The sequence below is a fragment of the Phyllobates terribilis genome, unplaced genomic scaffold, assembly GCF_046119375.1.
Source record: "Phyllobates terribilis strain yellow unplaced genomic scaffold, ASM4611937v1 Scaffold_23__1_contigs__length_19252631, whole genome shotgun sequence".
In the NCBI taxonomy this organism is placed as follows: Eukaryota; Metazoa; Chordata; class Amphibia; order Anura; family Dendrobatidae; genus Phyllobates; species Phyllobates terribilis.
The window spans coordinates 8,784,068-8,924,649 of NW_027362783.1; positions in this window are offsets into that span (position 1 = coordinate 8,784,068).

Here is a 140,582-nt window from a genome sequence, read left to right on the forward strand (position 1 = left end):
TGGTGGAGCTCGCAGTAGCTTAACAAGACGGTTTAAATGCCCCTTGGAAGAGCAGTGGAGGTTGCAGTAGCTTACCAAGACAGTTTAAATGCCCCTTGGAAGAGACGTGCAGGTCGCAGTAGCTTAACAAGAAGGTTTAAATGCCCCTTGGAAGAGACGAGCAAGTCGCAGTAGCTTAAAAAGACGGTTTAAATGAGCCTTGGAAGAGACGTGCAGGTCGCAGTAGCTTAACAAGACGGTTTAAATGCCCCTTGGAAGACACGAGCAGGTCGCAGTAGCTTAACAAGAGGGTTTAAATGCCCCTTGGAAGAGCGGTGGAGGTCGCAGTAGCTTAACAAGACAGTTTAGATGCCCCTTGGAAGAGACGTGCAGGTCGCCGTAGCTTAACAAGACGGTTTAAATGCCCCTTGGAAAAGACGTCCAAGTCGCAGTAGCTTAACAAGACGGTTTAAATGCCCCTGGGAAGAGTGGTGGAGCTCGTAGTAGCTTAACAAGACGGTTTAAATGCCCCTTGGAAGAGCAGTGGAGGTCGCAGTAGCTTACCAAGACAGTTTAAATGCCCCTTGGAAGAGACGTGCAGGTCGCAGTAGCTTAAAAAGACGGTTTAAATGCGCCTTGGAAGAGACAGGCAGGTCGCAGTAGCTTAACAAGACGGTTGAAATGCCCCATGGAAGACACGAGCAGGTCACAGTAGCTTAACAAGAGGGTTTAAATGCCCCTTGGAAGAGCGGAGGATGTCGCAGTAGCTTAACAAGACAGTTTAAATGCCCCTTGGAAGAGACGTGCAGGTCGCAGTAGCTTAACAAGACGGTTCAAATGCCCCTTAGAAGAGACGTGCAGGTCGCAGTAGCTTAAAAAGACAGTTTAAATGCCCCTTGGAAGAGACATGCAGGTCGCAGCAGCTTAAAAAAACTGTTTAAATGCCCCTTGGAAAAAAAGTGCAGGTCGCAGTGGCTTAAGAAGACAGTTTAAATGCCCCTTGGAAGAGACGTGCAGGTCGCAGTAGCTTCACAAGACGGTTTAAATGCCCCTTGGAAGAAACGTGCAGGTCGCAGTAGCTTAAAAAGACGGTTTAAATGCCCCTTGTAAGAGACGTGCAGGTCGCAGAAGCTCAACACGACGATTTAAATGCCCCTTGGAAGAGAAGTGCAAGTCGCAGTAGCTTAAAAAGACGGTTTAAATGAGCATTGGAAGAGAGGTGCAGGTCGCAGTAGCTTAACCAATCGATTTAAATGCCCCTTGGAAGAGACGTGCAGGTCGCAGTAGCTTAACAAAACGGTTTAAATACCCCTTGCAAGAGACGTGCTGGTCACAGTAGCTTAACAAAACGGTTTAAATGCCCCTTGGAAGAGACGTGCAGGTCGCAGTAGCTTAACAAGACGGTTTAAATGCCCCTTGGAAGAGCGGTGGAGGTCGTAGTAGCTTATCAAGACTGATTAAATGCCCCTTGGTAGAGACGTGCAGGTCGCATCAGCTTAACAAGACGGTTTAAATGTCCCTTGGAAGAGACGTGCAGGTCGCAGTAGCTTAACAAGACGGTTTAAATGCCCCTTGGAAGAGACGAGCAAGTCTCAGTAGGTTAAAATGACGGTTTAAATGAGCCTTGGAAGAGACGTGCAGGTCCCAGTAGATTAACAAGACGGTTTAAATGCCCCTTGGAAGAGACGTGCAGGTCGCAGTAGCTTAACAAGACGGTTTAAATGCCCCTTGGAAGAGACGAGCAAGTCGCAGTAGCTTAAAATGACGGTTTTAATGAGCCTCGGAAGAGACGTGCAGGTCGCAGTAGCTTAACAAGATGGTTTAAATGCCCCTTGGAAGACACGAGCAGGCCGCAGTAGCTTAACAAGAGGGTTTAAATGCCCCTTGGAAGAGCGGTGGAGGTCGCAGTAGCTTAACAAGACAGTTTAGATGCCCCTTGGAAGAGACGTGCAGTTCGCCGTAGCTAAACAAGACGGTTTAAATGCCCCTTGGAAGAGACGTGCAGGTCGTAGTAGCTTAACAAGACGGTTTAAATGCCCCTTGGAAAAGACGTGCAAGTCGCAGTAGCTTAAAAAGACGGTTTAAATGCGACTTGGAAGAGACGGGCAGGTCGCAGTAGCTTAACAAGACGGTTTAAATGCCCCATGGAAGACACGAGCAGGTCGCAGTAGCTTAACAAGAGGGTTTAAATGCCTCTTGGAAGAGCGGAGGATGTCGCAGTAGCTTAACAAGACAGTTTAAATGCCCCTTGGAAGAGATGTGCAGTTCGCAGTAGCTTAACAAGACGGTTTAAATGCCCCTTGGAAGAGACGTGCAGGTCGCAGTAGCTTAACAAGACGGTTTAAATGCCCCTTGGAAGAGACGTGTAGGTCGCAGTAGCTTAACAAGACGGTTTAAATGCCCCTTGGAAGAGACGAGCAAGTCGCAGTAGCTTAAAAAGACGGTTTAAATGCGCCTTGGAAGAGACGTGCAGGTCGCAGTAGCTTAACAAGAAGGTTAAATGCCCCTTGGAAGAGACGTGCAGGTCGCAGTAGCTTAACAAGATGGTTTAAATGCCCCTTGGAAAAGTCGTGGAGTTTACAGTAGCTTAACAAGACGGTTTAAATGCCCCTTGGAAAAGACGTGCAAGTCGCAGTAGCTTAACAAGACGGTTTAAATGCCCCTTGGAAGAGTGGTGGAGCTCGCAGTAGCTTAACAAGACGGTTTAAATGCCCCTTGGAAGAGCAGTGGAGGTCGCAGTAGCTTACCAAGACAGTTTAAATGCCCCTTGGAAAAGTGGTGGAGGTCGCAGTAGCTTAACAAGACGGTTTAAATGCCCCTTGGAAGAGACGTGCAAGTCGCAGTAGCTTAACAAGATGGTTTAAATGCCCCTTGGAAGAGACGTGCAGGTCGCAGTAGCTTAAGAAGACGATTTAAATGCCCCTTGGAAGAGACGTGCAGGTCGCAGTAGCTTAAAAAGACGGTTTAAATGCCCCTTGGAAAAGTGGTGGAGGTCGCAGTAGCTTAACAAGACGATTTAAATGCCCCTTGGAAGAGACGTGCAGGTCGCAGTAGCTTAACAAGACGGTTTAAATGCCCCTTTTAAGAGCGGTGGAGGTCTCAGTAGCTTAACAAGACAGTTTAAATACCCCTTGGAAGAGACGTGCAGGTCGCAGTAGCTTAATAAGACGGTTTAAATGTCCCTTGGAAGAGATGTGCAGGTCGCAGTAGATTTACAAGACGGTTTAAATGCGCCTTGGAAGAGACGTGCAGGTCGCAGTAGCTTAACAAGACGGTTTAAATGCCACATGGAAGAGCGGTGGAGGTCGCAGTAGCTTAACAAGACAGTTTAAATGCCTCTTGGAAGAGACGTGCAGGTCGCAGTAGCTTAATAAGACGGTTTAAATGCCCCTTGGAAGAGACGTGCAGGTCGCAGTAGCTTAACAAGACAGTTTAAATGCCCCTTGGAAGAGACGTGCAGGTCGCAGTAGCTTAACAAGACTGTTTAATTCCCCCTTGGAACTTGGAAGAGTTATGCAGTTCACAGTAGCTTAACAAGATGGTTTAAATGCCCCTTGGAAAAGGCTTGCAGGTCGCAGTAGCTTAACAAGACTGTTTAAATCCCCCTTGGAAGAGTTATGCAGGTCGTAGTAGCTTAACAAGATGGTTTAAATGCCCCTTGGAAGAGACGTGCAGGTCGCAGTAGCTTAACAAGACTGTTTAAATCCCCCTTGGAAGAGTTATGCAGGTCGCAGTAGCTTAACAAGACGGTTTAAATGCCCCTTGGAAGAGCAGTGGAGGTCACAGTAGCTTACCAAGACAGTTTAAATGCCCCTTGGAAGAGACGTGCAGGTCGCAGTAGCTTAACAAGACGGTTTAAATGCCCCTTGGAAGAGACGTGCAGGTCGCAGTAGCTTGACAAGACGGTTTAAATGCCACTTGGAAGAGACGAGCAAGTCGCAGTAGCTTAAAAAGACGATTTAAATGAGCCTTGGAAGAGACGTGCAGGTCGCAGTAGCTTAACAAGACAATTTAAATGCCCCTTAGAAGACACGAGCAGGTCGCAGTAGCTTAACAAGAGGGTTTAAATGCCCCGTGGAAGAGCGGTGGAGGTCGCAGTAGCTTAACAAGACAGTTTAAATGTCCCTTGGAAGAGAAGTGCAGGTCGCAGTAGCTTAACAAGACGGTTTAAATGCCCCTTGGAAGAGCGGTGGAGATCGCAGTAGCTTAACAAGACAGTTTAAATGCCCCTTGGAAGAAACGTGCAGGTCGCAGTAGCTTAACAAGACGGTTTAAATGCCCCTTGGAAAAGCGGTGGAGGTCGCAGTAGATTAACAAGATGGAATAAATGCCCCTTGGAAGAGACGTGAAAGTTGCAGTAGCTTAACAAGACGGGTTACATGCCCCTTGGAAGAGTGGTGGAGCTCGCAGTAGCTTAACAAGACGGTTTAAATGCCCCTTGGAAGAGCAGTGGAGGTTGCAGTAGCTTACCAAGACAGTTTAAATGTCCCTTGGAAGAGACGTGCAGGTCGCAGTAGCTTAACAAGAAGGTTTAAATGCCCCTTGGAAGAGACGAGCAAGTCGCAGTAGCTTAAAAAGACGGTTTAAATGAGCCTTGGAAGAGACGTGCAGGTCGCAGTAGCTTAACAAGACGGTTTAAATGCCCCTTGGAAGACACGAGCAGGTCGCAGTAGCTTAACAAGAGGGTTTAAATGCCCCTTGGAAGAGCGGTGGAGGTCGCAGTAGCTTAACAAGACAGTTTAGATGCCCCTTGGAAGAGACGTGCAGGTCGCCGTAGCTTAACAAGACGGTTTAAATGCCCCTTGGAAAAGACGTCCAAGTCACAGTAGCTTAACAAGACGGTTTAAATGCCCCTGGGAAGAGTGGTGGAGCTCGTAGTAGCTTAACAAGACGGTTTAAATGCCCCTTGGAAGAGCAGTGGAGGTCGCAGTAGCTTAACAAGACGGTTTAAATGCCCCTTGGAAGAGACGTGTAGGTCGCAGTAGCTTAACAAGACGGTTTAAATGCCCCTTGGAAGAGACGAGCAAGTCGCAGTAGCTTAAAAAGACGGTTTAAATGAGCCTTGGAAGAGACGTGCAGGTCGCAGTAGCTTAACAAGACGGTTAAATGCCCCTTGGAAGACACGAGCAGGTCGCAGTAGCTTAACAAGAGGGTTTAAATGCCCCTTGGAATAGCGGTGGAGGTTGCATTAGCTTAACAAGACAGTTTAGATGCCCCTTGGAAGAGACGTGCAGGTCGCCGTAGCTTAACAAGACGGTTTAAATGCCCCTTGGAAGAGACGTGCAGGTCGCAGTAGCTTAAAAAGACTGTTTAAATGCGCTTTGGAAGAGACGGGCAGGTCGCAGTAGCTTAACAAGACAGTTTAAATGCCCCTTGGAAGAGACGTGCAGGTCGCAATAGCTTAACAAGACGGTTTAAATGCCCCTTGGAAGAGCGGTGGAGGCCGCAGTAGCTTAACAAGACAGTTTTAATGCCCCTTGGAAGAAACATGCAGGTCACAGTAGCTTAAAAAGACAGTTTAAATGCCCCTTGGAAGAGACGTGCAGGTCGCAGTAGCTCAACACGACGGTTTAAATGCCCCTTGGAAGAGACGTGCAAGTCGCAGTAGCTTAAAAAGATGGTTTAAATGAGCCTTGGAAGAGAGGTGCAGGTCGCAGTAGCTTAACAAGACGATTTAAATGCCCCTTGGAAGAGACGTGCAGGTCGCAGTAGCTTAACAAAACGGTTTAAATACCCCTTGCAAGAGACGTGCAGGTCACAGTAGCTTAACAAGACGGTTTAAATGCCCCTTGGAAGAGACGTGCAGGTCGCAGTAGCTTAACAAGACGGTTTAAATGCCCCTTGGAAGAGCGGTGGAGGTCGTAGTAGCTTATCAAGACTGATTAAATACCCCTTGGTAGAGACGTGCAGGTCGCATCAGCTTAACAAGACGGATTAAATGTCCCTTGGAAGAGACGTGCAGGTCGCAGTAGCTTAACAAGACGGTTTAAATGCCCCTTGGAAGAGACGTGCAGGTCGCAGTAGCTTAACAAGAAGCTTTAAATGCCCCTTGGAAGAGACGAGCAAGTCTCAGTAGCTTAAAATGACGGTTTAAATGAGCCTTGGAAGAGACGTGCAAGTCGCAGTAGATTAACAAGACGGTTTAAATGCCCCTTGGAAGAGACGTGCAGGTCGCAGTAGCTTAACAAGACGATTTAAATGCCCCTTGGAAGAGTCGAGCAAATCGCAGTAGCTTAAAATGATGGTTTAAATGAGCCTCGGAAGAGACGTGCAGTTCGCAGTAGCTTAACAAGATGGTTTAAATGCCCCTTGGAAGACACGAGCAGGTCGCATTAGCTTAACAAGAGGGTTTAAATGCCCCTTGGAAGAGCGGAGGAGGTCGCAGTAGCTTAACAAGAGGGTTTAAATGCCCCTTGGAAGAGCGGTGGAGGTCGCAGTAGCTTAACAAAACAGTTTAGATGCCCCTTGGAAGAGACGTGCAGGTCGCCGTAGCTTAACAAGACGGTTTAAATGCCCCTTGGAAGAGACGTGCAGGTCGTAGTAGCTTAACAAGACGGTTTAAATGCTCCTTGGAAAAGACGTGCAAGTCGCAGTAGCTTAAAAAGACGGTTTAAATGCTACTTGGAAGAGACGGGCAGGTCGCAGTAGTTTAACAAGACGGTTTAAATGCCCCATGGAAGACACGAGCAGGTCGCAGTAGCTTAACAAGAGGGTTTAAATGCCCCTTGGAAGAGCGGTGGAGGTCGCAGTAGCTTAACAAAACGGTTTAAATGCCCGTTGGAAGAGACATGCAGGTCGCAGTAGCTTAACAAGACGGTTTAAATGCCACTTGGAAGAGCGGTGGAGGTCGCAGTAGCTTAACAAGACAGTTTAAATGCCCCTTGGAAGAAACGTGCAGGTCGCAGTAGCTTGACAAGACGGTTTAAATGCCCCTTGGAACAGACGTGCAGGTCGCAGAAGCTTAAAAAGACGGTTTAAATGCCCCTTGGAAGAGACGTGCAGGTCGCAGTAGCTTAACAAGAAGCTTTAAATGCCCCTTGGAAGAGACGAGCAAGTCTCAGTAGCTTAAAATGACGGTTTAAATGAGCCTTGGAAGAGACGTGCAGGTCGCAGTAGATTAACAAGACTGTTTAAATGCCCCTTGGAAGAGACGTGCAGGTCGCAGTAGCTTAACAAGACGGTTTAAATGCCCCTTGGAAGAGACGAGCAAATCGCAGTAGCTTAAAATGATGGTTTAAATGAGCCTCGGAAGAGACGTGCAGGTCGCAGTAGCTTAACAAGATGGTTTAAATGAGCCTTGGAAGACACGAGCAGGTCGCAGTAGCTTAACAAGACGGTTTAAATGCCCCTTGGAAGAGCGGAGGAGGTCGCAGTAGCTTAACAAGAGGGTTTAAATGCCCCTTGGAAGAGCGGTGGAGGTCGCAGTAGCTTAACAAAACAGTTTAGATGTCCCTTGGAAGAGACGTGCAGGTCGCCGTAGCTTAACAAGACGGTTTAAATGCCCCTTGGAAGAGATGTGCAGGTCGTAGTAGCTTAACAAGACGGTTTAAATGCCCCTTGGAAAAGACGTGCAAGTCGCAGTAGCTTAAAAAGACGGTTTAAATGCTACTTGGAAGAGACGGGCAGGTCGCAGTAGTTTAACAAGACGGTTTAAATGCCCCATGGAAGACACGAGCAGGTCGCAGTAGCTTAACAAGAGGGTTTAAATGCCCCTTGGAAGAGCGGTGGAGGTCGCAGTAGCTTAACAAGACGGTTTAAATGCCCGTTGGAAGAGACATGCAGGTCGCAGTAGCTTAACAAGACGGTTTAAATGCCACTTGGAAGAGCGGTGGAGGTCGCAGTAGCTTAACAAGACAGTTTAAATGCCCCTTGGAAGAAACGTGCAGGTCGCAGTAGCTTGACAAGACGGTTTAAATGCCCCTTGGAACAGACGTGCAGGTCGCAGAAGCTTAAAAAGACGGTTTAAATGCCCCTTGGAAGAGACGTGCAGGTCGCAGTAGCTTAACAAGAAGCTTTAAATGCCCCTTGGAAGAGACGAGCAAGTCTCAGTAGCTTAAAATGACGGTTTAAATGAGCCTTGGAAGAGACGTGCAGGTCGCAGTAGATTAACAAGACTGTTTAAATGCCCCTTGGAAGAGACGTGCAGGTCGCAGTAGCTTAACAAGACGGTTTAAATGCCCCTTGGAAGAGACGAGCAAATCGCAGTAGCTTAAAATGATGGTTTAAATGAGCCTCGGAAGAGACGTGCAGGTCGCAGTAGCTTAACAAGATGGTTTAAATGAGCCTTGGAAGACACGAGCAGGTCGCAGTAGCTTAACAAGACGGTTTAAATGCCCCTTGGAAGAGCGGAGGAGGTCGCAGTAGCTTAACAAGAGGGTTTAAATGCCCCTTGGAAGAGCGGTGGAGGTCGCAGTAGCTTAACAAAACAGTTTAGATGTCCCTTGGAAGAGACGTGCAGGTCGCCGTAGCTTAACAAGACGGTTTAAATGCCCCTTGGAAGAGATGTGCAGGTCGTAGTAGCTTAACAAGACGGTTTAAATGCCCCTTGGAAAAGACGTGCAAGTCGCAGTAGCTTAAAAAGACGGTTTAAATGCTACTTGGAAGAGACGGGCAGGTCGCAGTATTTTAACAAGACGGTTTAAATGCCCCATGGAAGACACGAGCAGGTCGCAGTAGCTTAACAAGAGGGTTTAAATGCCCCTTGGAAGAGCGGTGGAGGTCGCAGTAGCTTAACAAGACGGTTTAAATGCCCGTTGGAAGAGACATGCAGGTAGCAGTAGCTTAACAAGACGGTTTAAATGCCACTTGGAAGAGCGGTGGAGGTCGCAGTAGCTTAACAAGACAGTTTAAATGCCCCTTGGAAGAAACGTGCAGGTCGCAGTAGCTTGACAAGACGGTTTAAATGCCCGTTGGAAGAGACATGCAGGTCGCAGTAGCTTAACAAGACGGTTTAAATGCCCCTTGGAAGAGCGGTGGAGGTCGTAGTAGCTTATCAAGACTGATTAAATGCCCCTTGGTAGAGACGTGCAGGTCGCATCAGCTTAACAAGACGGGTTAAATGTCCCTTGGAAGAGACGTGCAGGTCGCAGTAGCTTAACAAGATGGTTTAAATGCCCCTTGGAAGAGACGAGCAAGTCTCAGTAGCTTAAAATGACGGTTTAAATGAGCCTTGGAAGAGACGTGCAGGTCCCAGTAGATTAGCAAGACGGTTTAAATGCCCCTTGGAAGAGACGTGCAGGTCGCAGTAGCTTAACAAGACGGTTTAAATGCCCCTTGGAAGAGACGAGCAAGTCGCAGTAGCTTAAAATGACGGTTTTAATGAGCCTCGGAAGAGACGTGCAGGTCGCAGTAGCTTAACAAGATGGTTTAAATGCCCCTTGGAAGACACGAGCAGGCCGCAGTAGCTTAACAAGAGGGTTTAAATGTCCCTTGGAAGAGCGGTGGAGGTCGCAGTAGCTTAACAAGACAGTTTAGATGCCCCTTGGAAGAGACGTGCAGGTCGCCGTAGCTAAACAAGACGGTTTAAATGCCCCTTGGAAGAGACGTGCAGGTCGTAGTAGCTTAACAAGACGGTTTAAATGCCCCTTGGAAAAGACGTGCAAGTCGCAGTAGCTTAAAAAGACGGTTTAAATGCGACTTGGAAGAGACGGGCAGGTCGCAGTAGCTTAACAAGACGGTTTAAATGCCCCATGGAAGACACGAGCAGGTCGCAGTAGCTTAACAAGAGGGTTTAAATGCCCCTTGGAAGAGCGGAGGATGTCGCAGTAGCTTAACAAGACAGTTTAAATGCCCCTTGGAAGAGATGTGCAGTTCGCAGTAGCTTAACAAGACGGTTTAAATGCCCCTTGGAAGAGACGTGCAGGTCGCAGTAGCTTAAAAAGACGGTTTAAATGAGCCTTGGAAGAGACGTGCAGGTCGCAGTAGCTTAACAAGACGGGTTACATGGCCCTTGGAAGAGTGGTGGAGCTCGCAGTAGCTTAACAAGACGGTTTAAATGCCCCTTGGAAGAGCAGTGGAGGTTGCAGTAGCTTACCAAGACAGTTTAAATGCCCCTTGGAAGAGACGTGCAGGTCGCAGTAGCTTAGCAAGAAGGTTTAAATGCCCCTTGGAAGAGACGAGCAAGTCGCAGTAGCTTAAAAAGACGGTTTAAATGAGCCTTGGAAGAGACGTGCAGGTTGCAGTAGCTTAACAAGACGGTTTAAATGCCCCTTGGAAGACACGAGCAGGTCGCAGTAGCTTAACAAGAGGGTTTAAATGCCCCTTGGAAGAGCGGTGGAGGTCGCAGTAGCTTAACAAGACAGTTTAGATGCCCCTTGGAAGAGACGTGCAGGTCGCCGTAGCTTAACAAGACGGTTTAAATGCCCCTTGGAAAAGACGTCCAAGTCGCAGTAGCTTAACAAGACGGTTTAAATGCCCCTGGGAAGAGTGGTGGAGCTCGTAGTAGCTTAACAAGACGGTTTAAATGCCCCTTGGAAGAGCAGTGGAGGTCGCAGTAGCTTACCAAGACAGTTTAAATGCCCCTTGGAAGAGACGTGCAGGTCGCAGTAGCTTAAAAAGACGGTTTAAATGCGCCTTGGAAAAGACAGGCAGGTCGCAGTAGCTTAACAAGATGGTTGAAATGCCCCATGGAAGACACGAGCAGGTCACAGTAGCTTAACAAGAGGGTTTAAATGCCCCTTGGAAGAGCGGAGGATGTCGCAGTAGCTTAACAAGACAGTTTAAATGCCCCTTGGAAGAGACGTGCAGGTCGCAGTAGCTTAACAAGACGGTTCAAATGCCCCTTAGAAGAGACGTGCAGGTCGCAGTAGCTTAAAAAGACAGTTTAAATGCCCCTTGGAAGAGACATGCAGGTCGCAGCAGCTTAAAAAAACTGTTTAAATGCCCCTTGGAAAAAAAGTGCAGGTCGCAGTGGCTTAAGAAGACAGTTTAAATGCCCCTTGGAAGAGACGTGCAGGTCGCAGTAGCTTCACAAGACGGTTTAAATGCCCCTTGGAAGAAACGTGCAGGTCGCAGTAGCTTAAAAAGACGGTTTAAATGCCCCTTGTAAGAGACGTGCAGGTCGCAGTAGCTCAACACGACGCTTTAAATGCCCCTTGGAAGAGACGTGCAAGTCGCAGTTGCTTAAAAAGACGGTTTAAATGAGCCTTGGAAGAGAGGTGCAGGTCGCAGTAGCTTAACAAGACGATTTAAATGCCCCTTGGAAGAGACGTGCAGGTTGCAGTAGCTTAACAAAACGGTTTAAATACCCCTTGCAAGAGACGTGCAGGTCACAGTAGCTTAACAAAACGGTTTAAATGCCCCTTGGAAGAGACGTGCAGGTCGCAGTAGCTTATCAAGACGGTTTAAATGCCCCTTGGAAGAGCGGTGGAGGTCGTAGTAGCTTATCAAGACTGATTAAATGCCTCTTGGTAGAGACGTGCAGGTCGCATCAGCTTAACAAGACGGTTTAAATGCCCCTTGGAAGAGACGAGCAAGTCTCAGTAGCTTAAAATGACGGTTTAAATGAGCCTTGGAAGAGACGTGCAGGTCCCAGTAGATTAACAAGACGGTTTAAATGCCCCTTGGAAGAGACGTGCAGGTCGCAGTAGCTTAACAAGACGGTTTAAATGCCCCTTGGAAGAGACGAGCAAGTCGCAGTAGCTTAAAATGACGGTTTTAATGAGCCTCGGAAGAGACGTGCAGGTCGCAGTAGCTTAACAAGATGGTTTAAATGCCCCTTGGAAGACACGAGCAGGCCGCAGTAGCTTAACAAGAGGGTTTAAATGCCCCTTGGAAGAGCGGTGGAGGTCGCAGTAGCTTAACAAGACAGTTTAGATGCCCCTTGGAAGAGACGTGCAGGTCGCCGTAGCTAAACAAGACGGTTTAAATTCCCCTTGGAAGAGACGTGCAGGTCGTAGTAGCTTAAAAAGACGGTTTAAATGAGCCTTGGAAGAGACGTGCAGGTTGCAGTAGCTTAACAAGACGGTTTAAATGCCCCTTGGAAGACACGAGCAGGTCGCAGTAGCTTAACAAGAGGGTTTAAATGCCCCTTGGAAGAGCGGTGGAGGTTGCAGTAGCTTAACAAGACAGTTTAGATGCCCCTTGGAAGAGACGTGCAGGTCGCCGTAGCTTAACAAGACGGTTTAAATGCCCCTTGGAAAAGACGTCCAAGTCGCAGTAGCTTAACAAGACGGTTTAAATGCCCCTGGGAAGAGTGGTGGAGCTCGTAGTAGCTTAACAAGACGGTTTAAATGCCCCTTGGAAGAGCAGTGGAGGTCGCAGTAGCTTACCAAGACAGTTTAAATGCCCCTTGGAAGAGACGTGCAGGTCGCAGTAGCTTAAAAAGACGGTTTAAATGCGCCTTGGAAGAGACAGGCAGGTCGCAGTAGCTTAACAAGATGGTTGAAATGCCCCATGGAAGACACGAGCAGGTCACAGTAGCTTAACAAGAGGGTTTAAATGCCCCTTGGAAGAGCGGAGGATGTCGCAGTAGCTTAACAAGACAGTTTAAATGCCCCTTGGAAGAGACGTGCAGGTCGCAGTAGCTTAACAAGACGGTTCAAATGCCCCTTAGAAGAGACGTGCAGGTCGCAGTAGCTTAAAAAGACAGTTTAAATGCCCCTTGGAAGAGACATGCAGGTCGCAGCAGCTTAAAAAAACTGTTTAAATGCCCCTTGGAAAAAAAGTGCAGGTCGCAGTGGCTTAAGAAGACAGTTTAAATGCCCCTTGGAAGAGACGTGCAGGTCGCAGTGGCTTCACAAGACGGTTTAAATGCCCCTTGGAAGAAACGTGCAGGTCGCAGTAGCTTAAAAAGACGGTTTAAATGCCCCTTGTAAGAGACGTGCAGGTCGCAGTAGCTCAACACGACGCTTTAAATGCCCCTTGGAAGAGACGTGCAAGTCGCAGTAGCTTAAAAAGACGGTTTAAATGAGCCTTGGAAGAGAGGTGCAGGTCGCAGTAGCTTAACAAGACGATTTAAATGCCCCTTGGAAGAGACGTGCAGGTCGCAGTAGCTTAACAAAACGGTTTAAATACCCCTTGCAAGAGACGTGCAGGTCACAGTAGCTTAACAAAACGGTTTAAATGCCCCTTGGAAGAGACGTGCAGGTCGCAGTAGCTTATCAAGACGGTTTAAATGCCCCATGGAAGACACGAGCAGGTCGCAGTAGCTTAACAAGAGGGTTTAAATGCCCCTTGGAAGAGCGGTGGAGGTCGCAGTAGCTTAACAAGACGGTTTAAATGCCCGTTGGAAGAGACATGCAGGTAGCAGTAGCTTAACAAGACGGTTTAAATGCCACTTGGAAGAGCGGTGGAGGTCGCAGTAGCTTAACAAGACAGTTTAAATGCCCCTTGGAAGAAACGTGCAGGTCGCAGTAGCTTGACAAGACGGTTTAAATGCCCGTTGGAAGAGACATGCAGGTCGCAGTAGCTTAACAAGACGGTTTAAATGCCCCTTGGAAGAGCGGTGGAGGTCGTAGTAGCTTATCAAGACTGATTAAATGCCCCTTGGTAGAGACGTGCAGGTCGCATCAGCTTAACAAGACGGGTTAAATGTCCCTTGGAAGAGACGTGCAGGTCGCAGTAGCTTAACAAGATGGTTTAAATGCCCCTTGGAAGAGACGAGCAAGTCTCAGTAGCTTAAAATGACGGTTTAAATGAGCCTTGGAAGAGACGTGCAGGTCCCAGTAGATTAGCAAGACGGTTTAAATGCCCCTTGGAAGAGACGTGCAGGTCGCAGTAGCTTAACAAGACGGTTTAAATGCCCCTTGGAAGAGACGAGCAAGTCGCAGTAGCTTAAAATGACGGTTTTAATGAGCCTCGGAAGAGACGTGCAGGTCGCAGTAGCTTAACAAGATGGTTTAAATGCCCCTTGGAAGACACGAGCAGGCCGCAGTAGCTTAACAAGAGGGTTTAAATGTCCCTTGGAAGAGCGGTGGAGGTCGCAGTAGCTTAACAAGACAGTTTAGATGCCCCTTGGAAGAGACGTGCAGGTCGCCGTAGCTAAACAAGACGGTTTAAATGCCCCTTGGAAGAGACGTGCAGGTCGTAGTAGCTTAACAAGACGGTTTAAATGCCCCTTGGAAAAGACGTGCAAGTCGCAGTAGCTTAAAAAGACGGTTTAAATGCGACTTGGAAGAGACGGGCAGGTCGCAGTAGCTTAACAAGACGGTTTAAATGCCCCATGGAAGACACGAGCAGGTCGCAGTAGCTTAACAAGAGGGTTTAAATGCCCCTTGGAAGAGCGGAGGATGTCGCAGTAGCTTAACAAGACAGTTTAAATGCCCCTTGGAAGAGATGTGCAGTTCGCAGTAGCTTAACAAGACGGTTTAAATGCCCCTTGGAAGAGACGTGCAGGTCGCAGTAGCTTAAAAAGACGGTTTAAATGAGCCTTGGAAGAGACGTGCAGGTCGCAGTAGCTTAACAAGACGGGTTACATGGCCCTTGGAAGAGTGGTGGAGCTCGCAGTAGCTTAACAAGACGGTTTAAATGCCCCTTGGAAGAGCAGTGGAGGTTGCAGTAGCTTACCAAGACAGTTTAAATGCCCCTTGGAAGAGACGTGCAGGTCGCAGTAGCTTAGCAAGAAGGTTTAAATGCCCCTTGGAAGAGACGAGCAAGTCGCAGTAGCTTAAAAAGACGGTTTAAATGAGCCTTGGAAGAGACGTGCAGGTTGCAGTAGCTTAACAAGACGGTTTAAATGCCCCTTGGAAGACACGAGCAGGTCGCAGTAGCTTAACAAGAGGGTTTAAATGCCCCTTGGAAGAGCGGTGGAGGTCGCAGTAGCTTAACAAGACAGTTTAGATGCCCCTTGGAAGAGACGTGCAGGTCGCCGTAGCTTAACAAGACGGTTTAAATGCCCCTTGGAAAAGACGTCCAAGTCGCAGTAGCTTAACAAGACGGTTTAAATGCCCCTGGGAAGAGTGGTGGAGCTCGTAGTAGCTTAACAAGACGGTTTAAATGCCCCTTGGAAGAGCAGTGGAGGTCGCAGTAGCTTACCAAGACAGTTTAAATGCCCCTTGGAAGAGACGTGCAGGTCGCAGTAGCTTAAAAAGACGGTTTAAATGCGCCTTGGAAAAGACAGGCAGGTCGCAGTAGCTTAACAAGATGGTTGAAATGCCCCATGGAAGACACGAGCAGGTCACAGTAGCTTAACAAGAGGGTTTAAATGCCCCTTGGAAGAGCGGAGGATGTCGCAGTAGCTTAACAAGACAGTTTAAATGCCCCTTGGAAGAGACGTGCAGGTCGCAGTAGCTTAACAAGACGGTTCAAATGCCCCTTAGAAGAGACGTGCAGGTCGCAGTAGCTTAAAAAGACAGTTTAAATGCCCCTTGGAAGAGACATGCAGGTCGCAGCAGCTTAAAAAAACTGTTTAAATGCCCCTTGGAAAAAAAGTGCAGGTCGCAGTGGCTTAAGAAGACAGTTTAAATGCCCCTTGGAAGAGACGTGCAGGTCGCAGTAGCTTCACAAGACGGTTTAAATGCCCCTTGGAAGAAACGTGCAGGTCGCAGTAGCTTAAAAAGACGGTTTAAATGCCCCTTGTAAGAGACGTGCAGGTCGCAGTAGCTCAACACGACGCTTTAAATGCCCCTTGGAAGAGACGTGCAAGTCGCAGTTGCTTAAAAAGACGGTTTAAATGAGCCTTGGAAGAGAGGTGCAGGTCGCAGTAGCTTAACAAGACGATTTAAATGCCCCTTGGAAGAGACGTGCAGGTTGCAGTAGCTTAACAAAACGGTTTAAATACCCCTTGCAAGAGACGTGCAGGTCACAGTAGCTTAACAAAACGGTTTAAATGCCCCTTGGAAGAGACGTGCAGGTCGCAGTAGCTTATCAAGACGGTTTAAATGCCCCTTGGAAGAGCGGTGGAGGTCGTAGTAGCTTATCAAGACTGATTAAATGCCTCTTGGTAGAGACGTGCAGGTCGCATCAGCTTAACAAGACGGTTTAAATGCCCCTTGGAAGAGACGAGCAAGTCTCAGTAGCTTAAAATGACGGTTTAAATGAGCCTTGGAAGAGACGTGCAGGTCCCAGTAGATTAACAAGACGGTTTAAATGCCCCTTGGAAGAGACGTGCAGGTCGCAGTAGCTTAACAAGACGGTTTAAATGCCCCTTGGAAGAGACGAGCAAGTCGCAGTAGCTTAAAATGACGGTTTTAATGAGCCTCGGAAGAGACGTGCAGGTCGCAGTAGCTTAACAAGATGGTTTAAATGCCCCTTGGAAGACACGAGCAGGCCGCAGTAGCTTAACAAGAGGGTTTAAATGCCCCTTGGAAGAGCGGTGGAGGTCGCAGTAGCTTAACAAGACAGTTTAGATGCCCCTTGGAAGAGACGTGCAGGTCGCCGTAGCTAAACAAGACGGTTTAAATTCCCCTTGGAAGAGACGTGCAGGTCGTAGTAGCTTAAAAAGACGGTTTAAATGAGCCTTGGAAGAGACGTGCAGGTTGCAGTAGCTTAACAAGACGGTTTAAATGCCCCTTGGAAGACACGAGCAGGTCGCAGTAGCTTAACAAGAGGGTTTAAATGCCCCTTGGAAGAGCGGTGGAGGTTGCAGTAGCTTAACAAGACAGTTTAGATGCCCCTTGGAAGAGACGTGCAGGTCGCCGTAGCTTAACAAGACGGTTTAAATGCCCCTTGGAAAAGACGTCCAAGTCGCAGTAGCTTAACAAGACGGTTTAAATGCCCCTGGGAAGAGTGGTGGAGCTCGTAGTAGCTTAACAAGACGGTTTAAATGCCCCTTGGAAGAGCAGTGGAGGTCGCAGTAGCTTACCAAGACAGTTTAAATGCCCCTTGGAAGAGACGTGCAGGTCGCAGTAGCTTAAAAAGACGGTTTAAATGCGCCTTGGAAGAGACAGGCAGGTCGCAGTAGCTTAACAAGATGGTTGAAATGCCCCATGGAAGACACGAGCAGGTCACAGTAGCTTAACAAGAGGGTTTAAATGCCCCTTGGAAGAGCGGAGGATGTCGCAGTAGCTTAACAAGACAGTTTAAATGCCCCTTGGAAGAGACGTGCAGGTCGCAGTAGCTTAACAAGACGGTTCAAATGCCCCTTAGAAGAGACGTGCAGGTCGCAGTAGCTTAAAAAGACAGTTTAAATGCCCCTTGGAAGAGACATGCAGGTCGCAGCAGCTTAAAAAAACTGTTTAAATGCCCCTTGGAAAAAAAGTGCAGGTCGCAGTGGCTTAAGAAGACAGTTTAAATGCCCCTTGGAAGAGACGTGCAGGTCGCAGTGGCTTCACAAGACGGTTTAAATGCCCCTTGGAAGAAACGTGCAGGTCGCAGTAGCTTAAAAAGACGGTTTAAATGCCCCTTGTAAGAGACGTGCAGGTCGCAGTAGCTCAACACGACGCTTTAAATGCCCCTTGGAAGAGACGTGCAAGTCGCAGTAGCTTAAAAAGACGGTTTAAATGAGCCTTGGAAGAGAGGTGCAGGTCGCAGTAGCTTAACAAGACGATTTAAATGCCCCTTGGAAGAGACGTGCAGGTCGCAGTAGCTTAACAAAACGGTTTAAATACCCCTTGCAAGAGACGTGCAGGTCACAGTAGCTTAACAAAACGGTTTAAATGCCCCTTGGAAGAGACGTGCAGGTCGCAGTAGCTTATCAAGACGGTTTAAATGCCCCTTGGAAGAGCGGTGGAGGTCGTAGTAGCTTATCAAGACTGATTAAATGCCTCTTGGTAGAGACGTGCAGGTCGCATCAGCTTAACAAGACGGTTTAAATGCCCCTTGGAAGAGACGAGCAAGTCTCAGTAGCTTAAAATGACGGTTTAAATGAGCCTTGGAAGAGACGTGCAGGTCCCAGTAGATTAACAAGACGGTTTAAATGCCCCTTGGAAGAGACGTGCAGGTCGCAGTAGCTTAACAAGACGGTTTAAATGCCCCTTGGAAGAGACGAGCAAGTCGCAGTAGCTTAAAATGACGGTTTTAATGAGCCTCGGAAGAGACGTGCAGGTCGCAGTAGCTTAACAAGATGGTTTAAATGCCCCTTGGAAGACACGAGCAGGCCGCAGTAGCTTAACAAGAGGGTTTAAATGCCCCTTGGAAGAGCGGTGGAGGTCGCAGTAGCTTAACAAGACAGTTTAGATGCCCCTTGGAAGAGACGTGCAGGTCGCCGTAGCTAAACAAGACGGTTTAAATTCCCCTTGGAAGAGACGTGCAGGTCGTAGTAGCTTAACAAGACGGTTTAAATGCCCCTTGGAAAAGACGTGCAAGTCGCAGTAGCTTAAAAAGACGGTTTAAATGCGACTTGGAAGAGACGGGCAGGTCGCAGTAGCTTAACAAGACGGTTTAAATGCCCCATGGAAGACACGAGCAGGTCGCAGTAGCTTAACAAGTGGGTTTAAATGCCCCTTGGAAGAGCGGAGGATGTCGCAGTAGCTTAACAAGACAGTTTAAATGCCCCTTGGAAGAGATGTGCAGTTCGCAGTAGCTTAACAAGACGGTTTAAATGCCCCTTGGAAGAGACGTGCAGGTCGCAGTAGCTTAACAAGACGGTTTAAATGCCCCTTGGAAGAGACGTGCAGGTCGCAGTAGCTTAACAAGACGGTTTAAATGCCCCTTGGAAGAGACGAGCAAGTCGCAGTAGCTTAAAAAGACGGTTTAAATGAGCCTTGGAAGAGACGTGCAGGTCGCAGTAGCTTAACAAGACGGTTAAATGCCCCTTGGAAGACACGAGCAGGTCGCAGTAGCTTAACAAGAGGGTTTAAATGCCCCTTGGAATAGCGGTGGAGGTCGCATTAGCTTAACAAGACAGTTTAGATGCCCCTTGGAAGAGACGTGCAGGTCGCCGTAGCTTAACAAGACGGTTTAAATGCCCCTTGGAAGAGACGTGCAGGTCGCAGTAGCTTAAAAAGACTGTTTAAATGCGCTTTGGAAGAGACGGGCAGGTCGCAGTAGCTTAACAAGACAGTTTAAATGCCCCTTGGAAGAGACTTGCAGGTCGCAATAGCTTAACAAGACGGTTTAAATGCCCCTTGGAAGAGCGGTGGAGGCCGCAGTAGCTTAACAAGACAGTTTTAATGCCCCTTGGAAGAAACATGCAGGTCACAGTAGCTTAAAAAGACAGTTTAAATGCCCCTTGGAAGAGACGTGCAGGTCGCAGTAGCTCAACACGACGGTTTAAATGCCCCTTGGAAGAGACGTGCAAGTCGCAGTAGCTTAAAAAGATGGTTTAAATGAGCCTTGGAAGAGAGGTGCAGGTCGCAGTAGCTTAACAAGACGATTTAAATGCCCCTTGGAAGAGACGTGCAGGTCGCAGTAGCTTAACAAAACGGTTTAAATACCCCTTGCAAGAGACGTGCAGGTCACAGTAGCTTAACAAGACGGTTTAAATGCCCCTTGGAAGAGACGTGCAGGTCGCAGTAGCTTAACAAGACGGTTTAAATGCCCCTTGGAAGAGCGGTGGAGGTCGTAGTAGCTTATCAAGACTGATTAAATACCCCTTGGTAAAGACGTGCAGGTCGCAGTAGCTTAACAAGAAGCTTTAAATGCCCCTTGGAAGAGACGAGCAAGTCTCAGTAGCTTAAAATGACGGTTTAAATGAGCCTTGGAAGAGACGTGCAAGTCGCAGTAGATTAACAAGACGGTTTAAATGCCCCTTGGAAGAGACGTGCAGGTCGCAGTAGCTTAACAAGATGATTTAAATGCCCCTTGGAAGAGACGAGCAAATCGCAGTAGCTTAAAATGATGGTTTAAATGAGCCTCGGAAGAGACGTGCAGGTTGCAGTAGCTTAACAAGATGGTTTAAATGCCCCTTGGAAGACACGAGCAGGTCGCATTAGCTTAACAAGAGGGTTTAAATGCCCCTTGGAAGAGCGGAGGAGGTCGCAGTAGCTTAACAAGAGGGTTTAAATGCCCCTTGGAAGAGCGGTGGAGGTCGCAGTAGCTTAACAAAACAGTTTAGATGCCCCTTGGAAGAGACGTGCAGGTCGCCGTAGCTTAACAAGACGGTTTAAATGCCCCTTGGAAGAGACGTGCAGGTCGTAGTAGCATAACAAGACGGTTTAAATGCCCCTTGGAAAAGACGTGCAAGTCGCAGTAGCTTAAAAAGACGGTTTAAATGCTACTTGGAAGAGACGGGCAGGTCGCAGTAGTTTAACAAGACGGTTTAAATGCCCCATGGAAGACACGAGCAGGTCGCAGTAGCTTAACAAGAGGGTTTAAATGCCCCTTGGAAGAGCGGTGGAGGTCGCAGTAGCTTAACAAGACGGTTTAAATGCCCGTTGGAAGAGACATGCAGGTCGCAATAGCTTAACAAGACGGTTTAAATGCCACTTGGAAGAGCGGTGGAGGTCGCAGTAGCTTAACAAGACAGTTTAAATGCCCCTTGGAAGAAACGTGCAGGTCGCAGTAGCTTGACAAGACGGTTTAAATGCCCCTTGGAACAGACGTGCAGGTCGCAGTAGCTTAAAAAGACGGTTTAAATGCCCCTTGGAAGAGACGTGCAGGTCGCAGTAGCTTAACAAGACGGTTTAAATGCCCCTTGGAAGAGACGTGCAGGTCGCAGTAGCTTATCAAGACGGTTTAAATGCCCCTTGGAAGAGCGGTGGAGGTCGTAGTAGCTTATCAAGACTGATTAAATGCCTCTTGGTAGAGACGTGCAGGTCGCATCAGCTTAACAAGACGGTTTAAATGCCCCTTGGAAGAGACGAGCAAGTCTCAGTAGCTTAAAATGACGGTTTAAATGAGCCTTGGAAGAGACGTGCAGGTCCCAGTAGATTAACAAGACGGTTTAAATGCCCCTTGGAAGAGACGTGCAGGTCGCAGTAGCTTAACAAGACGGTTTAAATGCCCCTTGGAAGAGACGAGCAAGTCGCAGTAGCTTAAAATGACGGTTTTAATGAGCCTCGGAAGAGACGTGCAGGTCGCAGTAGCTTAACAAGATGGTTTAAATGCCCCTTGGAAGACACGAGCAGGCCGCAGTAGATTAACAAGAGGGTTTAAATGCCCCTTGGAAGAGCGGTGGAGGTCGCAGTAGCTTAACAAGACAGTTTAGATGCCCCTTGGAAGAGACGTGCAGGTCGCCGTAGCTAAACAAGACGGTTTAAATGCCCCTTGGAAGAGACGTGCAGGTCGTAGTAGCTTAACAAGACGGTTTAAATGCCCCTTGGAAAAGACGTGCAAGTCGCAGTAGCTTAAAAAGACGGTTTAAATGCGACTTGGAAGAGACGGGCAGGTCGCAGTAGCTTAACAAGACGGTTTAAATGCCCCATGGAAGACACGAGCAGGTCGCAGTAGCTTAACAAGTGGGTTTAAATGCCCCTTGGAAGAGCGGAGGATGTCGCAGTAGCTTAACAAGACAGTTTAAATGCCCCTTGGAAGAGATGTGCAGTTCGCAGTAGCTTAACAAGACGGTTTAAATGCCCCTTGGAAGAGACGTGCAGGTCGCAGTAGCTTAACAAGACGGTTTAAATGCCCCTTGGAAGAGACGTGCAGGTCGCAGTAGCTTAACAAGACGGTTTAAATGCCCCTTGGAAGAGACGAGCAAGTCGCAGTAGCTTAAAAAGACGGTTTAAATGAGCCTTGGAAGAGACGTGCAGGTCGCAGTAGCTTAACAAGACGGTTAAATGCCCCTTGGAAGACACGAGCAGGTCGCAGTAGCTTAACAAGAGGGTTTAAATGCCCCTTGGAAGAGCGGTGGAGGTCGCATTAGCTTAACAAGACAGTTTAGATGCCCCTTGGAAGAGACGTGCAGGTCGCCGTAGCTTAACAAGACGGTTTAAATGCCCCTTGGAAGAGACGTGCAGGTCGCAGTAGCTTAAAAAGACTGTTTAAATGCGCTTTGGAAGAGACGGGCAGGTCGCAGTAGCTTAACAAGACAGTTTAAATGCCCCTTGGAAGAGACTTGCAGGTCGCAATAGCTTAACAAGACGGTTTAAATGCCCCTTGGAAGAGCGGTGGAGGCCGCAGTAGCTTAACAAGACAGTTTTAATGCCCCTTGGAAGAAACATGCAGGTCACAGTAGCTTAAAAAGACAGTTTAAATGCCCCTTGGAAGAGACGTGCAGGTCGCAGTAGCTCAACACGACGGTTTAAATGCCCCTTGGAAGAGACGTGCAAGTCGCAGTAGCTTAAAAAGATGGTTTAAATGAGCCTTGGAAGAGAGGTGCAGGTCGCAGTAGCTTAACAAGACGATTTAAATGCCCCTTGGAAGAGACGTGCAGGTCGCAGTAGCTTAACAAAACGGTTTAAATACCCCTTGCAAGAGACGTGCAGGTCACAGTAGCTTAACAAGACGGTTTAAATGCCCCTTGGAAGAGACGTGCAGGTCGCAGTAGCTTAACAAGACGGTTTAAATGCCCCTTGGAAGAGCGGTGGAGGTCGTAGTAGCTTATCAAGACTGATTAAATACCCCTTTTTAGAGACGTGCAGGTCGCAGTAGCTTAACAAGAAGCTTTAAATGCCCCTTGGAAGAGACGAGCAAGTCTCAGTAGCTTAAAATGACGGTTTAAATGAGCCTTGGAAGAGACGTGCAAGTCACAGTAGATTAACAAGACGGTTTAAATGACCCTTGGAAGAGACGTGCAGGTCGCAGTAGCTTAACAAGATGATTTAAATGCCCCTTGGAAGAGACGAGCAAATCGCAGTAGCTTAAAATGATGGTTTAAATGAGCCTCGGAAGAGACGTGTAGGTCGCAGTAGCTTAACAAGATGGTTTAAATGCCCCTTGGAAGACACGAGCAGGTCGCATTAGCTTAACAAGAGGGTTTAAATGCCCCTTGGAAGAGCGGAGGAGGTCGCAGTAGCTTAACAAGAGGGTTTAAATGCCCCTTGGAAGAGCGGTGGAGGTCGCAGTAGCTTAACAAAACAGTTTAGATGCCCCTTGGAAGAGACGTGCAGGTCGCCGTAGCTTAACAAGACGGTTTAAATGCCCCTTGGAAGAGACGTGCAGGTCGTAGTAGCTTAACAAGACGGTTTAAATGCCCCTTGGAAAAGACGTGCAAGTCGCAGTAGCTTAAAAAGACGGTTTAAATGCTACTTGGAAGAGACGGGCAGGTCGCAGTAGTTTAACAAGACGGTTTAAATGCCCCATGGAAGACACGAGCAGGTCGCAGTAGCTTAACAAGAGGGTTTAAATGCCCCTTGGAAGAGCGGTGGAGGTCGCAGTAGCTTAACAAGACGGTTTAAATGCCCGTTGGAAGAGACATGCAGGTCGCAATAGCTTAACAAGACGGTTTAAATGCCACTTGGAAGAGCGGTGGAGGTCGCAGTAGCTTAACAAGACAGTTTAAATGCCCCTTGGAAGAAACGTGCAGGTCGCAGTAGCTTGACAAGACGGTTTAAATGCCCCTTGGAACAGACGTGCAGGTCGCAGTAGCTTAAAAAGACGGTTTAAATGCCCCTTGGAAGAGACGTGCAGGTCGCAGTAGCTTAACAAGAAGCTTTAAATGCCCCTTGGAAGAGACGAGCAAGTCTCAGTAACTTAAAATGACGGTTTAAATGAGCCTTGGAAGAGACGTGCAGGTCGCAGTAGATTAACAAGACTGTTTAAATGCCCCTTGGAAGAGACGTGCAGGTCGCAGTAGCTTAACAAGACGGTTTAAATGCCCCTTGGAAGAGTCGAGCAAATCGCAGTAGCTTAAAATGATGGTTTAAATGAGCCTCGGAAGAGACGTGCAGGTCGCAGTAGCTTAAAAAGATGGTTTAAATGCCCCTTGGAAGACACGAGCAGGTCGCAGTAGCTTAACAAGACGGTTTAAATGCCCCTTGGAAGAGCGGAGGAGGTCGCAGTAGCTTAACAAGAGGGTTTAAATGCCCCTTGGAAGAGCGGTGGAGGTCGCAGTAGCTTAACAAAACAGTTTAGATGTCCCTTGGAAGAGACGTGCAGGTCGCCGTAGCTTAACAAGACGGTTTAAATGCCCCTTGGAAGAGATGTGCAGGTCGTAGTAGCTTAACAAGACGGTTTAAATGCCCCTTGGAAAAGACGTGCAAGTCGCAGTAGCTTAAAAAGACGGTTTAAATGCTACTTGGAAGAGACGGGCAGGTCGCAGTATTTTAACAAGACGGTTTAAATGCCCCATGGAAGACACGAGCAGGTCGCAGTAGCTTAACAAGAGGGTTTAAATGCCCCTTGGAAGAGCGGTGGAGGTCGCAGTAGCTTAACAAGACGGTTTAAATGCCCGTTGGAAGAGACATGCAGGTCGCAGTAGCTTAACAAGACGGTTTAAATGCCACTTGGAAGAGCGGTGGAGGTCGCAGTAGCTTAACAAGACAGTTTAAATGCCCCTTGGAAGAAACGTGCAGGTCGCAGTAGCTTGACAAGACGGTTTAAATGCCCCTTGGAACAGACGTGCAGGTCGCAGTAGCTTAAAAAGACGGTTTAAATGCCCCTTGGAAGAGACGTGCAGGTCGCAGTAGCTTAACAAGAAGCTTTAAATGCCCCTTGGAAGAGACGAGCAAGTCTCAGTAGCTTAAAATGACGGTTTAAATGAGCCTTGGAAGAGACGTGCAGGTCGCAGTAGATTAACAAGACGGTTTAAATGCCCCTTGGAAGAGACGTGCAGGTCGCAGTAGCTTAACAAGACGGTTTAAATGCCCCTTGGAAGAGACGAGCAAATCGCAGTAGCTTAAAATGATGATTTAAATGAGCCTCGGAAGAGACGTGCAGGTCGCAGTAGCTTAACAAGATGGTTTAAATGCCCCTTGGAAGACACGAGCAGGTCGCAGTAGCTTAACAAGACGGTTTAAATGCCCCTTGGAAGAGCGGAGGAGGTCGCAGTAGCTTAACAAGAGGGTTTAAATGCCCCTTGGAAGAGCGGTGGAGGTCGCAGTAGCTTAACAAAACAGTTTAGATGCCCCGTGGAAGAGACGTGCAGGTCGCCATAGCTTAACAAGACGGTTTAAATGCCCCTTGGAAGAGATGTGCAGGTCGTAGTAGCTTAACAAGATGGTTTAAATGCCCCTTGGAAAAGACGTGCAAGTCGCAGTAGCTTAAAAAGACGGTTTAAATGCTACTTGGAAGAGACGGGCAGGTCGCAGTATTTTAACAAGACGGTTTAAATGCCCCATGGAAGACACGAGCAGGTCGCAGTAGCTTAACAAGAGGGTTTAAATGCCCCTTGGAAGAGCGGTGGAGGTCGCAGTAGCTTAACAAGACGGTTTAAATGCCTTTGGAAGAGACATGCAGGTCGCAGTAGCTTAACAAGACGGTTTAAATACCACTTGGAAGAGCGGTGGAGGTCGCAGTAGCTTAACAAGACAGTTTAAATGCCCCTTGGAAGAAACATGCAGGTCGCAGTAGCTTGACAAGACGGTTTAAATGCCCCTTGGAACAGACGTGCAGGTCGCAGTAGCTTAAAAAGACGGTTTAAATGCCCCTTGGAAGAGACATGCAGGTCGCAGCAGCTTAAAAAGACTGTTTAAATGCCCCTTGGAAAAGACGTGCAGGTCGCAGTGGCTTAACAAGACAGTTTAAATGCCCCTTGGAAGAGACGTGCATGTCGCAGTAGCTTAACAAGACGGTTTATATGCCCCTTGGAAGAGCGGTGGAGGTCGTAGTAGCTTAACAAGACAGTTTTAATGCCCCTTGGAAGAAACGTGCAGGTCGCAGTAGCTTAACAAGATGTTTTAAATGCCCCTTGGAAGAGACGTGCAGGTCGCAGTAGCTTAACACGACGGTTTAAATGCCCCTTGGAAGAGACGTGCAAGTTGCAGTAGCTTAAAAAGACGGTTTAAATGAGCCTTGGAAGAGAGGTGCAGGTCGCAGTAGCTTAACAAGACGTTTTAAATGCCCCTTGGAAGAGACGTGCAGGTCGCAGTAGCTTAACAAAACGGTTTAAATACCCCTTGCAAGAGACGTGCAGGTCACAGTAGCTTAACAAGTCAGTTTAAATGCCCCTTGGAAGAGACGTGCAGGTCGCAGTAGCTTAACAAGACGGTTTAAATGCCCCTTGGAAGAGCGGTGGAGGTAGTAGTAGCTTATCAAGACTGATTAAATGCCCCTTGGTAGAGACGTGCAGGTCGCATCAGCTTAACAAGACGGTTTAAATGTCCCTTGGAAGAGACTTGCAAGTCGCAGTAGCTTAACAACACGGTTTACATGCCCCTTCGAAGAGCGGTGGAGGTCGCAGTAGCTTAACAAGATGGTTTAAATGCCCCTTGGAAGAGCGGTGGAGGTCGCAGTAGCTTAGCAAGACAGTTTAAATGCCCCTTGGAAGAGATGTGCAGGTCGCAGTAGATTAACAACACGGTTTACATGCCCCTTGGAAGAGCGGTGGAGGTCGCAGTAGCTTAAAAAGACGGTTTAAATGCCCCTTGGAAGAGACGTGCAGGTCGCAGAAGCTTAACAAGATGGTTTAAATGCCCCTTGGAAGAGCGGTGGAGGTCGCAATAGCTTAACAAGACAGTTTAATTGCCCCTTGGAAGAGACATGCAGGTCGCAGCAGCTTAACAAGACGGTTTAAATTCCCCTTGGAAGAGACGTGCAGGTCGCAGTAGCTTAACAAGACGGTTTAAATGCCCCTTTGAAAAGTGGTGGAGGTTACAGTAGCTTAACAAGACGGTTTAAATGCCCCTTGGAAGAGACGTGCAAGTCGCAGTAGCTTAAAAAGACGATTTAAATGCCCCTTGGAAGAGACGTGCAGGTCGCAGTAGCTTAACAAAATGGTTTAAATGCCCCATGGAAGAGAAGTACAGGTCGCAGTAGCTTAAGAAGACAGTTTTAATGCCCCTTGGAAGAAACGTGCAGGTCACAGTAGCTTAAAAAGACAGTTTAAATGCCCCTTGGAAGAGACGTGCAGGTCGCAGTAGCTCAACACGACGGTTTAAATGCCCCTTGGAAGAGACGTGCAAGTCGCAGTAGCTTAAAAAGATGGTTTAAATGAGCCTTGGAAGAGAGGTGCAGGTCGCAGTAGCTTAACAAGACGATTTAAATGCCCCTTGGAAGAGACGTGCAGGTCGCAGTAGCTTAACAAAACGGTTTAAATACCCCTTGCAAGAGACGTGCAGGTCACAGTAGCTTAACAAGACGGTTTAAATGCCCCTTGGAAGAGCGGCGGAGGTCGTAGTAGCTTATCAAGACTGATTAAATTCCCCTTGGTAGAGACGTGCAGGTCGCATCAGCTTAACAAGACGGATTAAATGTCCCTTGGAAGAGACGTGCAGGTCGCAGTAGCTTAACAAGACGGTTTAAATGCCCCTTGGAAGAGACGTGCAGGTCGCAGTAGCTTAACAAGAAGCTTTAAATGCCCCTTGGAAGAGACGAGCAAGTCTCAGTAGCTTAAAATTACGGTTTAAATGAGCCTTGGAAGAGACGTGCAGGTCGCAGTAGATTAACAAGACGGTTTTAATGCCCCTTGGAAGAGACGTGCAGGTCGCAGTAGCTTAACAAGACGGTTTAAATGCCCCTTGGAAGAGACGAGCAAATCGCAGTAGCTTAAAATGATGGTTTAAATGAGCCTCGGAAGAGACGTGCAGGTCGCAGTAGCTTAACAAGATGGTTTAAATGCCCCTTGGAAGACACGAGCAGGTCGCAGTAGCTTAACAAGACGGTTTAAATGCCCCTTGGAAGAGCGGAGGAGGTCGCAGTAGCTTAACAAGAGGGTTTAAATGCCCCTTGGAAGAGCGGTGGAGGTCGCAGTAGCTTAACAAGACAGTTTAGATGCCCCTTGGAAGAGACGTGCAGGTCGCCGTAGCTTAACAAGACGGTTTAATTGCCCCTTGGAAGAGACGTGCAGGTCGTAGTAGCTTAACAAGACGGTTTAAATGCCCCTTGGAAAAGACGTGCAAGTCGCAGAAGCTTAAAAAGACGGTTTAAATGCGACTTGGAAGAGACGGGCAGGTCGCAGTAGTTTAACAAGACGGTTTAAATGCCCCATGGAAGACACGAGTAGGTCGCAGTAGCTTAACAAGAGGGTTTAAATGCCCCTTGGAAGAGCGGTGGAGGTCGCAGTAGCTTAACAAGACGGTTTAAATGCCCGTTGGAAGAGACATGCAGGTCGCAGTAGCTTAACAAGACGGTTTAAATGCCACTTGGAAGAGCGGTGGAGGTCGCAGTAGCTTAACAAGACAGTTTAAATGCCCCTTGGAAGAAAAGTGCAGGTCGCAGTAGCTTGACAAGACGGTTTAAATGCCCCTTGGAAGAGATGTGCAGGTCGCAGTAGCTTAAAAAGACGGTTTAAATGCCCCTTGGAAGAGACATGCAGGTCGCAGCAGCTTAAAAAGACTGTTTAAATGCCCCTTGGAAAAGACGTGCAGGTCGCAGTGGCTTAACAAGACAGTTTAAATGCCCCTTGGAAGAGACGTGCATGTCGCAGTAGCTTAACAAGACGGTTTATATGCCCCTTGGAAGAGCGGTGGAGGTCGTAGTAGCTTAACAAGACAGTTTTAATGCCCCTTGGAAGAAACGTGCAGGTCGCAGTAGCTTAACAAGATGGTTTAAATGCCCCTTGGAAGAGACGTGCAGGTCGCAGTAGCTTAACACGACGGATTAAATGCCCCTTGGAAGAGACGTGCAAGTTGCAGTAGCTTAAAAAGACGGTTTAAATGAGCCTTGGAAGAGAGGTGCAGGTCGCAGTAGCTTAACAAGACGATTTAAATGCCCCTTGGAAGAGACGTGCAGGTCGCAGTAGCTTAACAAAACGGTTAAAATACCCCTTGCAAGAGACGTGCAGGTCACAGTAGCTTAACAAGTCAGTTTAAATGCCCCTTGGAAGAGACGTGCAGGTCGCAGTAGCTTAACAAGACAGTTTAGATGCCCCTTGGAAGAGACGTGCAGGTCGCCGTAGCTTAACAAGACGGTTTAAATGCCCCTTGGAAGAGACGTGCAGGTCGTAGTAGCTTAACAAGACGGTTTAAATGCCCCTTGGAAAAGACGTGCAAGTCGCAGTAGCTTAAAAAGACGGTTTAAATGCGACTTGGAAGAGACGGGCAGGTCGCAGTAGCTTAACAAGACGGTTTAAATGCCCCATGGAAGACACGAGCAGGTCGCAGTAGCTTAACAAGAGGGTTTAAATGCCCCTTGGAAGAGCGGAGGATGTCGCAGTCGCTTAACAAGACAGTTTAAATGCCCCTTGGAAGAGATGTGCAGGTCGCAGTAGCTTAACAAGACGGTTTAAATGCCCCTTGGAAGAGATGTGCAGGTCGCAGTAGCTTAACAAGACGGTTTAAATGCCCCTTGGAAGAGACGTGCAGGTCGCAGTAGCTTAACAAGACGGTTTAAATGCCCCTTGGAAGAGACGAGCAAGTCGCAGTAGCTTAAAAAGACAGTTTAAATGAGCCTTGGAAGAGACGTGCAGGTCGCAGTTGCTTAACAAGACGGTTAAATGCCCCTTGGAAGACACGAGCAGGTCGCAGTAGCTTAACAAGAGGGTTTAAATGCCCCTTGGAAGAGCGGTGGAGGTCGCAGTAGCTTAACAAGACAGTTTAGATGCCCCTTGGAAGAGACGTGCAGGTCGCCGTAGCTTAACAAGACGGTTTAAATGCCCCTTGGAAGAGACGTGCAGGTCGCAGTAGCTCAACAAGACGGTTTAAATGCCCCTTGGAAAAGACGTGCAAGTCGCAGTAGCTTAACAAGACGGTTTAAATGCCCCTTGGAAGAGTGGTGGAGCTCGCAGTAGCTTAACAAGACGGTTTAAATGCCCCTTGGAAGAGCAGTGGAGGTCGCAGTAGTTTACCAAGACAGTTTAAATGCCCCTTGGAAGAGACGTGCAGGTCGCAGTAGCTTAAAAAGACTGTTTAAATGCGCTTTCGAAGAGACGGGCAGGTCGCAGTAGCTTAACAAGACAGTTTAAATGCCCCTTGGAAGAGACGTGCAGGTCGCAATAGCTTAACAAGACGGTTTAAATGCCCCTTGGAAAAGCGGTGGAGGCCGCAGTAGCTTAACAAGACAGTTTTAATGCCCCTTGGAAGAAACATGCAGGTCACAGTAGCTTAAAAAGACAGTTTAAATGCCCCTTGGAAGAGACGTGCAGGTCGCAGTAGCTCAACACGACGGTTTAAATGCCCCTTGGAAGAGATGTGCAAGTCGCAGTAGCTTAAAAAGATGGTTTAAATGAGCCTTGGAAGAGAGGTGCAGGTCGCAGTAGCTTAACAAGACGATTTAAATGCCCCTTGGAAGAGACGTGCAGGTCGCAGTAGCTTAACAAAACGGTTTAAATACCCCTTGCAAGAGACGTGCAGGTCACAGTAGCTTACCAAGACGGTTTAAATGCCCCTTGGAAGAGACGTGCAGGTCGCAGTAGCTTAACAAGACGGTTTATATGCCCCTTGGAAGAGTGGTGGAGGTCGTAGTAGCTTATCAAGACTGATTAAATGCCCCTTGGTAGAGACGTGCAGGTCGCATCAGCTTAACAAGACGTATTAAATGTCCCTTGGAAGAGACGTGCAGGTCGCAGTAGCTTAACAAGACGGTTTAAATGCCCCTTGGAAGAGACGTGCAGGTCGCAGTAGCTTAACAAGAAGCTTTAAATGCCCCTTGGAAGAGACGAGCAAGTCTCAGTAGCTTAAAATGACGGTTTAAATGAGCCTTGGAAGAGACGTGCAGGTCGCAGTAGATTAACAAGACGGTTTAAATTCCCCTTGGAAGAGACGTGCAGGTCGCAGTAGCTTAACAAGACGGTTTAAATGCCCCTTGGAAGAGACGAGCAAATCGCAGTAGCTTAAAATGATGGTTTAAATGAGCCTCGGAAGAAACGTGCAGGTCGCAGTAGCTTAACAAGATGGTTTAAATGCCCCTTGGAAGACACGAGCAGGTCGCAGTAGCTTAACAAGACGGTTTAAATGCCCCTTGGAAGAGCGGAGGAGGTCGCAGTAGCTTAACAAGAGGGTTTAAATGCCCCTTGGAAGAGCGGTGGAGGTCGCAGTAGCTTAACAAAACAGTTTAGATGCCCCTTGGAAGAGACGTGCAGGTCGCCGTAGCTTAACAATATGGTTTAAATGCCCCTTGGAAGAGACGTGCAGGTCGTAGTAGCTTAACAAGACGGTTTAAATGCCCCTTGGAAAAGATGTGCAAGTCGCAGTAGCTTAAAAAGACGGTTTAAATGCGACTTGGAAGAGACGGGCAGGTCGCAGTAGTTTAACAAGACGGTTTAAATGCCCCATGGAAGACACGAGTAGGTCGCAGTAGCTTAACAAGAGGGTTTAAATGCCCGTTGGAAGAGCGGTGGAGGTCGCAGTAGCTTAACAAGACGGTTTAAATGCCCGTTGGAAGAGACATGCAGGTCGCAGTAGCTTAACAAGACGGTTTAAATGCCACATGGAAGAGCGGTGGAGGTCGCAGTAGCTTAACAAGACAGTTTAAATGCCCCTTGGAAGAAACATGCAGGTCGCAGTAGCTTGACAAGACGGTTTAAATGCCCCTTGGAAGAGACGTGCAGGTCGCAGTAGCTTAAAAAGACGGTTTAAATGCCCCTTGGAAGAGACATGCAGGTCGCAGCAGCTTAAAAAGACTGTTTAAATTCCACTTGGAAAAGACGTGCAGGTCGCAGTGGCTTAAAAAGACAGTTTAAATGCCCCTTGGAAGAGACGTGCATGTCGCAATAGCTTAACAAGACGGTTTATATGCCCCTTGGAAGAGCGGTGGAGGTCGTAGTAGCTTAACAAGACAGTTTTAATGCCCCTTGGAAGAAACGTGCAGGTCGCAGTAGCTTAACAAGATGGTTTAAATGCCCCTTGGAAGAGACGTGCAGGTCGCAGTAGCTTAACACGACGGTTTAAATGCCCCTTGGAAGAGACGTGCAAGTTGCAGTAGCTTAAAAAGACGGTTTAAATGAGCCTTGGAAGAGAGGTGCAGGTCGCAGTAGCTTAACAAGACGATTTAAATGCCCCTTGGAAGAGACGTGCAGGTCTCAGTAGCTTAACAAAACGGTTTAAATACCCCTTGCAAGAGACGTGCAGGTCACAGTAGCTTAACAAGTCAGTTTAAATGCCCCTTGGAAGAGACGTGCAGGTCGCAGTAGCTTAACAAGACGGTTTAAATGCCCCTTGGAAGAGCGGTGGAGGTAGTAGTAGCTTATCAAGACTGATTAAATGCCCCTTGGTAGAGACGTGCAGGTCGCATCAGCTTAACAAGACGGTTTAAATGTCCCTTGGAAGAGACGTGCAAGTCGCAGTAGCTTAACAACACGGTTTACATGCCCCTTGGAAGAGCGGTGGAGGTCGCAGTAGCTTAACAAGATGGTTTAAATGCCCCTTGGAAGAGCGGTGGAGGTCGCAGTCGCTTAACAAGACAGTTTAAATGCCCCTTGGAAGAGATGTGCAGGTCGCAGTAGATTAACAACACGGTTTACATGCCCCTTGGAAGAGCGGTGGAGGTCGCAGTAGCTTAAAAAGACGGTTTAAATGCCCCTTGGAAGAGACGTGCAGGTCGCAGAAGCTTAACAAGATGGTTTAAATGCCCCTTGGAAGAGCGGTGGAGGTCGCAGTAGCTTAACAAGACAGTTTAATTGCGCCTTGGAAGAGACATGCAGGTCGCAGCAGCTTAACAAGACGGTTTAAATTCCCCTTGGAAGAGACGTGCAGGTCGCAGTAGCTTAACAGGACGGTTTAAATGCCCCTTTGAAAAGTGGTGGAGGTAACAGTAGCTTAACAAGACGGTTTAAATGCCCCTTGGAAGAGACGTGCAAGTCGCAGTAGCTTAAAAAGACGATTTAAATGCCCCTTGGAAGAGACGTGAAGGTCGCAGTAGCTTAACAAAATGGTTTAAATGCCCCATGGAAGAGAAGTACAGGTCGCAGTAGCTTAACAAGATGGTTTAAATGCCCCTTGGAAAAGTGGTGGAGGTCGCAGTAGCTTAACAAGACGGTTTAAATGCCCCTTGGAAGAGACGTGCAAGTCGCAGTAGCTTAACTAGATGGTTTAAATGCCCGTTGGAAGAGACGTGCAGGTCGCAGCGGCTAAAAAAGACGGTTTAAATGCCCCTTGGAAGAGACGTGCAAGTCGCAGTAGCTTAACAAGACGGTTTAAATGCCCCTTGGAAAATTGGTGGAGGTCGCAGTAGATTAACAAGATGGATTAAATGCCCCTTGGAAGAGACGTGCAAGTCACAGTAGCTTAAAAAGACGGATTAAATGAGCCTTGGAAGAGACGTGCAAGTCTCAGTAGCTTAACAAGACGGTTTAAATGCCCCTTGGAAGACACCAGCAGGTCGCAGTAGCTTAACAAGAGGGTTTAAATGCCCCTTGGAAGAGCGGTGGAGGTCGCAGTATCTTAACAAGCCAGTTTAGATGCAACTTGGAAGAGACGTGCAGGTCGCAGTAGCTTAACAAGACGGTTTAAATGCCCCTTGGAAGAGACGTGCAGGTCGCAGTAGCTTAACAAGACAGTTTAATTGCCCCCTGGAAGAGAAGTGCAGGTCGCAGTAGCTTAAAAAGATGATTTAAATGCCCCTTGGAAGAGACGTGCAGGTCGCAGTAGCTTAACAAAATGGTTTAAATGCCCCATGGAAGAGAAGTGCAGGTCGCAGTAGCTTAACAAGACGGTTTAAATGCCCCTTGGAAAAGTGGTGGAGGTCGCAGTAGCTTAACTAGATGGTTTAAATGCCCCTTGGAAGAGACGTGCAAGTCGCAGTAGCTTAACAAGATGGTTTAAATGCCCGTTGGAAGAGACGTGCAGGTCGCAGCAGCTAAAAAAGACGGTTTAAATGCCCCTTGGAAGAGACGTGTAGGTCGTAGTAGCTTAACGAGATGGTTTAAATGCCCCTTGGAAGAGACGTGCAGGTCGCAGTAGCTTAATAAGACGGTTTAAATGTCCCTTGGAAGAGATGTGCAGGTCGCAGTAGCTTAACAAGACTGTTTAAATGCCCCTTGGAAGAGACGTGCAGGTCGCAGTAGCTTAACAAGACGGTTTAAATGCCACTTGGAAGAGCGGTGGAGGTCGCAGTAGCTTAACAAGACAGTTTAAATGCCTCTTGGAACAGACGTGCAGGTCGCAGTAGCTTAACAAGACGGTTTAAATGCCCCTTGGAAGAGACGTGCAGGTCGCAGTAGCTTAACAAGACTGTTTAAATTCCCCTTGGAAGAATTATGCAGGTTGCAGTAGCTTAACAAGATGGTTTAAATGCCCCTTGAAAGAGACGTGCAGGTCGCAGTAGCTTAAAAAGACGGTTTAAATGCGCCTTGGAAAAGACGTGCAGGTCGCAGTAGCTTAACAAGACGGTTTAAATGCCCCTTGGAAGACACGAGCAGGTAGCAGTAGCTTAACAAGAGGGTATAAATGCTCCTTGGAAGAGCGGTGGAGGTTACAGTAGCTTAACAAGATGGTTTAAATGCCCCTTGGAAGAGACGTGCAAGTCGCAGTAGCTTAAAAAGACGGTTTAAATGCGCCTTGGAAAAGACGTGCAGGCCGCAGTAGCTTAACAAGACAGTTTAAAGGCCCCTTGGAAGAGACGTACAGGTCGCAGTAGCTAAACAAGATGGCTTAAATGCCCGTTGGAAGAGACATGCAGGTCGCAACAGCTAAAAAAGACGGTTTAAATGCCCCTTGGAAGAGACGTGTAGGTCGTAGTAGCTTAACGAGACGGTTTAAATGCCCCTTGGAAGAAATGTGCAGGTCGCAGTAGCTTAACAAGACGGTTTAAATGCCCCTTGGAAGAGACGTGCAGGTCGTAGTAGCTTAACAAGACGGTTTAAATGCCCCTTGGAAAAGACGTGCAAGTCGCAGTAGCTTAAAAAGACGGTTTAAATGCGACTTGGAAGAGACGGGCAGGTCGCAGTAGCTTAACAAGACGGTTTAAATGCCCCATGGAAGACACGAGCAGGTCGCAGTAGCTTAACAAGAGGGTTTAAATGCCCCTTGGAAGAGCGGAGGATGTCGCAGTCGCTTAACAAGACAGTTTAAATGCCCCTTGGAAGAGATGTGCAGGTCGCAGTAGCTTAACAAGACGGTTTAAATGCCCCTTGGAAGAGATGTGCAGGTCGCAGTAGCTTAACAAGACGGTTTAAATGCCCCTTGGAAGAGACGTGCAGGTCGCAGTAGCTTAACAAGACGGTTTAAATGCCCCTTGGAAGAGACGAGCAAGTCGCAGTAGCTTAAAAAGACAGTTTAAATGAGCCTTGGAAGAGACGTGCAGGTCGCAGTTGCTTAACAAGACGGTTAAATGCCCCTTGGAAGACACGAGCAGGTCGCAGTAGCTTAACAAGAGGGTTTAAATGCCCCTTGGAAGAGCGGTGGAGGTCGCAGTAGCTTAACAAGACAGTTTAGATGCCCCTTGGAAGAGACGTGCAGGTCGCCGTAGCTTAACAAGACGGTTTAAATGCCCCTTGGAAGAGACGTGCAGGTCGCAGTAGCTCAACAAGACGGTTTAAATGCCCCTTGGAAAAGACGTGCAAGTCGCAGTAGCTTAACAAGACGGTTTAAATGCCCCTTGGAAGAGTGGTGGAGCTCGCAGTAGCTTAACAAGACGGTTTAAATGCCCCTTGGAAGAGCAGTGGAGGTCGCAGTAGTTTACCAAGACAGTTTAAATGCCCCTTGGAAGAGACGTGCAGGTCGCAGTAGCTTAAAAAGACTGTTTAAATGCGCTTTCGAAGAGACGGGCAGGTCGCAGTAGCTTAACAAGACAGTTTAAATGCCCCTTGGAAGAGACGTGCAGGTCGCAATAGCTTAACAAGACGGTTTAAATGCCCCTTGGAAAAGCGGTGGAGGCCGCAGTAGCTTAACAAGACAGTTTTAATGCCCCTTGGAAGAAACATGCAGGTCACAGTAGCTTAAAAAGACAGTTTAAATGCCCCTTGGAAGAGACGTGCAGGTCGCAGTAGCTCAACACGACGGTTTAAATGCCCCTTGGAAGAGATGTGCAAGTCGCAGTAGCTTAAAAAGATGGTTTAAATGAGCCTTGGAAGAGAGGTGCAGGTCGCAGTAGCTTAACAAGACGATTTAAATGCCCCTTGGAAGAGACGTGCAGGTCGCAGTAGCTTAACAAAACGGTTTAAATACCCCTTGCAAGAGACGTGCAGGTCACAGTAGCTTACCAAGACGGTTTAAATGCCCCTTGGAAGAGACGTGCAGGTCGCAGTAGCTTAACAAGACGGTTTATATGCCCCTTGGAAGAGTGGTGGAGGTCGTAGTAGCTTATCAAGACTGATTAAATGCCCCTTGGTAGAGACGTGCAGGTCGCATCAGCTTAACAAGACGTATTAAATGTCCCTTGGAAGAGACGTGCAGGTCGCAGTAGCTTAACAAGACGGTTTAAATGCCCCTTGGAAGAGACGTGCAGGTCGCAGTAGCTTAACAAGAAGCTTTAAATGCCCCTTGGAAGAGACGAGCAAGTCTCAGTAGCTTAAAATGACGGTTTAAATGAGCCTTGGAAGAGACGTGCAGGTCGCAGTAGATTAACAAGACGGTTTAAATTCCCCTTGGAAGAGACGTGCAGGTCGCAGTAGCTTAACAAGACGGTTTAAATGCCCCTTGGAAGAGACGAGCAAATCGCAGTAGCTTAAAATGATGGTTTAAATGAGCCTCGGAAGAAACGTGCAGGTCGCAGTAGCTTAACAAGATGGTTTAAATGCCCCTTGGAAGACACGAGCAGGTCGCAGTAGCTTAACAAGACGGTTTAAATGCCCCTTGGAAGAGCGGAGGAGGTCGCAGTAGCTTAACAAGAGGGTTTAAATGCCCCTTGGAAGAGCGGTGGAGGTCGCAGTAGCTTAACAAAACAGTTTAGATGCCCCTTGGAAGAGACGTGCAGGTCGCCGTAGCTTAACAATATGGTTTAAATGCCCCTTGGAAGAGACGTGCAGGTCGTAGTAGCTTAACAAGACGGTTTAAATGCCCCTTGGAAAAGATGTGCAAGTCGCAGTAGCTTAAAAAGACGGTTTAAATGCGACTTGGAAGAGACGGGCAGGTCGCAGTAGTTTAACAAGACGGTTTAAATGCCCCATGGAAGACACGAGTAGGTCGCAGTAGCTTAACAAGAGGGTTTAAATGCCCGTTGGAAGAGCGGTGGAGGTCGCAGTAGCTTAACAAGACGGTTTAAATGCCCGTTGGAAGAGACATGCAGGTCGCAGTAGCTTAACAAGACGGTTTAAATGCCACATGGAAGAGCGGTGGAGGTCGCAGTAGCTTAACAAGACAGTTTAAATGCCCCTTGGAAGAAACATGCAGGTCGCAGTAGCTTGACAAGACGGTTTAAATGCCCCTTGGAAGAGACGTGCAGGTCGCAGTAGCTTAAAAAGACGGTTTAAATGCCCCTTGGAAGAGACATGCAGGTCGCAGCAGCTTAAAAAGACTGTTTAAATTCCACTTGGAAAAGACGTGCAGGTCGCAGTGGCTTAAAAAGACAGTTTAAATGCCCCTTGGAAGAGACGTGCATGTCGCAATAGCTTAACAAGACGGTTTATATGCCCCTTGGAAGAGCGGTGGAGGTCGTAGTAGCTTAACAAGACAGTTTTAATGCCCCTTGGAAGAAACGTGCAGGTCGCAGTAGCTTAACAAGATGGTTTAAATGCCCCTTGGAAGAGACGTGCAGGTCGCAGTAGCTTAACACGACGGTTTAAATGCCCCTTGGAAGAGACGTGCAAGTTGCAGTAGCTTAAAAAGACGGTTTAAATGAGCCTTGGAAGAGAGGTGCAGGTCGCAGTAGCTTAACAAGACGATTTAAATGCCCCTTGGAAGAGACGTGCAGGTCTCAGTAGCTTAACAAAACGGTTTAAATACCCCTTGCAAGAGACGTGCAGGTCACAGTAGCTTAACAAGTCAGTTTAAATGCCCCTTGGAAGAGACGTGCAGGTCGCAGTAGCTTAACAAGACGGTTTAAATGCCCCTTGGAAGAGCGGTGGAGGTAGTAGTAGCTTATCAAGACTGATTAAATGCCCCTTGGTAGAGACGTGCAGGTCGCATCAGCTTAACAAGACGGTTTAAATGTCCCTTGGAAGAGACGTGCAAGTCGCAGTAGCTTAACAACACGGTTTACATGCCCCTTGGAAGAGCGGTGGAGGTCGCAGTAGCTTAACAAGATGGTTTAAATGCCCCTTGGAAGAGCGGTGGAGGTCGCAGTCGCTTAACAAGACAGTTTAAATGCCCCTTGGAAGAGATGTGCAGGTCGCAGTAGATTAACAACACGGTTTACATGCCCCTTGGAAGAGCGGTGGAGGTCGCAGTAGCTTAAAAAGACGGTTTAAATGCCCCTTGGAAGAGACGTGCAGGTCGCAGAAGCTTAACAAGATGGTTTAAATGCCCCTTGGAAGAGCGGTGGAGGTCGCAGTAGCTTAACAAGACAGTTTAATTGCGCCTTGGAAGAGACATGCAGGTCGCAGCAGCTTAACAAGACGGTTTAAATTCCCCTTGGAAGAGACGTGCAGGTCGCAGTAGCTTAACAGGACGGTTTAAATGCCCCTTTGAAAAGTGGTGGAGGTAACAGTAGCTTAACAAGACGGTTTAAATGCCCCTTGGAAGAGACGTGCAAGTCGCAGTAGCTTAAAAAGACGATTTAAATGCCCCTTGGAAGAGACGTGAAGGTCGCAGTAGCTTAACAAAATGGTTTAAATGCCCCATGGAAGAGAAGTACAGGTCGCAGTAGCTTAACAAGATGGTTTAAATGCCCCTTGGAAAAGTGGTGGAGGTCGCAGTAGCTTAACAAGACGGTTTAAATGCCCCTTGGAAGAGACGTGCAAGTCGCAGTAGCTTAACTAGATGGTTTAAATGCCCGTTGGAAGAGACGTGCAGGTCGCAGCGGCTAAAAAAGACGGTTTAAATGCCCCTTGGAAGAGACGTGCAAGTCGCAGTAGCTTAACAAGACGGTTTAAATGCCCCTTGGAAAATTGGTGGAGGTCGCAGTAGATTAACAAGATGGATTAAATGCCCCTTGGAAGAGACGTGCAAGTCACAGTAGCTTAAAAAGACGGATTAAATGAGCCTTGGAAGAGACGTGCAAGTCTCAGTAGCTTAACAAGACGGTTTAAATGCCCCTTGGAAGACACCAGCAGGTCGCAGTAGCTTAACAAGAGGGTTTAAATGCCCCTTGGAAGAGCGGTGGAGGTCGCAGTATCTTAACAAGCCAGTTTAGATGCAACTTGGAAGAGACGTGCAGGTCGCAGTAGCTTAACAAGACGGTTTAAATGCCCCTTGGAAGAGACGTGCAGGTCGCAGTAGCTTAACAAGACAGTTTAATTGCCCCCTGGAAGAGAAGTGCAGGTCGCAGTAGCTTAAAAAGATGATTTAAATGCCCCTTGGAAGAGACGTGCAGGTCGCAGTAGCTTAACAAAATGGTTTAAATGCCCCATGGAAGAGAAGTGCAGGTCGCAGTAGCTTAACAAGACGGTTTAAATGCCCCTTGGAAAAGTGGTGGAGGTCGCAGTAGCTTAACTAGATGGTTTAAATGCCCCTTGGAAGAGACGTGCAAGTCGCAGTAGCTTAACAAGATGGTTTAAATGCCCGTTGGAAGAGACGTGCAGGTCGCAGCAGCTAAAAAAGACGGTTTAAATGCCCCTTGGAAGAGACGTGTAGGTCGTAGTAGCTTAACGAGATGGTTTAAATGCCCCTTGGAAGAGACGTGCAGGTCGCAGTAGCTTAATAAGACGGTTTAAATGTCCCTTGGAAGAGATGTGCAGGTCGCAGTAGCTTAACAAGACTGTTTAAATGCCCCTTGGAAGAGACGTGCAGGTCGCAGTAGCTTAACAAGACGGTTTAAATGCCACTTGGAAGAGCGGTGGAGGTCGCAGTAGCTTAACAAGACAGTTTAAATGCCTCTTGGAACAGACGTGCAGGTCGCAGTAGCTTAACAAGACGGTTTAAATGCCCCTTGGAAGAGACGTGCAGGTCGCAGTAGCTTAACAAGACTGTTTAAATTCCCCTTGGAAGAGTTATGCAGGTTGCAGTAGCTTAACAAGATGGTTTAAATGCCCCTTGAAAGAGACGTGCAGGTCGCAGTAGCTTAAAAAGACGGTTTAAATGCGCCTTGGAAAAGACGTGCAGGTCGCAGTAGCTTAACAAGACGGTTTAAATGCCCCTTGGAAGACACGAGCAGGTAGCAGTAGCTTAACAAGAGGGTATAAATGCTCCTTGGAAGAGCGGTGGAGGTTACAGTAGCTTAACAAGATGGTTTAAATGCCCCTTGGAAGAGACGTGCAAGTCGCAGTAGCTTAAAAAGACGGTTTAAATGCGCCTTGGAAAAGACGTGCAGGCCGCAGTAGCTTAACAAGACAGTTTAAAGGCCCCTTGGAAGAGACGTACAGGTCGCAGTAGCTAAACAAGATGGCTTAAATGCCCGTTGGAAGAGACATGCAGGTCGCAACAGCTAAAAAAGACGGTTTAAATGCCCCTTGGAAGAGACGTGTAGGTCGTAGTAGCTTAACGAGACGGTTTAAATGCCCCTTGGAAGAAATGTGCAGGTCGCAGTAGCTTAACAAGACGGTTTAAATGCCCCTTGAAAGAGACGTGCAGGTCGCAGTAGCTTAACAAGACGGTTTAAATGCCACTTGGAAGAGATGTGGAGGTCGCAGTAGCTTAACAAGACAGTTTAAATGCCTCTTGGAACAGACGTGCAGGTCGCAGTAGCTTAACAAGACGGTTTAAATGCCCCTTGGAAGAGACGTGCAGGTCGCAGTAGCTTAACAAGACTGTTTAAATCCCCCTTGGAACTTGGAAGAGTTATGCAGGTCGCAGTAGCTTAACAAGATGGTTTAAATGCCCCTTGGAATAGGCTTGCAGGTTGCAGTAGCTTAACAAGACTGTTTAAATTCCCCTTGGAAGAGTTATGCAGGTCGCAGTAGCTTAACAAGATAGTTTAAATGCCCCTTGAAAGAGACGTGCAGGTCGCAGTAGCTTAACAAGACTGTTTAAATGCCCCTTGGAAGAGTGGTGGAGGTCGCAGTAGCTTAACAAGACGGTTTAAATGCCCCTTGGAAGAGCAGTGGAGGTCACAGTAGCTTACCAAGACAGTTTAAATGCCCCTTGGAAGAGACGTGCAGGTCGCAGTAGCTTAACAAGACTGTTTAAATTCCCCTTGGAAGAGTTATGCAGGTCTCAGTAGCTTAACAAGATGGTTTAAATGCCCCTTGGAAGAGACGTGCAGGTCGCAGCAGCTTAAAAAGACTCTTTAAATGCCCCTTGGAAGAGACGTGCAGGTCGCAGTGGCTTAACAAGACAGTTTAAATGCCCCTTGAAAGAGACATGCAGGTCGCAGTAGCTTAACAAGACGGTTGAAATGCCCCTTGGAAGAGACGTGCAAGTCGCAGTAGCTTAAAAAGACGATTTAAATGCGCCTTGGAAAAGACGTGCAAGTCGCAGTAGCTTAACAAGACAGTTTAAAGGCCCCTTGGAAGAGACGTACAGGTCGCAGTAGCTAAACAAGATGGCTTAAATGCCCCTTGGAAAAGTAGTGGAGGTTACAGTAGCTTAACAAGACGTGTTAAATGCCCCTTGGAAGAGACGTGCTGGTCTCAGTAGCTTAACAAGACGGTTTAAATGCCCCTTGGAAGAGACGTGCAAGTCGCAGTAGATTAACATGATGGTTTAAATGCCCCTTGGAAGAGATATGCAGGTCGCAGTAGCTTAAAAAGACGGTTTAAATGCCCCTTGGAAGAGACATGCAGGTCGCAGCAGCTTAAAAAGACTGTTTAAATGCCCCTTGGAAAAGACGTGCAGGTCGCAGTGGCTTAACAAGACAGTTTAAATGCCCCTTGGAAGAGACGTGCAGGTCGCAGTAGCTTAACAAGACGGTTTAAATGCCCCTTGGAAGAGCGGTGGAGGCCGCAGTAGCTTAACAAGGCAGTTTTAATGCCCCTTGGAAGAAACGTGCAGGTCGCAGTAGCTTAAAAAGACGGTTTAAATGCCCCTTGGAAGAGACGTGCAGGTCGCAGTAGCTCAACACGACGGTTTAAATGCCCCTTGGAAGAGACGTGCAAGTCGCAGTAGCTTAAAAATCTGGTTTAAATGAGCCTTGGAAGAGAGGTGCAGGTCGCAGTAGCTTAACAAGACGATTTAAATGCCCCTTGGAAGAGATATGCAGGTCGCAGTAGCATAACAAAACGGTTTAAATACCCCTTTCAAGAGACGTGCAGGTCACAGTAGCTCAACAAGACGGTTTAAATGCCCCTTGGAAGAGACGTGCAGGTCGCAGAAGCTTAACAAGATGGTTTAAATGCCCCTTGGAAGAGCGGTGGAGGTCGCAGTAGCTTAACAAGACAGTTTAATTGACCCTTGGAAGAGACATGCAGGTCGCAGTAGCTTAACAAGACGGTTTAAATTCCCCTTGGAAGAGACGTGCAGGTCGCAGTAGCATAACAAGACGGTTTAAATGCCCCTTTGAAAAGTGGTGGAGGTTACAGTAGCTTAACAAGACGGTTTAAATGCCCCTTGGAAGAGACGTGCAAGTCGCAGTAGCTTAAAAAGACGATTTAAATGCCCCTTGGAAGAGACGTGCAGGTCGCAGTAGCTTAACAAAATGGTTTAAATGCCCCATGGAAGAGAAGTACAGTTCGCAGTAGCTTAACAAGACGGTTTAAATGCCCCTTGGAAAAGTGGTGGAGGTCGCAGTAGCTTAACAAGACGGTTTAAATGCCCCTTGGAAGAGACGTGCAAGTCGCAGTAGCTTAACTAGATGGTTTAAATGCCCGTTGGAAGAGACGTGCAGGTCGCAGCAGCTAAAAAAGACGGTTTAAATGCCCCTTGGAAGAGACGTGCAGGTCGCAGTAGCTTAACAAGACGGTTTAAATGCCCCTTGGAAGAGACAAGCAAGTCTCAGTAGCTTAAAATGACGGTTTAAATGAGCATTGGAAGAGACGTGCAGGTCGCAGTAGATTAACAAGACGGTTTAAATGCCCCTTGGAAGAGACGTGCAGGTCGCAGTAGCTTAACAAGACGGTTTAAATGCCCCTTGGAAGAGGCGAGCAAGTCGCAGTAGCTTAAAATGACGGTTTAAATGAGCCTCGGAAGAGACTTGCAGGTCGCAGTAGCTTAACAAGAGGGTTTAAATGCCCCTTGGAAGACACGAGCAGGTCGCAGTAGCCTAACAAGAGGGTTTAAATGCCCCTTGGAAGAGCGGTGGAGGTCGTAGTAGCTTAACAAGACAGTTTAGATGCCCCTTGGAAGAGACGTGCAGGTCGCCGTAGCTTAACAAGACGGTTTAAATGCCCCTTGGAAGAGACGTGCAGGTCGCAGTAGCTTAACAAGACGGTTTAAATGCCCCTTGGAAGAAACGTGCAGGTCGCAGTAGCTTAACAAGACGGTTTAAATGCCCCTTGGAAGAGACGTGCAGGTCGCAGTAGCTTAAAAAGACGGTTTAAATGCCCCTTGGAAGAGACGTGCAGTTTGCAGTAGCTTAACAAGACGATTTAAATGCCCCTTGGAAGAGACGTGCAGGTCGCAGTAGCTTAACAAAACGGTTTAAATACCCCTTGCAAGAGAAGTGCAGGTCACAGTAGCTTAACAAGACGGTTTAAATGCCCCTTGGAAGAGACGTACAGGTCGCAGTAGCTTAACAAGACGGTTTAAATGCCCCTTGGAAGAGCGGTGGAGGTAGTAGTAGCTTATCAAGACTGATTAAATGCCCCTTGGTAGAGACATGCAGGTCGCATCAGCTTAACAAGACGGTTTAAATGTCCCTTGGAAGAGACGTGCAAGTCGCAGTAGCTTAACAACACGGTTTACATGCCCCTTGGAAGAGCGGTGGAGGTCGCAGTAGCTTAACAAGACAGTTTAAATGCCCCTTGGAAGAGCGGTGGAGGTCGCAGTAGCTTAACAAGACAGTTTAAAGGCCCCTTGGAAGAAACATGCAGGTCGCAGTAGCTTAACAAGACGGTTTAAATGCCCCTTGGAAGAGACGTGCAGGTCGCAGTAGCTTAAAAAGACGGTTTATATGCCCCTTGGAAGAGACATGCAGGTCGCAGCAGCTTAAAAAGACTGTTTAAATGCCCATTGGAAAAGACGTGCAGGTCGCAGTGGCTTAACAAGACAGTTTAAATGCCCCGTGGAAGAGACGTGCAAGTCGCAGTAGCTTAACAAAACGGTTTAAATGCCCCTTGGAAGAGTGGTGGAGGTCGTAGTAGCTTAACAAGACAGTTTTAATGCCCCTTGGAAGAAACGTGCAGGTCGCAGTAGCTTAACAAGACGGTTTAAATGCCCCTTGGAAGAGACGTGCAGGTCGCTGTAGCTTAAAAAGACGGTTTAAATGCCCCTTGGAAGAGACGTGCAGGTCGCAGTAGCTTAACACGACGGTTTAAATGCCCCTTGGAAGAGACGTGCAGGTCGCAGTAGCTTAAAAAGACGGTTTAAATGAGCCTTGGAAGAGAGGTGCAGGTCGCAGTAGCTTAACAAGACGATTTAAATGCCTCTTGGAAGAGACGTGCAGGTCGCAGTAGCTTAACAAAACGGTTTAAATACCCCTTGCAAGAGACGTGCAGGTCACAGTAGCTTAACAAGACGGTTTAAATGCCCCTTGGAAGAGACGTGCAGGTCACAGTAGCTTAACAAGACGGTTTAAATGCCCCTTGGAAGAGCGGTGGAGGTAGTAGTAGCTTATCAAGACTGATTAAATGCCCCTTGATAGAGACGTGCAGGTCGCATCAGCTTAACAAGACGGTTTAAATGTCCCTTGGAAGAGACGTGCAAGTCGCAGTAGCTTAACAAGACGGTTTAAATGCCCCTTGGAAAATCGGTGAAGGTCGCAGTAGATTAACAGCACGATTTACATGCCTCTTGGAAGAGCGGTGGAGGTCGCAGTAGCTTAACAAGATGGTTTAAATGCCCCTTGGAGGAGCGGGGGAGGTCGCAGTAGCTTAAAAAGACGGTTTAAATGCCCCTTGAAAGAGACGTGCAGGTCGCAGTAGCTTAACAAGACGATTTAAATGCCCCTTGGAAGAGACGTGCAGGTCGCAGTAGCTTAACAAAACGGTTTAAATACCCCTTGCAAGAGACGTGCAGGTCACAGTAGCTTAGCAAGACGGTTTAAATGCCCCTTGCAAGAGACGTGCAGGTCACAGTAGCTTAACAAGACGGTTTAAATGCCCCTTGGAAGAGCGGTGGAGGTAGTAGTAGCTTATCAAGACTGATTAAATGCCCCTTGATAGAGACGTGCAGGTCGCATCAGCTTAACAAGACGGTTTAAATGTCCCTTGGAAGAGACGTGCAAGTCGCAGTAGCTTAACAAGACGGTTTAAATGCCCCTTGGAAAATCGGTGGAGGTCGCAGTAGATTAACAAGATGGATTAAATGCCCCTTGGAAGAGACGTGCAAGTCGCAGTAGCTTAACAACACGGTTTACATGCCCCTTGGAAGAGCGGTGGAGGTCGCAGTAGCTTAACAAGATGGTTTAAATGCCCCTTGGAAGAGCGGTGGAGGTCGCAGTAGCTTAACAAGACAGTTAAAATGCCCCTTGGAAGAGATGTGCAGGTCGCAGTAGATTAACAACACGATTTACATGCCTCTTGGAAGAGCGGTGGAGGTCGCAGTAGCTTAACAAGATGGTTTAAATGCCCCTTGGAGGAGCGGGGGAGGTCGCAGTAGCTTAAAAAGACGGTTTAAATGCCCCTTGAAAGAGACGTGCAGGTCGCAGAAGCTTAACAAGATGGTTTAAATGCCCCTTGGAAGAGCGGTGGAGGTCGCAGTAGCTTAACAAGACAGTTTAATTGCCCCTTGGAAGAGACATGCAGGTCGCAGCAGCTTAACAAGACGGTTTAAATGCCCCTTTGAATAGTGGTGGAGGTTACAGTAGCTTAACAAGACGGTTTAAATGCCCCTTGGAAGAGACGTGCAAGTCGCAGTAGCTTAAAAAGATGATTTAAATGCCCCTTGGAAGAGACTTGCAGGTCGCAGTAGCTTAACAAAATGGTTTAAATGCCCCATGGAAGAGAAGTACAGGTCGCAGTATCTTAACAAGACGGTTTAAATGCCCCTTGGAAAAGTGGTGGAGGTCGCAGTAGCTTAACAAGACGGTTTAAATGCCCCTTGGAAGAGACGTGCAAGTCGCAGTAGCTTAACTAGATGGTTTAAATGCCCGTTGGATGAGACGTGCAGGTCGCAGTAGCTTAACAATACGGTTTAAATGCCCCTTGGAAAATCGGTGGAGGTCGCAGTAGATTAACAAGATGGATTAAATGCCCTTTGGAAGAGACGTGCAAGTCGCAGTAGCTTAACAACACGGTTTACATGCCCCTTGGAAGAGCGGTGGAGGACGCAGTAGCTTAACAAGATGGTTTAAATGCCCCTTGGAAGAGCGGTGGAGGTCGCAGTAGCTTAACAAGACATTTTAAATGCCCCTTGGAAGAGATGGGCAGGTCGTAGTAGATTAACAACACGGTTTACATGCCCCTTTGAAGAGCGGTGGAGGTCGCAGTAGCATAACAAGATGGTTTAAATGCCCCTTGGAGGAGCGGTGGAGGGCGCAGTAGCTTAAAAAGACGGTTTAAATGCCCCTTGGAAGAGACGTGCAGGTCGCAGTAGCTTAAAAAGACGGTTTATATGCCCCTTGGAAGAGACATGCAGGTCGCATCAGCTTAACAAGACGGTTTAAATGTCCCTTGGAAGAGACGTGCAAGTCGCAGTAGCTTAACAACACGGTTTACATGCCCCTTGGAAGAGCGGTGGAGGTCGCAGTAGCTTAACAAGACAGTTTAAATGCCCCTTGGAAGAGCGGTGGAGGTCGCAGTAGCTTAACAAGACAGTTTAAAGGCCCCTTGGAAGAAACATGCAGGTCGCAGTAGCTTAACAAGACGGTTTAAATGCCCCTTGGAAGAGACGTGCAGGTCGCAGTAGCTTAAAAAGACGGTTTATATGCCCCTTGGAAGAGACATGCAGGTCGCAGCAGCTTAAAAAGACTGTTTAAATGCCCATTGGAAAAGACGTGCAGGTCGCAGTGGCTTAACAAGACAGTTTAAATGCCCCGTGGAAGAGACGTGCAAGTCGCAGTAGCTTAACAAAACGGTTTAAATGCCCCTTGGAAGAGTGGTGGAGGTCGTAGTAGCTTAACAAGACAGTTTTAATGCCCCTTGGAAGAAACGTGCAGGTCGCAGTAGCTTAACAAGACGGTTTAAATGCCCCTTGGAAGAGACGTGCAGGTCGCTGTAGCTTAAAAAGACGGTTTAAATGCCCCTTGGAAGAGACGTGCAGGTCGCAGTAGCTTAACACGACGGTTTAAATGCCCCTTGGAAGAGACGTGCAGGTCGCAGTAGCTTAAAAAGACGGTTTAAATGAGCCTTGGAAGAGAGGTGCAGGTCGCAGTAGCTTAACAAGACGATTTAAATGCCTCTTGGAAGAGACGTGCAGGTCGCAGTAGCTTAACAAAACGGTTTAAATACCCCTTGCAAGAGACGTGCAGGTCACAGTAGCTTAACAAGACGGTTTAAATGCCCCTTGGAAGAGACGTGCAGGTCACAGTAGCTTAACAAGACGGTTTAAATGCCCCTTGGAAGAGCGGTGGAGGTAGTAGTAGCTTATCAAGACTGATTAAATGCCCCTTGATAGAGACGTGCAGGTCGCATCAGCTTAACAAGACGGTTTAAATGTCCCTTGGAAGAGACGTGCAAGTCGCAGTAGCTTAACAAGACGGTTTAAATGCCCCTTGGAAAATCGGTGAAGGTCGCAGTAGATTAACAGCACGATTTACATGCCTCTTGGAAGAGCGGTGGAGGTCGCAGTAGCTTAACAAGATGGTTTAAATGCCCCTTGGAGGAGCGGGGGAGGTCGCAGTAGCTTAAAAAGACGGTTTAAATGCCCCTTGAAAGAGACGTGCAGGTCGCAGTAGCTTAACAAGACGATTTAAATGCCCCTTGGAAGAGACGTGCAGGTCGCAGTAGCTTAACAAAACGGTTTAAATACCCCTTGCAAGAGACGTGCAGGTCACAGTAGCTTAGCAAGACGGTTTAAATGCCCCTTGCAAGAGACGTGCAGGTCACAGTAGCTTAACAAGACGGTTTAAATGCCCCTTGGAAGAGCGGTGGAGGTAGTAGTAGCTTATCAAGACTGATTAAATGCCCCTTGATAGAGACGTGCAGATCGCATCAGCTTAACAAGACGGTTTAAATGTCCCTTGGAAGAGACGTGCAAGTCGCAGTAGCTTAACAAGACGGTTTAAATGCCCCTTGGAAAATCGGTGGAGGTCGCAGTAGATTAACAAGATGGATTAAATGCCCCTTGGAAGAGACGTGCAAGTCGCAGTAGCTTAACAACACGGTTTACATGCCCCTTGGAAGAGCGGTGGAGGTCGCAGTAGCTTAACAAGATGGTTTAAATGCCCCTTGGAAGAGCGGTGGAGGTCGCAGTAGCTTAACAAGACAGTTAAAATGCCCCTTGGAAGAGATGTGCAGGTCGCAGTAGATTAACAACACGATTTACATGCCTCTTGGAAGAGCGGTGGAGGTCGCAGTAGCTTAACAAGATGGTTTAAATGCCCCTTGGAGGAGCGGGGGAGGTCGCAGTAGCTTAAAAAGACGGTTTAAATGCCCCTTGAAAGAGACGTGCAGGTCGCAGAAGCTTAACAAGATGGTTTAAATGCCCCTTGGAAGAGCGGTGGAGGTCGCAGTAGCTTAACAAGACAGTTTAATTGCCCCTTGGAAGAGACATGCAGGTCGCAGCAGCTTAACAAGACGGTTTAAATGCCCCTTTGAATAGTGGTGGAGGTTACAGTAGCTTAACAAGACGGTTTAAATGCCCCTTGGAAGAGACGTGCAAGTCGCAGTAGCTTAAAAAGATGATTTAAATGCCCCTTGGAAGAGACTTGCAGGTCGCAGTAGCTTAACAAAATGGTTTAAATGCCCCATGGAAGAGAAGTACAGGTCGCAGTATCTTAACAAGACGGTTTAAATGCCCCTTGGAAAAGTGGTGGAGGTCGCAGTAGCTTAACAAGACGGTTTAAATGCCCCTTGGAAGAGACGTGCAAGTCGCAGTAGCTTAACTAGATGGTTTAAATGCCCGTTGGATGAGACGTGCAGGTCGCAGTAGCTTAACAATACGGTTTAAATGCCCCTTGGAAAATCGGTGGAGGTCGCAGTAGATTAACAAGATGGATTAAATGCCCTTTGGAAGAGACGTGCAAGTCGCAGTAGCTTAACAACACGGTTTACATGCCCCTTGGAAGAGCGGTGGAGGACGCAGTAGCTTAACAAGATGGTTTAAATGCCCCTTGGAAGAGCGGTGGAGGTCGCAGTAGCTTAACAAGACATTTTAAATGCCCCTTGGAAGAGATGGGCAGGTCGTAGTAGATTAACAACACGGTTTACATGCCCCTTTGAAGAGCGGTGGAGGTCGCAGTAGCATAACAAGATGGTTTAAATGCCCCTTGGAGGAGCGGTGGAGGGCGCAGTAGCTTAAAAAGACGGTTTAAATGCCCCTAGGAAGAGACGTGCAGGTCGAAGAAGCTTAACAAGATGGTTTAAATGCCCCTTGGAAGAGCGGTGGAGGTCGCAGTAGCTTAACAAGACAGTTTAATTGCCCCTTGGAAGAGATATGCAGGTCGCAGCAGCTTAACAAGATGGTTTAAATACCCCTTGGAAGAGACGTGCAGGTCGCAGTAGCTTAACAAGACGGTTTAAATGCCCCTTGGAAAAGTGGTGGAGGTTACAGTAGCTTAACAAGACGGTTTAAATGCCCCTTGGAAGAGACGTGCAAGTCGCAGTAGCTTAAAAAGACGATTTAAATGCCCCTTGGAAGAGACGTGCAGGTCGCAGTAGCTTAACAAAATGGTTTAAATGCCCCATGGAAGAGAAGTGCATGTCGCAGTAGCTTAACAAGACGGTTTAAATGCCCCTTGGAAAAGTGGTGGAGGTCGCAGTAGCTTAACAAGACGGTTTAAATGCCCCTTGGAAGAGACGTGCAAGTCGCAGTAGCTTAACAAGATGGTTTAAATGCCCGTTGGAAGAGACGTGCAGGTCGCAGCAGCTAAAAAAGACGGTTTAAATGCCCCTTGGAAGAGACGTGTAGGTCGCAGTAGCTTAACGAGACGGTTTAAATGCCCCTTGGAAGAGACGTGCAGGTCGCAGTAGCTTAATAAGACGGTTTAAATGTCCCTTGGAAGAGATGTGCAGGTCGCAGTAGCATAACAAGACGGTTTAAATGCCCCTTGGAAGAGACGTGTAGGTCGCAGTAGCTTAACAAGACGGTTTAAATGCCACTTGAAAGAGCGGTGGAGGTCGCAGTAGCTTAACAAGACAGTTTAAATGCCTCTTGGAAGAGACGTGCAGGTCGCAGTAGCTTAATAAGACGATTTAAATGCCCCTTGGAAGAGACGTGCAGGTCGCAGTAGCTTAATAAGACGGTTTAAATGCACCTTGGAAGAGACGTGCAGGTCCCAGTAGCTTAACAAGATGGTTTAAAAGCCTCTATGAAAAGCGGTGGAGGTCGCAGTAGCTTAACAAGACAGCTTAAATGCCCCTTGGAAGAGACGTGCAGGTCGCAGTAGCTTAGCAAGACGGTTTAAATGCCCCTTGGAAGAGACGTACAGGTCACAGCAGCTTAACAAGACGATTTAATTGCCCCTTGGAAGAGACGTTCAGTTCACAGTAGCTTAATAAGACGGTTTAAATGCCCCTTGGAAGAGACGTGCAAGTCGCAGTAGCTAAACAAGACGGTTTAAATGCCCCTTGGAAGAGACGTACAGGTCGCAGTAGCTTAACAAGACGGTTTAAATGCCCCTTGGAAGAGAAGTGCAGGGCGCAGTAGCTTAACAAGACGGTTTAAATGCCCCTTGGAAGAGACGTACAGGCCGCAGTAGCTTAACAAGACGGTTTAAATGCCCCTTGGAAGAGAAGTGCAGGGCGCAGTAGCTTAACAAGACGGTTTAAATGCCCCTTGGAAGAGACGAGCAAGTCGCAGTAGCTTAAAAATACGGTTTAAATGAGCCTTGGAAGAGACGTGCAGGTCGCAGTAGCTTAACAAGATGGATTAAATGCCCCTTGGAAGAGACGTGCAAGTCGCAGTAACTTAACAAGACGGTTTAAATGCCCCTTGAAAGAGCGGTGGAGGTGACAGTAGCTTAACAAGTCAGTTTAAATCCCCCTTGGAAGAGATGTGCAGGTCGCAGTAGCTTAACAAGATGGTTTAAATGCGCCTTGGAAAAGGCTTGCAGGTCGCAGTAGCTTACCAAAACGGTTTAAATGCCCCTTGGAAGAGACGTGCAGGTTGCAGTAGCTTAACAAGATGGTTTAAATGCCCCTTGGAAGAGCGGTGGAGGTCGCAGTAGCTTAACAAGATGGTTTAAATGCCCCTTGGAAGAGACATGCAGGTCGCTGCAGCTTAAAAAGACTCTTTAAATGCCCCTTGGAAGAGACATGCAGGTCGCAGTGGCTTAGCAAGACAGTTTAAATGCCCCTTGAAAGAGACATGCAGGTCGCAGTAGCTTAACAAGACGGTTGAAATGCCCCTTGGAAGAGACGTGCAGGTGGCAGTATGTTAACAAGACGGTTTAAATGCCCCTTGGAAAAATTGTGGAGGTTAAAGTAGCTTAACAAGACGGTTTAAATGCCCCTTGGAAGAGACGTGCAGGTCGCTGTAGCTTAAAAAGACGGTTTAAATGCGCCTTGGAAAAGACGTACAGGTCGCAGTAGCTTAACAAGACGGTTTAAATGCCCCTTGGAAGACAGGAGCAGGTCGCAGCAGCTTAACAAGAGAGTATAAATGCTCCTTGGAAGAGCGGTGGAGGTTACAGTAGCTTAACAAGATGGTTTAAATGCCCCTTGGAAGAGACGTGCAGGTCGCAGTAGCTTAAAAAGACGGTTTAAATGCGCCTTGGAAAAGACGTGCAGGTCGCAGTAGCTTAACAAGACAGTTTAAAGGCCACTTGGAACTTGGAAGAGTTATGCAGGTCGCAGTAGCTTAACAAGATGGTTTAAATGCCCCTTGGAATAGGCTTGCAGGTCGCAGTAGATTAACAAGACTGTTTCAATCCCCCTTGGAAGAGTTATGCAGGTCGCAGTAGCTTAACAAGATGGTTTAAATGCCCCTTGGAAGAGACATGCAGGTCGCAATAGCTTAACAAGACGGTTTAAATGCCCCTTGGAAGAGACGTGCTGGTCTCAGTAGCTTAACAAGACGGTTTAAATGCCCCTTGGAAGAGACGTGCAAGTGGCAGTAGATTAACATGACGGTTTAAATGCCCCTTGGTAGAGACATGCAGGTCGCAGTAGCTTAACAAGACGATTTTAATGCCCCATTTAAGAGACGTGCAGGTCGCAGTAGCTTAACAAGACGGTTTAAATGCCCCTTGGAAGAGACGTGTAGGTCGCAGTAGCTTAACAAGACGGTTGAAATGCCCCTTGGAAGAGAGGTGGAGGTCGCAGTAGCTTAACAAGACAGTTTAAATGCCCCTTGGAAGAGATGTGCAGGTCGCAGTAGCGTAACAAGACTTTTTAAATGCCCCTTGGAAGAGACGTGCAGGTCGCAGTAGCTTAACAAGACGGTTTAAATGCCCCTTGGAAGAGGCATGCAAGTCGCAGTAGCTTAACAAATGATTTAAATGCCCCTTGGAAGAGACATGCAGGTCGCAGAAGCTTAACAAGACGGTTTAAATGCCCCTTGGAAGAGACGTGCAGGTCGCAGTAGCTTAACAAGACGGTTGAAATGCCCCTTGGAAGAGAGGTGGAGGTCGCAGTAGCTTAACAAGACAGTTTAAATGCCCCTTTGAAGAGATGTGCAGGTCGCAGTAGCTTAACAAGACTGTTTAAATGCCCCTTGGAAGAGACGTGCAGGTCGCAGTAGCTTAACAAGACGGTTGAAATGCCCCTTGGAAGAGAGGTGGAGGTCGCAGTAGCTTAACAAGACAGTTTAAATGCCCCTTTGAAGAGATGTGCAGGTCGCAGTAGCTTAACAAGACTGTTTAAATGCCCCTTGGAAGAGAAGTCCAGGTCGCAGTAGCTTAACAAGACTGTTTAAATGCCCCTTGGAAGAGAAGTGCAGGTCGCAGTAGCTTAACAAGACGGTTTAAATGCACCTTGGAAGACACGTGCAGGTCGCAGTAGCTTAACAAGACGCTATAAATGCCCCTTGGAAGAGGCTTGCAGGTCGCAGTAGCTTAATAAGACGGTTTAAATGTTCCTTAGAAGAGACGTGCAGGTCACAGTAGCTTAACAAGACGGTTTAAATGCCCCTTGGTAGAGACATGCAGGTCGCAGTAGCTTAACAAGACGGTTTAAATGCCCCTTGGAAGAGACGTGCAGTTCGCAGTAGCTTAACAAGACAGTTTAAATACCGCTTGGAAAAGTGGTGGAGATTACAGTAGCTTAACAAGACGGTTTAAATGGCCCTTGGAAGAGACGTGCTGGTCGCAGTATCTTAACAAAATGGTTTAAATGCCCCTTCGTAGAGACATGCAGGTCGCAGTAGCTTAACAAGACGGTTTAAATGCCCCATTGTAGAGACGTGCAGGTCGCAGTAGCTTAACTAGACGGTTTAAATGCCCCTTGGAAAAGTGGTGGAGGTTACAGTAGCTTAACAAGACGATTTAAATGCGCCTTGGAAGAGACGTGCAGGTCGCAGTAGCCTAACAAGACGATTTAAATGCCCCTTGGAAGAGACGTGCAGGTCGCAGTAGCTTAACTAGACGGTTTAAATGCCCCTTGGAAGAGAGGTGGAGGTCGCAGTAGCTTAACAAGACGGTTTAAATGCCCCTTGGAAGAGCGGTGGAAGTCGCAGTAGCTTAACAAGACGGTTTAAATGCCCCTTGGAACAGACGTGCAGGTCGCAGTAGATAAACAAAAGAAAGTTTAAATGCCCCTTGGAAGAGACGTGGAGGTCGCAGTAGCTTAATAAGTCGATTTAATTGCCCATTGGTAGAGACATGCAGGTCACAGTAGCTTAATAAGACGGTTTAAATGCCCCTTGGAAGAGACGTGCAGGTCGCAGTAGCTTAACAAGATGGTTTAAATACCCCTTGCAAGAGATGTGCAGGTCTCAGTAGCTTAACAAGACGTTTTAAATGCCCCTTGGAAGAGACGTACAGGTCGCAGTAACTTAACAAGAAGGTTTAAATGCCCCTTGGAAGAGCGGTGCAGGTCGCAGTAGCTTAACAAGACGGTTTAAATGCCCCTTGGAAAAGACGTACAGGTCGCAGTAGCTTAACAAGATGGTTTAAATACCCCTTGCAAGAGACGTGCAGTTCACAGTAGCTTAATAAGACGGTTTAAATGCGCCTTGGAAGAGACGTGCAGGTCCCAGTAGCTTAACAAGATGGTTTAAAAGCCTCTATGAAAAGCGGTGGAGGTCGCAGTAGCTTAACAAGACAGTTTAAATGCCCCTTGGAAGAGACGTGCAGGTCGCAGTAGCTTAGCAAGACGGTTTAAATGCCCCTTGGAAGAGACGTACAGGTCACAGCAGCTTAACAAGATGATTTAATTGCCCCTTGGAAGAGACGTGCAGTTCACAGTAGCTTAATAAGACGGTTTAAATGCCCCTTGGAAGAGACGTACAGGTCGCAGTAGCTTAACAAGACGGTTTAAATGCCCCTTGGAAGAGAAGTGCAGGTCGCAGTAGCTTAACAAGACGGTTTAAATGCCCCTTGGAAGAGACGAGCAAGTCGCAGTAGCTTAAAAAGACTGTTTAAATGAGCCTTGGAAGAGACGTGCAGGTCGCAGTAGCTTAACAAGACGGTTTAAATGCCCCTTGGAACACGAGCAGGTCGCAGTAGCTTAACAAGAGGGTTTAAATGCCCCTTGGAAGAGATGTGCAAGTCGCAGTAAATTAACAAGACGGTTTAAATGCCCCTTGAAAGAGCGGTGGAGGTGGCAGTAGCTTAACAAGACAGTTTAAATCCCCCTTGGAAGAGATGTGCAGGTCGCAGTAGCTTAACAAGATGGTTTAAATGCGCCTTGGAATAGGCTTGCAGGTCGCAGTAGCTTACCAAAACGGATTAAATGCCCCTTGGAAGAGACGTGCAGGTCGCAGTAGCTTAACAAGATGGTTTAAATGCCCCTTGGAAGAGCGGTGGAGGTCGCAGTAGCTTAACAAGATGGTTTAAATGCCCCTTGGAAGAGACATGCAGGTCGCAGCAGCTTAAAAAGATTCTTTAAATGCCCCTTGGAAGAGACGTGCAGGTCGCAGTGGCTTAGCAAGACAGTTTAAATGCCCCTTGAAAGAGACATGCAGGTCGCAGTAGCTTAACAAGACGGTTGAAATGCCCCTTGGTAGAGACGTGCAGGTGGCAGTATCTTAACAAGACGGTTTAAATGCCCCTTGGAAGACAGGAGCAGGTCGCAGTAGCTTAACAAGAGGGTATAAATGCTCCTTGGAAGAGCGGTGGAGGTTACAGTAGCTTAACAAGATGGTTTAAATGCCCCTTGGAAGAGACGTGCAAGTCGCAGTAGCTTAAAAAGACGGTTTAAATGCGCCTTGGAAAAGACGTGCAGGTCGCAGTAGCTTAACAAGACAATTTAAAGGCCCCTTGGAACTTGGTAGAGTTATGCAGGTCGCAGTAGCTTAACAAGATGGTTTAAATGCCCCTTGGAATAGGCTTGCAGGTCGCAGTAGATTAACAAGACTGTTTAAATCCCCCTTGGAAGAGTTATGCAGGTCGCAGTAGCTTAACAAGATGGTCTAAATGCCCCTTGGAAGAGACGTGCAGGTCGCAGTAGCTTAACAAGACGGTTTAAATGCCCCTTGGAAGAGACGTGCTGGTCTCAGTAGCTTAACAAGACGGTTTAAATGCCCCTTGGAAGAGACGTGCAAGTGGCAGTAGATTAACATGACGGTTTAAATGCCCCTTGGTAGAGACGTGCAGGTCGCAGTAGCTAAACAAGACGGTTTAAATTCCCTTTGGAAGAGCAGTGGAGGTCGCAGTAGCTTAATAAGTCGATTTAATTGCCCATTGGCAGAGACATGCAGGTCACAGTAGCTTAATAAGACGGTTTAAATGCCACTTGGAAGAGACGTGCAGGTCGCAGTAGCTTAACAAGACGGTTTAAATACCCCTTGCAAGAGACGTGCACGTCGCAGTAGCTTAACAAGACGGTTTAAATGCCCCTTGGAAGAGACGTACAGGTCGCAGAAACTTAACAAGAAGGTTTAAATGTCCTTTGGAAGAGCGGTGGAGGTCGTAGTAGCTTAACAAAATGGATTAAATGCCCCTTGGAAGAGACGTGCAGGTCGCAGCAGCTTAACAAGATTGTTTAAAGGCCCCTTGGAAGAGACGTGCAGGTCGCAGTAGCTTAACAAGATGGTTTAAATGCCCCTTGGTAGAGACATGCAGGTCGCAGTAGCTTAACAAGACGATTTTAATGCCCCATTGAAGAGACGTGCAGGTCGCAGTAGCTTAACTAGACGGTTTAAATGCCCCTTGGAAGAGGCATGCAAGTCGCAGTAGCTTAACAAGATGATTTAAATGCCCCTTGGAAGAGACGTGCAGGTCGCAGTAGCTTAACAAGACGGTTTAAATGCCCCTTGGAAGAGACGTGCAGGTCGCAGTAGCTTAACAAGACGGTTGAAATGCCCCTTGGAAGAGAGGTGGAGGTCGCAGTAGCTTAACAAGACAGTTTAAATGCCCCTTGGAAGAGATGTGCAGGGCGCAGTAGCTTAACAAGACTGTTTAAATGCCCCTTGGAAGAGACGTGCAGGTCGCAGTAGCTTAACAAGACGGTTTAAATGCCCCTTGGAAGAGGCATGCAAGTCGCAGTAGCTTAACAAGATGATTTAAATGCCCCTTGGAAGAGACGTGCAGGTCGCAGTAGCTTAACAAGACGGTTTAAATGCCCCTTGGAAGAGACGTGCAGGTTGCAGTAGCTTAACAAGACGGTTTAAATGCCCCTTGGAAGAGAGGTGGAGGTCGCAGTAGCTTAACAAGACAGTTTAAATGCCCCTTGGAAGAGATGTGCAGGTCGCAGTAGCATAACAAGACTGTTTAAATGCCCCTTGTAAGAGACGTGCAGGTCGCAGTAGCTTAACAAGACTGTTTAAATGCCCCTTGGAAGAGAAGTGCAGGTCGCAGTAGCTTAACAAGACGGTTTAAATGCACCTTGGAAGACACGTGCAGGTCGCAGTAGCTTAACAAGACGCTATAAATGCCCCTTGGAAGAGGCTTGCAGGTCGCAGTAGCTTAACAAGACGGTTTAAATGCCCCTTGGTAGAGACATGCAGGTCGCAGTAGCTTAACAAGACGGTTTAAATGCCCCTTGGAAGAGACGTGCAGTTCGCAGTAGCTTAACAAGACAGTTTAAATACCGCTTGGAAAAGTGGTGGAGATTGCAGTAGCTTAACAAGACGGTTTAAATGCCCCATTGTAGAGACGTGCAAGTCGCAGTAGCTTAACTAGACGGTTTAAATGCCCCTTGGAAAAGTGGTGGAGGTTACAGTAGCTTAACAAGACGATTTAAATGCCCCTTGGAAAAGACGTGCAGGTCGCAGTACCTTAACAAGTCGGTTTAAATGCCCCTTGGAAGAGAGGTGGAGGTCGCAGTAGCTTAACAAGACGGTTTAAATGCCCCTTGGAAGAGCGGTAGAAGTCGCAGTAGCTTAACAAGACGGTTTAAATGCCCCTTGGAACAGACGTGCAGGTCGCAGTAGATAAACAAAAGACAGTTTAAATGCCCCTTGGAAGAGACGTGGAGGTCGCAGTAGCTTAATATGTCGATTTAATTGCCCATTGGTAGAGACATGCAGGTCACAGTAGCTTAATAAGATGGTTTAAATGCCACTTGGAAGAGACGTGCAGGTCGCAGTAGCTTAACAAGGCGGTTTAAATACCCCTTGCAAGAGACGTGCACGTCGCAGTAGCTTAACAAGACGGTTTAAATGCCCCTTGGAAGAGACGTACAGGTCACAGTAACTTAACAAGAAGGTTTAAATGCCCCTTGGAAGAGCGGTGCAGGTCGCAGTAGCTTAACAAGACGGTTTAAATGCCCCATGGAAAAGACGTACAGGTCGCAGTAGCTTAACAAGATGGCTTAAATGCCCCTTGGAAAAGTGGTGGAGGTTACAGTAGCTTAACAAGACGGTTTAAATGCCCCTTGGAAGAGACGTGCTGGTCGCAGTAGCTTAACAAGACGGTTTAAAGGCCCCTTGGAAGAGACGTGCAAGTCGCAGTAGATTAACATGACTGTTTAAAAACCCCTTTGAAGAGACGTGCAGGTCGCAGAAAATTACCAAGACGGTTTAAATGCCCCTTGGTAGAGAAGAACAGGTAGCAGTAGCTTAACAAGACGGTTTAAATACCCTTGGAAGAGCGGCGGAGGTCGCAGCAGCTTAACAAGACAATTTAATTGCCCCTTGGAAGAGACGTGCAGTTCACAGTAGCTTAATAAGACGGTTTAAATGCGCCTTGGAAGAGACGTGCAGGTCCCAGTGGCTTAACAAGATGGTTTAAAAGCCTCTATGAAAAGCGGTGGAGGTCGCAGTAGCTTAACAAGACAGTTTAAATGCCCCTTGGAAGAGACGTGCAGGTCGCAGTAGCTTAGCAAGACGGTTTAAATGCCCCTTGGAAGAGACGTACAGGTCACAGCAGCTTAACCAGACGATTTAATTGCCCCTTGGAAGAGACATGCAGTTCACAGTAGCTTAATAAGACGGTTTAAATGCCCCTTGGAAGAGACGTGCAAGTCGCAGTAGCTAAACAAGACGGTTTAAATGCCCCTTGGAAGAGAAATACAGGTCGCAGTAGCTTAACAAGACGGTTTAAATGCCCCTTGGAAAAGTGGTGGAGGTCGCAGTAGCTTAGCAAGACGATTTAATTGCCCATTGGTAGAGACATGCTGTTCACATTAGCTTAATAAGACGGTTTAAATGGCACTTGGAAGAGACGTGCAGGTCGCAGCAGCTTAACAAGACTGTTTAAATACCCCTTGGAAGAGACGTGCATGTCGCAGTAGCTTAACAAGAGTGTTTAAATGCCCCTTGGAATGAGCTTGCAGGTCGCAGAAACTTACCAAGATGGTTTAAATGCCCCTTGGTAAAGACGTGCAAGTCGCAGTAGATTAACAAGATGGTTTCAATGCCCCTTGGTAGAGACGTGCAGGTCGCTGTAGCTAAACAAGACGGTTTAAATACCCCTTGGAAGAGAGGCGGAGGTCGCAGTAGCTTAACAAGACGATTTAATTGCCCCTTGGAAGATACGTGCAGGTCACAGTAGGTTAATAAGAAGGTTTAAATGCGCCTTGGAAGAGACTTGCAGGTTCCAGTAGCTTAACAAGATGGTTTAAAAGCCCCTATGAAAAGCGGTGGAGGTCGCAGTAGCTTAACAAGACGGTTTAACTGCCCCTTGGGAGAAATGTGCAGGTCGCAGTAGCTTAACAAAACGGTTTAAATACCCCTTGGAAGAGACGTGCAGGTCGCAGTAGCTTAACAAGACGGTTTAAATGCCCCTTGGAAGAGCGGTGGAGGTCGTAGTAGCTTATCAAGACTGATTAAATGCCCCTTGGTAGAGACGTGCAGGTCGCAGCAGCTTAACAAGACGGTTTACATGCCTATTGGAAGAGTGGTGGAGGGCGCAGTAGCTTAACACGATGGTTTAAATGCCCCATGGAAGAGCGGTGGAGGTCGCAGAAGCTTAACAAGACAGTTTAAATGCCCCCTGGAAGAGGCTGGCAGGTCGCAGTAGCTTAACAAGACGATGCAAATGCCCCTTGCAAGAGACGTGCAGGTCGCAGTAGCTTAAAAACATGGTTTAAATGCCACTTGGAAAAGCAGTGTAGGTCGCAGTAGCTTAACAAGACAGTTTAATTGCCCCTTGGAAGAGACATGCAGGTTGCAGCAGCTTAACAAGACGGTTTAAATGCCCCTTAGAAGAGACGCTCAAGTCGCAGTAGCTTAATAAGACGGTTTAAATGCCCCTTGGAAGAGACGTGCAGGTCGCAGTAGCTTAACAAGACTGTTTAAATACCACTTGGAAGAGATGTGCAGGTCGCAGTAGCTTAACAAAAGGGTTTAAATGCCCCTTGAAATAGGCTTGCAGGTCGCAGTAGCTTACCAAGACGGTTTAAATGCCCATTGGTAGAGACGTACCAGTCGCAGGAGCTTAACAAGACGGTTTAAATGCCCCTTGGAAGAGACATGCAGGTCACAGTAGCTTAACAAGACGGTTAAAATGACCTTTGGAAGAGCAGTGGAGGTCGCAGTAGCTTAACAAGATGGTTTAAATGCCCCTTGGAAGAGACGTGCAGGTCGCAGTAGATTAACAAGATGGTTTAAATGCCCCTTGGTAGAGACGTACAGGTCGCAGTAGCTAAACAAGACGGTTTAAATGTCCCTTGGAAGAGCGGCGGAGGTGGCAGTAGCTTAACAAGACGATTTAATTGCCCCTTGGAAGAGACGTGCAGGTCACAGTAGCTTAATAAGATGGTTTAAATGCGCCTTGGAAGAGACGTGCAGGTTCCAGTAGCTTAACAAGATGGTTTAAAAGCCCCTATGAAAAGCGGTGGAGTTCGCAGTAGCTTAACAAGACGGTTTAACTGCCCCTTGGAAGAGACATGCAGGTCGCAGTAGCTTAACAAAACGGTTTAAATACCCCTTGCAAGAGACGTGCAGGACACAGTAGCTTAACAAGACGGTTTAAATGCCCCTTGGAAGAGACGTGCAGGTCCCAGTAGCTTAACAAGATGGTTTAACTGCCCCTTGGAAGAGACATGCAGGTCGCAGTAGCTTAACAAGACGATTTAAATGCCCCTTGGAAAAGTGGTGCAGGTTACAGTAGCTAAACAAGAAGGTTTAAATACCCCTTAGAAGAGACGTGCAAGTCACAGTAGCTTAACAAGACAGTTTAAATGCCCCTTGGAAGAGACGTGCAGGTCGCAGTAGCTTAATAAGACAGTTTAAATGTTCCTTAGAAGAGACGTGCAGGTCGCAGTAGCTTAATAAGACGGTTTAAATGCCCCTTGAAAGGGACGTGCAGGTCGCAGTAGCTTAACAAGACTGTTTAAATACCACTTGGAAGAGACGTGCAGGTTGCAGTAGCTTAACAAAAGGGTTTAAATGCCCCTTGAAATAGGCTTGCAGGTCGCAGTAGCTTACCAAGACGGTTTAAATGCCCATTGGTAGAGACGTACCAGTCGCAGGAGCTTAACAAGACGGTTTAAATGCCCCTTAGAAGAGACATGCAGGTCACAGTAGCTTAACAAGACAGTTAAAATGACCTTTGGAAGAGCAGTGGAGGTCGCAGTAGCTTAACAAGACGATTTAATTGCCCCTTGGAAGAGACGTGCAGGTCACAGTAGCTTAATAACATGGTTTAAATGCCCCTATGAAAAGCGGTGGAGGTCGCAGTAGCTTAACAAGACGGTATAAATGCCCCTTGGAAGAGACATGCAGGTCGCAGTAGCTTAACAAAATGGTTTAAATACCCCTTGCAAGAGACGTGCAGGTCACAGTAGCTTAACAAGATGGTTTAAATGCCCCTTGGAAGAAACGTGCAGGTCGCAGTAGCTTGACAAGACGGTTTAAATGCCCCTTGCAAGAGACGTGCAGGTCGCAGTAGCTTAACAAGACAGTTTAAATGCCCCTTGGAAGAGCGGTGGAGGTCGTAGTAGCTTATCAAGACTGATTAAATGCCCCTTGGTAGAGACGTGCAGGTAACATCAGCTTAACAAGACGGCTTAAATGTCCCTTGGAAGATACGTGCAAGTCGCAGTATTTTAAAAAGACGGTTTAAATGAGCCTTGGAAGAGAGGTGCAGGTCGTAGTAGCTTAACAAGACGGTTTAAATGCCCCTTGGAAGAGACGTGCAGGCCGCAGTAGCTTAACAAAACGGTTTAAATGCCCCTTGCAAGAGACGTGCAGGTCACAGTAGCTTAACAAGACGGTTTAAATGCCCCTTGGAAGAGATGTGCAGGTCGCAGTAGCTTAACAACACGGTTTACATGCCCCTTGAAAGAGCGGTGGAGGTCGCAGTAGCTTAACAAGATGGTTTAAATGCCCCTTGGAAGAGCGGTGGAGGCCGCAGTAGCTTAACAAGACAGTTTAAATGCCCCATGGAAGAGATGTGCAGGTCGCCGTTGCTTAACAAGACGGTTTACATGACCCCTTCGAAGAGACGTGCTGTGCGCAGAAGCTTAACAAGATGGTTTAAATGCCCTATGGAAGAGCGGTGGAGGTCGCAGTAGCTTAACAAGACAGTTTAATTGCCCCTTGGAAGAGACATGCAGGTCGCAGTAGCTTAACAAGACTGTTTAAATGCCCCTTGGAAGAGACGTGCAGGTCGAAGTAGCTTAACAAGACGGATTAAATGCCCCTTGGTAGAGACATGCAGGTCGCAGTAGCTTAACAAAACGGTTTAAATGCCCCATGGAAGAGAAGTGCAGGTCGCAGTAGCTTAACAAGACGGTTTAAATGCCCCTTGGAAAAGTGGTGGAGGTTACAGAAGCTTAACAAGACGTTTTAAATGCCCCTTGGAAGAGATGTTCAAGTCGCAGTAGCTTAACAAGATGGTTTAAATGCCCCTTGTAAGAGACGTGCAGGTCACAGAAGCTTAACAAGATGGTTTAAATGCCCCTTGAAAGAGACGTGCAGGTCACAGTAGCTTAACAAGATGGTTTAAATGCCCCTTGGAAGAGACGTGATGGTCGCAGTAGCTTAACAAGACGGTTTAAATGCCCCTTGGAAAAGACATGCAGCTCGCAGTAGCTTAAAAAGACGGTTTAAATGCCCCTTGGAAGAGACATGCAGGTCGCAGCAGCTTAAAAAGACTGTTTAAATGCCCCTTGGAAAAGACCTGCAGGTCGCAGTGGCTTAACAAGACAGTTTAAATGCCCCTTGGAAGAGACAAGCAAGTCGCAGTAGCTTAATAAGACGGTTTAAATGCCCCTTGGAAGAGACGTGCAGGTCGCAGTGGCTTAACAAGACGGTTTAAATGCCCCTTGGAAGAGACGTGCAAGTCGCAGTAGCTTAAAAAGACGGTTTAAATGAGCCTTGGAAGAGAGGTGCAGGTCGTAGTAGCTTAACAAGACGGTTTAAATGCCACTTGGAAGAGACGTGCAGGCCGCAGTAGCTTAACAAAACGTTTTAAATACCCCTTGCAAGAGACGTGCAGGTCACAGTAGCTTAACAAGAGGGTTTAAATGCCCCTTGGAAGAAACGTGCAGGTCAATGTAGCTTAACAAGATGGTTTAAGTGCCCATTGGAAGAGACATGCAGGTCGCAGTAGCTTAACAAGACGGTTTAAATGCCCCTTGGAAGAGACATGCAGGTCGCAGTGGCTTAACAAGACAGTTTAAATACCCCTTGGAAGAGACATGCAGGTCGCAATAGCTTAACAAGACGGTTTAAATGCCCCTTGGAAGAGACTTGCAGGTCGCAGTAGCTTAACAAGACGGTTTAAATGCCCCTTGGAAAAGTGGTGGAGGTTACAGTAGCTTAACAAGACAGTTTAAATGCCCCTTGAAAGAGACGTGCAAGTCGCAGTAGCTTAAAAAGACGGTTTAAATGCACCTTGGAAAAGACATGCAGGTCGCAGTAGCTTAACAAGAGGGTTTAAATGCCCCTTGGAAGAGCGGTGGAGGTCGCAGTAGCTTAACAAGAGAGTCTAAATGCCCCTTGGAAGAGACGTACAGGTCGCAGTAGCTTAACAAGATGGTTTAAATGCACCTTGGAAGAGACGTGCTGGTCACAGTAGCTTAATAAGACGGTTTAAATGCCCCTTGGAAAAGTGGTGGAGGTTACAGTAGCTTTACAAGACGGTTTAAATGCACCTTGGAAGAGACGTGCTAGTCACAATAGCTTAACAAGACAGTTTAAATGCCCCTTGGAAGAGACGTGCAGGTAGCAGTAGCTAAACAAGACGGTTTAAATGCCCCTTGGAAGAGACGTGCAGGTCGCAGTAGCTTAACAAGACTGTTTAAATACCCCTTGGAAGAGACGTGCAGGTCGCAGTAGCTTAACAAAATGGTTTAAATGCCCTATGGAAGAGAAGTGCAGGTCGCAGAAGCTTAACAAGACTGTTTAAATGCCCCTTGGAAAATTGGTGGAGGTCGCAGTAGATTAACAAGATGGTTTAAATGCCCCTTGGAAGAGCATTGGAGGTCGCAGCAGCTTAACAAGACGGTTTACATGCCCCTTGGAAGAGCGGTGGAGGTCGCAGTAGCTTAACAATATGGTTTAAATGCCCCTTGGAAAAGCGGTGGAGGTCGCAGTAGCTTAACAAGACGGTTTAAATGCCCTTTGGAAGAGACGTGCAGGTCGCAGAAGCTTAACAAGATGGTTTAAATGCCCCTTGGAAGAGCAGTGGAGGTCGCAGTGGCTTAACAAGACAGTTCAATTGCCCCTTGGAAGAGACATGCAGGTCGCAGCAGCTTAACAAGACTGTTTAAATGCCCCTTGGAAGAGACGTGCAGGTCTCAGTAGCTTAACAAGACGGATTAAATGCCCCTTGGTAGAGACATGCATGTCGCAGTAGCTTAACAAAATGGTTTAAATGCCCCATGGAAGAGAAGTGCAGGTCGCAGAAGCTTAACAAGATGGTTTAAATGCCCCTTGGAAAAGTGGTGGAGGTTACAGTAGCTTAACAAGACGGTTTAAAAGCCCCTATGAAGAGCGGTGGAGGTCGCAGTAGCTTAACAAGACGGTTTAACTGCCCCTTGGAAGAGATGTGCAGGTCGCAGTAGCTTAACAAAACGGTTTAAATACCCCTTGCAAGAGACGTGCAGGTCACAGTAGCTTAACAAGACGGTTTAAATGCCCCTTGGAAGAAACGTGCAGGTCGCAGTAGCTTAACAAGACGGTTTAAATGCCCGTTGGAAGAGACGTGCAGGTCGCAGTAGCTTAACAAGACGGTTTAAATGACCCTTGGAAGAGCGGTGGAGGTCGTAGTAGCTTATCAAGACTGATGAAATGCCCCTTGGTAGAGACGTGCAGGTCGCAGCAGCTTAACAAGACGGTGTAAATGCCCCTTGGAAAATCGGTGGAGGTCGCAGTAGATTAACAAGATGGATTAAATGACCCTTGGAAGAGACGTGCAAGTCGCAGTAGCTTAACAAGACGGTTTACATGCCCATTGGAAGAGTGGTGGAGGTCGCAGTAGCTTAACAAGATGGTTTAAATGCCCCTTGGAAGAGCGGTGGAGGTCGCAGAATCTTAACAAGACAGTTTAAATGCCCCTTGGAAGTGACGTGCAGGTCGCAGTAGCTTAACAAGACGGTTTAAATGCCCCTTGGAAGAGGCTGGCAGGTCGCAGTAGCTTAAAAAGACGGTTTAAATGCCCCTTGGTAGAGACATGCAGGTCGCAGTAGCTTAACAAAACGGTTTAAATGCCCCATGGAAGAGACGTACAGGTCGCAGTAGCTTAACAAGAAGGTTTAAATGCCCCTTGGAAAAGTGGTGGAGGTTACATTAGCTTAACAAGACGGTTTAAATGCCCCTTGGAAGAGACGTGCAAGTCGCAGCAGCTTAACAAGACGGTTTAAATGCCCCTTGGAAGAGACGTGCAGGTCGCAGTAGCTTAAAAAGACTGTTTAAATGCCCCTTGGAAGAGACGTGCAGGTAGCAGTAGCTTAATAAGACGGTTTAAATGTCAGTTGGTAGAGACGTGCAGGTCGCGGTAGCTTAATAAGACGGTTTAAATGCCACTTGGAAGAGCGGTGGAGGTCGCAGTAGCTTAACAAGACAGTTTAAATGCCCCTTGGAAGAGACGTACAGGTCGTAGTAGCTTAACAACACGGTTTAAATGCCCCTTGGAAGAGACGTGCAGGTCGCAGTAGCTTAACAAGACTGTTTAAATCCCCCTTGGAAGAGATGTGCCGATCGCAGTAGCTTAACAAGATGGTTTAAATGCCTCTTGGAATAGGCTTACAGGTCGCAATAGCTTACCAAGACGGTTTAAATGCCCCTTGGAAGAGACGTGCAGGTTGCAGTACCGTAACAAGACGGTTTAAATGACCTTTGGTAGAGAAGTGCAGGTCGTGTAGCTTAACAAGACGGTTTAAATGCCCCTTGGAAGAGCAGTGGAGGTCGCAGATGTTTAACAAGACGGTTTAAATGCCTCTTGGAAGAGACATGCAGGTCGCAGCAGCTTAACAAGATGGTTTAAATGCCCCTTGGAAGAGACATGCTGGTCGCAGTAGCTTAACAAGACAATATAAATGCCCCTTGGAAAAGTGGTGGAGGTTACAGTAGCTAAACAAGAATGTTTAAATGCCCCTTGGAAGAGACGTGCAAGTCACAGTAGCTTAACAAGACAGTTTAAATGCCCCTTGGAAGAGACGTGCAGGTCGCAGTAGCTTAACAAGACGGTTTAAATGCCCCTTGGAAGAGACGTGCAAGTCGCAGCAGCTTAACAAGACGGTTTAAATGCCCCTTGGAAGAGACGTGCAGGTCGCAGTAGCTTAAAAAGACTGTTTAAATGCCCCTTGGAAGAGACGTGCAGGTAGCAGTAGCTTAATAAGACGGTTTAAATGTCAGTTGGTAGAGACGTGCAGGTCGCGGTAGCTTAATAAGACGGTTTAAATGCCACTTGGAAGAGCGGTGGAGGTCGCAGTAGCTTAACAAGACAGTTTAAATGCCCCTTGGAAGAGACGTACAGGTCGTAGTAGCTTAACAAGACGGTTTAAATGCCCCTTGGAAGAGACGTGCAGGTCGCAGTAGCTTAACAAGACTGTTTAAATCCCCCTTGGAAGAGATGTGCAGATCGCAGTATCTTAACAAGATGGTTTAAATGTCTCTTGGAATAGGCTTACAGGTCGCAATAGCTTACCAAGACGGTTTAAATGCCCCTTGGAAGAGACGTGCAGGTTGCAGTACCGTAACAAGACGGTTTAAATGACCTTTGGTAGAGAAGTGCAGGTCGTGTAGCTTAACAAGACGGTTTAAATGCCCCTTGGAAGAGCAGTGGAGGTCGCAGATGTTTAACAAGACGGTTTAAATGCCTCTTGGAAGAGACATGCAGGTCGCAGCAGCTTAACAAGATGGTTTAAATGCCCCTTGGAAGAGACATGCTGGTCGCAGTAGCTTAACAAGACAATATAAATGCCCCTTGGAAAAGTGGTGGAGGTTACAGTAGCTAAACAAGAAGGTTTAAATGCCCCTTGGAAGAGACGTGCAAGTCACAGTAGCTTAACAAGACAGTTTAAATGCCCCTTGGAAGAGACGTGCAGGTCGCAGTAGCTTAACAAGACGGTTTAAATGCCCCTTGGAAGAGACGTGCAGGTCGCAGTAGCTTAACAAGACTGTTTAAATACCCCTTGGAAGAGAAGTGCAGGTCGCAGTAGCTTAACAAAATGGTTTAAATGCCCTATGGAAGAGAAGTGCAGGTCGCAGAAGCTTAACAAGACTGTTTAAATGCCCCTTGGAAAATTGGTGGAGGTCGCAGTAGATTAACAAGATGGTTTAAATGCCCCTTGGAAGAGCATTGGAGGTCGCAGCAGCTTAACAAGACGGTTTACATGCCCCTTGGAAGAGCGGTGGAGGTCGCAGTAGCTTAACAATATGGTTTAAATGCCCCTTGGAAAAGCGGTGGAGGTCGCAGTAGCTTAACAAGACGGTTTAAATGCCCTTTGGAAGAGACGTGCAGGTCGCAGAAGCTTAACAAGATGGTTTAAATGCCCCTTCGAAGAGCAGTGGAGGTCGCAGTGGCTAAACAAGACAGTTCAATTGCCCCTTGGAAGAGACATGCAGGTCGCAGCAGCTTAACAAGACTGTTTAAATGCCCCTTGGAAGAGACGTGCAGGTCTCAGTAGCTTAACAAGACGGATTAAATGCCCCTTGGTAGAGACATGTATGTCGCAGTAGCTTAACAAAATGGTTTAAATGCCCCATGGAAGAGAAGTGCAGGTCGCAGAAGCTTAACAAGATGGTTTAAATGCCCCTTGGAAAAGTGGTGGAGGTTACAGTAGCTTAACAAGACGGTTTAAATGCCCCTTGGAAGAAACGTGCAAGTTGCAGTAGCTTAACAAGACGGTTTAAATGCCCCTAGGAAGAGACGTGCAGGTCGCAGTAGCCTAAAAAGACGGATTAAATGCCCCTTGGAAGTGACGTGCAGGTCGCAGTAGCTTAACAAGACGGTTTAAATGCCCCTTGGAAGAGCTGTGGAGGTCGCAGTAGCTTAACAAGACAGTTTAAATACCCCTTGGAAGAGACGTGCAGGTCGCAGTAGCTTAATAAGACGGTGTAAATGTCCCTTGGAAGAGATGTGCAGGTCGCAGTAGCTTAACAAGACGGTTTAAATGCCACTTGGAAGAGCGGTGGAGGTCGCAGTAGCTTAACAAGACAGTTTAAATGCCCATTGGAAGAGACATGCAGGTCGCAGTAGCTTAAAAAGACGGTTTAAATGCCCCTTGGAAGAGACGTGCAGGTCGCAGTAGCTAAATAAGATGGTTTAAATGCCCCTTGGAAGAGACGTGCAGGTCGCAGTAGCTTAACAAGACGGTTTAAATACCCCTTGGTAGAGACGTGCAGGTCGCAGCAGCTTAACAAGATGGTTTAAATGCCCCTTGGAAGAGCAGTGGAGGTCGCAGTAGCTTAACAAGATGGTTTAAATGCCCCTTGGAAGAGACATGCAGGTCGCAGCAGCTTAAAAAGACTGTTTAAATGCCCCTTGGAAAAGACGTGCAGGTCTCAGTGGCTTAACAAGACAGTTTAAATGCCCCTTGGAAGAGACGTGCAGGTCGCAGTAGCTTAACAAGACGGTTTAAATGCCCCTTGGAAGAGACGTGCAGGTCGCAGTAGCTTAACAAGACTGTTTAAATGCCCCTTGGAAGAGACGTGCAAGTCTCAGTAGCTTAAAAAGACGATTTAAATGAGCTTTGGAAGAGACGTGCAGGTCGCAGTAGCTTAACAAGACGGTTTAAATGCCCCTTGAAAGACACGAGCAGGTCGCAGTAGCTTAACGAGAGGGCTTAAATGCCCCTTGGAAGAGCGGTGGAGGTCGCAGTAGCTTAACAAGACAGTTTAGATGCCCCTTGGAAGAGACGTGCAGTTCGCCGTAGCTTAACAAGACGGTTTAAATGGCCCTTGGAAGAGACGTGCAGGTCGCAGTAGCTTAACAAGATGGTTTAAATGCCCCTTGGAAAAGTGGTGGAGGTTACAGTAGCTTAACAAGACGGTTGAAATTCCCCTTGGAAAAGACGTGCAAGTCGCAGTAGCTTAACAAGACGGTTTAAATGCCCCATGGAAGAGCGGTGGAGTTCGCAGTAGGTTAACAAGACGCTTTAAATGACACTTGGAAGAGACTTGCAGTTCGCAGCAGCTTAACAAGACGGTTTAAATGCCCCTTGGAAGAAACGTGCAGGTCGCAGTAGCTTAACAAGACAGTTTAAATGCCCCTTGGAAGAAGCGTGCAGGTCGCAGTAGCTTAACAAGACGGTTCAAATGCCCCTTGGAAGAGACGTGCAGGTCGCAGTAGCTTAACAAGACGGTTTAAATGCCCCTTGGAAGAGCGGTGGAGGTCGTAGAAGCTTAACAAGATGGATTAAATGCCCCTTGGTAGAGACGTGCAGGTCGCAGCAGCTTAACAAGACGGATTAAATGTCCCTTGGAAGAGACATGCAGGTCGCAGTAGCTTAACAAGATGGTTAAAATGCCCCTTGGAAAAGCGGTGGAGGTCACAGTAGATTAACAAGATGGATTAAATGCCCCTTGGAAGAGACGTGCAAGTCGCAGTAGCTTAACAAGACGGTTTACATGCCCCTTGGAAGAGTGGTGGAGGTCGCAGAAGCTTAACAAGACGGTTTAAATGCCCCTTGGAAGAGCGGTGGAGTTCGCAGTAGCTTAACTAGACAGTTTAAATCCCGCTTGGAAGAGATGTGCAGGTCGCAGAAGCTTAACAAGATGGTTTAAATGCCCCTTGGAATAGGCTTGCAGGTCGCAGTAGTTTACCAAGACGTTTTAAATGCCCCTTGGAAGAGATGTGCAGGTCGCAGTAGCTTAACAAGATGGTTTAAATGCCCCTTGGAAGAGTGGTGGAGTTCGCAGTAGCTTAACAAGACGGTTCAAATGCCCCTTGAAAGAGACATGCAGGTCGCAGCAGCTTAAAAAGACTCTTTAAATGCCCCTTGGAAGACACGTGCAGGTCGCATTGGCTTAACAAGACAGTTTAAATGCCCCTTGGAAGAAACATGCAGGTCGCAGTAGCTTAACAAGACGGTTTAAATGCCCCTTGGAAGAGACGCGCAGGTGGCAGTAGCTTAACAAGACGGTTTAAATACCCCTTGGAAAAGTGGTGGAGGTGGCAGTAGCTTATCAAGACAGTTTAAATGCCCCTTGGAAGAGACGTGCAGGTCGCAGTAGCTTAACAAGACTTTTTAAATGCCCCTTGGAAAAGATGTACAGGTCGCAGTAGCTTAACAAGACGGTTTAAATGCCCCTTGGAAAAGACGTGCAGGTCGCAGTAGCTTAACAAGACGGTTTAAATGCCCCTTGGAAGACACGAGCAGGTCACAGTAGCTTAACAAGAGGGTTTAAATGCCCCTTGGAAGAGCGGTGGATGTCGCAGTAGCTTATCAAGACAGTTTAAATGCCCCTTGGAAGAGACGTGCAGGTCGCAGTAGCTTAACAAGACTTTTTAAATGCCCTTTGGAAGAGACGTGCAGGTCGCAGTAACTTAGCAAGATGGTTTAAATGCCACTTGGAAAAGCGGTGGAGGTCGCAGTAGCTTAACAAGACAGTTTAATTGCCCCTTGGAAGAGACATGCAGGTCGCAGCAGCTTAACAAGACTGTTTAATTGCCCCTTGGAAGAGACGTGCAGGTCGCAGTAGCTTAACAAGACGGTTTAAATGCCCCTTGGTAGAGACATGCAGGTCGCAGTAGCTTAACAAAACGGTTTAAATGCCCCATGGAAGAGACGTGCAGGTCGCAGTGGCTTAACGAGACGGTTTAAATGCCCCTTGGAAAAGTGGTGGAGGTTACAGTAGCTTAACAAGACGGTTTAAATGCCCCTTGGAAGAGACGTGCAGGTCGCAGCAGCTTAACAATACGGTTTAAATGACCCTTGGAAGAGACGTGCAGGTCGCAGCAGCTTAACAAGACGGTTTAAATGCCCCTTGGAAGAGCGGTGGAGGTCGCAGTAGCTTAACAAGACAGTTTAAATACCCCTTGGAAGAGACGTGCAGGTCGCAGTTGCTTAATAAGACAGTTTAAATGTCAGTTGGAAGAGACATGCAGGTCGCAGCAGCTTAACAAGACGGTTTAAATGACCCTTGGAAGAGACATGCAGGTCGCAATAGCTTAACAAGTCGGTTTAAATGCCACTTGGAAGAGCGGTGGAGGTCGCAGTAGCTTAACAAGACAGTTTAAATGCCCCTTGGAAGAGACGTGCAGGTCGCAGTAGCTTAATAAGACGGTTTAAATGCCCCTTGGAAGAGACGTGCAGGTCGCAGTAGCTTAACAAGACTGTTTAAATCCCCCTTGGAAGAGATGTGCAGGTCGCAGTAGCTTAACAAGATGGTTTAAATGCCCCTTGGAAGAGCGGTGGAGGTGGCAGTAGCTTAACAAGACGGTTTAAGTGCCCCTTGGTGAGAGACATGCAGGTCGCAGCAGCTTAAAAAGACGGTTTAAATACTCCTTGCAAGAGACGTGCAGGTCACAGCAGCTTAACAAGACGGTGTAAATGCCCCTTGGAAGAAACGTGCAGGTCGCAGTAGCTTAACAAGACGGTTTAAATGCCCCTTGGAAGAGACGTGCAGGTCGCAGTAGCTTAACAAGACGGTTTAAATGACCCTTGGAAGAGCGATGGAGGTCGTAGTAGCTTATCAAGACTGATTAAATGCCCCTTGGTAGAGACGTGCAGGTCGCAGCAGCTTAACAAGACGGTTTAAATGCCCCTTGGAAAATCGGTGGAGGTCGCAGTAGATTAACAAGATGGATTAAATGACCCTTCGAAGAGACGTGCAAGTCGTAGTTGCTTAACAAGATGGTTTACATGCCCATTGGAAGAGTGGTGGAGGTCGCAGTAGCTTAACAAGATGGTTTAAATGCCCCTTGGAAGAGCGGTGGAGGTCGCAGAATCTTAACAAGACAGTTTAAATGCCCCTTGGAAGTGACGTGCAGGTCGCAGTAGCTTAACAAGACGTTTTAAATGCCCCTTGGAAGAGGCTGGCAGGTCGCAGTAGCTTACAAAGACGATTTAAATGCCCCTTGGAAGAGACGTGCAGGTCGCAGTAGCTTAACAAGATGGTTTAAATGCCCCTTGGAATAGGCTTGCAGGTCGCAATAGCTTACCAAGTCGGTTTAAATGCCCCTTGGAAGAGACGTGCAGGTCGCAGTAGCTTAAAAAGATGGTTTAAATGCCCCTTGGAAGAGCGGTGGAGGTGGCAGTAGCTTAACAAGACGGTTTAAATGCCCCTTGGTGAGAGACATGCAGGTTGCAGCAGCTTTAAAAGACGGTTTAAATACTCCTTGCAAGAGACGTGCAGGTCACAGCAGCTTAACAAGACGGTGTAAATGCCCCTTGGAAGAAACGTGCAGGTCGCAGTAGCTTAACAAGACGGTTTAAATGCCCCTTGGAAAAGACGTGCAGGTCGCAGTAGCTTAACAAGACGGTTTAAATGAACCTTGGAAGAGCGATGGAGGTCGTAGTAGCTTATCAAGACTGATTAAATGCCCCTTGGTAGAGACGTGCAGGTCGCAGCAGCTTAACAAGACGGTTTAAATGCCCCTTGGAAAATCGGTGGAGGTCGCAGTAGATTAACAAGATGGATTAAATGACCCTTGGAAGAGACGTGCAAGTCGCAGTAGCTTAACAAGATGGTTTAAATGCCCCTTGGAAGAGCGGTGGAGGTCGCAGAATCTTAACAAGACAGTTTAAATGCCCCTTGGAAGTGACGTGCAGGTCGCAGTAGCTTAACAAGACGTTTTAAATGCCCCTTGGAAGAGGCTGGCAGGTCGCAGTAGCTTACAAAGACGATTTAAATGCCCCTTGGAAGAGACGTGCAGGTCACAGTAGCTTAACAAGACGGTTTAAATGCCCCTTGGAAGAGACGTGGAGGTCGCAGTAGCTTAACAAGTCGGTTTAAATGCCACTTGGAAGAGCGGTGGAGGTCGCAGTAGCTTAACAAGACAGTTTAAATGCCCCTTGGAAGAGACGTGCAGGTCGCAGTAGCTTAATAAGACGGTTTAAATGCCCCTTGGAAGAGACGTGCAGGTCGCAGTAGCTTAACAAGACTGTTTAAATCCCCCTTGGAAGAGATGTGCAGGTCGCAGTAGCTAAACAAGATGGTTTAAATGCCCCTTGGAATAGGCTTGCAGGTCGCAATAGCTTACCAAGTCGGTTTAAATGCCCCTTGGAAGAGACGTGCAGGTCGCAGTAGCTTAATAAGACGGTTTAAATGCCCCTTGGAAGAGACGTGCAGGTCGCAATAGCTTAACAAGTCGGTTTAAATGCCACTTGGAAGAGCGGTGGAGGTCGCAGTAGCTTAACAAGACAGTTTAAATGCCCCTTGGAAGAGACGTGCAGGTCGCAGTAGCTTAATAAGACGGTTTAAATGCCCCTTGGAAGAGACGTGCAGGTCGCAGTAGCTTAACAAGACTGTTTAAATCCCCCTTGGAAGAGATGTGCAGGTCGCAGTAGCTTAACAAGATGGTTTAAATGCCCCTTGGAAGAGCGGTGGAGGTGGCAGTAGCTTAACAAGACGGTTTAAATGCCCCTTGGTGAGAGACATGCAGGTCGCAGCAGCTTAAAAAGACGGTTTAAATACTCCTTGCAAGAGACGTGCAGGTCACAGCAGCTTAACAAGACGGTGTAAATGCCCCTTGGAAGAAACGTGCAGGTCGCAGTAGCTTAACAAGACGGTTTAAATGCCCCTTGGAAGAGACGTGCAGGTCGCAGTAGCTTAACAAGACGGTTTAAATGACCCTTGGAAGAGCGATGGAGGTCGTAGTTGCTTATCAAGACTGATTAAATGCCCCTTGGTAGAGACGTGCAGGTCGCAGCAGCTTAACAAGACGGTTTAAATGCCCCTTGGAAAATCGGTGGAGGTCGCAGTAGATTAATAAGATGGATTAAATGACCCTTGGAAGAGACGTGCAAGTCGCAGTTGCTTAACAAGATGGTTTACATGCCCATTGGAAGAGTGGTGGAGGTCGCAGTAGCTTAACAAGATGGTTTAAATGCCCCTTGGAAGAGCGGTGGAGGTCGCAGAATCTTAACAAGACAGTTTAAATGCCCCTTGGAAGTGACGTGCAGGTCGCAGTAGCTTAACAAGACGGTTTAAATGCCCCTTGGAAGAGACGTGCAGGTCGCAGTAGCTTAACAAGTCGGTTTAAATGAGACTTGGAAGGGCGGTGGAGGTCGCAGTAGCTTAACAAGACAGTTTAAATGCCCCTTGGAAGAGTCGTGCAGGTCGCAGTAGCTTAATAAGACGGTTTAAATGCCCCTTGGAAGAGACGTGCAGGTCGCAGTAGCTTAACAAGACGGTTTAAATGCCCCTTGGAAAAGTGGTGGAGGTTACAGTAGCTTAACAAGACGGTTTAAATGACCCTTGGAAGAGACGTGTAGGTCGCGGTAGCTTAAAAAGACGGTGTAAATGCCCCTTGGAAGAGACGTGCAGGTCGCAGCAGCTTAACAAGACGGTTTAAATGCCCCTTGGAAGAGCGGTGGTGGTCGCAGAAGATTAACAAGACAGTTTAAATACCCCTTGGAAGAGACGTGCAGGTCGCAGTTGCATAATAAGACAGTTTAAATGTCAGTTGGAAGAGACGTGCAGGTCGCAGCAGCTTAACAAGACGGTTTAAATGACATTTGGAAGAGACGTGCAGGTCGCAGTAGCTTAACAAGTCGGTTTAAATGCCACTTGGCAGAGCGGTGGAGGTCGCAGTAGCTTAACAAGACAGTTTAAATGCCCCTTGGAAGAGACGTGCAGGTCGCAGTAGCTTACTAAGACGGTTTAAATGCCCCTTGGAAGATACGTGCAGGTCGCAGTAGCTTAACAAGACTGTTTAAATCCCCCTTGGAAGAGATGTGCAGGTCGCAGTAGCTTAACAAGATGGTTTAAATGCCCCTTGGAATAGGCTTGCAGGTCGCAATAGCTTACCAAGTCGGTTTAAATGCCCCTTGGAAGAGACGTGCAGGTCGCAGTAGCTTAACAAGATGGTTTAAATGCCCCTTGGAAGAGCGGTGGAGGTGGCAGTAGCTTAACAAGACGGTTTAAATGCCCCTTGGTGAGAGACATGCAGGTCGCAGCAGCTTTAAAAGACGGTTTAAATACACCTTGCAAGAGATGTGCAGGTCACAGCAGCTTAACAAGACGGTGTAAATGCCCCTTGGAAGAAACGTGCAGGTCGCAGTAGCTTAACAAGACGGTTTAAATGCCCCTTGGAAAAGACGTGCAGGTCGCAGTAGCTTAACAAGACGGTTTAAATGAACCTTGGAAGAGCGATGGAGGTCGTAGTAGCTTATCAAGACTGATTAAATGCCCCTTGGTAGAGACGTGCAGGTCGCAGCAGCTTAACAAGACGGTTTAAATGCCCCTTGGAAAATCGGTAGAGGTCGCAGTAGATTAACAAGATGGATTAAATGACCCTTGGAAGAGACGTGCAAGTCGCAGTAGCTTAACAAGATGGTTTAAATGCCCCTTGGAAGAGCGGTGGAGGTCGCAGAATCTTAACAAGACAGTTTAAATGCCCCTTGGAAGTGACGTGCAGGTCGCAGTAGCTTAACAAGACGTTTTAAATGCCCCTTGGAAGAGGCTGGCAGGTCGCAGTAGCTTACAAAGACGATTTAAATGCCCCTTGGAAGAGACGTGCAGGTCGCAGTAGCTTAACAAGACGGTTTAAATGCCCCTTGGAAGAGACGTGGAGGTCGCAGTAGCTTAAAAAGTCGGTTTAAATGCCACTTGGAAGAGCGGTGGAGGTCGCAGTAGCTTAACAAGACAGTTTAAATGCCCCTTGGAAGAGACGTGCAGGTCGCAGTAGCTTAATAAGACGGTTTAAATGCCCCTTGGAAGAGGCGTGCAGGTCGCAGTAGCTTAACAAGACTGTTTAAATCCCCCTTGGAAGAGATGTGCAGGTCGCAGTAGCTTAACAAGATGGTTTAAATACCCCTTGGAATAGGCTTGCAGGTCGCAATAGCTTACCCAGTCGGTTTAAATGCCCCTTGGAAGAGACGTGCAGGTCGCAGTAGCTTAACAAGATGGTTTAAATGCCCCTTGGAAGAGCGGTGGAGGTGGCAGTAGCTTAACAAGACGGTTTAAATGCCCCTTGGAAGACAGGAGCAGGTCGACGTAGCTTAACAAGACGGTTTAAATGCTCCTTGGAAGAGACATGCATGTTGCAGTAGATTAACAAGACGGTTTAAATGCCCCTTGGAAGAGACGTGCAGGTCGCAGTAGCTTAACAAGGCGGTTTAAATGCCATTTGGAAAAGCGGTGGAGGTCGCAGTAGATTAACAAGATGGATTAAATGCCCCTTGGAAGAGACGTGCAAGTCGCAGTAGCTTAACAAGACGGTTTACATGACCCTTGGAAGAGTGGAGGAGGGCACAGTAGCTTAACAAGACAGTTTAAATGCCCCTTGGAAGAGACGTGCAGGTCGCAGTAGCTTAATAAGACGGTTTAAATGCCCCTTCGAAGAGACGTGCAGGTCGCAGTAGCTTAACAAGTCGGTTTAAATGCCACTTGGAAGAGCGGTGGAGGTCGCAGTAGCTTAACAAGGCAGTTTAACTGCCCCTTGGAAGAGGCGTGCAGGTCGCAGTAGCTTAATAAGACGGTTTAGATGCCCCTTCGAAGAGACGTGCAGGTCGCAGTAGCTTAACAAGACTGTTTAAATCCCCCTTGGAAGAGATGTGCAGGTCGCAGTAGCTTAACAAGATGGTTTAAATGCCCCTTGGAATAGGCTTGCAGGTCGCAATACCTTACCAAGTCGGTTTAAATGCCCCGTGGAAGAGACGTGCAGGTCGCAGTAGCTTAACAAGATGGTTTAAATGCCCCTTGGAAGAACGGTGGAGGTGGCAGTAGCTTAACAAGACGGTTTAAATGCCCCTAGGTGAGAGACATGCAGGTCGCAGCAGCTTAAAAAGACTGTTTAAATGCCCCTTGGAAGAGACGTGCAGGTCGCAGTGGCATAACAAGACAGTTTACATGCCCCTTGGAAGAGACTTGCAGGTCGCAGTAGCTTAACAAGACGGTTTAAATGCCCCTTGGAAGAGACGTGCAGGTCGCAGAAGCTTAAAAAGACGGTTTAAATGCCCCTTCGAAAAGTGTGGAGGTTACAGTAGCTTAACAAGACAGTTTAAATATCCCTTGGAAGGGACGTGCAAGTCGCTGTAGCCTAAAAAGACGGTTTAAATGCACCTTGGAAGAGACGTGCAGGTCGCAGTAGCTTAACAAGACGGTTTAAATGCCCCTTGGAAGACACGAGCAGGTCGAAGTAGCTTAACAAGACGGTTTAAATGTCCCTTGGAAGAGACATGCATGTTGCAGTAGATTAACAAGACGGTTTAAATGCCCCTTGGAAAATCGGTGGAGGTCGCAGTAGATTAACAAGATGGATTACATGACCCTTGGAAGAGACGTGCAAGTCGCAGTTGCTTAACAAGATGGTTTACATGCCCATTGGAAGAGTGGTGGAGGTCGCAGTAGCTTAACAAGATGGTTTAAATGCCCCTTGGAAGAGCGGTGGAGGTCGTAGAATCTTAACAAGACAGTTTAAATGCCCCTTGGAAGTGACGTGCAGGTCGCAGTAGCTTAACAAGACGTTTTAAATGCCCCTTGGAAGAGGCTGGCAGGTTGCAGTAGCTTACAAAGACGGTTTAAATGCCCCTTGGAAGAGACATGCATGTTGCAGTAGATTAACAAGACGGTTTAAATGCCCCTTGGAAGAGACGTGCAGGTCGCAGTAGCTTAACAAGACGGTTTAAATGCCACTTGGAAAAGCGGTGGAGGTCGCAGTAGATTAACAAGATGGATTAAATGCCCCTTGGAAGAGACGTGCAAGTCTCAGTAGCTTAACAAGACGGTTTACATGCCCCTTGGAAGAGTGGAGGAGGGCGCAGTAGCTTAAGAATACGGTTTAAATGCCGCTTGGAAGAGCGGTGGAGGTCGCAGTAGATTAACAAGACAGTTTAAATACCCCTTGGAAGAGTCGTGCAGGTCGCAGTTGCTTAATAAGACAGTTTAAATGTCAGTTGGAAGAGACGTGCAGGTCGCAGCAGCTTGACAAGACGGTTTAAATGACCCTTGGAAGAGACGTGCAGGTCGCAGTTGCTTAAAAAGTCGGTTTAAATGCCACTTGGAAGAGCGGTGGAGGTCGCAGTAGCTTAACAAGACAGTTTAAATGCCCCTTGAAAGAGATGTGCAGGTCGCAGTAGCTTAATAAGACGGTTTAAATGCCCCTTGGAAGAGACGTGCAGGTCGCAGTAGCTTAACAAGACTGTTTAAATCCCCCTTGGAAGAGATGTGCAGGTCGCAGTAGCTTAACAAGTTGGTTTAAATGCCCCTTGGAATAGGCTTGCAGGTCGCAATAGCTTACCAAGTCGGTTTAAATGCCCCTTGGAAGAGACGTGCAGGTCGCAATAGCTTACCAAGTCGGTTTAAATGCCCCTTGGAAGAGACGTGCAGGTCGCAGTAGCTTAACAAGATGGTTTAAATGCCCCTTGGAAGAGCGGTGGAGGTGGCAGTAGCTTAACAAGACGGTTTAAATGCTCCTTGGTGAGAGACATGCAGGTCGCAGCAGCTTAAAAAGACGGTTTAAATACTCCTTGCAAGAGATGTGCAGGTCACAGCAGCTTAACAAGACGGTGTAAATGCCCATTGGAAGAAACGTGCAGGTCGCAGTAGCTTAACAAGACGGTTTAAATGCCCCTTGGAAGAGACGTGCAGGTCGCAGTAGCTTAACAAGACGGTTTAAATGACCCTTGGAAGAGCGATGGAGGTCGTAGTAGCTTATCAAGACTGATTAAATGCCCCTTGGTAGAGACGTGCAGGTCGCAGCAGCTTAACAAGACGGTTTAAATGCCCCTTGGAAAATTGGTGGAGGTCGCAGTAGATTAACAAGATGGATTAAATGACCCTTGGAAGAGACCTGCAAGTCGCAGTTGCTTAACAAGATGGTTTACATGCCCATTGGAAGAGTGGTGGAGGTCGCAGTAGCTTAACAAGATGTTTTAAATGCCCCTTGGAAGAGCGGTGGAGGTCGCAGAATCTTAACAAGACAGTTTAAATGCCCCTTGGAAGTGACGTGCAGGTCGCAGTAGCTTAACAAGACGTTTTAAATGCCCCTTGGAAGAGGCTGGCAGGTCGCAGTAGCTTACAAAGACGATTTAAATGCCCCTTGGAAGAGACGTGCAGGTCGCAGTAGCTTAACAAGACGGTTTAAATGCCCCTTGGAAGAGACGTGCAGGTCGCAGTAGCTTAACAAGTCGGTTTAAATGCCACTTGGAAGAGCGGTGGAGGTCGCAGTAGCTTAACAAGACAGTTTAAATGCCCCTTGGAAGAGACGTGCAGGTCGCAGTAGCTTAATAAGACGGTTTAAATGCCCCTTGGAAGAGACGTGCAGGTCGCAGTAGCTTAACAAGACTGTTTAAATCCCCCTTGGAAGAGATGTGCAGGTCGCAGTAGCTTAACAAGATGGTTTAAATGCCCCTTGGAATAGGCTTGCAGGTCGCAATAGCTTACCAAGTCGGTTTAAATGCCCCTTGGAAGAGACGTGCAGGTCGCAGTAGCTTAACAAGATGGTTTAAATGCCCCTTGGAAGAGCGGTGGAGGTGGCAGTAGCTTAACAAGACGGTTTAAATTCCCCTTGGAAGACACGAGCAGGTCGAAGTAGCTTAACAAGACGGTTTAAATGCTCCTTGGAAGAGACATGCATGTTGCAGTAGATTAACAAGACGGTTTAAATGCCCCTAGGAAGAGACGTGCAAGTCGCAGTAGCTTAACAAGACGGTTTACATGACCCTTGGAAGAGTGGAGGAGGGCGCAGTAGCTTAACAAGACAGTTTAAATGCCCCTTGGAAGAGACGTGCAGGTCGCAGTAGCTTAATAAGACGGCTTAAATGCCCCTTCGAAGAGACGTGCAGGTCGCAGTAGCTTAACAAGTCGGTTTAAATGCCACTTGGAAGAGCGGTGGAGGTCGCAGTAGCTTAACAAGACAGTTTAAATTCCCCTTGGAAGAGACGTGCAGGTCGCAGTAGCTTAATAAGACGGTTTAAATGCCCCTTCGAAGAGACGTGCAAGTCGCAGTAGCTTAACAAGACTGTTTAAATCCCCCTTGGAAGAGATGTGCAGGTCGCAGTAGCTTAACAAGATGGTTTAAATGCCCCTTGGAATAGGCTTGCAGGTCGCAATAGCTTACCAAGTCGGTTTAAATGCCCCTTGGAAGAGACGTGCAGGTCGCAGTAGCTTAACAAGATGGTTTAAATGCCCATTGGAAGAGCGGTGGAGGTGGCAGTAGCTTAACAAGACGGTTTAAATGCCCCTTGGTGAGAGACATGCAGGTCGCAGCAGCTTGAAAAGACTGTTTAAATGCCCCTTGGAAGAGACGTGCAGGTCGCAGTGGCATAACAAGACAGTTTACATGCCCCTTGGAGGAGACTTGCAGGTCACAGAAGCTTAACAAGACGGTTTAAATGCCCCTTCGAAAAGTGGTGGAGGTTACAGTAGCTTAACAAGACAGTTTAAATATCCCTTGGAAGGGATGTGCAAGTCGCTGTAGCTTAAAAAGACGGTTTAAATGCACCTTGGAAGAGACGTGCAGGTCGCAGTAGCTTAACAAGACGGTTTAAATGCCCCTTGGAAGACACAAGCAGGTCGAAGTAGCTTAACAAGATGGTTTAAATGCCCCTTGGAAGAGACATGCATGTTGCAGTAGATTAACAAGACGGTTTAAATGCCCCTTGGAAGAGACGTGCAGGTCTCAGTAGCTTAACAAGACGGTTTAAATGCCACTTGGAAAAGCGGTGGAGATCGCAGTAGATTAACAAGATGGATTAAATGCCCCTTGGAAGAGACTTGCAAGTCGCAGTAGCTAAACAAGACGGTTTACGTGCCCCTTGGAAGAGTGGAGGAGGGCACAGTAGCTTAAGAATACGGTTTAAATGCCGCTTGGAAGAGCGGTGGAGGTCGCAGTAGCTTAACAAGACAGTTTAAATCCCCCTTGGAAGAGATGTGCAGGTCGCAGTAGCTTAAAAAGAGGGTTTAAATGCCCCTTGGAATAGGCTTGCAGGTCGCAGTAGCTTACCAAGATGGTTTAAATGCCCCTTGGAAGAGACGTGCAGGTCGCAGTAGCTTAACAAGATGGTTTAAATGCCCCTTGGAAGAGAGATGCAGGTCGCAGTAGCTTAACAAGACGGTTTAAATGCCCCTTGGAAGAGACATGCAGGTCGCAGTGGTTTAACAAGACAGTTTAAATGCCCCTTGGAAGAGACATGCAGGTCGCAGTAGCTTACCAAGACGGTTTAAATGCCCCTTGGAAGAGACGTGCAGGTCGCAGTAGCTTAAAAAGACGGTTTAAATGCCCCTTGGAAAAGTGGTGGAGGTTACAGTAGCTTAACAAGACTTTTTAAATGCCCCTTGGAAGAGACGTGCAAGTCGCAGTAGCTTATAAAGACGTTTAAAATGCGCCTTGGAAAGGACGTGCAGGTCGCAGTAGCTTAACAAGACTGTTTAAATGCCCCTTGGAAGACACGAGCAGGTCGCAGTAGCTTAACAAGAGGGTTTAAATGCCCCATGGAACAGCGGTGGAGGTCCAGTAGCTTAACAAGACAGTTTAAATGCCCCTTGGAAGAGACATGCAGGTCGCAGTAGCTTAACAAGACGGTTTAAATGCCCCTTGGAAGAGACATGCATGTTGCAGTAGATTAACAAGACGGTTTAAATGCCCCTTGGAAGAGACGTGCAAGTCGCAGTAGCTTAACAAGACGGTTTTAATGCCACTTGGAAAAGCGGTGGAGGTCGCAGTAGATTAACAAGATGGATTAAATGCCCCTTGGAAGAGACGTTCAAGTCGCAGTAGCTTAACAAGACGGTTTACATGCCCCTTGGAAGAGTGGAGGAGGGCGCATTAGCTTAAGAAGACGGATTAAATGCCCCTTGGAAGAGCGGTGGAGGTCGCAGTAGCTTAACAAGACAGTTTAAATCCCTCTTGGAAGAGATGTGCAGGTCTCAGTAGGTTAACAAGAGAGTTTAAATGCCCCTTGGAATAGGCTTGCACGTCGCAGTAGCTTACCAAGATGGTTTAAATGCCCCTTGGAAGAGACGTGCAGGTCGCAGTAGCTTAACAAGATGGTTTAAGTGCCCCTTGGAAGAGAGATGCAGGTCGCAGTAGCTTAACAAGAGGGTTTAAATGCCCCTTGGAAGAGACATGCAGGTCGCAGTGGTTTAACAAGACAGTTTAAATGCCCCTTGGAAGAGACATGCAGGTCGCAGTAGCTTAACAAGACGGTTTAAATGCCCCTTGGAAGAGACATGCAGGGCGCAGTAGCTTAAAAAGACGGTTTAAATGCCCCTTGGAAAAGTGGTGGAGGTTACAGTAGCTTAACAAGACGGTTTAAATGCCCCTTGGAAGAGACGTGCAAGTCGCAGTAGCTTAAAAAGACGGTTTAAATGCGCCTTGGAACAGACGTGCAGGTCGCAGTAGCTTAACAAGACGGTTTAAATGCCCCTTGGAAGACACGAGCAGGTCGCAGTAGCTTAACAAGAGGGTTTAAATGCCCATTGAAACAGCGGTGGAGGTCCAGTAGCTTAACAAGACGGTTTAAATGCCCCTTGGAAGAGACGTGCAGGTCGCAGTAGCTTAACAAGACGGTTTAAATGCCCCTTGGAAGAGACATGCATGTTGCAGTAGATCAACAAGACGGTTTAAATGCCCCTTGGAAGAGACGTGCAGGTCGCAGTAGCTTAACAAGACGGTTTAAATGCCACTTGGAAAAGCGGTGGAGGTCGCAGTAGATTAACAAGATGGATTAAATGCCCCTTGGAGGAGACGTTCAAGTCGCAGTAGCTTAACAAGACGGTTTACATGCCCCTTGGAAGAGTGGAGTAGGGCGCAGTAGCTTAAGAAGACGGTTTAAATGCCCCTTAGAAGAGCGGTGGAGGTCGCAGTAGCTTAACAAGACAGTTTAAATCCCCCTTGGAAGAGATCTGCAGGTCGCAGTAGCTTAACAAGAGGGTTTAAATGCCCCTTGGAATAGGCTTGCAGGTCGCAGTAGCTTACCAAGATGGTTTAAATGCCCCTTGGAAGAGACGTGCAGGTTACAGTAGCTTAACAAGATGGTTTAAGTGCCCCTTGGAAGAGAGATGCAGGTCGCAGTAGCTTAACAAGACGGTTTAAATGCCCCTTGGAAGAGGCATGCAGGTCGCAGTGGTTTAACAAGACAGTTTAAATGCCCCTTGGAAAAGACATGCAGGTCGCATTAGCTTAACAAGACGGTTTAAATGCCCCTTGGTGAGAGACATGCAGGTCGCAGCAGCTTGAAAAGACTGTTTAAATGCCCCTTGGAAGAGACGTGCAGGTCGCAGTGGCATAACAAGACAGTTTACATGCCCCTTGGAAGAGACTTGCAGGTCACAGAAGCTTAACAAGACGGTTTAAATGCCCCTTCGAAAAGTGGTGGAGGTTACAGTAGCTTAACAAGACAGTTTAAATATCCCTTGGAAGGGACGTGCAAGTCGCTGTAGCTTAAAAAGACGGTTTAAATGCACCTTGGAAGAGACGTGCAGGTCGCAGTAGCTTAACAAGACGGTTTAAATGCCCCTTGGAAGACACGAGCAGGTCGAAGTAGCTTAACAAGATGGTTTAAATGCCCCTTGGAAGAGACATGCATGTTGCAGTAGATTAACAAGACGGTTTAAATGCCCCTTGGAAGAGACGTGCAGGTCGCAGTAGCTTAACAAGACGGTTTAAATGCCACTTGGAAAAGCGGTGGAGATCGCAGTAGATTAACAAGATGGATTAAATGCCCCTTGGAAGAGACTTGCAAGTCGCAGTAGCTAAACAAGACGGTTTACGTGCCCCTTGGAAGAGTGGAGGAGGGCACAGTAGCTTAAGAATACGGTTTAAATGCCGCTTGGAAGAGCGGTGGAGGTCGCAGTAGCTTAACAAGACAGTTTAAATCCCCCTTGGAAGAGATGTGCAGGTCGCAGTAGCTTAAAAAGAGGGTTTAAATGCCCCTTGGAATAGGCTTGCAGGTCGCAGTAGCTTACCAAGATGGTTTAAATGCCCCTTGGAAGAGACGTGCAGGTCGCAGTAGCTTAACAAGATGGTTTAAGTGCCCCTTGGAAGAGAGATGCAGGTCGCAGTAGCTTAACAAGACGGTTTAAATGTCCCTTGGAAGAGACATGCAGGTCGCAGTGGTTTAACAAGACAGTTTAAATGCCCCTTGGAAGAGACATGCAGGTCGCAGTAGCTTACCAAGACGGTTTAAATGCCCCTTGGAAGAGACGTGCAGGTCGCAGTAGCTTAAAAAGACGGTTTAAATGCCCCTTGGAAAAGTGGTGGAGGTTACAGTAGCTTAACAAGACGGTTTAAATGCCCCTTGGAAGAGACGTGCAAGTCGCAGTAGCTTATAAAGACGTTTAAAATGCGCCTTGGAAAGGACGTGCAGGTCGCAGTAGCTTAACAAGACTGTTTAAATGCCCCTTGGAAGACACGAGCAGGTCGCAGTAGCTTAACAAGAGGGTTTAAATGCCCCATGGAACAGCGGTGGAGGTCCAGTAGCTTAACAAGACAGTTTAAATGCCCCTTGGAAGAGACATGCAGGTCGCAGTAGCTTAACAAGACGGTTTAAATGCCCCTTGGAAGAGACATGCATGTTGCAGTAGATTAACAAGACGGTTTAAATCCCCCTTGGAAGAGATGTGCAGGTCTCAGTAGCTTAACAAGAGAGTTTAAATGCCCCTTGGAATAGGCTTGCACGTCGCAGTAGCTTACCAAGATGGTTTAAATGCCCCTTGGAAGAGACGTGCAGGTCGCAGTAGCTTAACAAGATGGTTTAAGTGCCCCTTGGAAGAGAGATGCAGGTCGCAGTAGCTTAACAAGAGGGTTTAAATGCCCCTTGGAAGAGACATGCAGGTCGCAGTGGTTTAACAAGACAGTTTAAATGCCCCTTGGAAGAGACATGCAGGTCGCAGTAGCTTAACAAGACGGTTTAAATGCCCCTTGGAAGAGACATGCAGGGCGCAGTAGCTTAAAAAGACGGTTTAAATGCCCCTTGGAAAAGTGGTGGAGGTTACAGTAGCTTAACAAGACGGTTTAAATGCCCCTTGGAAGAGACGTGCAAGTCGCAGTAGCTTAAAAAGACGGTTTAAATGCGCCTTGGAAAAGACTTGCAGGTCGCAGTAGCTTAACAAGACGGTTTAAATGCCCCTTGGAAGACACGAGCAGGTCGCAGTAGCTTAACAAGAGGGTTTAAATGCCCATTGAAACAGCGGTGGAGGTCCAGTAGCTTAACAAGACAGTTTAAATGCCCCTTGGAAGAGACGTGCAGGTCGCAGTAGCTTAACAAGACGGTTTAAATGCCCCTTGGAAGAGACATGCATGTTGCAGTAGATCAACAAGACGGTTTAAATGCCCCTTGGAAGAGACGTGCAGGTCGCAGTAGCTTAACAAGACGGTTTAAATGCCACTTGGAAAAGCGGTGGAGGTCGCAGTAGATTAACAAGATGGATTAAATGCCCCTTGGAGGAGACGTTCAAGTCGCAGTAGCTTAACAAGACGGTTTACATGCCCCTTGGAAGAGTGGAGTAGGGCGCAGTAGCTTAAGAAGACGGTTTAAATGCCCCTTAGAAGAGCGGTGGAGGTCGCAGTAGCTTAACAAGACAGTTTAAATCCCCCTTGGAAGAGATCTGCAGGTCGCAGTAGCTTAACAAGAGGGTTTAAATGCCCCTTGGAATAGGCTTGCAGGTCGCAGTAGCTTACCAAGATGGTTTAAATGCCCCTTGGAAGAGACGTGCAGGTCGCAGTAGCTTAACAAGATGGTTTAAGTGCCCCTTGGAAGAGAGATGCAGGTCGCAGTAGGTTAACAAGACGGTTTAAATGCCCCTTGGAAGAGGCATGCAGGTCGCAGTGGTTTAACAAGACAGTTTAAATGCCCCTTGGAAAAGACATGCAGGTCGCATTAGCTTAACAAGACGGTTTAAATGCCCCTTGGTGAGAGACATGCAGGTCGCAGCAGCTTGAAAAGACTGTTTAAATGCCCCTTGGAAGAGACGTGCAGGTCGCAGTGGCATAACAAGACAGTTTACAAGCCCCTTGGAAGAGACTTGCAGGTCACAGAAGCTTAACAAGACGGTTTAAATGCCCCTTCGAAAAGTGGTGGAGGTTACAGTAGCTTAACAAGACAGTTTAAATATCCCTTGGAAGGGACGTGCAAGTCGCTGTAGCTTAAAAAGACGGTTTAAATGCACCTTGGAAGAGACATGCATGTTGCAGTAGATCAACAAGACGGTTTAAATGCCCCTTGGAAGAGACGTGCAGGTCGCAGTAGCTTAACAAGACGGTTTAAATGCCACTTGGAAAAGCGGTGGAGGTCGCAGTAGATTAACAAGATGGATTAAATGCCCCTTGGAGGAGACGTTCAAGTCGCAGTAGCTTAACAAGACGGTTTACATGCCCCTTGGAAGAGTGGAGTAGGGCGCAGTAGCTTAAGAAGACGGTTTAAATGCCCCTTAGAAGAGCGGTGGAGGTCGCAGTAGCTTAACAAGACAGTTTAAATCCCCCTTGGAAGAGATCTGCAGGTCGCAGTAGCTTAACAAGAGGGTTTAAATGCCCCTTGGAATAGGCTTGCAGGTCGCAGTAGCTTACCAAGATGGTTTAAATGCCCCTTGGAATAGACGTGCAGGTCGCAGTAGCTTAACAAGATGGTTTAAGTGCCCCTTGGAAGAGAGATGCAGGTCGCAGTAGCTTAACAAGACGGTTTAAATGCCCCTTGGAAGAGGCATGCAGGTCGCAGTGGTTTAACAAGACAGTTTAAATGCCCCTTGGAAAAGACATGCAGGTCGCATTAGCTTAACAAGACGGTTTAAATGCCCCTTGGTGAGAGACATGCAGGTCGCAGCAGCTTGAAAAGACTGTTTAAATGCCCCTTGGAAGAGACGTGCAGGTCGCAGTGGCATAACAAGACAGTTTACAAGCCCCTTGGAAGAGACTTGCAGGTCACAGAAGCTTAACAAGACGGTTTAAATGCCCCTTCGAAAAGTGGTGGAGGTTACAGTAGCTTAACAAGACAGTTTAAATATCCCTTGGAAGGGACGTGCAAGTCGCTGTAGCTTAAAAAGACGGTTTAAATGCACCTTGGAAGAGACGTGCAGGTCGCAGTAGCTTAAAAAGACGGTTTAAATGCCCCTTGGAAGACACGAGCAGGTCGAAGTAGCTTAACAAGATGGTTTAAATGCCCCTTGGAAGAGACATGCATGTTGCAGTAGATTAACAAGACGGTTTAAATGCCCCTTGGAAGAGACGTGCAGGTCGCAGTAGCTTAACAAGACGGTTTAAATGCCACTTGGAAAAGCGGTGGAGATCGCAGTAGATTAACAAGATGGATTAAATGCCCCTTGGAAGAGACTTGCAAGTCGCAGTAGCTAAACAAGACGGTTTACGTGCCCCTTGGAAGAGTGGAGGAGGGCACAGTAGCTTAAGAATACGGTTTAAATGCCGCTTGGAAGAGCGGTGGAGGTTGCAGTAGCTTAACAAGACAGTTTAAATCCCCCTTGGAAGAGATGTGCAGGTCGCAGTAGCTTAAAAAGAGGGTTTAAATGCCCCTTGGAATAGGCTTGCAGGTCGCAGTAGCTTACCAAGATGGTTTAAATGCCCCTTGGAAGAGACGTGCAGGTCGCAGTAGCTTAACAAGATGGTTTAAGTGCCCCTTGGAAGAGAGATGCAGGTCGCAGTAGCTTAACAAGACGGTTTAAATGCCCCTTGGAAGAGACATGCAGGTCGCAGTGGTTTAACAAGACAGTTTAAATGCCCCTTGGAAGAGACATGCAGGTCGCAGTAGCTTACCAAGACGGTTTAAATGCCCCTTGGAAGAGACGTGCAGGTCGCAGTAGCTTAAAAAGACGGTTTAAATGCCCCTTGGAAAAGTGGTGGAGGTTACAGTAGCTTAACAAGACGGTTTAAATGCCCCTTGGAAGAGACGTGCAAGTCGCAGTAGCTTATAAAGACGTTTAAAATGCGCCTTGGAAAGGACGTGCAGGTCGCAGTAGCTTAACAAGACTGTTTAAATGCCCCTTGGAAGACACGAGCAGGTCGCAGTAGCTTAACAAGAGGGTTTAAATGCCCCATGGAACAGCGGTGGAGGTCCAGTAGCTTAACAAGACAGTTTAAATGCCCCTTGGAAGAGACATGCAGGTCGCAGTAGCTTAACAAGACGGTTTAAATGCCCCTTGGAAGAGACATGCATGTTGCAGTAGATTAACAAGACGGTTTAAATGCCCCTTGGAAGAGACGTGCAAGTCGCGGTAGCTTAACAAGACGGTTTTAATGCCACTTGGAAAAGCGGTGGAGGTCGCAGTAGATTAACAAGATGGATTAAATGCCCCTTGGAAGACACGTTCAAGTCGCAGTAGCTTAACAAGACGGTTTACATGCCCCTTGGAAGAGTGTAGGAGGGCGCAGTAGCTTAAGAAGACGGTTTAAATGCCCCTTGGAAGAGCGGTGGAGGTCGCAGTAGCTTAACAAGACAGTTTAAATCCCCCTTGGAAGAGATGTGCAGGTCTCAGTAGCTTAACAAGAGAGTTTAAATGCCCCTTGGAATAGGCTTGCACGTCGCAGTAGCTTACCAAGATGGTTTAAATGCCCCTTGGAAGAGACGTGCAGGTCGCAGTAGCTTAACAAGATGGTTTAAGTGCCCCTTGGAAGAGAGATGCAGGTCGCAGTAGCTTAACAAGAGGGTTTAAATGCCCCTTGGAAGAGACATGCAGGTCGCAGTGGTTTAACAAGACAGTTTAAATGCCCCTTGGAAGAGACATGCAGGTCGCAGTAGCTTAACAAGACGGTTTAAATGCCCCTTGGAAGAGACATGCAGGGCGCAGTAGCTTAAAAAGACGGTTTAAATGCCCCTTGGAAAAGTGGTGGAGGTTACAGTAGCTTAACAAGACGGTTTAAATGCCCCTTGGAAGAGACGTGCAAGTCGCAGTAGCTTAAAAAGACGGTTTAAATGCGCCTTGGAACAGACGTGCAGGTCGCAGTAGCTTAACAAGACGGTTTAAATGCCCCTTGGAAGACACGAGCAGGTCGCAGTAGCTTAACAAGAGGGTTTAAATGCCCATTGAAACAGCAGTGGAGGTCCAGTAGCTTAACAAGACAGTTTAAATGCCCCTTGGAAGAGACGTGCAGGTCGCAGTAGCTTAACAAGACGGTTTAAATGCCCCTTGGAAGAGACATGCATGTTGCAGTAGATCAACAAGACGGTTTAAATGCCCCTTGGAAGAGACGTGCAGGTCGCAGTAGCTTAACAAGACGGTTTAAATGCCACTTGGAAAAGCGGTGGAGGTCGCAGTAGATTAACAAGATGGATTAAATGCCCCTTGGAGGAGACGTTCAAGTCGCAGTAGCTTAACAAGACGGTTTACATGCCCCTTGGAAGAGTGGAGTAGGGCGCAGTAGCTTAAGAAGACGGTTTAAATGCCCCTTAGAAGAGCGGTGGAGGTCGCAGTAGCTTAACAAGACAGTTTAATTCCCCCTTGGAAGAGATGTGCAGGTCGCAGTAGCTTAACAAGAGGGTTTAAATACCCCTTGGAATAGGCTTGCAGGTCGCAGTAGCTTACCAAGATGGTTTAAATGCCCCTTGGAAGAGACGTGCAGGTCGCAGTAGCTTAACAAGATGGTTTAAGTGCCCCTTGGAAGAGAGATGCAGGTCGCAGTAGCTTAACAAGACGGTTTAAATGCCCCTTGGAAGAGACATGCAGGTCGCAGTGGTTTAACAAGACAGTTTAAATGCCCCTTGGAAGAGACATGCAGGTCGCAGTAGCTTACAAAGACGGTTTAAATGCCCCTTGGAAGAGACGTGCAGGTCGCAGTAGCTTAAAAAGACGGTTTAAATGCCCCTTGGAAAAGTGGTGGAGGTTACAGTAGCTTAACAAGACGGTTTAAATGCCCCTTGGAAGAGACGTGCAAGTCGCAGTAGCTTATAAAGAAGTTTAAAATGCGCCTTGGAAAGGACGTGCAGGTCGCAGTAGCTTATCAAGGCGGTTTAAATGCCCCTTGGAAGACACGAGCAGGTCGTAGTAGCTTAACAAGAGGGTTTAAATGCCCCTTGGAAGAGCGGTGGAGGTCGCAGTAGCTTAACAAGACAGTCTAAATGCCCCTTGGAAGAGACGTGCAGATTGCAGTAGCTTAACAAGACGGTTTAAATGCCCCTTGGAAAAGTGGTGGAGGTTACAGTAGCTTAACAAGACGGTTTAAATGCACCTTGGAAGAGAGGTGCTGGTCAAAGTACCTTAACAAGACGGTTTAAATGCCCCTTGGAAGAGACGTGCTAGTCGCAGTAGATTAACAAGACGGTTTAAATGCCCCTTGGTAGAGACTTGCAGGTCGCAGTAGCTAAACAAGACGGTTTAAATGCCCCTTGGAAGAGCGGTGGAGGTCGCAGTAGATTAACAAGATGGATTAAATGACCCTTGGAAGAGACGTGCAAGTCGCAGTAGCTTAACAAGACGGTTTACATGCCCATTGGAAGAGTGGTGGAGGTCGCAGTAGCTTAACAAGATGGTTTAAATGTCACTTGGAAAAGCGGTGGAGGTCGCAGTAGCTTAACAAGACAGTTTAATTGCCCCTTGGAAGAGACATGCAGGTCGCAGCAGCTTAGCAAGACTGTTTAAATGCCCCTTGGAAGAGACGTGTAGGTCGCAGTAGCTTAACAAGACGGTTTAAATGTCCCTTGGTAGAGACATGCAGGTCGCAGTAGGTTAACAAAACGGTTTAAATGCCCCTTGGAAGAGAAGTGCAGGTCGCAGTAGCTTAAAAAGACGGTTTAAATGCCCCTTGGAAAAGTGGTGGAGGTTACAGTAGCTTAACAAGACGGTTTAAATGCCCCTTGGAAGAAACGTGCAAGTCGCAGTAGCTTAACCAGACGGTTTAAATGCCCCCTGGAAGAGACGTGCAGGTCGCAGTAGCTTAAAAAGACGGTGTAAATGCCCCTTGGAAGAGACTTGCAGGTCGCAGCAGCTTAACAAGACAGTTTAAATACCCCTTGGAAGAGACGTGCAGGTCGCAGTTGCTTAATAAGACAGTTTAAATGTCAGTTGGAAGAGACGTGCAGGTCGCAGTAGCTTAACAAGACGGTTTAAATGCCCCTTGGAAGAGACGTGCAGGTCGCAGTAGCTTAACAAGTCGGTTTAAATGCCACTTGAAAGAGCGGTGGAGGTCGCAGTAGCTTAACAAGACAGTTTAAATGCCCCTTGGAAGAGACGTGCAGGTCGCAGTAGCTTAATAAGACCGTTTAAATGCCCCTTGGAAGAGACGTGCAGGTGGCAGTAGCTTAACAAGACTGTTTAAATCCCCCTTGGAAGAGATGTGCAGGTCGCAGTAGCTTAACAAGATGGTTTAAATGCCCCTTGGAATAGGCTTGCTGGTCGCAATAGCTTACCAAGTCGGTTTAAATGCCCCTTGGAAGAGACATGCAGGTCGCAGTAGCTTAACAAGACGGTTTAAATGCCCCTTGGAAGAGACATGCAGGGCGCAGTAGCTTAAAAAGACGGTTTAAATGCCCCTTGGAAAAGTGGTGGAGGTTACAGTAGCTTAACAAGACGGTTTAAATGCCCCTTGGAAGAGACGTGCAAGTCGCAGTAGCTTAAAAAGACGGTTTAAATGCGCCTTGGAACAGACGTGCAGGTCGCAGTAGCTTAACAAGACGGTTTAAATGCCCCTTGGAAGACACGAGCAGGTCGCAGTAGCTTAACAAGAGGGTTTAAATGCCCATTGAAACAGCGGTGGAGGTCCAGTAGCTTAACAAGACGGTTTAAATGCCCCTTGGAAGAGACGTGCAGGTCGCAGTAGCTTAACAAGACGGTTTAAATGCCCCTTGGAAGAGACATGCATGTTGCAGTAGATCAACAAGACGGTTTAAATGCCCCTTGGAAGAGACGTGCAGGTCGCAGTAGCTTAACAAGACGGTTTAAATGCCACTTGGAAAAGCGGTGGAGGTCGCAGTAGATTAACAAGATGGATTAAATGCCCCTTGGAGGAGACGTTCAAGTCGCAGTAGCTTAACAAGACGGTTTACATGCCCCTTGGAAGAGTGGAGTAGGGCGCAGTAGCTTAAGAAGACGGTTTAAATGCCCCTTAGAAGAGCGGTGGAGGTCGCAGTAGCTTAACAAGACAGTTTAAATCCCCCTTGGAAGAGATCTGCAGGTCGCAGTAGCTTAACAAGAGGGTTTAAATGCCCCTTGGAATAGGCTTGCAGGTCGCAGTAGCTTACCAAGATGGTTTAAATGCCCCTTGGAAGAGACGTGCAGGTTACAGTAGCTTAACAAGATGGTTTAAGTGCCCCTTGGAAGAGAGATGCAGGTCGCAGTAGCTTAACAAGACGGTTTAAATGCCCCTTGGAAGAGGCATGCAGGTCGCAGTGGTTTAACAAGACAGTTTAAATGCCCCTTGGAAAAGACATGCAGGTCGCATTAGCTTAACAAGACGGTTTAAATGCCCCTTGGTGAGAGACATGCAGGTCGCAGCAGCTTGAAAAGACTGTTTAAATGCCCCTTGGAAGAGACGTGCAGGTCGCAGTGGCATAACAAGACAGTTTACATGCCCCTTGGAAGAGACTTGCAGGTCACAGAAGCTTAACAAGACGGTTTAAATGCCCCTTCGAAAAGTGGTGGAGGTTACAGTAGCTTAACAAGACAGTTTAAATATCCCTTGGAAGGGACGTGCAAGTCGCTGTAGCTTAAAAAGACGGTTTAAATGCACCTTGGAAGAGACGTGCAGGTCGCAGTAGCTTAACAAGACGGTTTAAATGCCCCTTGGAAGACACGAGCAGGTCGAAGTAGCTTAACAAGATGGTTTAAATGCCCCTTGGAAGAGACATGCATGTTGCAGTAGATTAACAAGACGGTTTAAATGCCCCTTGGAAGAGACGTGCAGGTCGCAGTAGCTTAACAAGACGGTTTAAATGCCACTTGGAAAAGCGGTGGAGATCGCAGTAGATTAACAAGATGGATTAAATGCCCCTTGGAAGAGACTTGCAAGTCGCAGTAGCTAAACAAGACGGTTTACGTGCCCCTTGGAAGAGTGGAGGAGGGCACAGTAGCTTAAGAATACGGTTTAAATGCCGCTTGGAAGAGCGGTGGAGGTCGCAGTAGCTTAACAAGACAGTTTAAATCCCCCTTGGAAGAGATGTGCAGGTCGCAGTAGCTTAAAAAGAGGGTTTAAATGCCCCTTGGAATAGGCTTGCAGGTCGCAGTAGCTTACCAAGATGGTTTAAATGCCCCTTGGAAGAGACGTGCAGGTCGCAGTAGCTTAACAAGATGGTTTAAGTGCCCCTTGGAAGAGAGATGCAGGTCGCAGTAGCTTAACAAGACGGTTTAAATGTCCCTTGGAAGAGACATGCAGGTCGCAGTGGTTTAACAAGACAGTTTAAATGCCCCTTGGAAGAGACATGCAGGTCGCAGTAGCTTACCAAGACGGTTTAAATGCCCCTTGGAAGAGACGTGCAGGTCGCAGTAGCTTAAAAAGACGGTTTAAATGCCCCTTGGAAAAGTGGTGGAGGTTACAGTAGCTTAACAAGACGGTTTAAATGCCCCTTGGAAGAGACGTGCAAGTCGCAGTAGCTTATAAAGACGTTTAAAATGCGCCTTGGAAAGGACGTGCAGGTCGCAGTAGCTTAACAAGACTGTTTAAATGCCCCTTGGAAGACACGAGCAGGTCGCAGTAGCTTAACAAGAGGGTTTAAATGCCCCATGGAACAGCGGTGGAGGTCCAGTAGCTTAACAAGACAGTTTAAATGCCCCTTGGAAGAGACATGCAGGTCGCAGTAGCTTAACAAGACGGTTTAAATGCCCCTTGGAAGAGACATGCATGTTGCAGTAGATTAACAAGACGGTTTAAATCCCCCTTGGAAGAGATGTGCAGGTCTCAGTAGCTTAACAAGAGAGTTTAAATGCCCCTTGGAATAGGCTTGCACGTCGCAGTAGCTTACCAAGATGGTTTAAATGCCCCTTGGAAGAGACGTGCAGGTCGCAGTAGCTTAACAAGATGGTTTAAGTGCCCCTTGGAAGAGAGATGCAGGTCGCAGTAGCTTAACAAGAGGGTTTAAATGCCCCTTGGAAGAGACATGCAGGTCGCAGTGGTTTAACAAGACAGTTTAAATGCCCCTTGGAAGAGACATGCAGGTCGCAGTAGCTTAACAAGACGGTTTAAATGCCCCTTGGAAGAGACATGCAGGGCGCAGTAGCTTAAAAAGACGGTTTAAATGCCCCTTGGAAAAGTGGTGGAGGTTACAGTAGCTTAACAAGACGGTTTAAATGCCCCTTGGAAGAGACGTGCAAGTCGCAGTAGCTTAAAAAGACGGTTTAAATGCGCCTTGGAACAGACTTGCAGGTCGCAGTAGCTTAACAAGACGGTTTAAATGCCCCTTGGAAGACACGAGCAGGTCGCAGTAGCTTAACAAGAGGGTTTAAATGCCCATTGAAACAGCGGTGGAGGTCCAGTAGCTTAACAAGACAGTTTAAATGCCCCTTGGAAGAGACGTGCAGGTCGCAGTAGCTTAACAAGACGGTTTAAATGCCCCTTGGAAGAGACATGCATGTTGCAGTAGATCAACAAGACGGTTTAAATGCCCCTTGGAAGAGACGTGCAGGTCGCAGTAGCTTAACAAGACGGTTTAAATGCCACTTGGAAAAGCGGTGGAGGTCGCAGTAGATTAACAAGATGGATTAAATGCCCCTTGGAGGAGACGTTCAAGTCGCAGTAGCTTAACAAGACGGTTTACATGCCCCTTGGAAGAGTGGAGTAGGGCGCAGTAGCTTAAGAAGACGGTTTAAATGCCCCTTAGAAGAGCGGTGGAGGTCGCAGTAGCTTAACAAGACAGTTTAAATCCCCCTTGGAAGAGATCTGCAGGTCGCAGTAGCTTAACAAGAGGGTTTAAATGCCCCTTGGAATAGGCTTGCAGGTCGCAGTAGCTTACCAAGATGGTTTAAATGCCCCTTGGAAGAGACGTGCAGGTCGCAGTAGCTTAACAAGATGGTTTAAGTGCCCCTTGGAAGAGAGATGCAGGTCGCAGTAGCTTAACAAGACGGTTTAAATGCCCCTTGGAAGAGGCATGCAGGTCGCAGTGGTTTAACAAGACAGTTTAAATGCCCCTTGGAAAAGACATGCAGGTCGCATTAGCTTAACAAGACGGTTTAAATGCCCCTTGGTGAGAGACATGCAGGTCGCAGCAGCTTGAAAAGACTGTTTAAATGCCCCTTGGAAGAGACGTGCAGGTCGCAGTGGCATAACAAGACAGTTTACAAGCCCCTTGGAAGAGACTTGCAGGTCACAGAAGCTTAACAAGACGGTTTAAATGCCCCTTCGAAAAGTGGTGGAGGTTACAGTAGCTTAACAAGACAGTTTAAATATCCCTTGGAAGGGACGTGCAAGTCGCTGTAGCTTAAAAAGACGGTTTAAATGCACCTTGGAAGAGACGTGCAGGTCGCAGTAGCTTAAAAAGACGGTTTAAATGCCCCTTGGAAGACACGAGCAGGTCGAAGTAGCTTAACAAGATGGTTTAAATGCCCCTTGGAAGAGACATGCATGTTGCAGTAGATTAACAAGACGGTTTAAATGCCCCTTGGAAGAGACGTGCAGGTCGCAGTAGCTTAACAAGACGGTTTAAATGCCACTTGGAAAAGCGGTGGAGATCGCAGTAGATTAACAAGATGGATTAAATGCCCCTTGGAAGAGACTTGCAAGTCGCAGTAGCTAAACAAGACGGTTTACGTGCCCCTTGGAAGAGTGGAGGAGGGCACAGTAGCTTAAGAATACGGTTTAAATGCCGCTTGGAAGAGCGGTGGAGGTTGCAGTAGCTTAACAAGACAGTTTAAATCCCCCTTGGAAGAGATGTGCAGGTCGCAGTAGCTTAAAAAGAGGGTTTAAATGCCCCTTGGAATAGGCTTGCAGGTCGCAGTAGCTTACCAAGATGGTTTAAATGCCCCTTGGAAGAGACGTGCAGGTCGCAGTAGCTTAACAAGATGGTTTAAGTGCCCCTTGGAAGAGAGATGCAGGTCGCAGTAGCTTAACAAGACGGTTTAAATGCCCCTTGGAAGAGACATGCAGGTCGCAGTGGTTTAACAAGACAGTTTAAATGCCCCTTGGAAGAGACATGCAGGTCGCAGTAGCTTACCAAGACGGTTTAAATGCCCTTTGGAAGAGACGTGCAGGTCGCAGTAGCTTAAAAAGACGGTTTAAATGCCCCTTGGAAAAGTGGTGGAGGTTACAGTAGCTTAACAAGACGGTTTAAATGCCCCTTGGAAGAGACGTGCAAGTCGCAGTAGCTTATAAAGACGTTTAAAATGCGCCTTGGAAAGGACGTGCAGGTCGCAGTAGCTTAACAAGACTGTTTAAATGCCCCTTGGAAGACACGAGCAGGTCGCAGTAGCTTAACAAGAGGGTTTAAATGCCCCATGGAACAGCGGTGGAGGTCCAGTAGCTTAACAAGACAGTTTAAATGCCCCTTGGAAGAGACATGCAGGTCGCAGTAGCTTAACAAGACGGTTTAAATGCCCCTTGGAAGAGACATGCATGTTGCAGTAGATTAACAAGACGGTTTAAATGCCCCTTGGAAGAGACGTGCAAGTCGCGGTAGCTTAACAAGACGGTTTTAATGCCACTTGGAAAAGCGGTGGAGGTCGCAGTAGATTAACAAGATGGATTAAATGCCCCTTGGAAGACACGTTCAAGTCGCAGTAGCTTAACAAGACGGTTTACATGCCCCTTGGAAGAGTGTAGGAGGGCGCAGTAGCTTAAGAAGACGGTTTAAATGCCCCTTGGAAGAGCGGTGGAGGTCGCAGTAGCTTAACAAGACAGTTTAAATCCCCCTTGGAAGAGATGTGCAGGTCTCAGTAGCTTAACAAGAGAGTTTAAATGCCCCTTGGAATAGGCTTGCACGTCGCAGTAGCTTACCAAGATGGTTTAAATGCCCCTTGGAAGAGACGTGCAGGTCGCAGTAGCTTAACAAGATGGTTTAAGTGCCCCTTGGAAGAGAGATGCAGGTCGCAGTAGCTTAACAAGAGGGTTTAAATGCCCCTTGGAAGAGACATGCAGGTCGCAGTGGTTTAACAAGACAGTTTAAATGCCCCTTGGAAGAGACATGCAGGTCGCAGTAGCTTAACAAGACGGTTTAAATGCCCCTTGGAAGAGACATGCAGGGCGCAGTAGCTTAAAAAGACGGTTTAAATGCCCCTTGGAAAAGTGGTGGAGGTTACAGTAGCTTAACAAGACGGTTTAAATGCCCCTTGGAAGAGACGTGCAAGTCGCAGTAGCTTAAAAAGACGGTTTAAATGCGCCTTGGAACAGACGTGCAGGTCGCAGTAGCTTAACAAGACGGTTTAAATGCCCCTTGGAAGACACGAGCAGGTCGCAGTAGCTTAACAAGAGGGTTTAAATGCCCATTGAAACAGCAGTGGAGGTCCAGTAGCTTAACAAGACAGTTTAAATGCCCCTTGGAAGAGACGTGCAGGTCGCAGTAGCTTAACAAGACGGTTTAAATGCCCCTTGGAAGAGACATGCATGTTGCAGTAGATCAACAAGACGGTTTAAATGCCCCTTGGAAGAGACGTGCAGGTCGCAGTAGCTTAACAAGACGGTTTAAATGCCACTTGGAAAAGCGGTGGAGGTCGCAGTAGATTAACAAGATGGATTAAATGCCCCTTGGAGGAGACGTTCAAGTCGCAGTAGCTTAACAAGACGGTTTACATGCCCCTTGGAAGAGTGGAGTAGGGCGCAGTAGCTTAAGAAGACGGTTTAAATGCCCCTTAGAAGAGCGGTGGAGGTCGCAGTAGCTTAACAAGACAGTTTAATTCCCCCTTGGAAGAGATGTGCAGGTCGCAGTAGCTTAACAAGAGGGTTTAAATGCCCCTTGGAATAGGCTTGCAGGTCGCAGTAGCTTACCAAGATGGTTTAAATGCCCCTTGGAAGAGACGTGCAGGTCGCAGTAGCTTAACAAGATGGTTTAAGTGCCCCTTGGAAGAGAGATGCAGGTCGCAGTAGCTTAACAAGACGGTTTAAATGCCCCTTGGAAGAGACATGCAGGTCGCAGTGGTTTAACAAGACAGTTTAAATGCCCCTTGGAAGAGACATGCAGGTCGCAGTAGCTTACAAAGACGGTTTAAATGCCCCTTGGAAGAGACGTGCAGGTCGCAGTAGCTTAAAAAGACGGTTTAAATGCCCCTTGGAAAAGTGGTGGAGGTTACAGTAGCTTAACAAGACGGTTTAAATGCCCCTTGGAAGAGACGTGCAAGTCGAGTAGCTTATAAAGACGTTTAAAATGCGCCTTGGAAAGGACGTGCAGGTCGCAGTAGCTTATCAAGGCGGTTTAAATGCCCCTTGGAAGACACGAGCAGGTCGCAGTAGCTTAACAAGAGGGTTTAAATGCCCCTTGGAAGAGCGGTGGAGGTCGCAGTAGCTTAACAAGACAGTCTAAATGCCCCTTGGAAGAGACGTGCAGATTGCAGTAGCTTAAAAAGACGGTTTAAATGCCCCTTGGAAAAGTGGTGGAGGTTACAGTAGCTTAACAAGACGGTTTAAATGCCCCTTGGAAGAGACGTGCAAGTCGCAGTAGCTTATAAAGACGTTTAAAATGCGCCTTGGAAAGGACGTGCAGGTCGCAGTAGCTTATCAAGGCGGTTTAAATGCCCCTTGGAAGACACGAGCAGGTCGCAGTAGCTTAACAAGAGGGTTTAAATGCCCCTTGGAAGAGCGGTGGAGGTCGCAGTAGCTTAACAAGACAGTCTAAATGCCCCTTGGAAGAGACGTGCAGATTGCAGTAGCTTAACAAGACGGTTTAAATGCCCCTTGGAAAAGTGGTGGAGGTTACAGTAGCTTAACAAGACGGTTTAAATGCACCTTGGAAGAGAGGTGCTGGTCAAAGTACCTTAACAAGACGGTTTAAATGCCCCTTGGAAGAGACGTGCTAGTCGCAGTAGATTAACAAGACGGTTTAAATGCCCCTTGGTAGAGACTTGCAGGTCGCAGTAGCTAAACAAGACGGTTTAAATGCCCCTTGGAAGAGCGGTGGAGGTCGCAGTAGATTAACAAGATGGATTAAATGACCCTTGGAAGAGACGTGCAAGTCGCAGTAGCTTAACAAGACGGTTTACATGCCCATTGGAAGAGTGGTGGAGGTCGCAGTAGCTTAACAAGATGGTTTAAATGTCACTTGGAAAAGCGGTGGAGGTCGCAGTAGCTTAACAAGACAGTTTAATTGCCCCTTGGAAGAGACATGCAGGTCGCAGCAGCTTAGCAAGACTGTTTAAATGCCCCTTGGAAGAGACGTGTAGGTCGCAGTAGCTTAACAAGACGGTTTAAATGTCCCTTGGTAGAGACATGCAGGTCGCAGTAGGTTAACAAAACGGTTTAAATGCCCCTTGGAAGAGAAGTGCAGGTCGCAGTAGCTTAAAAAGACGGTTTAAATGCCCCTTGGAAAAGTGGTGGAGGTTACAGTAGCTTAACAAGACGGTTTAAATGCCCCTTGGAAGAAACGTGCAAGTCGCAGTAGCTTAACCAGACGGTTTAAATGCCCCCTGGAAGAGACGTGCAGGTCGCAGTAGCTTAAAAAGACGGTGTAAATGCCCCTTGGAAGAGACTTGCAGGTCGCAGCAGCTTAACAAGACAGTTTAAATACCCCTTGGAAGAGACGTGCAGGTCGCAGTTGCTTAATAAGACAGTTTAAATGTCAGTTGGAAGAGACGTGCAGGTCGCAGTAGCTTAACAAGACGGTTTAAATGCCCCTTGGAAGAGACGTGCAGGTCGCAGTAGCTTAACAAGTCGGTTTAAATGCCACTTGAAAGAGCGGTGGAGGTCGCAGTAGCTTAACAAGACAGTTTAAATGCCCCTTGGAAGAGACGTGCAGGTCGCAGTAGCTTAATAAGACCGTTTAAATGCCCCTTGGAAGAGACGTGCAGGTGGCAGTAGCTTAACAAGACTGTTTAAATCCCCCTTGGAAGAGATGTGCAGGTCGCAGTAGCTTAACAAGATGGTTTAAATGCCCCTTGGAATAGGCTTGCTGGTCGCAATAGCTTACCAAGTCGGTTTAAATGCCCCTTGGAAGAGACATGCAGGTCGCAGTAGCTTAACAAGATGGTTTAAATGCCCCTTGGAAGAGACATGCAGGGCGCAGTAGCTTAAAAAGACGGTTTAAATGCCCCTTGGAAAAGTGGTGGAGGTTACAGTAGCTTAACAAGACGGTTTAAATGCCCCTTGGAAGAGACGTGCAAGTCGCAGTAGCTTAAAAAGACGGTTTAAATGCGCCTTGGAACAGACGTGCAGGTCGCAGTAGCTTAACAAGACGGTTTAAATGCCCCTTGGAAGACACGAGCAGGTCGCAGTAGCTTAACAAGAGGGTTTAAATGCCCATTGAAACAGCGGTGGAGGTCCAGTAGCTTAACAAGACGGTTTAAATGCCCCTTGGAAGAGACGTGCAGGTCGCAGTAGCTTAACAAGACGGTTTAAATGCCCCTTGGAAGAGACATGCATGTTGCAGTAGATCAACAAGACGGTTTAAATGCCCCTTGGAAGAGACGTGCAGGTCGCAGTAGCTTAACAAGACGGTTTAAATGCCACTTGGAAAAGCGGTGGAGGTCGCAGTAGATTAACAAGATGGATTAAATGCCCCTTGGAGGAGACGTTCAAGTCGCAGTAGCTTAACAAGACGGTTTACATGCCCCTTGGAAGAGTGGAGTAGGGCGCAGTAGCTTAAGAAGACGGTTTAAATGCCCCTTAGAAGAGCGGTGGAGGTCGCAGTAGCTTAACAAGACAGTTTAAATCCCCCTTGGAAGAGATCTGCAGGTCGCAGTAGCTTAACAAGAGGGTTTAAATGCCCCTTGGAATAGGCTTGCAGGTCGCAGTAGCTTACCAAGATGGTTTAAATGCCCCTTGGAAGAGACGTGCAGGTCGCAGTAGCTTAACAAGATGGTTTAAGTGCCCCTTGGAAGAGAGATGCAGGTCGCAGTAGCTTAACAAGACGGTTTAAATGCCCCTTGGAAGAGACATGCAGGTCGCAGTGGTTTAACAAGACAGTTTAAATGCCCCTTGGAAGAGACATGCAGGTCGCAGTAGCTTACCAAGACGGTTTAAATGCCCTTTGGAAGAGACGTGCAGGTCGCAGTAGCTTAAAAAGACGGTTTAAATGCCCCTTGGAAAAGTGGTGGAGGTTACAGTAGCTTAACAAGACGGTTTAAATGCCCCTTGGAAGAGACGTGCAAGTCGCAGTAGCTTATAAAGACGTTTAAAATGCGCCTTGGAAAGGACGTGCAGGTCGCAGTAGCTTAACAAGACTGTTTAAATGCCCCTTGGAAGACACGAGCAGGTCGCAGTAGCTTAACAAGAGGGTTTAAATGCCCCATGGAACAGCGGTGGAGGTCCAGTAGCTTAACAAGACAGTTTAAATGCCCCTTGGAAGAGACATGCAGGTCGCAGTAGCTTAACAAGACGGTTTAAATGCCCCTTGGAAGAGACATGCATGTTGCAGTAGATTAACAAGACGGTTTAAATGCCCCTTGGAAGAGACGTGCAAGTCGCGGTAGCTTAACAAGACGGTTTTAATGCCACTTGGAAAAGCGGTGGAGGTCGCAGTAGATTAACAAGATGGATTAAATGCCCCTTGGAAGACACGTTCAAGTCGCAGTAGCTTAACAAGACGGTTTACATGCCCCTTGGAAGAGTGTAGGAGGGCGCAGTAGCTTAAGAAGACGGTTTAAATGCCCCTTGGAAGAGCGGTGGAGGTCGCAGTAGCTTAACAAGACAGTTTAAATCCCCCTTGGAAGAGATGTGCAGGTCTCAGTAGCTTAACAAGAGAGTTTAAATGCCCCTTGGAATAGGCTTGCACGTCGCAGTAGCTTACCAAGATGGTTTAAATGCCCCTTGGAAGAGACGTGCAGGTCGCAGTAGCTTAACAAGATGGTTTAAGTGCCCCTTGGAAGAGAGATGCAGGTCGCAGTAGCTTAACAAGAGGGTTTAAATGCCCCTTGGAAGAGACATGCAGGTCGCAGTGGTTTAACAAGACAGTTTAAATGCCCCTTGGAAGAGACATGCAGGTCGCAGTAGCTTAACAAGACGGTTTAAATGCCCCTTGGAAGAGACATGCAGGGCGCAGTAGCTTAAAAAGACGGTTTAAATGCCCCTTGGAAAAGTGGTGGAGGTTACAGTAGCTTAACAAGACGGTTTAAATGCCCCTTGGAAGAGACGTGCAAGTCGCAGTAGCTTAAAAAGACGGTTTAAATGCGCCTTGGAACAGACGTGCAGGTCGCAGTAGCTTAACAAGACGGTTTAAATGCCCCTTGGAAGACACGAGCAGGTCGCAGTAGCTTAACAAGAGGGTTTAAATGCCCATTGAAACAGCAGTGGAGGTCCAGTAGCTTAACAAGACAGTTTAAATGCCCCTTGGAAGAGACGTGCAGGTCGCAGTAGCTTAACAAGACGGTTTAAATGCCCCTTGGAAGAGACATGCATGTTGCAGTAGATCAACAAGACGGTTTAAATGCCCCTTGGAAGAGACGTGCAGGTCGCAGTAGCTTAACAAGACGGTTTAAATGCCACTTGGAAAAGCGGTGGAGGTCGCAGTAGATTAACAAGATGGATTAAATGCCCCTTGGAGGAGACGTTCAAGTCGCAGTAGCTTAACAAGACGGTTTACATGCCCCTTGGAAGAGTGGAGTAGGGCGCAGTAGCTTAAGAAGACGGTTTAAATGCCCCTTAGAAGAGCGGTGGAGGTCGCAGTAGCTTAACAAGACAGTTTAATTCCCCCTTGGAAGAGATGTGCAGGTCGCAGTAGCTTAACAAGAGGGTTTAAATGCCCCTTGGAATAGGCTTGCAGGTCGCAGTAGCTTACCAAGATGGTTTAAATGCCCCTTGGAAGAGACGTGCAGGTCGCAGTAGCTTAACAAGATGGTTTAAGTGCCCCTTGGAAGAGAGATGCAGGTCGCAGTAGCTTAACAAGACGGTTTAAATGCCCCTTGGAAGAGACATGCAGGTCGCAGTGGTTTAACAAGACAGTTTAAATGCCCCTTGGAAGAGACATGCAGGTCGCAGTAGCTTACAAAGACGGTTTAAATGCCCCTTGGAAGAGACGTGCAGGTCGCAGTAGCTTAAAAAGACGGTTTAAATGCCCCTTGGAAAAGTGGTGGAGGTTACAGTAGCTTAACAAGACGGTTTAAATGCCCCTTGGAAGAGACGTGCAAGTCGCAGTAGCTTATAAAGACGTTTAAAATGCGCCTTGGAAAGGACGTGCAGGTCGCAGTAGCTTATCAAGGCGGTTTAAATGCCCCTTGGAAGACACGAGCAGGTCGCAGTAGCTTAACAAGAGGGTTTAAATGCCCCTTGGAAGAGCGGTGGAGGTCGCAGTAGCTTAACAAGACAGTCTAAATGCCCCTTGGAAGAGACGTGCAGATTGCAGTAGCTTAAAAAGACGGTTTAAATGCCCCTTGGAAAAGTGGTGGAGGTTACAGTAGCTTAACAAGACGGTTTAAATGCCCCTTGGAAGAGACGTGCAAGTCGCAGTAGCTTATAAAGACGTTTAAAATGCGCCTTGGAAAGGACGTGCAGGTCGCAGTAGCTTATCAAGGCGGTTTAAATGCCCCTTGGAAGACACGAGCAGGTCGCAGTAGCTTAACAAGAGGGTTTAAATGCCCCTTGGAAGAGCGGTGGAGGTCGCAGTAGCTTAACAAGACAGTCTAAATGCCCCTTGGAAGAGACGTGCAGATTGCAGTAGCTTAACAAGACGGTTTAAATGCCCCTTGGAAAAGTGGTGGAGGTTACAGTAGCTTAACAAGACGGTTTAAATGCACCTTGGAAGAGAGGTGCTGGTCAAAGTACCTTAACAAGACGGTTTAAATGCCCCTTGGAAGAGACGTGCTAGTCGCAGTAGATTAACAAGACGGTTTAAATGCCCCTTGGTAGAGACTTGCAGGTCGCAGTAGCTAAACAAGACGGTTTAAATGCCCCTTGGAAGAGCGGTGGAGGTCGCAGTAGATTAACAAGATGGATTAAATGACCCTTGGAAGAGACGTGCAAGTCGCAGTAGCTTAACAAGACGGTTTACATGCCCATTGGAAGAGTGGTGGAGGTCGCAGTAGCTTAACAAGATGGTTTAAATGTCACTTGGAAAAGCGGTGGAGGTCGCAGTAGCTTAACAAGACAGTTTAATTGCCCCTTGGAAGAGACATGCAGGTCGCAGCAGCTTAGCAAGACTGTTTAAATGCCCCTTGGAAGAGACGTGTAGGTCGCAGTAGCTTAACAAGACGGTTTAAATGTCCCTTGGTAGAGACATGCAGGTCGCAGTAGGTTAACAAAACGGTTTAAATGCCCCTTGGAAGAGAAGTGCAGGTCGCAGTAGCTTAAAAAGACGGTTTAAATGCCCCTTGGAAAAGTGGTGGAGGTTACAGTAGCTTAACAAGACGGTTTAAATGCCCCTTGGAAGAAACGTGCAAGTCGCAGTAGCTTAACCAGACGGTTTAAATGCCCCCTGGAAGAGACGTGCAGGTCGCAGTAGCTTAAAAAGACGGTGTAAATGCCCCTTGGAAGAGACTTGCAGGTCGCAGCAGCTTAACAAGACAGTTTAAATACCCCTTGGAAGAGACGTGCAGGTCGCAGTTGCTTAATAAGACAGTTTAAATGTCAGTTGGAAGAGACGTGCAGGTCGCAGTAGCTTAACAAGACGGTTTAAATGCCCCTTGGAAGAGACGTGCAGGTCGCAGTAGCTTAACAAGTCGGTTTAAATGCCACTTGAAAGAGCGGTGGAGGTCGCAGTAGCTTAACAAGACAGTTTAAATGCCCCTTGGAAGAGACGTGCAGGTCGCAGTAGCTTAATAAGACCGTTTAAATGCCCCTTGGAAGAGATGTGCAGGTGGCAGTAGCTTAACAAGACTGTTTAAATCCCCCTTGGAAGAGATGTGCAGGTCGCAGTAGCTTAACAAGATGGTTTAAATGCCCCTTGGAATAGGCTTGCTGGTCGCAATAGCTTACCAAGTCGGTTTAAATGCCCCTTGGAAGAGACATGCAGGTCGCAGTAGCTTAACAAGATGGTTTAAATGCCCCTTGGAAGAGACATGCAGGGCGCAGTAGCTTAAAAAGACGGTTTAAATGCCCCTTGGAAAAGTGGTGGAGGTTACAGTAGCTTAACAAGACGGTTTAAATGCCCCTTGGAAGAGACGTGCAAGTCGCAGTAGCTTAAAAAGACGGTTTAAATGCGCCTTGGAACAGACGTGCAGGTCGCAGTAGCTTAACAAGACGGTTTAAATGCCCCTTGGAAGACACGAGCAGGTCGCAGTAGCTTAACAAGAGGGTTTAAATGCCCATTGAAACAGCGGTGGAGGTCCAGTAGCTTAACAAGACGGTTTAAATGCCCCTTGGAAGAGACGTGCAGGTCGCAGTAGCTTAACAAGACGGTTTAAATGCCCCTTGGAAGAGACATGCATGTTGCAGTAGATCAACAAGACGGTTTAAATGCCCCTTGGAAGAGACGTGCAGGTCGCAGTAGCTTAACAAGACGGTTTAAATGCCACTTGGAAAAGCGGTGGAGGTCGCAGTAGATTAACAAGATGGATTAAATGCCCCTTGGAGGAGACGTTCAAGTCGCAGTAGCTTAACAAGACGGTTTACATGCCCCTTGGAAGAGTGGAGTAGGGCGCAGTAGCTTAAGAAGACGGTTTAAATGCCCCTTAGAAGAGCGGTGGAGGTCGCAGTAGCTTAACAAGACAGTTTAAATCCCCCTTGGAAGAGATCTGCAGGTCGCAGTAGCTTAACAAGAGGGTTTAAATGCCCCTTGGAATAGGCTTGCAGGTCGCAGTAGCTTACCAAGATGGTTTAAATGCCCCTTGGAAGAGACGTGCAGGTTACAGTAGCTTAACAAGATGGTTTAAGTGCCCCTTGGAAGAGAGATGCAGGTCGCAGTAGCTTAACAAGACGGTTTAAATGCCCCTTGGAAGAGGCATGCAGGTCGCAGTGGTTTAACAAGACAGTTTAAATGCCCCTTGGAAAAGACATGCAGGTCGCATTAGCTTAACAAGACGGTTTAAATGCCCCTTGGTGAGAGACATGCAGGTCGCAGCAGCTTGAAAAGACTGTTTAAATGCCCCTTGGAAGAGACGTGCAGGTCGCAGTGGCATAACAAGACAGTTTACATGCCCCTTGGAAGAGACTTGCAGGTCACAGAAGCTTAACAAGACGGTTTAAATGCCCCTTCGAAAAGTGGTGGAGGTTACAGTAGCTTAACAAGACAGTTTAAATATCCCTTGGAAGGGACGTGCAAGTCGCTGTAGCTTAAAAAGACGGTTTAAATGCACCTTGGAAGAGACGTGCAGGTCGCAGTAGCTTAACAAGACGGTTTAAATGCCCCTTGGAAGACACGAGCAGGTCGAAGTAGCTTAACAAGATGGTTTAAATGCCCCTTGGAAGAGACATGCATGTTGCAGTAGATTAACAAGACGGTTTAAATGCCCCTTGGAAGAGACGTGCAGGTCGCAGTAGCTTAACAAGACGGTTTAAATGCCACTTGGAAAAGCGGTGGAGATCGCAGTAGATTAACAAGATGGATTAAATGCCCCTTGGAAGAGACTTGCAAGTCGCAGTAGCTAAACAAGACGGTTTACGTGCCCCTTGGAAGAGTGGAGGAGGGCACAGTAGCTTAAGAATACGGTTTAAATGCCGCTTGGAAGAGCGGTGGAGGTCGCAGTAGCTTAACAAGACAGTTTAAATCCCCCTTGGAAGAGATGTGCAGGTCGCAGTAGCTTAAAAAGAGGGTTTAAATGCCCCTTGGAATAGGCTTGCAGGTCGCAGTAGCTTACCAAGATGGTTTAAATGCCCCTTGGAAGAGACGTGCAGGTCGCAGTAGCTTAACAAGATGGTTTAAGTGCCCCTTGGAAGAGAGATGCAGGTCGCAGTAGCTTAACAAGACGGTTTAAATGTCCCTTGGAAGAGACATGCAGGTCGCAGTGGTTTAACAAGACAGTTTAAATGCCCCTTGGAAGAGACATGCAGGTCGCAGTAGCTTACCAAGACGGTTTAAATGCCCCTTGGAAGAGACGTGCAGGTCGCAGTAGCTTAAAAAGACGGTTTAAATGCCCCTTGGAAAAGTGGTGGAGGTTACAGTAGCTTAACAAGACGGTTTAAATGCCCCTTGGAAGAGACGTGCAAGTCGCAGTAGCTTATAAAGACGTTTAAAATGCGCCTTGGAAAGGACGTGCAGGTCGCAGTAGCTTAACAAGACTGTTTAAATGCCCCTTGGAAGACACGAGCAGGTCGCAGTAGCTTAACAAGAGGGTTTAAATGCCCCATGGAACAGCGGTGGAGGTCCAGTAGCTTAACAAGACAGTTTAAATGCCCCTTGGAAGAGACATGCAGGTCGCAGTAGCTTAACAAGACGGTTTAAATGCCCCTTGGAAGAGACATGCATGTTGCAGTAGATTAACAAGACGGTTTAAATCCCCCTTGGAAGAGATGTGCAGGTCTCAGTAGCTTAACAAGAGAGTTTAAATGCCCCTTGGAATAGGCTTGCACGTCGCAGTAGCTTACCAAGATGGTTTAAATGCCCCTTGGAAGAGACGTGCAGGTCGCAGTAGCTTAACAAGATGGTTTAAGTGCCCCTTGGAAGAGAGATGCAGGTCGCAGTAGCTTAACAAGAGGGTTTAAATGCCCCTTGGAAGAGACATGCAGGTCGCAGTGGTTTAACAAGACAGTTTAAATGCCCCTTGGAAGAGACATGCAGGTCGCAGTAGCTTAACAAGACGGTTTAAATGCCCCTTGGAAGAGACATGCAGGGCGCAGTAGCTTAAAAAGACGGTTTAAATGCCCCTTGGAAAAGTGGTGGAGGTTACAGTAGCTTAACAAGACGGTTTAAATGCCCCTTGGAAGAGACGTGCAAGTCGCAGTAGCTTAAAAAGACGGTTTAAATGCGCCTTGGAACAGACTTGCAGGTCGCAGTAGCTTAACAAGACGGTTTAAATGCCCCTTGGAAGACACGAGCAGGTCGCAGTAGCTTAACAAGAGGGTTTAAATGCCCATTGAAACAGCGGTGGAGGTCCAGTAGCTTAACAAGACAGTTTAAATGCCCCTTGGAAGAGACGTGCAGGTCGCAGTAGCTTAACAAGACGGTTTAAATGCCCCTTGGAAGAGACATGCATGTTGCAGTAGATCAACAAGACGGTTTAAATGCCCCTTGGAAGAGACGTGCAGGTCGCAGTAGCTTAACAAGACGGTTTAAATGCCACTTGGAAAAGCGGTGGAGGTCGCAGTAGATTAACAAGATGGATTAAATGCCCCTTGGAGGAGACGTTCAAGTCGCAGTAGCTTAACAAGACGGTTTACATGCCCCTTGGAAGAGTGGAGTAGGGCGCAGTAGCTTAAGAAGACGGTTTAAATGCCCCTTAGAAGAGCGGTGGAGGTCGCAGTAGCTTAACAAGACAGTTTAAATCCCCCTTGGAAGAGATCTGCAGGTCGCAGTAGCTTAACAAGAGGGTTTAAATGCCCCTTGGAATAGGCTTGCAGGTCGCAGTAGCTTACCAAGATGGTTTAAATGCCCCTTGGAAGAGACGTGCAGGTCGCAGTAGCTTAACAAGATGGTTTAAGTGCCCCTTGGAAGAGAGATGCAGGTCGCAGTAGCTTAACAAGACGGTTTAAATGCCCCTTGGAAGAGGCATGCAGGTCGCAGTGGTTTAACAAGACAGTTTAAATGCCCCTTGGAAAAGACATGCAGGTCGCATTAGCTTAACAAGACGGTTTAAATGCCCCTTGGTGAGAGACATGCAGGTCGCAGCAGCTTGAAAAGACTGTTTAAATGCCCCTTGGAAGAGACGTGCAGGTCGCAGTGGCATAACAAGACAGTTTACAAGCCCCTTGGAAGAGACTTGCAGGTCACAGAAGCTTAACAAGACGGTTTAAATGCCCCTTCGAAAAGTGGTGGAGGTTACAGTAGCTTAACAAGACAGTTTAAATATCCCTTGGAAGGGACGTGCAAGTCGCTGTAGCTTAAAAAGACGGTTTAAATGCACCTTGGAAGAGACGTGCAGGTCGCAGTAGCTTAAAAAGACGGTTTAAATGCCCCTTGGAAGACACGAGCAGGTCGAAGTAGCTTAACAAGATGGTTTAAATGCCCCTTGGAAGAGACATGCATGTTGCAGTAGATTAACAAGACGGTTTAAATGCCCCTTGGAAGAGACGTGCAGGTCGCAGTAGCTTAACAAGACGGTTTAAATGCCACTTGGAAAAGCGGTGGAGATCGCAGTAGATTAACAAGATGGATTAAATGCCCCTTGGAAGAGACTTGCAAGTCGCAGTAGCTAAACAAGACGGTTTACGTGCCCCTTGGAAGAGTGGAGGAGGGCACAGTAGCTTAAGAATACGGTTTAAATGCCGCTTGGAAGAGCGGTGGAGGTTGCAGTAGCTTAACAAGACAGTTTAAATCCCCCTTGGAAGAGATGTGCAGGTCGCAGTAGCTTAAAAAGAGGGTTTAAATGCCCCTTGGAATAGGCTTGCAGGTCGCAGTAGCTTACCAAGATGGTTTAAATGCCCCTTGGAAGAGACGTGCAGGTCGCAGTAGCTTAACAAGATGGTTTAAGTGCCCCTTGGAAGAGAGATGCAGGTCGCAGTAGCTTAACAAGACGGTTTAAATGCCCCTTGGAAGAGACATGCAGGTCGCAGTGGTTTAACAAGACAGTTTAAATGCCCCTTGGAAGAGACATGCAGGTCGCAGTAGCTTACCAAGACGGTTTAAATGCCCCTTGGAAGAGACGTGCAGGTCGCAGTAGCTTAAAAAGACGGTTTAAATGCCCCTTGGAAAAGTGGTGGAGGTTACAGTAGCTTAACAAGACGGTTTAAATGCCCCTTGGAAGAGACGTGCAAGTCGCAGTAGCTTATAAAGACGTTTAAAATGCGCCTTGGAAAGGACGTGCAGGTCGCAGTAGCTTAACAAGACTGTTTAAATGCCCCTTGGAAGACACGAGCAGGTCGCAGTAGCTTAACAAGAGGGTTTAAATGCCCCATGGAACAGCGGTGGAGGTCCAGTAGCTTAACAAGACAGTTTAAATGCCCCTTGGAAGAGACATGCAGGTCGCAGTAGCTTAACAAGACGGTTTAAATGCCCCTTGGAAGAGACATGCATGTTGCAGTAGATTAACAAGACGGTTTAAATGCCCCTTGGAAGAGACGTGCAAGTCGCGGTAGCTTAACAAGACGGTTTTAATGCCACTTGGAAAAGCGGTGGAGGTCGCAGTAGATTAACAAGATGGATTAAATGCCCCTTGGAAGACACGTTCAAGTCGCAGTAGCTTAACAAGACGGTTTACATGCCCCTTGGAAGAGTGTAGGAGGGCGCAGTAGCTTAAGAAGACGGTTTAAATGCCCCTTGGAAGAGCGGTGGAGGTCGCAGTAGCTTAACAAGACAGTTTAAATCCCCCTTGGAAGAGATGTGCAGGTCTCAGTAGCTTAACAAGAGAGTTTAAATGCCCCTTGGAATAGGCTTGCACGTCGCAGTAGCTTACCAAGATGGTTTAAATGCCCCTTGGAAGAGACGTGCAGGTCGCAGTAGCTTAACAAGATGGTTTAAGTGCCCCTTGGAAGAGAGATGCAGGTCGCAGTAGCTTAACAAGAGGGTTTAAATGCCCCTTGGAAGAGACATGCAGGTCGCAGTGGTTTAACAAGACAGTTTAAATGCCCCTTGGAAGAGACATGCAGGTCGCAGTAGCTTAACAAGACGGTTTAAATGCCCCTTGGAAGAGACATGCAGGGCGCAGTAGCTTAAAAAGACGGTTTAAATGCCCCTTGGAAAAGTGGTGGAGGTTACAGTAGCTTAACAAGACGGTTTAAATGCCCCTTGGAAGAGACGTGCAAGTCGCAGTAGCTTAAAAAGACGGTTTAAATGCGCCTTGGAACAGACGTGCAGGTCGCAGTAGCTTAACAAGACGGTTTAAATGCCCCTTGGAAGACACGAGCAGGTCGCAGTAGCTTAACAAGAGGGTTTAAATGCCCATTGAAACAGCAGTGGAGGTCCAGTAGCTTAACAAGACAGTTTAAATGCCCCTTGGAAGAGACGTGCAGGTCGCAGTAGCTTAACAAGACGGTTTAAATGCCCCTTGGAAGAGACATGCATGTTGCAGTAGATCAACAAGACGGTTTAAATGCCCCTTGGAAGAGACGTGCAGGTCGCAGTAGCTTAACAAGACGGTTTAAATGCCACTTGGAAAAGCGGTGGAGGTCGCAGTAGATTAACAAGATGGATTAAATGCCCCTTGGAGGAGACGTTCAAGTCGCAGTAGCTTAACAAGACGGTTTACATGCCCCTTGGAAGAGTGGAGTAGGGCGCAGTAGCTTAAGAAGACGGTTTAAATGCCCCTTAGAAGAGCGGTGGAGGTCGCAGTAGCTTAACAAGACAGTTTAATTCCCCCTTGGAAGAGATGTGCAGGTCGCAGTAGCTTAACAAGAGGGTTTAAATGCCCCTTGGAATAGGCTTGCAGGTCGCAGTAGCTTACCAAGATGGTTTAAATGCCCCTTGGAAGAGACGTGCAGGTCGCAGTAGCTTAACAAGATGGTTTAAGTGCCCCTTGGAAGAGAGATGCAGGTCGCAGTAGCTTAACAAGACGGTTTAAATGCCCCTTGGAAGAGACATGCAGGTCGCAGTGGTTTAACAAGACAGTTTAAATGCCCCTTGGAAGAGACATGCAGGTCGCAGTAGCTTACAAAGACGGTTTAAATGCCCCTTGGAAGAGACGTGCAGGTCGCAGTAGCTTAAAAAGACGGTTTAAATGCCCCTTGGAAAAGTGGTGGAGGTTACAGTAGCTTAACAAGACGGTTTAAATGCCCCTTGGAAGAGACGTGCAAGTCGCAGTAGCTTATAAAGACGTTTAAAATGCGCCTTGGAAAGGACGTGCAGGTCGCAGTAGCTTATCAAGGCGGTTTAAATGCCCCTTGGAAGACACGAGCAGGTCGCAGTAGCTTAACAAGAGGGTTTAAATGCCCCTTGGAAGAGCGGTGGAGGTCGCAGTAGCTTAACAAGACAGTCTAAATGCCCCTTGGAAGAGACGTGCAGATTGCAGTAGCTTAACAAGACGGTTTAAATGCCCCTTGGAAAAGTGGTGGAGGTTACAGTAGCTTAACAAGACGGTTTAAATGCACCTTGGAAGAGAGGTGCTGGTCAAAGTACCTTAACAAGACGGTTTAAATGCCCCTTGGAAGAGACGTGCTAGTCGCAGTAGATTAACAAGACGGTTTAAATGCCCCTTGGTAGAGACTTGCAGGTCGCAGTAGCTAAACAAGACGGTTTAAATGCCCCTTGGAAGAGCGGTGGAGGTCGCAGTAGATTAACAAGATGGATTAAATGACCCTTGGAAGAGACGTGCAAGTCGCAGTAGCTTAACAAGACGGTTTACATGCCCATTGGAAGAGTGGTGGAGGTCGCAGTAGCTTAACAAGATGGTTTAAATGTCACTTGGAAAAGCGGTGGAGGTCGCAGTAGCTTAACAAGACAGTTTAATTGCCCCTTGGAAGAGACATGCAGGTCGCAGCAGCTTAGCAAGACTGTTTAAATGCCCCTTGGAAGAGACGTGTAGGTCGCAGTAGCTTAACAAGACGGTTTAAATGTCCCTTGGTAGAGACATGCAGGTCGCAGTAGGTTAACAAAACGGTTTAAATGCCCCTTGGAAGAGAAGTGCAGGTCGCAGTAGCTTAAAAAGACGGTTTAAATGCCCCTTGGAAAAGTGGTGGAGGTTACAGTAGCTTAACAAGACGGTTTAAATGCCCCTTGGAAGAAACGTGCAAGTCGCAGTAGCTTAACCAGACGGTTTAAATGCCCCCTGGAAGAGACGTGCAGGTCGCAGTAGCTTAAAAAGACGGTGTAAATGCCCCTTGGAAGAGACTTGCAGGTCGCAGCAGCTTAACAAGACAGTTTAAATACCCCTTGGAAGAGACGTGCAGGTCGCAGTTGCTTAATAAGACAGTTTAAATGTCAGTTGGAAGAGACGTGCAGGTCGCAGTAGCTTAACAAGACGGTTTAAATGCCCCTTGGAAGACACGTGCAGGTCGCAGTAGCTTAACAAGTCGGTTTAAATGCCACTTGAAAGAGCGGTGGAGGTCGCAGTAGCTTAACAAGACAGTTTAAATGCCCCTTGGAAGAGACGTGCAGGTCGCAGTAGCTTAATAAGACCGTTTAAATGCCCCTTGGAAGAGACGTGCAGGTGGCAGTAGCTTAACAAGACTGTTTAAATCCCCCTTGGAAGAGATGTGCAGGTCGCAGTAGCTTAACAAGATGGTTTAAATGCCCCTTGGAATAGGCTTGCTGGTCGCAATAGCTTACCAAGTCGGTTTAAATGCCCCTTGGAAGAGACGTGCAGGTCGCAGTAGCTTAACAAGATGGTTTAAATGCCCCTGGAAGAGCGGTGGAGGTGGCAGTAGCTTAACAAGACGGTTTAAATGCCCCTTGGTGAGAGACATGCAGGTCAAAGCAGCTTAAAAAGACTGTTTACATGCCCCTTGGAAGAGACGTGCAGGTCGCAGTGGCATAACAAGACAGTTTAAATGCCCCTTGGAAGAGACTTGCAGGTCGCAGTAGCTTAACAAGACGGTTTAAATACCCCTTGGAAGAGACGTAAAGGTCGCAGAAGCTTAACAAGACGGTTTAAATGCCCCTTCGAAAAGTGGTGGAGGTTACAGTAGCTTAACAAGACAGTTTAAATGCCCCTTGGAAGGGACGTGCAAGTCGCAGTAGCTTAAAAAGACGGTTTAAATGCACCTTGGAAGAGACGTGCAGGTCGCAGTAGCTTAACAATCGGTTTAAATGCCCCATGGAAGAGACGTGCAGGTCGAAGTAGCTTAACAAGAGGGTTTAAATGCCCCTTGGAACAGCGGTGGAGGTCGCAGTAGCTTAACAAGATAGTTTACATGCCCCTTGGAAGAGACGTACAGGTCGCAGTAGCTTAACAAGACGGTTTAAATGCCCCTTGGAAGAGACATGCATGTTGCAGTAGATTAACAAGACTGTTTAAATGCCCCTTGGAAGAGACGTGCAGGTCGCAGTAGCTTAACAAGACGGTTTAAATGCCAATTGGAAAAGCGGTGGAGGTCGCATTAGATTAACAAGATGGATTAAATGCCCCTTGGAAGAGACGTGCAAGTCGCAGTAGCTTAACAACACGGTTTACATGCCCCTTGGAAGAGTGGTGGAGGGCGCAGTAGCTTAAGAAGACAGTTTAAATGCCCCTTGGAAGAGCGGTGGAGGTCGCAGTAGCTTATCAAGACAGTTTAAATCCCCCTTAGAAGAGATGTGCAGGTCGCATTAGCTTAACAAGAGGGTTTAAATGCCCCTTGGAATAGGTTTGCAGGTCGCAGTAGCTTACCAAGATGGTTTAAATGCCCCTTGGAAGAGACGTGCAGGTCGCAGTAGCTTAACAAGATGGTTTAAGTGCCCCTTGGAAGAGAGATGCAGGTCGCAGTAGCTTAACAAGACGGTTTAAATGCCCCTTGGAAGAGACATGCAGGTCGCAGTGGTTTAACAAGACAGTTTAAATGCCCCTTGGAAGAGACATGCAGGTCGCAGTAGCTTAACAAGACGGTTTAAATGCCCCTTGGAAGAGACGTGCAGGTCGCAGTAGCTTAAAAAGACAGATTAAGGGCCCCTTGGAAAAGTGGTGGAGGTTACAGTAGCTTAACAAGACAGTTTAAATGCCCCTTGGAAGAGAAGTGCAAGTCGCAGTAGCTTAAAAAGACGGTTTAAATGCGCCTTGGAAAAGATGTGCAGGTCGCAGTAGCTTAACAAGACGGTTTAAATGCCCCTTGGAAGACATGAGCAGGTCGCAGTAGCTTAACAAGAGGGTTTAAATGCCCCTTGGAACAGCGGTGGAGGTCCAGTAGCTTAACAAGACAATTTAAATGCCCCTTGGAAGAGACGTGCAGGTCGCAGTAGCTTAACAAGACGGTTTAAATGCCCCTTGGAAGAGACATACATGTTGCAGTAGATTAACAAGACGGTTTAAATGCCCCTTGTAAGAGACGTGCAGGTCGCAGTAGCTTAACAAGACGGTTTAAATGCCACTTGGAAAAGTGGTGGAGGTCGCAGTAGATTAACAAGATGGATAAAATGCCCCTTGGAAGAGACGTTCAAGTCACAGTAGCTTAACAAGACGGTTTACATGCCCCTTGGAAGAGTGGAGGAGGGCGCAGTAGCTTAAGAAGACGGTTTAAATGCCCCTTGGAAGAGCGGTGGAGGTCGCAGTAGCTTAACAAGACAGTTTAAATCCCCCATGGAAGAAATGTGCAGGTCACAGTAGCCTAACAAGAGGGTTTAAATGCCCCTTGGAATAGGCTTGCAGGTCGCAGTACCTTACCAAGATGGTTTAAATGCCCCTTGGAAGAGACGTGCAGGTCGCAGTAGCTTAACAAGATGGTTTAAGTGCCCCTTGGAAAAGAGATGCAGGTCGCAGTAGCTTAACAAGACGGTTTAAATGCCCCTTGGAAGAGACATGCAGGTCGCAGTAGCTTAACAAGATGGTTTAAATGCCCCTTGGAAGAGACGTGCAGGTCGCAGTAGCATAACAAGACGGTTTAAATGCCCCTTGGAAAAGTGGTGGAGATTACAGTAGCTTAACAAGACGGTTTAAATGCGCCTTGGAAAAGACGTGCAGGTCGCAGTAGCTTAACAAGATGGTTTAAATGCCCCTTGGAAGACACGAGCAGGTCGCAGTAGCTTAACAAGAGGGTTTAAATGCCCCTTGGAAGAGCGGTGGAGGTCGCAGTAGCTTAACAAGACAGTCTAAATGCCCCTTGGAAGAGACGTGCAGGTTGCAGTAGCTTAACAAGACGGTTTAAATGCCCCTTGGAAAAGTGGTGGAGGTTACAGTAGCTTAACAAGACGGTTTAAATGCACCTTGGAAGAGACGTGCTGGTCACAGTACTTTAACAAGACGGTTTAAATGCCCCTTGGAAGAGACGCGCTGGTCGCAGTAGCTTAACAAGATGGTTTAAATGCCCCTTGGAAGAGTTATGCAGGTCGCAGTGGCTTAACAAGATGGTTTAAATGCCCCTTGGAATAGGCTTGCAGGTCGCAGTAGCTTACCAAGACGGTTTAAATGCCCCTTGGAAGAGACGTGCAGGTCGCAGTAGCTTTACAAGATGGTTTAAATGCCCCTTGGAAGAGCGGTGGAGGTCACAGTAGTTTAACAAGACAGTTTAAGTGCCCCTTGGAAGAGACATGCAGGTCGCAGCAGCTTAAAAAGACTGTTTAAATGCCCCTTGGAAAAGACGTGCAGGTCTCAGTGGCTTAACAAGACAGTTTAAATGGCCCTTGGAAGAGGCATGCAGGTCGCAGTAGCTTAACAAGACTGTTTAAATGCCCCTTGGAAGAGACGTGCAGGTCGCAGTAGCTTAACAGGACGGTTTAAATGCCCCTTGGAAGAGACGTGCAAGTCACAGTAGCTTAAAAAGACGGATTAAATGAGCCTTGGAAGAGACGTGCAGGTCTCAGTAGCTTAACAAGACGGTTTAAATGCCCCTTGGAAGACACCAGCAGGTCGCAGTAGCTTAACAAGAGGGTTTAAATGCCCCTTGGAAGAGCGGTGGAGGTCGCAGTATCTTAACAAGCCAGTTTAGATGCAACTTGGAAGAGACGTGCAGGTCGCAGTAGCTTAACAAGACGGTTTAAATGCCCCTTGGAAGAGACGTGCAGGTCGCAGTAGCTTAACAAGACGGTTTAAATGCCCCTTGGAAGAGCGGTGGAGGTCGCAGTAGCTTAACAAGAAAGTTAAATGCCCCTTGGAAGAAACGTGCAGGTCGCAGTAGCTTAACAAGACGGTTTAAATGCCACTTGGAAGAGCGGTGGAGGTCGCAGTAGCTTAACAAGACAGTTTAAATGCCCCTTCGAAGAGACGTGCAGGTGGCAGTAGCTTAATAAGACGGTTTAAATGCCCCTTGGAAGAGACATGCAGGTCGCAGTAGCTTAAAAAGACGGTTTAAATGCCCCTAGGAAAAGTGGTGGAGGTTACAGTAGCTAAACAAGAACGTTTAAATGCCCCTTGGAAGAGACGTGCAAGTCGCAGTAGCTTAACAAGACAGTTTAAATGCCTCTTGGAAGAGACGTGCAGGTCGCAGTAGCTTTATAAGACGGTTTAAATGCCCCTTGGAAGAGACGTGCAGGTCGCAGTAGCTTAACAAGACGGTTTAAATGCCCCTTGGAAGAGACGTGCAGTTTGCAGTAGCTTAACAAGACGGTTTAAATGCCACTTGGAAGAGGGGTGGAGGTCGCAGTAGCTTAATAAGATGGTTTAAATGCCCCTTGGAAGAGACATGCAGGTCGCAGTAGCTTAAAAAGACGGTTTAAATGCCCCTAGGAAAAGTGGTGGAGATTACAGTAGCTAAACAAGAAGGTTTAAATGCCCCTTGGAAGAGACGTGCAAGTCGCAGTAGCTTAACAAGACAGTTTAAATGCCCCTTGGAAGAGACGTGCAGGTCGCAGTAGCTTAACAAGACTGTTTAAAACCACCTTGGAAGAGATATGCAGGTCGCAGTAGCTTAACAAGACGGTTTAAATGTCCCTTGGAAGAGATGTGCAGGTCGCAGTAGCTTAACAAGACGGTTTAAATGCCCCTTGGAAGAGCGGTGGAGGTCGCAGTAGTTTAACAAGACAGTTTAAATGCCCCTTGGAAGAGACATGCAGGTCGCAGCAGCTTAAAAAGACTGTTTAAATGCCCCTTGGAAAAGACGTGCAGGTCTCAGTGGCTTAACAAGACTGTTTAAATGCCCCTTGGAAGAGACGTGCAGGTCTCAGTAGCTTAACGAGACGGTTAAATGCCCCTTGGAAGAGACTTACAGGTCGTAGTAGCTTAAAAAGACGGTTTAAATGCCCCTTGGAAGAGACGTGCAGGTCGCAGTAGCTTAACAAGACGGTTTAAATACCCCTTGGAAGAGCGGTGGAGGTCGCAGTAGCTTAACAAGACAGTTTAAATACCCCTTGGAAGAGACGTGCAGGTTGCAGTAGCTTAATAAGACGGTTTAAATGTCCCTTGGAAGAGATGTTCAGGTCGCAGTAGCTTAACAAGATGGTTTAATTGCCACTTGGAAGAGCGGTGGAGGTCGCAGTAGCTTAACATGACAGTTTAAATGACGCTTAGAAGAGACGTGCAGATCGCAGTAGCTTAATAAGACGGTTTAAATGCCCCTTGGAAGAGACGTGCAAGTCGCAGTAGCTTAACAAGACGGTTTAAATGTCCCTTGGAAGAGACGTGCAGGTCGCAGTAGCTTAACAAGACTGTTTAAATCCCCCTTGGAAGAGTTATGAAGGTCGCAGTTGCTTAACAAGATGGTTTAAATGCCCCTTGAAATAGTCTTGCAGGTCGCAGTAGCTTACCAAGACTGTTTAAATGCCTCTTGGAAGAGACGTGCAGGTCGCAGTAGCTTAACAAGATCGTTTAAATGCCCCTTGGAAGAGCGGTGGAGGTCGCAGTAGTTTAACAAGACAGGTTAAATGCCCCTTGGAAGAGACGTGCAGGTCGCAGTAGCTTAACAGAGGGTTTAAATGCCCCTTGAACTAGTCTTGCAGGTCGCAGTAGCTTTACAAGACCGTTTAAATGCCCCTTGGTAGAGACGTGCAGGTCACAGTAGCTTAACAAGACGGTTAAAATGCCCTTTGGAAGAGCGGTGGAGGTCGCAGTAGCTTATCAAGACGATTTAATTGCCCCTTGGAAGAGACGTGCAGGTCACAGTAGCTTAATAAGATGGTTTAAATGCGCCTTGGAAGAGACGTGCAGGTCCCAGTAGCTTAACAAGACAGTTTAAATGCCCCTTGGAAGAGACGTGCAGGTCGCAGTAGCTTAACAAGACTGTTTAAAACCCCCTTGGAAGAGATATGCAGGTCGCAGTAGCTTAACAAGACGGTTTAAATGTCCCTTGGAAGAGATGTGCAGGTCGCAGTAGTTTAACAAGACAGTTTAAATGCCCCTTGGAAGAGACATGCAGGTCGCAGCAGCTTAAAAAGACTGTTTAAATGCCCCTTGGAAAAGACGTGCAGGTCTCAGTGGCTTAACAAGACTGTTTAAATGCCCCTTGGAAGAGACGTGCAGGTCTCAGTAGCTTAACGAGACGGTTAAATGCCCCTTGGAAGAGACTTACAGGTCGTAGTAGCTTAAAAAGACGGTTTAAATGCCCCTTGGAAGAGACGTGCAGGTCGCAGTAGCTTAACAAGACGGTTTAAATACCCCTTGGAAGAGCGGTGGAGGTCGCAGTAGCTTAACAAGACAGTTTAAATACCCCTTGGAAGAGACGTGCAGGTTGCAGTAGCTTAATAAGACGGTTTAAATGTCCCTTGGAAGAGATGTTCAGGTCGCAGTAGCTTAACAAGATGGTTTAATTGCCACTTGGAAGAGCGGTGGAGGTCGCAGTAGCTTAACATGACAGTTTAAATGACGCTTAGAAGAGACGTGCAGATCGCAGTAGCTTAATAAGACGGTTTAAATGCCCCTTGGAAGAGACGTGCAAGTCGCAGTAGCTTAACAAGACGGTTTAAATGTCCCTTGGAAGAGACGTGCAGGTCGCAGTAGCTTAACAAGACTGTTTAAATCCCCCTTGGAAGAGTTATGAAGGTCGCAGTTGCTTAACAAGATGGTTTAAATGCCCCTTGAAATAGTCTTGCAGGTCGCAGTAGCTTACCAAGACTGTTTAAATGCCTCTTGGAAGAGACGTGCAGGTCGCAGTAGCTTAACAAGATCGTTTAAATGCCCCTTGGAAGAGCGGTGGAGGTCGCAGTAGTTTAACAAGACAGGTTAAATGCCCCTTGGAAGAGACGTGCAGGTCGCAGTAGCTTAACAGAGGGTTTAAATGCCCCTTGAACTAGTCTTGCAGGTCGCAGTAGCTTTACAAGACCGTTTAAATGCCCCTTGGTAGAGACGTGCAGGTCACAGTAGCTTAACAAGACGGTTAAAATGCCCTTTGGAAGAGCGGTGGAGGTCGCAGTAGCTTATCAAGACGATTTAATTGCCCCTTGGAAGAGACGTGCAGGTCACAGTAGCTTAACAGGACGGTTTAAATGCCCCTTGGAAGAGACGTGCAAGTCACAGTAGCTTAAAAAGACGGATTAAATGAGCCTTGGAAGAGACGTGCAGGTCTCAGTAGCTTAACAAGACGGTTTAAATGCCCCTTGGAAGACACCAGCAGGTCGCAGTAGCTTAACAAGAGGGTTTAAATGCCCCTTGGAAGAGCGGTGGAGGTCGCAGTATCTTAACAAGCCAGTTTAGATGCAACTTGGAAGAGACGTGCAGGTCGCAGTAGCTTAACAAGACGGTTTAAATGCCCCTTGGAAGAGACGTGCAGGTCGCAGTAGCTTAACAAGACGGTTTAAATGCCCCTTGGAAGAGCGGTGGAGGTCGCAGTAGCTTAACAAGAAAGTTAAATGCCCCTTGGAAGAAACGTGCAGGTCGCAGTAGCTTAACAAGACGGTTTAAATGCCACTTGGAAGAGCGGTGGAGGTCGCAGTAGCTTAACAAGACAGTTTAAATGCCCCTTCGAAGAGACGTGCAGGTGGCAGTAGCTTAATAAGACGGTTTAAATGCCCCTTGGAAGAGACATGCAGGTCGCAGTAGCTTAAAAAGACGGTTTAAATGCCCCTAGGAAAAGTGGTGGAGGTTACAGTAGCTAAACAAGAACGTTTAAATGCCCCTTGGAAGAGACGTGCAAGTCGCAGTAGCTTAACAAGACAGTTTAAATGCCTCTTGGAAGAGACGTGCAGGTCGCAGTAGCTTTATAAGACGGTTTAAATGCCCCTTGGAAGAGACGTGCAGGTCGCAGTAGCTTAACAAGACGGTTTAAATGCCCCTTGGAAGAGACGTGCAGTTTGCAGTAGCTTAACAAGACGGTTTAAATGCCACTTGGAAGAGGGGTGGAGGTCGCAGTAGCTTAATAAGATGGTTTAAATGCCCCTTGGAAGAGACATGCAGGTCGCAGTAGCTTAAAAAGACGGTTTAAATGCCCCTAGGAAAAGTGGTGGAGATTACAGTAGCTAAACAAGAAGGTTTAAATGCCCCTTGGAAGAGACGTGCAAGTCGCAGTAGCTTAACAAGACAGTTTAAATGCCCCTTGGAAGAGACGTGCAGGTCGCAGTAGCTTAACAAGACTGTTTAAAACCACCTTGGAAGAGATATGCAGGTCGCAGTAGCTTAACAAGACGGTTTAAATGTCCCTTGGAAGAGATGTGCAGGTCGCAGTAGCTTAACAAGACGGTTTAAATGCCCCTTGGAAGAGCGGTGGAGGTCGCAGTAGTTTAACAAGACAGTTTAAATGCCCCTTGGAAGAGACATGCAGGTCGCAGCAGCTTAAAAAGACTGTTTAAATGCCCCTTGGAAAAGACGTGCAGGTCTCAGTGGCTTAACAAGACTGTTTAAATGCCCCTTGGAAGAGACGTGCAGGTCTCAGTAGCTTAACGAGACGGTTAAATGCCCCTTGGAAGAGACTTACAGGTCGTAGTAGCTTAAAAAGACGGTTTAAATGCCCCTTGGAAGAGACGTGCAGGTCGCAGTAGCTTAACAAGACGGTTTAAATACCCCTTGGAAGAGCGGTGGAGGTCGCAGTAGCTTAACAAGACAGTTTAAATACCCCTTGGAAGAGACGTGCAGGTTGCAGTAGCTTAATAAGACGGTTTAAATGTCCCTTGGAAGAGATGTTCAGGTCGCAGTAGCTTAACAAGATGGTTTAATTGCCACTTGGAAGAGCGGTGGAGGTCGCAGTAGCTTAACATGACAGTTTAAATGACGCTTAGAAGAGACGTGCAGATCGCAGTAGCTTAATAAGACGGTTTAAATGCCCCTTGGAAGAGACGTGCAAGTCGCAGTAGCTTAACAAGACGGTTTAAATGTCCCTTGGAAGAGACGTGCAGGTCGCAGTAGCTTAACAAGACTGTTTAAATCCCCCTTGGAAGAGTTATGAAGGTCGCAGTTGCTTAACAAGATGGTTTAAATGCCCCTTGAAATAGTCTTGCAGGTCGCAGTAGCTTACCAAGACTGTTTAAATGCCTCTTGGAAGAGACGTGCAGGTCGCAGTAGCTTAACAAGATCGTTTAAATGCCCCTTGGAAGAGCGGTGGAGGTCGCAGTAGTTTAACAAGACAGGTTAAATGCCCCTTGGAAGAGACGTGCAGGTCGCAGTAGCTTAACAGAGGGTTTAAATGCCCCTTGAACTAGTCTTGCAGGTCGCAGTAGCTTTACAAGACCGTTTAAATGCCCCTTGGTAGAGACGTGCAGGTCACAGTAGCTTAACAAGACGGTTAAAATGCCCTTTGGAAGAGCGGTGGAGGTCGCAGTAGCTTATCAAGACGATTTAATTGCCCCTTGGAAGAGACGTGCAGGTCACAGTAGCTTAATAAGATGGTTTAAATGCGCCTTGGAAGAGACGTGCAGGTCCCAGTAGCTTAACAAGACAGTTTAAATGCCCCTTGGAAGAGACGTGCAGGTCGCAGTAGCTTAACAAGACTGTTTAAAACCCCCTTGGAAGAGATATGCAGGTCGCAGTAGCTTAACAAGACGGTTTAAATGTCCCTTGGAAGAGATGTGCAGGTCGCAGTAGTTTAACAAGACAGTTTAAATGCCCCTTGGAAGAGACATGCAGGTCGCAGCAGCTTAAAAAGACTGTTTAAATGCCCCTTGGAAAAGACGTGCAGGTCTCAGTGGCTTAACAAGACTGTTTAAATGCCCCTTGGAAGAGACGTGCAGGTCTCAGTAGCTTAACGAGACGGTTAAATGCCCCTTGGAAGAGACTTACAGGTCGTAGTAGCTTAAAAAGACGGTTTAAATGCCCCTTGGAAGAGACGTGCAGGTCGCAGTAGCTTAACAAGACGGTTTAAATACCCCTTGGAAGAGCGGTGGAGGTCGCAGTAGCTTAACAAGACAGTTTAAATACCCCTTGGAAGAGACGTGCAGGTTGCAGTAGCTTAATAAGACGGTTTAAATGTCCCTTGGAAGAGATGTTCAGGTCGCAGTAGCTTAACAAGATGGTTTAATTGCCACTTGGAAGAGCGGTGGAGGTCGCAGTAGCTTAACATGACAGTTTAAATGACGCTTAGAAGAGACGTGCAGATCGCAGTAGCTTAATAAGACGGTTTAAATGCCCCTTGGAAGAGACGTGCAAGTCGCAGTAGCTTAACAAGACGGTTTAAATGTCCCTTGGAAGAGACGTGCAGGTCGCAGTAGCTTAACAAGACTGTTTAAATCCCCCTTGGAAGAGTTATGAAGGTCGCAGTTGCTTAACAAGATGGTTTAAATGCCCCTTGAAATAGTCTTGCAGGTCGCAGTAGCTTACCAAGACTGTTTAAATGCCTCTTGGAAGAGACGTGCAGGTCGCAGTAGCTTAACAAGATCGTTTAAATGCCCCTTGGAAGAGCGGTGGAGGTCGCAGTAGTTTAACAAGACAGGTTAAATGCCCCTTGGAAGAGACGTGCAGGTCGCAGTAGCTTAACAGAGGGTTTAAATGCCCCTTGAACTAGTCTTGCAGGTCGCAGTAGCTTTACAAGACCGTTTAAATGCCCCTTGGTAGAGACGTGCAGGTCACAGTAGCTTAACAAGACGGTTAAAATGCCCTTTGGAAGAGCGGTGGAGGTCGCAGTAGCTTATCAAGACGATTTAATTGCCCCTTGGAAGAGACGTGCAGGTCACAGTAGCTTAATAAGATGGTTTAAATGCGCCTTGGAAGAGACGTGCAGGTCCCAGTAGCTTAACAAGATGGTTTAAATGCCCCTTGGAAGAGACGTGCAGGTCGCAGTAGCATAACAAAACGGTTTAAATGCCCCTTGCAAGAGACGTGCAGGTCACAGAAGCTTAGCAAGACAATTTAAATGCCAATTGGAAGAAACGTGCAGGTCGCAGTAGCTTAACAAGACGGTTTAATTGCCCCTTGGAAGAGACGTGCAGTTTGCAGTAGCTTAGCAAGACGGTTTAAATGCCCCCTGGAAGAGCGGTGGAGGTCGTAATAGCTTATCAAGACTGATTAAATGCCCCTTGGTAGAGACGTGCAGGTCGCAGCAGCTTCACAAGACGGTTTAAATGTCCCTTGGAAGAGACGTGCAAGTCGCAGTAGCTTAACAAGACGGTTTAAATGCCCCTTGGAAAATCGGTGGAAGTCGCAGTAGATTAACAAGATGGATTAAATGCCCCTTGGAAGAGACGTGCAGGTCACAGTAGCTTAACAAGACGGTTTACATGCCCCTTGGAAGAGCGGTGGAGGTCGCAGTAGCTTAACAACACGGTTTACATGCTGCTTGGAAGAGCGCTGGAGGTTGCAGTAGCTTAACAAGACAGTTTAAATGCCCCTTGGAAGAGATGTGCAGGTCGCACTAGCTTAACAAGACTGTTTAAATGCCCCTTGGAAGAGACGTGCAGGTCGCATTAGCTTAACAAGATGGTTTAAATGCCCCTTGGAAGAGCGGTGGAGGTCGCAGTAGCTTAACAAGATGGATTAAATGCCGCTTGGAAGAGCGGTGGAGGTCGCAGTAGCTTAACAAGGTGGTTTAAATGCCCCTTGGAAGAGCGATGGAAGTCGCAGTAGCTTAACAAGACAGTTTAAATGCCCCTTGGAAGAGACGTGCAGGTCGCAGCAGCTTAACAAGACTGTTTAAATGCCCCTTGGAAGAGACGTGCAGGTCGCAGTAGCTTAACAAGATGGATTAAATGCCCCTTAGTAGAGAAATGCAGGTCGCATTAGCTTAACAAAGCGGTTTAAATGCCGCATGGATGAGACGTGCAGGTCACAGTAGCTTAACAAGACGGTTTAAATGCCCCTTTGAAGAGACGAGCAGGTCACAGTAGCTTACCAAGACGGTTTAAATGCCCCTTGGAAGAGACATGCAGGTCGCAGTAGCTTAACAAGACGGTTTAAATGCCCCTTGGTGGAGACAAGCAGGTCACAGTAGCTTACCAAGACGGTTTAAATGCCCCTTGAAAGAGAAGTGCAGGTCGCAGTAGCTTAACAAGAGTTTTTAAATGCCCCTTGGAAGAGGCTTGCACGTCGCAGTAGCTTACAAAGACGGTTTATTTGCCCCTTGGAGGAGACGTGAAAGTCGCAGTAGCTTAACAAGATGGTTTAAATGCCCCTTAGAAAAGACGTGCAGATCGCAGTAGCTTAATAAGACAGTTTAAATGCCCCTTGGAAGAGACGTGCAGGTCGCAGTAGCTTAACAAGATGGTTTAAATGCCCCTTGGAAGAGAGGTGGAGGTCGCAGTAGCTTAACAAGACTGTTTAAATGCCCCTTGGAAGAGACGTGCAGGTAGCAGTAGCTTAACAAGACAGTTTAAATCCCCCTTGGAAGAGACGTGCAGGTCGCAGTAGCTTAAAAAGAGTGTTTAAATGACCCTTGGAAGAGGCTTGCAGGTCGCAGTAGCTTACCAAGATGGTTTAAATGCCCCTTGGAAGAGACGTGCAGGTCGCAGTAGCTTAACAAGACGGTTTAAATGCCCCTTGGAAGAGATGTGCAGGTCGCAGTAGCTTAACAAGACGGTTTAAATGCCCCTTGGAAGAGACGACCAGGTCACAGTAGCTTACCAAGACGGTTTAAATGCCCCTTGGAAGAGACATGCAGGTCGCAGTAGCTTAACAAGACGGTTTAAATGCCCCTTGGTGGAGACAAGCAGGTCACAGTAGCTTACCAAGACGGTTTAAATGCCCCTTGAAAGAGAAGTGCAGGTCGCAGTAGCTTAACAAGAGTTTTTAAATGCCCCTTGGAAGAGGCTTGCACGTCGCAGTAGCTTACAAAGACGGTTTATTTGCCCCTTGGAGGAGACGTGAAAGTCGCAGTAGCTTAACAAGATGGTTTAAATGCCCCTTAGAAAAGACGTGCAGATCGCAGTAGCTTAATAAGACAGTTTAAATGCCCCTTGGAAGAGACGTGCAGGTCGCAGTAGCTTAACAAGATGGTTTAAATGCCCCTTGGAAGAGAGGTGGAGGTCGCAGTAGCTTAACAAGACTGTTTAAATGCCCCTTGGAAGAGACGTGCAGGTAGCAGTAGCTTAACAAGACAGTTTAAATCCCCCTTGGAAGAAACGTGCAGGTCGCAGTAGCTTAAAAAGAGTGTTTAAATGACCCTTGGAAGAGGCTTGCAGGTCGCAGTAGCTTACCAAGATGGTTTAAATGCCCCTTGGAAGAGACGTGCAGGTCGCAGTAGCTTAACAAGACGGTTTAAATGCCCCTTGGAAGAGATGTGCAGGTCGCAGTAGCTTAACAAGACGGTTTAAATGCCCCTTGGAAGAGACGACCAGGTCACAGTAGCTTACCAAGACGGTTTAAATGCCCCTTGGAAGAGACATGCAGGTCGCAGTAGCTTAACAAGACGGTTTAAATGCCCCTTGGTGGAGACAAGCAGGTCACAGTAGCTTACCAAGACGGTTTAAATGCCCCTTGAAAGAGAAGTGCAGGTCGCAGTAGCTTAACAAGAGTTTTTAAATGCCCCTTGGAAGAGGCTTGCACGTCGCAGTAGCTTACAAAGACGGTTTATTTGCCCCTTGGAGGAGACGTGAAAGTCGCAGTAGCTTAACAAGATGGTTTAAATGCCCCTTAGAAAAGACGTGCAGATCGCAGTAGCTTAATAAGACAGTTTAAATGCCCCTTGGAAGAGACGTGCAGGTCGCAGTAGCTTAACAAGATGGTTTAAATGCCCCTTGGAAGAGAGGTGGAGGTCGCAGTAGCTTAACAAGACTGTTTAAATGCCCCTTGGAAGAGACGTGCAGGTAGCAGTAGCTTAACAAGACAGTTTAAATCCCCCTTGGAAGAGACGTGCAGGTCGCAGTAGCTTAAAAAGAGTGTTTAAATGACCCTTGGAAGAGGCTTGCTGGTCGCAGTAGCTTACCAAGATGGTTTAAATGCCCCTTGGAAGAGACGTGCAGGTCGCAGTAGCTTAACAAGACGGTTTAAATGCCCCTTGGAAGAGATGTGCAGGTCGCAGTTGCTTAACAAGACGGTTTAAATGCCCCTTGGAAGAGACGAGCAGGTCACAGTAGCTTACCAAGACGGTTTAAATGCCCCTTGAAAGAGGCTTGCAGGTCGCAGTAGCTTAAAAAGACGGTTTAAATGCCCCTTGAAAGAGGCTTGCAGGTGTCAGTAGCTTACCAAGACGATTTAAATGCCCCTTGGAGGATACGAGCAGGTCACAGTTGCTTAACAAGACAGTTTAAATGCCCCTTGGAAGAGAAATGCAGGTCGCAGTAGCTTAACAAGACGGTTTTAAATGTCCCTTGGTAGAGACATGCAGGTCGCAGTAGCTTAACAAGACGGTTTAAATGCCCCATGGAGGAGAGGTGCAGGTCGCAGTAGCTTAACAAGACGGTTTAAATGTCCCTTGAAAGAGACGTGCAATTCGCAGTAGCTTAACAAAAGACGGTTTAAATGCCCCTTGGAAGAGACGAGCAGGTCACAGTAGCTTACCAAGATGGTTTAAATGCCCCTTGGAAGAGACGTGCAGGTCACAGTAGCTTAACAAGACGGTTTAAATGCCCCTTGGAAGAGACATGCAGGTCGCAGTAGCTTAACAAGACAGTTTAAATGCCCCTTGGAAGAGCTGTGGAGGTCTCAGTAACTTAACAAGACTGTTTAACTGCCCCTTGGAAGAGACGTGCAGGTCGCAGTAGCTTAAAAAGAAAGTTTAAATGCCCCGTGGAGGTGAAGTGCAGGTTGCAGTATCTTAACAAGACGGTTTAAATGTCCCTTGGAAGAGACGTGCAAATCGCAGTAGCTTAACAAGATGGTTTAAATGCACTTAGAAGAGACGCGCAGATCGCAGTAGCTTAACAAGACACTTTAAATGCCACTTGGAAAAGTGGTGGAGGTTTCAGTAGCTTAAAAAGATGGTTTAAATGCCCCTTGGAAGAGACGTGAAAGTCGCAGTAGCTTAACAAGACAGTTTAAATGCCCCTTGGAAGAGACGTGCAGGTCGCAGTAGCTTAACAAGATGTTTTAAATGCCCCTTGGAAGAGCGGTGGAGGTCGCAGTAGCTTAACAAGACAGTTTAAATGCCCCTTGGAAGAGACATGCAGGTCGCAGTAGCTTAAAAAGACGGTTTAAATGTCCCTTGGAAGAGACGTGCAGGTCGCAGTAGCTTAACAAGACTGTTTAAATCCCCCTTGGAAGAGTTATGAAGGTCGCAGTTGCTTAACAAGATGGTTTAAATGCCCCTTGAAATAGGCTTGCAGGTCGCAGTAGCTTACCAAGACTGTTTAAATGCCTCTTGGAAGAGACGTGCAGGTCGCAGTAGCTTAACAAGATCGTTTAAATGCCCCTTGGAAGAGCGGTGGAGGTCGCAGTAGTTTAACAAGACAGGTTAAATGCCCCTTGGAAGAGACGTGCAGGTCGCAGTAGCTTAACAGAGGGTTTAAATGCCCCTTGAACTAGTCTTGCAGGTCGCAGTAGCTTTACAAGACCGTTTAAATGCCCCTTGGTAGAGACGTGCAGGTCACAGTAGCTTAACAAGACGGTTAAAATGCCCTTTGGAAGAGCGGTGGAGGTCGCTGTAGCTTATCAAGACGATTTAATTGCCCCTTGGAAGAGACGTGCAGGTCACAGTAGCTTAATAAGACGGTTTAAATGCGCCTTGGAAGAGACGTGCAGGTCCCAGTAGCTTAACAAGATGGTTTAAATGCCCCTTGGAAGAGACGTGCAGGTCGCAGTAGCATAACAAAACGGTTTAAATGCCCCTTGCAAGAGACGTGCAGGTCACAGAAGCTTAGCAAGACAGTTTAAATGCCCCTTGGAAGAAACGTGCAGGTCGCAGTAGCTTAACAAGACGGTTTAATTGCCCCTTGGAAGAGACGTGCAGTTTGCAGTAGCTTAGCAAGACGGTTTAAATGCCCCCTGGAAGAGCGGTGGAGGTCGTAATAGCTTATCAAGACTGATTAAATGCCCCTTGGTAGAGACGTGCAGGTCGCAGCAGCTTCACAAGACGGTTTAAATGTCCCTTGGAAGAGACGTGCAAGTCGCAGTAGCTTAACAAGACGGTTTAAATGCCCCTTGGAAGAGCGGTGGAGGTCGCAGTAGCTTAACAACACAGTTTACATGCTGCTTGGAAGAGCGCTGGAGGTTGCAGTAGCTTAACAAGACAGTTTAAATGCCCCTTGGAAGAGATGTGCAGGTCGCACTAGCTTAACAAGACTGTTTAAATGCCCCTTGGAAGAGACGTGCAGGTCGCATTAGCTTAACAAGATGGTTTAAATGCCCCTTGGAAGAGCGGTGGAGGTCGCAGTAGCTTAACAAGACAGTTTAATTTCCCCTTGGAAGAGACGTGCAGGTCGCAGTAGCTTAATAAGACGGTTTAAATGCCCCTTGGAAGAGCGGTGGAGGTCGCAGTAGCTTAACAAGATGGATTAAATGCCCCTTGGAAGAGCGGTGGAGGTCGCAGTAGCTTAACAAGGTGGTTTAAATGCCCCTTGTAAGAGCGGTGGAGGTCGCAGTAGCTTAACAAGACAGTTTAAATGACCCTTGGAAGAGACGTGCAGGTCGCAGCAGCTTAACAAGACTGTTTAAATGCCCCTTGGAAGAGACGTGCAGGTCGCAGTAGCTTAACAAGATGGATTAAATGCCCCTTAGTAGAGAAATGCAGGTCGCATTAGCTTAACAAAGCGGTGTAAATGCCGCATGGAAGAGACGTGCAGGTCACAGTAGCTTAACAAGACGGTTTAAATGCCCCTTTGAAGAGACGAGCAGGTCACAGTAGCTTACCAAGACGGTTTAAATGCCCCTTGGAAGAGACATGCAGGTTGCAGTAGCTTAACAAGACGGTTTAAATGCCCCTTGGAAGAGCGGTGGAGGTCGCAGTAGCTTAACAAGAAAGTTAAATGCCCCTTGGAAGAAACGTGCAGGTCGCAGTAGCTTAACAAGATGGTTTAAATGCCACTTGGAAGAGCGGTGGAGGTCGCAGTAGCTTAACAAGACAGTTTAAATGCCCCTTCGAAGAGACGTGCAGGTCGCAGTAGCTTAATAAGATGGTTTAAATGCCCCTTGGAAGAGACATGCAGGTCGCAGTAGCTTAAAAAGACGGTTTAAATGCCCCTAGGAAAAGTGGTGGAGGTTACAGTAGCTAAACAAGAACGTTTAAATGCCCCTTGGAAGAGACGTGCAAGTCGCAGTAGCTTAACAAGACAGTTTAAATGCCTCTTGGAAGAGACGTGCAGGTCGCAGTAGCTTTATAAGACGGTTTAAATGCCCCTTGGAAGAGACGTGCAGGTCGCAGTAGCTTAACAAGACGGTTTAAATGCCCCTTGGAAGAGACGTGCAGTTTGCAGTAGCTTAACAAGACGGTTTAAATGCCACTTGGAAGAGGGGTGGAGGTCGCAGTAGCTTAATAAGACGGTTTAAATGCCCCTTGGAAGAGACATGCAGGTCGCAGTAGCTTAAAAAGACGGTTTAAATGCCCCTAGGAAAAGTGGTGGAGATTACAGTAGCTAAACAAGAAGGTTTAAATGCCCCTTGGAAGAGACGTGCAAGTCGCAGTAGCTTAACAAGACAGTTTAAATGCCCCTTGGAAGAGACGTGCAGGTCGCAGTAGCTTAACAAGACTGTTTAAAACCCCCTTGGAAGAGATATGCAGGTCGCAGTAGCTTAACAAGACGGTTTAAATGTCCCTTGGAAGAGATGTGCAGGTCGCAGTAGCTTAACAAGACGGTTTAAATGCCCCTTGGAAGAGCGGTGGAGGTCGCAGTAGTTTAACAAGACAGTTTAAATGCCCCTTGGAAGAGACATGCAGGTCGCAGCAGCTTAAAAAGACTGTTTAAATGCTCCTTGGAAAAGACGTGCAGGTCTCAGTGGCTTAACAAGACTGTTTAAATGCCCCTTGGAAGACACGTGCAGGTCTCAGTAGCTTAACGAGACGGTTAAATGCCCCTTGGAAGAGACTTGCAGGTCGTAGTAGCTTAAAAAGACGGTTTAAATGCCCCTTGGAAGAGACGTGCAGGTCGCAGTAGCTTAACAAGACGGTTTAAATACCCCTTGGAAGAGCGGTGGAGGTCGCAGTAGCTTAACAAGACAGTTTAAATACCCCTTGGAAGAGACGTGCAGGTTGCAGTAGCTTAATAAGACGGTTTAAATGTCCCTTGGAAGAGATGTTCAGGTCGCAGTAGCTTAACAAGATGGTTTAATTGCCACTTGGAAGAGCGGTGGAGGTCGCAGTAGCTTACCATGACAGTTTAAATGACGCTTAGAAGAGACGTGCAGATCGCAGTAGCTTAATAAGACGGTTTAAAAAACCCTTGGAAGAGACGTGCAGGTCGCAGTAGCTTAACAAGACTGTTTAAATCCCCCTTGGAAGAGTTATGAAGGTCGCAGTTGCTTAACAAGATGGTTTAAATGCCCCTTGGAATAGGCTTGCAGGTCGCAGTAGCTTACCAAGACTGTTTAAATGCCTCTTGGAAGAGACGTGCAGGTCGCAGTAGCTTAACAAGATCGTTTAAATGCCACTTGGAAGAGCGGTGGAGGTCGCAGTAGTTTAACAAGACAGGTTAAATGCCCCTTGGAAGAGACGTGCAGGTCGCAGTATCTTAACAGAGGGTTTAAATGCCCCTTGAACTAGTCTTGCAGGTCGCAGTAGCTTTACAAGACCGTTTAAATGCCCCTTGGTAGAGACGTGCAGGTCACAGTAGCTTAACAAGACGGTTTAAATGCCCCGTGGAAGAGACGTGCATGTCACAGTAGCTTATCAAGATAGTTTAAATGCCCTTTGAAAGAGCGGTGGATGTCGCAGTAGCTTAACAAGACAGTTTAAATGCCCCTTGGAAGAGACATGCAGGTCGCAGCAGCTTAACAAGAATGTTTAAATGCCCCTTGGAAGAGACTTGCAGGTCGCAGTAGCTTAACAAGACGGTTTAAATGACCCTTGGAAGAGACGTGCAAGTCGCAGTAGCTTAAAAAGTCGGTTTAAATGCGCCTTGTAAGAGACGTGCATGTCGCAGTAGCTTAAAAAGACGGTTTAAATGCCCCTTGGAAGAGACGAGCAGGTCACAGTAGCTTAACAAGATGGTTTAAATGCCCCTTGGAAGAGACGTGCAGGTCACAGTAGCTTAACAAGACATTTTAAATGCCCCTTGGAAGAGCCGTGGAGGTCTCAGTAGCTTAACAAGACAGTTTAAATGCCCCTTGGAAGACACATGCAGGTCGCAGCAGCTTAACAAGACTGTTTAAATGCCCCTTGGAAGAGACGTGCATGTCGCAGTAGCTTAACAAGACGGTTTAAATGTCCCTTGGAAGAGACGTGCAAGTCGCAGTAGATTAAAAAGACGGTTTAAACGCGCCTTGGAAGAGAAGTGCAGCTCGGAGTAGCTTAGCAAGACGGTTTAAATGCCACTTGGAAAAGTGGTGGAGGTTACAGTAGCTTAACAAGACGGTTAAATGCCCCTTGGAAGAGACATGCAGGTCGCAGTAGCTTAACAAGATGGTTTAAATGCCCCTTGGAAGAGACGAGCAGGTCGCAGTACCTTAATAAGACAGTTTAAATGCCCCTTGGAAGAGCGGTGGAGGTCGCAGTAGCATAACAAGACAGCTTAAATGCCCCTTGGAAGAGACATGCAGGTCGCAGCAGCTTAACAAGACTGTTTAAATGCCCCTTGGAAGAGGCTTGCAGGTCGCAGGAGCTTAACAAGACAGTTTAAGTGGCCCTTGGAAGAGCGGTGGAGGTCGCAGTAGCTTAAAAAGAAGGTTTAAATGCCCCTTGGAAGAGGCTTGCACATCGCAGTAGCTACCAAGACAGTTTAAATGCCCCTTGAAAGAGCGGTGGATGTCGCAGTAGCTTAACTAGACAGTTTAAATGCCCCTTGGAAGAGACATGCAGGTGGCAGCAGCTTAACAAGACAGTTTAAATGCCCCTTGGAAGAGACGTGCAGGTCGCAGTAGCTTAACAAGACGGTTTAAATGTCCCTTGGTAGAGACATGCAGGTCGCAGCAGCGTAACAAGACGATTTAAATGCCCCATGGAGGAGAAGTGCAGGTCACAGTAGCTTAACAAGACCGTTTAAATGTCCCTTGGAAGAGACGTGCAAGTCGCACTAGCTTAAAAAGACGGTTTAAATGCGCTTTGGAAGAGACGTGCAGGTCGCAGTAGCTTACCAAGACAGTTTAAATGCCCCTTGGAAAAGTGGTGGAGGTTACAGTAGCTTAACAAGACAGTTTAAATGCCCCTTGGAAGAGACGTGCAGTTCGCAGTAGTTTAAAAAGACTGTTTAAATGCGCCTTGGAAGAGATGTGCAGGTCGCAGTAGCTTAACAAGACGGTTTAAATGCCCCTTGGAATAGACTAGCAGGTCGCAGTATCTTAGCAACATGGTTTAAATGCCCCTTGGAAGAGACGTGCAGGTCGCAGTAGCTTATCAAGACAGTTTAAATGCCCCTTGAAAGAGACGTGCAGGTCGCAGTAGCTTAACTAGACAGTTTAAATGCCCCTTGGAAGAGACATGCAGGTCGCAGCAGCTTAACAAGACTGTTTAAATGCCCCTTGGAAGAGACATGCAGGTCGCAGCAGCTTAACAAGACTGTTTAAATGCCCCTTGGAAGAGACTTGCAGGTCGCAGTAGCTTAACAAGACGGTTTAAATGCCCCTTGGAAGAGACGTGCAGGTCGCAGTAGCTTAACAAGACGGTTTAAATGTCCCTTGGTAGAGACATGCAGGTCGCAGGAGCGTAACAAGACGGTTTAAATGCCCCATGGAGGAGACGTGCAGGTCACAGTAGCTTAACAAGACCGTTTAAATGTCCCTTGGAAGAGACGTGCAAGTCGCAGTAGCTTAAAAAGACGGTTTAAATGCGCCTTGGAAGAGACGTGCAGGTCGCAGTAGCTTACCAAGATTGTTTAAATGCCGCTTGTAAGAGACGTGCAAGTCGCGGAGGCTTAACAAGACAGTTTAAATCCCCCTTGGAAGAGACGTGCAGGTCGCAGTAGCTTAACAAGAGTGTTTAAATGACCCTTGGAAGAGTCTTGCAGTTAGCAGTAGCTTACCAAGATGGTTTAAATGCCCCTTGGAAGAGACGTGCAGGTCGGAGTAGCTTAACAAGACGGTTTAAATGCCCCTTGGAAGAGACGAGCAGGTCACAGTAGCTTACAAAGATGGTTTAAATGCCCCTTGGAAGAGACATGTAGGTCGCAGTAGCTTAACAAGACAGTTTAAATCCCCCTTGGAAGAGACGTGCAGGTCGCAGAAGCTTAACAAGAGAGTGTAAATGCCCCTTGGAAGAGACTTGCAGGTCGTAGAAGCTTACCAAGACGGTTTAATTGCCCCTTGGAAGAGACGTGCAGGTCGCAGTAGCTTAACAAGAAGGTTTAAATGCCCCTTGGAAGAGACGTGCAGGTCTCAGTAGCTTAACAAGATGGTTTAAATGCCCCTTGGAAAAGTGGTGGAGCTTACAGGAGATTAACAAGGGTTTAAATGCCCCTAGGAAGAGACGTGCAAGTCGCAGTAGCTTAAAAAGACGGTTTAAATGCGCCTTGGAAGAGACGATCAGGTCGCAGTATCTTAACAAGACGGTTTAAATGCCCCTTGGAAGAGAAGTGCAGGTCGCAGTAGCTTAACAAGAGTGTTTAAATGCCCCTTGGAATAGGCTTGCAGGTCGCATTAGCTTACCAAGACAGTTTAAATGCCCCTTGGAAAAGTGGTGGAGGTTACAGTAGCTTAACAAGACAGTTTAAATGCCCCTTGGAAGAGACGTGCAGGTCGCAGTAGTTTAAAAAGACTGTTTAAATGCGCCTTGGAAGAGACGTGCAGGTCGCAGTAGCTTAACAAGATGGTTTAAATGCCCCTTGGAATAGACTAGCAGGTCGCAGTAGCTTAACAACATGGTTTAAATGCCCCTTGGAAGAGACGTGCAGGTCGCAGTAGCTTATCAAGACAGTTTAAATGCCCCTTGAAAGAGACGTGCAGGTCGCAGTAGCTTAACTAGACAGTTTAAATGCCCCTTGGAAGAGACATGCAGGTCGCAGCAGCTTAACAAGACTGTTTAAATGCCCCTTGGAAGAGACATGCAGGTCGCAGCAGCTTAACAAGACTGTTTAAATCCCCCTTGGAAGAGACTTGCAGGTCGCAGTAGCTTAACAAGACGGTTTAAATGCCCCTTGGAAGAGACGTGCAGGTCACAGTAGCTTAACAAGACGGTTTAAATGTCCCTTGGTAGAGACATGCAGGTCGCAGCAGCGTAACAAGACGGTTTAAATGCCCCATGGAGGAGACTGCAGGTCACAGTAGCTTAACAAGACCGTTTAAATGTCCCTTGGAAGAGACGTGCAAGTCGCAGTAGCTTAAAAAGACGGTTTAAATGCCCCTTGGAAGAGACGTGCAGGTCGCAGTAGCTTACCAAGATTGTTTAAATGCCGCTTGTAAGAGACGTGCAAGTCGCAGAGGCTTAACAAGACAATTTAAATCCCCCTTGGAAGAGACGTGCAGGTCGCAGTAGCTTAACAAGAGTGTTTAAATGACCCTTGGAAGAGTCTTGCAATTAGCAGTAGCTTACCAAGATGGTTTAAATCCCCCTTGGAAGAGACGTGCAGGTCGCAGTAGCTTAACAAGAGGGTGTAAATGCCCCTTGGAAGAGACTTGCAGGTCGTAGAAGCTTACCAAGACGGTTTAATTGCCCCTTGGAAGAGACGTGCAGGTCGCAGTAGCTTAACAAGAAGGTTTAAATGCCCCTTGGAAGAGACGTGCAGGTCGCAGTAGCTTAACAAGACGGTTTAAATGCCCCTTGGAAAAGTGGTGGAGCTTACAGGAGCTTAACAAGATGGTTTAAATGCCCCTAGGAAGAGACTTGCAAGTCGCAGTAGCTTAAAAAGACGGTTTAAATGCGCCTTGGAAGAGACGATCAGGTCGCAGTAGCTTAACAAGACGGTTTAAATGCCCCTTAGAAGAGACGTGCAGGTCGCAGTAGCTTAACAAGACGGTTTAAATCCCCCTTGGAAGAGACGTGCAGGTCGCAGTAGCTTAACAAGAGTGTTTAAATGCCCCTTGGAATAGGCATGCAGGACGCAGTAGCTTACCAAGACGATTTAAATGCCCCTTGGAAGAGACGTGCAGGTCGCAGTAGCTTAACAAGACGGTTTAAATGCCCCTTGGAAGAGCGGTGGAGGTTACAGTAGCTTAAGAAGACGGTTTAAATGTCCCTTGGAAGAGACGTGCAAGTCGCAGTAGCTTAAAAAGACTGTTTAAATGCCCCTTAGAAGAGACGTGCAGGTCGCAGAAGCTTAACAAGACGGATTAAATGACTCTTGGAAGTGCGGTGGAGGTCGCAGTAGCTTAACAAGATGGTTTAAATGCACCTTGGAAGAGAAATGAAGGTCGCAGCAGCTTAACAAGACGGTTTAAATGCCCCTTGGAAGAGACGTGGAGGTCGCAGTAGCTTAACAAGACTGTTTAAATGTCCCTTGGAAGAGACATGCAGGTCGCAGTAGCTTAACAAAGCGTTTTAAATGCCCCTTGGAAGAGACGTGCAGGTCGCAGTAGCTTAACAAGACGGTTTAAATGCCCCTTGGAAAAGTGGTGGAGGTTACAGTAGCTTAAGAAGACGGTTTAAATGCCTCTTGGAAGAGATGTGCAAGTCGCAGTAGCTTTACAAGACTGTTTAATTGCCCCTTAGAAGAGACGTGCAGGTCGCAGAAGCTAAACAAGACAGTTTAAATGCCGCATTGAAGAAACATGCAGGTCGCAGTAGCTTAACAAGACGGTTTAAATGCCCCGTGGAAAAGTGGTGGAGGTTACAGTAGCTTAACAAGACGGTTTAAATGCCCCTTATAAGAGACGTGCAAGTTACAGTAGCTTAACAAGACGGTTTAAATGCCCCTTGGAAGAGATGCGCAGGTCGCAGTAGCTTAACAAGATGGTTTAAGTGCTCTTTGGAAGAGACATGCAGGTCGCAGCAGCTTAAAAATACGGTTTAAATGCCCCTTGGAAGAGACGTGCAGGTCGCAGAGGCTTAACAAGATGGTTTAAATGCCCCTTGGAAGAGTGGTGCATGTCGCAGTAGCTTAACAAGATGGTTTAAATGCCCCTTGGAAGAGCGGTGGAGGTCGCAGTAGCTTAACAACACAGTTTAAATGCCCCTTGGAAGAGACATGCAGGTCGCAATAGCTTAACAATATTGTTTAATTGCCCCTTGGAAGAGACGTGGAGGTCGCAGTAACTTAGCAAGATGGTTTAAATGCCCCTTGAAACAGGCTTGCAGGTCGCAGTAGCTAACCAAGACAGTTTAAATGCCCCTTGGAAGAGACGTGCAGGTCGCAGTATCTTAACAATATTGTTTAAATGCCCCTTGGAAGAGACGTGGAGGTCGCAGTAGCTTAGCAAGATGGTTTAAATGCCCCTTTGAAGAGACATGCAGTTCGCAGCAGCTTAAAAAGATGGTTTAAATGCCCCTTGGAAGAGACGTGCAGGCCGCAGTGGCTTAACAAGACGGTTTAAATGCCCCCTGGAAGAGACATGCAGGTCGCAGTAGCTTAACAAGATGGTTTAAATGCCCCTTGGAAGAAACCTGCAAGTCGCAGTAGCTTAACAAGACGGTTTAAATGCCCCTTGTAAAAGTGGTCGTGGTTACAGTAGCTTAAAAGACAGTTTAAATGCCCCTTAGAAGAGACATGCAGTTCGCAGTAGCTTAAAAAGACGGTATAAATGCGCCTTGGAAGAGACGTGCAGGTCGCAGTAGCTTAACAAGACGGTTTAAATGCCCCTTGGAAGAGACGAGCAGGTAACAGTAGCTTAACAAGATGGTTTAAATGGCCCTTGGAAGAGACGTGCAGGTCGCAGTAGCTTAACAAGACGGTTTAAATCCCCCTTGGAAGAGACGTGCAGGTCGCAGTAGCTTAACAAGAGGGTTTAAATGCCCCCTTGGAATAGGCTTGCAGGTCGCAGTAGCTTACCAAGACGGTTTAAATGCCCCTTGGACGAGACGTGCAGGTCGCAGTAGCTTAACAAGACGGTTTAAATGCCCCTTGGAAGAGCGGTGGAGGTCGCAGTAGCTTAACAAGACAGTTTGAATACCCCTTGAAAGAGACGTGCAGGTCGCAGTAGCTTAACAAGACAGTTTAAATGCCCCTTGGAAGAGACATGCAGGTCGCAGCAGCTTAACAAGATGGTTTAAATCCCCTTGGAAGAGACGTGCAGGTAGCAGTGGCTTAACAAGATGGTTTAAATGGCCCTTGGAAGAGACGCGCAGGTCGCAGTAGCTTAAAAAGACAGTTTAAATGCCCCTTGGAAGAGACGTGCAGTTAGCAGTAGCTTAACAAGACAGTTTAAATGCCCTTTGGAAAAGTGGTGGAGGTTACAGTAGCTTAACAAGAAAGTTTAAATGCCCCTTTGAAGAGACATGCAAGTCGCAGAAGCTTAAAAAGACGGTTTAAATGCGCCTTGGAAGAGACGTGCAGGTCGCAGAAGCTTAACAAGATGGTTTAAATGCCCCTTGGAATAGGCGAGCAGGTCGCAGTAGCTTAACAAGATGGTTTAAATGCCCCTTGGAAGAGACGTGCAGGTCTCAGTAGCTTAACAAGAAGGTTTAAATCCCCCTTGGCAGAGACGTGCAAGTCGCAGCAGCTTAACAAGAGGGTTTAAATGCCCCTTGGAATAGGCTTTCAGGTCGTAGAAGCTTACCAAGACGGTTTGAATGCCCCTTGGAAGAGACGTGCAGGTCGCAGTAGCTTACCAAGACAGTTTAAATGCCCCTTGGAAGAGACATGCAGGTCGCAGTAGCATAATAAGACAGTTTAAATGCCCCTTGGAAGAGACATGCAGGTCGCTGTAGCATAATAAGACAGTTTAAATGCCCCTTGGAAGAGATGTGCAGGTCGCAGTAGCTTAATAAGATGCTTTAAATGCCCCTTGGAAGAGAGGTGGAGGTCGCAGTAGCTTAACAGGACAGTTTAAATGCCCCTTGGAAGAGACGTGCAGGTCGCAGTAGCTTAACAAGACGGTTTAAATGCCACTTGGAAGAGATGTGCAGGTCGCAGTAGCTTAACAAGACGGTTTAAATGCCCCTTGGAAGATCGGTGGAGGTTGCAGTAGCTTAACAAGACAGTTTAAATGCCCCTTGAAAGTTACGTGCAGGTCGCAGTAGTTTAACAAGACGGTTCAAATGCCCATTGGAAGAGTGGTGGAGGTCGCAGGAGCTTAACAAGAGAGTTTAAATGCCCCTTGGATGAGACATGCAGGTCGCAGTAGCTAATAAGACGGTTTAAATACCCCTTGGAAGAGAGGTGGAGGTCGCAGTGGCTTAACAAGACAGTTTAAATGCCTCTTGGAAGAGACGTGCAGGTCGCAGTAGCTTAACAAGACTGTTTAAATGCCCCTTGGAAGAGACGTGCAGGTCGCAGTAGCTAAACAAGATGGTTTAAATGCCCCTTGGAAGAGCGGTGGAGGTCGCAGTAGCTTAACAAGACAGTTTAAATGCACCTTGAAAGAGACGTGCAGGTCGCAGCAGCTTAACAAGACGGTTTAAATGCCCCTTGGAAGTGCGGTGGAGGTCGCAGTAGCTTAACAAGATGGTTTAAATGCCACTTGGAAGAGACATGCAGGTCACAGCAGCTTAACAAGACAGTTTAAATGCCCCTTGGAAGAGACGTGGAGGTCGCAGTAGCTTAACAAGACGGTTTAAATGCCCCTTGGAAGAGACATGCAGGTCGCAGTAGCTTAACAAAGCGTTTTAAAAGCCCCTTGGTAGTGCGGTGGAGGTCGCAGTAGCTTAACAAGACGATTTAAATGCCCCTTGGAAAAGTGGTGGAGGTTACAGTAGCTTAAGAAGACAGTTTAAATGCCCCTTAGAAGAGACGTGCAGGTCGCAGAAGCTAAACAAGACAGTTTAAATGCCCCTTGGAAGAGACGTGCAGGTCGCAGTAGCTTAACAAGATGGTTTAAATGCCCCTTGGAAGAGCGGTGGAGGTCGCAGTAGCTTAAGAAGACAGTTTAAATGCCCCTTGGAAGAGACATGCAGGTCGCAGTAGCTTAACAAGAGGCTTTAAATGCCCATTGGAAGAGGCTTGCAGGTCGCAGTAGCTTACCAAGACGATTTAAATGCCCCTTAGAAGAGACGTGCAGGACAGTTTAAATGCCCCTTGAAAGAGCGGTGGAGGTCGCAGTAGCTTAACAAGACAGTTTAAATGCCACTTGGAAGAAACATGCATGTCGAAGCAGCTTAACAAGACGGTTTAAATGCCCCTTGGAAGAGACATGCAGGTCGCAGTAGCTTAACAAGACGGTTTAAATGCACCTTGGAAGAAACGTGCAGGTTGCACTAGCTTAACAAGACAGTTTAAATGGCACTTGGAAAAAACATGCATGTCGAAGCAGCTTAACAAGACTGTTTAAATGCCCCTAGGAAAAGACGTGCAGGTCGCAGGAGCTTAAAAAGAAGGTTTAAATGCGCCTTGGAAGAGAAGTGCAGGTCGCAGTAGCATAAAAAAACGGTTTAAATGCCCCTTGGAAAAGCGGTGGAGGTCGCAGTAGCTTAACACGAAGGTTTAAATGTCCCTTGGAATAGACATGCAGGTCGCAGTAGCTTAACAAGACGGTTTAAATGCCCCTTGGAAGGGACATGCAGGTCGCAGTAGCTTAACAAGACGGTTTAAAAGCCCCTTGGAAGAGACGTGCAAGTAGCAGGAGCTTAAAAAGAAGGTTTAATTGCGCCTTGGAAGAGAAGTGCAGGTCGCAGTAGCATAACAAGAGGGTTTAAATGCCCCTTGGAAGAGACATGCAGGTCGCAGTAGCTTAACAACACAGTTTAAATGCCCCTTGGAAGAGACGTGCAGGTCGCAGTAGCTTAATAAGACGTTTTAAATGTCCCTTGGAAGAGACATGCAGGTAACAGTAGCTTAACAAGATGTTTCAAATGCCCCTTGGAAGAGACGTGCAGGTCGCAGTATCTTAACAAGACTGTTTAAATGCCCCTTGGAAGAG